Raw genomic sequence first — 144,179 nt, forward strand, 5'->3', positions numbered from 1 at the left:
ACGGATGTGTTGCTTGCATGCCCTGCGAAATGCTGCTCTGCTTATGGGCGATGGTTTTTCACTTACCATCAGGTGAGCTAGCGGTTTGGTCCATCAATTATTAACCATTACCATGGACTTATTGCTCGCCTGTGTTATACGTATCTAAGCAATAAGTGTAGTGCGGTGTTCAGTTTGCAGCTCAACTGTAAGCTTGCTTCACTGCGTGGCTGGTGCGCTCCGGTGCCGCGGCAAGAAGGCCGGATGCAACACGATTCGTCGACTTCGTGGATACGTGGATATGGTGGCAGGAGATACAATTCGCAAGATTGGTACATGCGGGAGCATTTCCCGACAAATTTCATTTGCTAAATTCGCTAAAAGCCCCACGCATTAGAGCAGCCGGTAAATCAAATCTCTTAAACCTCCAACGAACATTCTCCGCTTTATGTTTAAGAAACTGACAATGGAAATGCAAGTGGAATATAAAGCTACAAATAGGGCTAGTAAACTATAAAAAGTGTTGGCAAAAATAGCTCGAACTGAATATTAGAACGGTTATTATTTTTTTATTCATCCTGTGAGATGGATAAAACGGATGGTAAAGCACACAGCTAAGTTTGTTCTGGGATTCTTCTTAGACGCGCGTTTCGAAAACTCGAAGCTTAAAACCTTGAACTTTTGGTATTTCCTATTCCTTACTCGAGAATGGACAGACATAATGGTTTGCATAAAAATGTCTAGTTTCCTCTTTACAGTACATAAATAATATACAAAGCCTAGACGTATGCGTGTAGAAAAACAAGACAGGCATAACAGTCTCCCAGGGCGGCTTTCGCCGAGGTAGGTATTCACAGTATGTGCGCCGCAGAATTCATAAATTTCATTTTCTTGCTCAGTATTTACGATGACACGGTTTCCCCATAACCTTGTTTGAAATATTAGATTACGTTATAGTTTACGATGGGATTCGAAGAAAGAGCAAACATTGCAAATGGCAGACGACGCAAGCATTAATATAATTTCTTATTTTGTTAAAGTAAAATTAATTTAAATCTCTTCACACAGTACAGACACTTAAATTTGTAAGTGTTAATTCACAATGTTAACAGTACTGCTGTTAAGGTATAGAGCTGTCTATTATCTATAACAATCGCAATCATCACTATCAACACATTAACGGCCCACTACAGGACGCTGGAATAAGGCTGTAGTCCGCCACGCTGGCCGTGTGCGGATTGAATGAATGAATTAATGAATACACTTTTATTGTACACCAAAGAAAAAAAGTACTTAATGAGATTTAAATACATATCAAGAGAGTACAATTTGGTGGCCTTATCGCTACATAGCGATTTCTTCCAGGCAACCAATGGCGTCAAAGGAAAAAACATAGAAAAGAGGTAGATGCTGCAATAAATAAGATTTAAAATTATACAAATATATAAATAAAATATATATATATATATATATATATAAATATATTACATATAAATACAAATAATATATAACATAAATACCTATATAATTGGTAAATTTCACACGACTTTGAGAACATTGTGGAAAACTTTCAGGCATGCAGGTTTGCTCACGATGTTTTCCTTCACTGTAAAGCAATTGATATTTAATTCTTAGGACGCACGTAGAAAAGTCAGAGATGCGAGCGGGGTTCGAACCCACCCCCCCAAAAGTGAAGCCGAAGCCCACTAGGCTATCACCGCTTCATATCGCTATAGTAAATGACAGTTTTCATGTTGCGGATAACTAAAAGGCAGGTAGCCCCTTATGTTTGCCGTGGCACTGTGATAACTGTTACTCCTTTACCTACTTTACCTTTTCAGCGATAACGAAAAAACTTAAAGGTCGTATGTCACAAGGTTTGAATACTTCCCCACTTTCAATTGACTCCAAGAGAATGGAGATATTTTTTACTGACTTGTGAGAGCTTAAAAATAAGATGAAACTTTGTGTAGCTAAATTATGTAGCTTGTTAGAAGTGCGAGCAACCGCTGTTGTTCCAATAAAACATAGTATCTATGCAACTAATTGTAAATGAGAAAGTTTGAGAAGATCACGTTCTTCAATTAATCACACATCACCAGATGTACCAATTAGTTAATTTGGTACACAAGTAAAGTAGGTATATCCTGGTTAACAGTTAAGATACTTTTAGATCCAAATAGTAGTCCAGCTGGAAATGCAAGTCCGCGAAAACAGTGGCGGAAACCAGATGTTTTATAAATACAGTGAAAGTTTACGCTGAACCTTTTCTTCAATTAGTAGATAGGTATAACATTTCACTCTCATAATGATGTTAACTCAGATACGCTTAATGTTCGAGGAAGTGAGTCGGTATGTCGTTAATATGTAAATAAGTACATTATTTAATGGAGCCGGCGATAACAAACGTAAATAGACCTACTTACTTATTTTACTTTTATCGTTTGTCCTACTACTTGGTACTTACTTGTTTGTGATAGTCATATTTTACTTTCTTTATAAATCAAGAAGAAAAAAATAACAGCCGCCAGGCTGTGATTGTAGATGTGAAAAACCAAACTAAAGGAGAAACTTAAATTATCAGAAATGAAATTTTCAGTGAAAATAAATAACCTTAAAAAAAATCTATATTTTCTTACTTTTATTATAATAACAATAACATAAGGGAACGTTCTGCATTTCCCATGACGGCATTCGACTTGGTTTTACTTCCTTGCGCACCAGCAAACAGATGTTTCATATCAACAAGTAAAATATCCAGGTAAAAGAAGAGAGTTCTTAACAAAACGTCGCTTATGCTCGATATCCCAAAATTCTATAAGTATACCTACGAAATCTACATACCGCCTTAATAAAAGCCTCATAAAACTTACTGCCTGCCTACTAGAAATTAGAACAATACTTTTTGTGTATTCATGATGCGACCAACCCTTGCAAATTGTGTTCGAAACTCACTATTCCTCTAATCAAATAATCTGTTCAAATCATCATCGAACTATTACCAGCCCTGTACAGGGCCCGGGTCTCCTCTCAGAATGAAAAGGACTTAGGCCGTAGTTTCCTCGCTGGCCAAGTGCGGATTGGTAGACTTCACACGCCGTTGAAATTTTATGGAGAACTCTCAGGCATGCAGGATTCCTCTTCCTTTCCTTCATAGTTTAAAGAAGTTATCGCGAGTTTAAACAATTAAACAAAGTAGTTATAATTAGAAATACACTTATTATAAAGTTATGTTTAAAAACTACACCCTACTAAATTAATTGAATGCCACACATCTCTCAAATAAACTGTTAATATGGGATACCTATGCTTAAAAAAAAACAAATGCGGACGAAGTCGCAGATGATGATGTTCGAGCTTAACATAGCAAGCCATATAACTCAAACCGACCGCAACCTATCTCCCGAGCTTATTGTTCTCAATTGCAACACCGTACCGGGTTTGAAATAGTTTCACTCGAGACTAACCAGTCGTTGAAGTGGTCTTAATCTAATTAAATAAACCGGCCCAGCTATAAATAATGGCATACCGCCCAGTTCCGACCTGGTCCGGCAACTCGTCACACATTCGTCTCAAAGCACGCCGCGGTAGTTTCTACTCGCGCGGGACCGAGCACAGCGGCTCGCTATTGTGTCGCAGGACGTTGACTCGAGGCGAGTATGCTAATCCCGCTGGCTCTGAGTTATGATAATGATACGCACGCTAAGCGTGTGTGTTTCATACATTATTGACTGAATGAAGGCTGGAACGGAGCAAAGCGCGGTTAGGAAGTTTACTTCGCTAAATTTGCACGCTATCCGTCTGTCTGTCAAAGCCTTATAAACCACTTATCCCTGTTATAACTCAAACTAGGAATTGCCTTAATCGGATGCCAAGTGAATCAGGTAATTCCTAGAAAAAAAGATCGTTTCACGAACTCTTAAGTAATTTCTAACGACGTTGAAATTCGCAGATGCTCGGGTAATTAATAACACGTTGCTTAACATTTTAATGTGGGGAAATGTAGGGTACCACTACATTTCCCCACATTAAAATGTTAGTGTAAGTGGCCCAGCCGTACTAACATGATGTAACAATAAAGAAATAAATAAATAAGAAATCCAATCCAATTTGAATTCGTAACTTCAAGATTACGGCGACAAATATAATTTGTACAAATTCAAATATAATTTGTTTTCTATACTATCAAGCAGTTGACTCAGGCAATGCGCTCTGCTACTATATGACCCACAATGTAAACACAACTGCAAATATGTTCGTCACTGCGTATTTATTAAAAAAGTATAGATCCTAATAACTACCCCGTGTCCCCTTTTAACCAACCTTGTACACAAAAACACAGTAATGGTGTGTGCAGTATGCAGTTGTATGGCGCGTAAATAAGTCAAGTTATGTTAAAGTGTAGCTACTGACGTGTTTGCGGAGCCGCGCCCGCCGTTACTACTGTGTACATTAGCCGTGGCGAGCCCGGCTCATGCCTCCAATTGATTCTTTATTAGCCATCTACTGAAACCGGAACTCGCTTCGTTTTTAGCTGGATTAAAAAAAGATCGCTGAACAGAAACTTATATCTTAAGATATCTTCGGTAATATCATATTGTATGCGAACTAAAGTAACGGTGTTCATTATTAATAACACAACACATTTTATTCGTTTTAAGTTTATTTTAGTTTAAGGAATTAATAAGTTCCAGTTAAGGAGGTACCAAACCACTATCTAAACCAGTACCAAATTACAAATTCAATTGAACTTTATTAAATCTAAAATTTCTTTGATTCTGAATCGAAGCTATGTAGATATAATGCAGAATTAAATTATAAATGACAATATATTTTTTTTTATAATATTATTACGGGAAACTTTTCCTATGCATTCGAATGCCCTAACTTCCTAGTAATGCTTTTGAATGAGGGTTTGGTGTGCAGGAAGCACGTGACTACAACATTACCTGCTGGCACTAGTAGAGAGTACCTACTGCCGTGCTCATAGTCGTAACACGGAGGGAAACCCGCTCGCGTGCTGAGATAGCGTTATGTGTTAGGTTCCGATGCAGCGAAGTGATCGTAGCACCTCCGCCGCGAATACACAGCAAAAGTTGTATTCCTCTGTCATTAATAATCTTTGAAAAATCTCTTAATGCCCAAAGACAACAATTTCATCTGTGCGTGATAATTGATGGCTCCGAAGCATGTACAATAAATATGGACAAATGACAGAGCTATAATCGTATTATCTCAGTTTAAAACATCCGACAAAGATAAAGAGAAGCGTGTAGCACGTAGCATGGGGAAGCCATAGTCGTTGTGTCCCGAGGTGATGGAGAGGCGTCTCGGGGCTGCAAAAGGCTGCAGTGTCAGTAGACCTTGACACGGCAAAACGACTACATAATACGAGTTGCTGAGAGTCGTTGGACACAAGCGGCCCAAAACGGAGGACTTTGAAGTGTAAGGATTTCCTTCCGCACTCACAATCCAGCAATGTCTGCCTGCCAAGTGATGACTTTGAAGGTGAAGATGAACTTCCCACCGGATCCAAATCACTGACTGTCACTGCAATGGTTTAGAATTCCGGATAGATACCAATAGATACTTATTTTATAGTACTTGACTCAGAGACGTGTGCATTGTTTTGCGTAGTCGTCTCTGAATCGTTGGTTAGTTATCTTTAATCCTTTTATTTAATATCAGTTAAAATATACAATTGCTAGAACAAAGACTTCGGTTAAGTACGCGCGTCAACGCGTAACTTAAATATAAATCGATTGAGTAGTAAGGTAGGTATGGCATTTAACGCCCAATGTGGAATAACGCCCGAATGCTAAAAATTGGGGATACTGCCGCACGAGTTACGTTACACGCCACGCACACATAGAATAAAACAATAGGAACGCACAGACGCAATGCTACGGGGCTCACGCCACCAAATGCTCAGTTGCGAACTTTACCTCATGGACGCCGGCAGTGCACGCTGTTATTATAAAAAATACTCTGACAAATTCGTAAGTTTTAGTATATTTTCTATAATTAACATTTCTAATTTTGTGATTAGCGTTTATTTTAGATACCTTTTTTTCATATTTCATTGACGATTTGATTGATTTTTTTTAATTATGTGTGAAAATATGAGTTTTAGGTAGAAGGTACTATTCGGGTAGTAACGCCCCGTAAAGTGAGGTTTGGGCGTGAATAGCCTGTATGGGCGCTATTATCCTTATGTGGGCGCATTTATACAAGGCGTAAATTTCTGTGTATCATAATGATTTGCTTTTTACAGATCGGTGAAATGAATCCATCTCATTCCACACGTAAGAGAAGAGGGGAGTCTTGGTCGGAAGATACTATGAAAGATTACTGATCTCATTCATGTTTAATGTTGTACCCAATTCAGGGCGTTAATTGACGCGCTAGTCTGGGACGTCATTAGCCATCTACGTTTAATAGCGCCCAATAAGCATTTCATAATTATCTATATTTTAATTAAAAATCCTTTAGATGTTGATGTTCTATACCTATAACACAAGTTAGAAGTGAGATATTTTTGTCAAAGATGAATATGAAGAAAGTACGTGATGTGTTGAACGTGTTACAAAATTTGAATATTGTAGTATTTGTTGTTCATATAATGATAATTATAGTGCTATCTAAAAAAGACAATATAATATACTTTTAGGTTTTGTACGGCTCTAAGTCGAAATATTTATGTTTATTAAGATAATACGTAAATTAATATATGGGCGTTACTAAAAACCGTATGTTCAATAACGTCCATGACAGGGTATTCAAAATGTCTTTGTTTGCATTATCTTAGATGACTGGAAGCACTTATGTGTTATTTTTCTGTGTTCTTTATTTGTCAATAAAACTATTTTTCAAAACAGTTTTTAAATTCAATCATTTCTTTAAATAATATATCAATTTGGAATTAAGTGGGCGTTAATTGCCTAGGATAACTTAATCGGAACCGCCCACAATGGCGATAGTGTGTAGGACTAAAACAATACATCGGCCATCAACATTATGTCCCTCGCCAAAACAAATGTGTGGTGGCGAACGCGGCAGTGGACGTCGCTCGGCGTCACTCGATGCGCCGATAGCAGCGGGTGATAATTATGTCATTGTTAGCGCATCTATTTACGTGGCCAAAACCCAGCGCGGGCGCTTCACACGGGCGTGACACAACGCAGCAGTTTAAACGTTTCTCTTATTCTAATTCAAAACCTTTTTTTAACAAGAGGGGAAATTCTCCTGGTGAGATACATTGCTTCCTAGCGGGAAAGCTTGGATTATGTGGGATTCTTACCCACAAAAACCCCCTCGATGCCCACGCTCGGTACATATTGGGAAGCTCCGGGATCTCCTAGGAACATACATAGGACTTCCATTATAACTTGAGAATATAGAGAAATGCTAAGCCAAATAATATTTCTTCAAACAAATAAGAAGATACAGTCACTTAGACGTACAAACAAAGCGGTCCAACATGTTATAATTCTCGTATCGCAGCGAGAGGTCACCCACTAGATCCTACACCCTCGTTTACAGCCTGCCAACCCCCAACCCTTGATTAGATAAGCGTGCTGAATCTAAACGTGAGCAAGAGCGGCGCTATGTGCTCCGTAAGGTGACATAAATATAGGATTAATTATTTCGGTCTTTATTACATATCAATATACTAAAAGAGCTTAGTATATGCAGCTTTCCCTATTAAAAAATGGTGTCTGCCACGTCAGTGAGGTGTATTGTTAAAGCGCCATACCCACAGTGGTAAGACAATGAATACGTGACCATAATACGCGCATCGTATCGCGACATCACTTGTTTAACAACACCGACTGGAAGACGAGCCTAGTAAACAGAAACACAAGCTGTCAACGACGCTAATGTTGGCAAGAAATTCGTAACTAAGTCCAAAGGAGAAACATTAGCTGGATGAGTACATCGTTTGGTATACCACAGTCGCCGAAGGCTTCACGTGTTCCCCGAGCCACGTAGGTACTGATTGGATTTTTTAACACGAAACCACAATACCGCCTATAGCTGCCCAGAACCGGAAATTCCTCCCAGGCAAGATACGTAGTTGAACATTCCAACTACTCGATATTAGTACTAGGTTTAAAGACATAATACAACAATTCAACATTATTTTTAATTTTTTCTGGAAGCTGAAAAACTACATTTCTACAAAAGTCTCTTTGGTAGATCATTACCTCGTATATTGTTAGTTGTACTCCCTCGAACTGAATAGTTTTTGATCCATTTGTTTTTGTTCTGGTCGTAGCTATACTTTTATTTAGTGTTTGTTTCGTGCCAAATATTAACTCGTATATAAAACACACTAATAAGGTACATTCATAACAGGATACAACCTTTTGAAGCGCGATATTTATTGCTAATCATTAAACGTGGCACTTCCTTCTAAGGAATGCTATTTTGGCACAAGTAAAATTCAAAACTGATTACAAGGAAAACTTGACCAATTTTACGATCCCTTTAATATTCAAAAACCTTTTCAGGATGCCAATTAGTAAATTCGTTCCGAATATTAGTAGGTATTCAGGTACTCTTGTATAACGGATGTGTTTATTAAACTAATGATGTTTATAATTTCGATGGGCTGCTCAACCAAAACTATTAAATGGTATTAGCGCACATTAAATAGTTTATAGCTTAGATCATGCAGCTTGCGTGTTTCTCTGACGCAATACCGTAATCTTCCTGAGAGATTGAGATAAACATGTCTGGAGCCAGCGTCAGGCGTCAAGCGTCAGGCGTGCACTGACAGCCGCTGACCCCCGCCCTCGTCAGCTGCTCTTAATTTATTGCCTTATTGTTGTGTTACTGATACGACAGCGTTTACACACTCGTACTAATTAATGATAATATTTTGACAAAGGGCGGCGGTACGAAGTTTTATGAACATCAGAAAACATGTTTATAGGTAGTCTGCCATCCCTAACAGACCATACCAACCAATTTAAACAAAATGGAAGTGGCCGAGCCATGCAACCAGACTCCCGTATATCCGATGGATAATTGGGTTATCCGAAGACCTGCCCAGAATAAAAGATATATACCCACAATGTAGAAGCAATGGTAATGTTGAGACAAAACTAAACAATCACGTCAAGTTATCAGCAGCATTTGGTCTGGACTCTGGAGGCTTAAAGCTTAGAGGTGTTCGGGATGGTTTCATTTTTTTAATCTCGGGCTCTGAATTATGTTAAATTCAGGATTTTGCCCTTTTAATTATATTAGTGTGAATTCCTGGCCACCGTCAATACTGGTGATAATCGCTCATTACAAATGGATGTTTTTATTGACGAAATGTTTCCTAGACACCTCTGAGAATAAATAAGACTTTTTGTCAGTAGTTATAGTTTTAAGATGGCAGCTATATAAATTATGCACCTTGTACTAACTCCGACGGATTTTAAAATAAATACCTATATAGAAATAGAGTAACAACTTTAACCGTTTTATCACTAATTGATATCGTTGCACCCAATTTAGCATTAATATTTAATAACTGTATAGATTGTGGTGTGTTTCCTGACTTAATGAAACATAATAAAATAGTTCCTTTGTTTAAATCGGGTAGTACTTCTGACCCCACTAACTTCAGACCAATATCAGTACTGCCCACTTTCAGTAAAATTTTTGAAAAACTTATTTTAAATCATTTACTTTCCTATTTTCATAAGTATGATTTATTCCACGTTAAACAATTTGGTTTTACACGGGGTCGCTCAACTATGGATGCTGGTGTTGAGCTAATACAAAATATATTTGAAGCTTGGGAGGAGTCATGTGATGCACTTGGTGTGTTCTGTGATTTGTCTAAGGCATTTGATTGTGTTGTACATGAAACGTTAGTCAGAAAACTACACAACTATGGAATTCAGGGTGTAGCTCTCAACTTGATTAGTTACTACTTGCGCGATAGGGTTCAAATGGTAGACGTTAATGGAAAGCGGTCTAATGGGTCATTTGTGAAAATTGGTGTTCCACAGGGTTCTCTATTAGGACCTTTTCTATTCCTGATTTACATCAATGACCTGACTTACCTTGTTAAGGACAATCACGGGATAGTATTGTTTGTTGATGATATATCACTTATGTTCAAAATTAAGAGACGTGAATTAGCTTTTGACGATGTAAACAACTCTCTCGCTAAAGTAGTACAATAGTTTGAAGCTAATAATTTGGTTTTAAATGGAAATAAAACTAAGTGCATAAAATTCACATTACCAAATGTTAAACATGTAAAAATCACTATACTACTTAATAGTGAGGAATTAAATCCGGTGGATACAACAGTATTTCTAGAAATAACGTTGTAAATAATCATGTAAATAATTTATCGAACAGGCTTAGTTCTGCTGCCTATGCAGTAAAAAAGATACGCCACCTGACAGACATAGAAACTGCTAGGCTAGTCTATTTTGGTTACTTTCACAGCATATGGAATTTTACTATGTGGTAATGCTGCTGATATTGGTACTATTTTCGTGCTGCAGAAGAAGGCTGTTCGTGCGATCTATAAAATGTTAAAATAATGACACTCTACATCCAATACATATTTGAAAATTTAATGTATGTTCACAAAAATGTATCAAAATTTAAAAGAAAATGTGACTGCAATAATTTGAACGTTAGAAGCAAAAATAAACTTGCAGTGCAGTACACTAGACTACACAAAATAAGCAATTCATTTAAAGGAAATTGTATACAATTTTACTATAAATTGCCGGTTGATATCTTGGGGATATCACTAAAGAAGTTCAAAGTTTGTATTAAGCGAAAGCTTATAGAGAAGTCCTATTATAGTATAAAGGATTACGTAAACGATAAAAAAGCTTGGGTCTAAACAATCGCTCTAACCAGGTTGCTTCTTAAATATTTTCAAATGACAATGTGAGATGGTGATAACAAAAAGAACACCCGGCTAAGTTTGTTGTGGGCCTCTTTTTAGACCAGGGCGCGATTGGAACCCTCGTAGCTTTAGTTTTAAGTTTACGATTGTAGTTTTCGCCATCACTACTCACTGCTATGTACACATTTTGTATATAATAACGCATCAAAAGTGCCATCTATGTGCCTATTTGAATAAAGAAATATTTGACTTTGACCAAATAAAAACTAAAGATAGTCTACCTACAAGAAGATACCTGAGATCCTGAATTTCACGATTTGACCTCAAGCTTTATCGCCCCATTTTCCAAAAGGTACAGCAGCTCATAACAGCATTGCATCTCAGCATTTTCGTCAGTGTGTCACTGCATCAACCGGCAAAATCATACATACCATGCTCCGACCACGATGATGTAAACTTATCAATAAACTTTACATAGAGTTTTATGTGGTACGTAACATGTTATAGCTCAACGAGTTTATACGACAAATGTGCTCGCCCATAATGGGTTGTTACAATCATCGGCGTCTTCCTGGTTTCCATTTGGATGTGTACGCGAGGTTAAGGGCTTCGGTATCTACGGAATGTCGCCGCCGCTGCGTTTCCGCGTCCTTAATAGGGAGCGTTGCATCACCATCACGCGCTGGCCTGGCCGCCCCGATCAGGAAAATGATACGGTTTGAAGGAGAAAATGTGTACGTCTTGTCTGTGCGTACACTGCCATTGACCCCACACACTGACATTGATAGCCTAGTGGTTGACTTTCAGTTTGCCTTACGGGGGCCCGAATTCGATCTCCGACACCTTTACCTAACTTTTAGGAGTAATCTGCGTTTTATGCAAAAAACATCGTGAGGAAACCTACATATCTGAGCTGTTCTTAAAGATGTGCTAAGTCTACCAATCCGCAATTGGCCAGCGTCGTGGACTAAGGCCTTCTAGTTCTGAGCCTTCACGAACTTGAGCCCTTTAGTAGCCCGAAATGTGTGCGGGTAACGAAACGTTACCGTGACCAAACGAGACCTGGAAAATACACTCAAAAGTTGAACAGACAAAGTCGCCACCATCAGCTTCTAGGAGAAAATATGGACTGAAAAAAACAGAGATGTAATAGGAAAGTAGTTGGTGCAGCGTCCATGGCGGGTGGCGGCAGGTTTTTGCCACTGTGCATAGTGCGCAGGAGTCATAACTCCGCGGAACTGCGCTAACGAAGTAACGGTCTGTTACGATTGCGATGGTATGTTTAAGCGCCTGTAATAAGTAATCGTTTTTCCCTTCATATCAACACCTTACCAGGCCACTTCAGAGCACGGGTCTCCTCCCTCAATAAGAAGGGGTAAAGACCGTAGTCCACCACGCTGGCCCAGTGCGGATTGGTGGTCTCCAAACACCTTTGTGAACATTATGTAGAACTTTAAAGTATGCAGGTTTCCTCACGATGTTTTCCTTCACCGTTGAAGTAAGTGATATTTTAATTACTTTAAACGCAAGTAACTTAGAAAAGTTATACGTGCGTGCTGGGATTCGAACTCGGCTCCCCGAAAGTGAAGTCTATTCTGGTTGTTCTAGTTTTCCCCCTAACTTTTCAGTTATAACTTTTGTGCCAGATGCTACCCGGTATATATGACTGGCGGAACTGCCTGTTGGCCTAGTGGTCAGCATAAGGGGTCAGGTAATTCGTCGGTAGGTTATGTTTATTGGGAATTTTCTGGTACGAAATTGTCAGTACCAGCTACGAGTAACCGCGACACTAGGACATTAAACCTTGACCTCGGGTAATAAAACTACTACGTGTTAGTAGCCGTTAAAGCAGCGCAGCGAATCATATGCGTCTGAGTCCGTGTGAGAAGACAACTGGTCGGCAACTTGTTGGGAGTCGTCACTGAGTAAACCACGAAAAAGTTTATTTTATGTAATAATTAGACAATAATGAGTAATTAGCATTTTTTTTTTTATTATTTGCGATACTACCCGCTTACTAACAAAAACAAATACAAAGCATGATACAGTCAGGTAGAATCTACAAGGAAGGTTTCTGTCTGTCTAATCTAAACTAATTTAATATTTTATTAAAGTAGGTAAGCCAGAATTGGCAAGGATATTATGGAAAACGTGGAACAGTTATTTTTCGCGGTCAACTACTTGTAATAAAAATTGATAAGTTTATGTTGTAGGCAGTGATTGCAACCGAGGATTACGCACCGAAACGACGTGTGTATGTTTGAACTATCACCTCGAAGGATTCTTTAAAACTTTAATTGTTACACACCGCAAAAAATGTAGTGTGAAATTTTGAAAGCCGTGTTGCGCGGCGTGGCGGCGGCGCTTCTCTGCGCAGGACACGACCTACCTCACGTCACGACTCGTAAGCTTTCGATGTCGGTTGAAACGTCTAAGCTCGGTGCCGGTGTGGCCGCGCCGCATTTATAATAAGAAATAAACTTTCATTTGGGTATCATCAGAAAAAGTTCATACACACTTCAGCGGTAAAAGGTCTTCTCCAAGAGCTGATATTCCCGGAAGCCTCATAACGTGGGCAGTCTCCATACAAAAAGTACAAATATTTATTTTACTATTTATATTTCCGTGGGGTTAGTTACTTTAGTATACTTTATTGTTACTTGAAGTATCTCCCGATATATTATTATTAAATGTGTAACTATAAATTTTTAGTATTCACTGTTTATTTTGAAAACACATTTTGGTGATTGTTATCTCGAAATAGCGGAGTGGAGTCGTTCTAAGCATTTAGTCGCCGCAATTAGAAGCTGCTGAAAAGCAACTTTAAAATTACACCGAATTTAAATACTGTAATTGAGACAGTGTTCTTTTCTCTTCGTTTTAATTATTCTTCAGAAAATCCAGAGCCAGTATCATACGCTGTATAAAATAGCTTGCCTATATTCCTTGTAAAATCCTGTAAATTACGTAAAATTTTTATGAATATGTTTAAGTGTTCAAGTAAAATTGTTTTTGCGCTACAACTCACGCTGTCTTTAACATCATCATAATATAATTGTTTATTATATGAATATCTTAATAAGAGGCAATTGTTTTGAATCATAGACGATATAGGTAGGCATACTTGTATAGGTTTTCATAAACAATTTAAATAGCGTGGCAATCTAATGAAAGGAGAATTAAAGCGAGCATGCGGGTAAAGTGAGACGCTCAGACTCGTTATCCGGTCTCGTTGTTCTTTAACGCTGCCTCACGATCGCCGCGCAAGAAATTATATTTTGAAAACCTTAATTTACTTTAAAATATTAATTGCTACGTTTAATTAAAAGACTACGTTGTTGTAGGCATCACCATCATCCTACGCCTAATAATGTCCCACCTTGGGGCGCTGGCCTCCTCCTTCATAAATGCTCTTACTCTCAAAAACCATGTACGCTCATCACATGTTAGGGTTAGTAGTCGGCAACAATGGCTTAACGTACTTATTAAGATAGCGGTTTTGACAATGTAAATTTTCGGCTCTGGATTGGTAAAAATTTATAACAGAAAATCCGAACACTTAATATTATTAAATCTGACTTTGGCAAAGAATCCGGGTACCTCGTTATCCATCGTCGAACATGCTAAGCATTAGACCAAGGAATAAGAGTAAAATAACACGTTCAAACAAATCGCACAATCATTTGTGCGATTTGGTTGAACGTGTTTGGGAGACTGCCACTTAATAATACGCTCTCGTAAAGAATAGCTCGTAGCATAATAACCGCTTGTTACTGCGAGATAAACACGAATTGGTGCGACGCGGACACAAATGGCCTGCCTTGCATATGCTGCAGGGCTGCCACCTCAGAGTAATCGTATTTTTATTTATATTGCTACTAATGTACACAGTACAATCAGGCCACTGCTTGGCCTCGTAATGCCTCGTAAATTTTCAAAAATCAAGTAACGTAATACAACTCATTTACCATTATTAACATATGTGTGTTATTGATAATGACTTAATTCAGTGACAGTTTAATGTGAACAGGGAGAAAAAGAGAAATGGTTCAGTCATAAGCCAATTATCAACCTAAATAGATGTTACAAAATCTTTTAATCGTATTTCTCTTGGGTTATTGGAGACATCAACACCACGTTGGTAGTAGCGACTTGTGTAATCTGCGGCATTCAATCTGTCCAGCTCAGGAAGGGTCCTAGAATAAGATGAATGAGATGAAAGGTAAAATGGACAACAACAGAACTCATCTACGTAGAATTCACAAAAAACTTTCCGTTCACTTTGTTGTACACATTGTGAGTACGAAAACCTATTTTTTGCACTAAAATCAGATTAATTATATTTTTACTATCTCTAAGATAAAGCTTCAACAAATAACATTAAATGTGTATTTTGTATCTGCCCGATCTGAATAAAAATTATAATATCTGAATAAAAATGATAAAATGATGTAAGGTGTATTCTGTACCTATTACATCTGAAAATGCCCCCATCATAGTTTGCATCTCTTGAGTTCTCTTCCCGAGTCGCTTTCTTATTTCTGAGAATCTTGGCTTCTAATGGATATAACCTAAGGAGTTTGACCATGTTTCTCTATCTCTTCCGCTACATGATAATAAATTGATAAGCACTTTATGGTGGACAATCAAGTACTTTCTTCACCTGGTCCGTCCAACGGCTCGGACTCGGTCGTTGCCTGATGTCTTCGAAGATAGAACAATAATGCCACTTTATTTTCGAAAACATCTGTTGAGCAGCCCTGCCGCTAGCTCAGCCGTATCGGCTTTCCCGCGAGTCCCGCGAGAATCGCTTTATTGCTCCTCGCAGTCGCGCTATCTCACGTACTCGTCGCATGCAAATGCAATCCGTTTAAAAACAGATAACGGGGAAGATGTGCTGCATGCTGCATGAGCGCATCGTACGGCCGCTACGTGACGCTAATGCGATAGTCGCCACTGATGTAACGCTTCCCATATCTCGGTACTGAATACATTACTCAACGACTTTCTAATAACAATAATAGGTAGGTATATCGTAATTTGACGGACTGGCGCAGTGGGCAGCGACCCTGCTTTCTGAGTCCAAGGCCGTTGCTTCGATTTCCACAACTAGAATTTTTTTGTGATTTGAACACGAATGTTTTTCAGTGTTCAGGGTGTTTATATGTATGCTATGTATTTTTGTATATATATATGTATTTTTGTATATTATTCATAAAAATATTAATCAGTCATCTTAATTCAAAAAATTCAAAATTCATTTATTTCAAGTAGGCCTAATATAAGCACTTTTGAAACGTCAAGTCTGTCTGTTTGTAGTGATTCTACCACCGGTTCGGAAGGCAGATTATACCGAGAAGAAGCCGGCAAGAAACTCAGCAGTTGCTCTTTTCCAACATCAACAATTTACATTTTGCATTTTAACATTCATTTTTCTATATTGTGAGAGCTGAAAGTGGAGCCGGATGCTTCCAAGCAACCTTGTCATTAAAAAAATCATCAATTGTATAGTAACCTCGCTGTAATAAATGTGTTTTAACAAATTCTTTAAACTTGTGCATTGGCAGGTCCAAAATCACCTTAGGAATCATATTATAAAAGCGTATACTCAAACCCACAAATGATCCCTGTACCTTACGCAGACGATATGCAGATCACACTAATTTATGACCATTTCTTGTAAGTCGACTGTTTATGTCCACTTTTTGTTTATAAAGACTAATATGTTGTCTTACAAATACTATATTGTTATAAATATATTGTGCAGCTAAGAGTAAGTAAGTTCTTTAAACTTCTCACGGAGGGATTCGCGTGATTTAAGTTTATATATTGACCGTACAGCTCTTTTCTGCAATATAAATATAGTTTCGATATCAGCTGCTTTACCCCATGACAAGATTCCATAGGACATAACACTATGAAAGTACGCAAAATAAACTAGCCTAGCTATTTCAACGTCAGTAATCTGTCTAATTTTTCTGTTTGCGTAGGCAGCCGAGCTTATTTTACCGGCTAGTGAATCTATATGGGCACCCCACTGTAGCTTATTATCCAAGGTCACGCCCAGAAAAACTGGGGAAGTCTCTATTTTTAGTGATTCACCATTTATCCTTAGTACCCATAACACAAGCTACGCTTACTTTAGGGCCAGATGGGTAATGTGTGTATTGTCGTAGTATATTTATTTATTTACGTGTTTTTGTTGGTTGGCTTCAATCTTTTGCTGCAAAGTTTTTTGTTATTTATAGCACAAATACGGGGACAGAGAGTTGTATAATCTGTTATACCCTAAAAATGCACAGTTTCTTTAAGATCGATCTTCTATACAAATTGCAATACTATATGTATGTATGTGCAACATTAGTAGCTCATATAACAATATAAACTACACGAACTAACCAATATTAGTAATATCGATATATCGTCTGCGAGAAGTAGGACTCCTTTGTAGAGTTGAACCTACGTGGCGCGCTTTCATAACACGACCCGAAAGCAATTTTAAAGCTGCCAATGCTCGAGTTTCAACCAGACATTTATTACGTAGTGCTCTCTGTTAAATATACCTATTGATGAAGTTTCTTAACAACAAAGAAGCCAAGAAAATAGCCTCGTAATACACGATTATATCGGAATACCAATTGATAGAGAATATATAAAAATCTTTTTTAAAAGAGCCAGTCCTTGATTCATGCCTGCTTGTTTCTCGGCTCTTCCGCATCGGCGGTAGAGTCACGGCTAAGAAACATGCTGGACGTTTCAGAAGACTCACTGCTGTAGATAATAGGGAATATTAAAACTAATTGTAATATTTGAATACATCACGTAGGTACCTACTATTTTTAGTTATTTTTAGAAATACTTCTACAGCAATAAAATATGAAGTATACATCACTTACTTCAATATTTGTGCTCTGGCCAGAAAACAAGTGAAAAAGGTCCATCTACCTACGTTTTCCATGCGCGGCTATTTACTATTTAACGGTAATAAAATAAAAATGTGAACATGATAATTATAGTGCGTAATGTATTATTAATTATCGTGCTATAGGCCGTGCTCTGTGGCGCAGGTTGAGTCAGCGGCTCAATAAATCAGCGCGAGCTTGCGTCAAGGCCTGCGCTATCAGGCGAGATCGTCGAACCTAGCGATCCGTCCATCCGATCGGGGCAGTGCTGAGCGTTGAGGCTGTGTAAACTTGCTTTGGTGACAATTTGTACAAACGGGTTACAATTAACACAAGTTTTATATTCAAATTCAAAAAAATTCAAAATTCAAATTCAAAATTCATTTATTTCAAGTAGGCCTAATATAAGCACTTTTGAAACGTCAAGTCTGTCTGTTTGTAGTGATTCTACCACCGGTTCGGAAGGCAGATTCTACCGAGAAGAAGCCGGCAAGAAACTCAGCAGTTGCTCTTTTCCAATATCAACAATTTACATTTTGCATTTTAACATTCATTTTTCTATATTGTGAGAGCTGAAAGTGGAGCCGGATGCTTCCAAGCAACCTTGTCATTAAAAAATTCATCAATTTTATAGTAACCTCGCTGTAATAAATGTGTTTTAACAAATTCTTTAAACTTGTGCATTGGCAGGTCCAAAATCACCTTAGGAATCATATTATAAAAGCGTATACTCAATCCCACAAATTATCCCTGTACCTTACGCAGACGATATGCAGATGACACTAATTTATGACCATTTCTTGTAAGTCGACTGTTTATGTCCACTTTTTGTTTATAAAGACTAATATGTTGTCTTACAAATACTATATTGTTATAAATATATTGTGCAGCTACAGTAAGTAAGCCTATTTCTTTAAACTTCTCACGGAGGGATTCGCGTGATTTAAGTTTATATATTGACCGTACAGCTCTTTTCTGCAATATAAATATAGTTTCGATATCAGCTGCTTTACCCCATAACAAGATTCCATAGGACATAATATAGGTGCTAATAATGTAATATTAATGCTAATGTCTGTCTGGCATGATTAACGAAATATGGATATTTTTAGCTACCCCAGTAACCGTAACAGCTTTACAGCTAAACCAATCTTGGCAAAATTTTGCGTAGAGAAAGGCGGAAGCTGCTTTCCTAAAGACAATAACCCACTGACGGTTCCCGAGGACTTTTAATTTTTTTTATATAATACACTTTAACACATTGTGTTACTTAGTCTCACATAAGTAAAACTACACATCGATTTAAGAACCTCTCATTCTTTTTGGAAGCTTATCATATTTATAATAAGCAATCTGGAGCGACTGTCGCAGTTTCTAGCTCGCCATTGTATGTGGCTCCCTTCGCGCTCAATCACGATGGTTGCTAGTGCACGAGGAAGCCGAGGTACAGCTGCGTACCGAACTATTATAATATAAATTATAATAATATAATGCGTCAGTAGCGAGCAGACGCCGGTGACGGCTGCTTAATTAAATTCGTTTCCCGAGGGACACACATAACCCTTGGTTTCCTCGACGCTAAATTAACCCGCTTCAAGGACAAGCGCAATGCCTTGCGTTCCAGTAAATACTTTGTTTATTTCTCACCCCTGCAAAAAAAATTTGAAATATGTTACTGCTTTTTAAGGTATACCTATAAGATAGAAGTAATCTGATAAAATAAGCAGAATTTCTGAATGTTTTATAATGTAGAACTTGGAAACTTTCGTTGCTGTAGTTTATGTTTGTAACCCTTTTTTCGAAAGAGTAAAATTTACTTTTGAGTTGAAATATATTTTGCCCATTTTCGGCGTTATTTACCTACATAATATAATGTAAATAGTATATCTACATTTACAAGTTTTCTACCTAATTTGCATATTTTAATTCGGCTGGAGATATTTTGGAATGTAATTCTGTTGGTTTTAAGCAGAACCAAAGCTACCTAGCGACGATTTTTGGATTTATCGTCGAAATATAATAAGAATAATTGTGATTTTAAACGAAGTTACCTAAGAAGTATTGTTCGTTGAAATATTATACAATAGCTCAACATCAAAATACGTGTACTTAAGAATTCAAATGTTTTTCTTAGAACATATTTCTATATTTTATGTGAGGTGGTTCAAATCTCACCATGGCCACGGCTTGAACCAGTTTAAAAACCAATAGCACTTCGCTCTTTATCTAATTCTAGCTACCCTACCTGTGACACTTTGCAACTCAACTAAGTTTCGTAACCATGCACTTGTTTGTTAGAAACACTCAGAATAATGTGATTTCGTTGACTTCCGCGACCGCTGACTGGGGATCAGCGCGTACCGACCATTAATCTAAAGCTCTTTGAACTTGTTTGCACAGCTCCTATCAATCATTTCCTGCTGATGTGTTTACTCAACGGTTGTCTCATTGGAAACAGATACGTATCTCTGCAGCTGAAGAATTAAGGTCCCTCCGGCCTCCGGCCCCCGGCCCGCTCTCCCGGCGGACCATCAATCAGCAGCGCGGCGCCATCCATCATCATTCTACATCGCAGGCTGGATTCACTTACATCCAGTATATTATTATTGGTTTGAAAGGAGTTCTCATAGTTTGACCGCCGATTGGCGTCCCCGTGTGAGCAGTGCTTTCCCTGCTTTCTATTTCCATGACTGTTTGTGTGTTGTCAAAATATTTGTGAGCTGAACATGCATTTTTTTAAGTTTCTGGGTCAATCTGTTATATAATATACAGATTCTGTTATCTCAGTACCCATAACACAAGCTATACGCTTACTTTGGGGCTAGATGGCGTTGTGTGTAATAATATATTTATTTAGTAAAAAATATAACATTTTCATATACTTTTAAATTATTATTTGCCCAGAGCATCCCATGAAGATCTGTGAGACTTAAATTTCGATCTGAAATCGCCGCTCATTATTTCTAACTGGCAAGTTCCTATAACGTTCAAACACGAGTTTTAAGCTCCCAGTACGGTAATTCTGATCCGCTGTCGAGGTGGTCTCCGTGCCAACGTAACTTACAGCTTTGCACTGGAGAAGCGTAACTTTGCAATGCTAAGCTGTGAAGCATCATCGGCGATGTTGAATATTGATTATTATTAATGAATTGTGACATAAGAATTGTCTAAAATGTTTATAACAATGAATAATACATACGACCACGAAGCACCTTTATATTAGGTTTATTTATTGATCGTAGCGCGTCCCTAGAAGGAACGGACTTTGGAAGTTTCATTTCAAATGAAAACTTTAAGACGTGTAGTGTAGACAGAAGGCAAACACTGTCGCCCCGACCGGTCCCTACCCCGTTACCTAGAGCATTCTGAGGCGGCATACACGCTGAATCTAGCATCCATTCCCAGGAATCTCGGAACAACCGGTAATATCTGTTAGTAGTTAGTATATCAAATTTCTTGTACCAACTATAAAATGCAGCAGTTAGTTGGTTTTTGGTTAGTAAAGAAAACAAGATGTTTAGTAAACAGAATCAGTTCTAATCAGCAGTAGTGACCTGTTGATATGACTGTAGCAGAGTCACCTTGACTGTCTAATGATCTTCTCGAATGCTGAATACATGAATGTACTGACACCAATGATTGCTCTGGTTGACACTAATTTTAAAACAACGTGGAGCCAAGTCAGTTGGTAACAGTATGGGGAATCAGTCGCTCCGTGGAGAAGTCATATCAATTCCGAGGTATTTTGTTTATTTCATTATTGATTTGGAACAACCATATATTTACTAATGGTGATAATTAAAGTTAAATAGAAGCATTAATTAATATGATTTTTGTGTTATATGCAGTTCCAATGTAGCGGTGATAGCCCAGTGGGTTGGAGCTCGACTTCACTTTCGTGGGGCCGATTTCGAATCCTCCAACGCACCTCTTACTTTTCTAAGATATGTGCGTTTTAAGTTATTAAAATATCACTTGCTAAAAGGGTAAAAGAAAACATCGTGAGTAAACAAGCATGCCTGATCTGCCTCCATAATGTTCTCAAAGGTGTATGGAGTCCACCACTCCGCACTGGGCCAGCGTGGTGGACTGTGTGGTGCCTCAACCCTATCTCACTCTGGGTGGGAACCTGTGCTGTGTAGAGGGCCGGTAATGGATATGTATAATGATGATTCGAAAATTCAACATTAAGAGATGTTGCAATTTACGTTAACTCGCAATCTCTCACATGACTCGAATATATATGAAGGCGAATAATTCATTTCCGCTAGCGTCGCGGGCGAGGCCTGCCGTGAGCCACAGCCGGCACAGGGTACTGCTGCAGTTTCAGCCTTTACGTAAATATACAGAAGAGAATACAACTTGGAATACACGACCATTCCTGAGCCCTCCGGCTACGGCTCGTGACTCACGACGTCACGAGCATATACTACAGTCACCCTAAACTTTGTGCTTATGTAGTTATATTTATTTAATTTCTTTTTGATACTACAAAATAGGAATGTGTGTTTATAACTAAGAAATATGTCAATGACCAAGAGAACTTACAGAGACACGTGAATCACTGTCAATTTGACAGGAAAAAGCGGAACTTCAAACAGGCGAAGTACTCGCATTTGCCGTCAAAAGCACCTTTGATTTAGTGCAGGAGGAGAGCAAGCAATATGCTCTGATTTATCGGCTGCAATTTTCTCGTGAGCTGCGAGTACGTGCAGAGACATCAAAGCCGGTGCAGCCGCGGCTGCTGATTAATTGCACCAATCGAGCGAATCAGAACCAATTGCGGATCTGCTCATTGCCGTCTGCCGAGCCCTCCCCCCACCACGCCTCCCCGCACTAAGTGCTTTCCTGACTTTGCTCCATTAAAGACTACTATCTGATGTGAACTCTCTAATAAGATATCACTTATCACATTATGAAAGGCGAACAACTTTGTTATACTTATACTACGAATAATAGTTGAAAGGATGTACCTATATTATTTCTTGTAATTGATTTACCGTGTAAGTCACAGTGGGCTTTTTTGAGAAGTTCGCATTTTGGAAGAACGCGCCCAATATTTATAGCCAAAGAACAACCTTCATCAGGCCCTCAACCAATCTATACTTATAATAAAACTGTAACTGGAAGATTTCTGTACATTTAATATATTTAATAAAAAAAAACTGAAGGACCACTTTCTATCGCAATACTGTGGTACTGTTTAAACCTAGTTATTATTTTTTTTTTTTCCTGTACCCTGCCCTGTAGTGGGCCGGTGGTGGGTTGATATGATGATGATGATACATTCATGTAGTACATTTTAGGTATTAAGAACTAGTAGAGAGCTGTCAAAATGTTCCAAATCAAAAATAACCCATAATGATCTAGGTATGTACCAATAAAAAGCCAAATAAAATCTAAAACCTCTTCGAGACCACCGCAGCGAGGCATGGTGCCTAGAAAACAGAATTGCCCCTTTGAATGGCCTAACTAATTCTTTTGCAAAGGCCATTATATTATTTGCAATACGATCGCTCGGGAGGTTGAACAAATGTAGAGGTATTTATCGCTTTTACCTTATTTCGAAGGTAAGGTACTTATTTTATTATGAATGCTTCAAAAAGGTTAGTCTGCGTTGGTACAATACGATTCCATAACCTGTCTAGACCAGTTGAGACCTTCACGAAACTAAGGTATGTAAAAGGTTGTGGTATGAGTGGATCTATATGTGTTTTTTGTTAACATTGTTATCCTAGCTATGCTCGATGTTGTAATAACAGTAATTAAAGGCAGTAATGCAGTGACAAAAGCCTTTGTGAGGCTTTGAAGGCGATCATAAGCTGTGAGGCCGTCCACGCTCGCGCTGCATAGCGGGCGTGCGGAATGCGCTGGTATGTGCGCGGTGCAATAAGCGCTGTCGGCCACAACGCGGTCAAGCGCGCAGCCTTGCTCCGGCTGCGGCGGGCCCTTCGTGGGGGGGGGGGCTGCAAGGGGTATTACCAAACTAATCTTATTAACAAGACACGAGAAAACGTTCTAAAACAACGATTGTACGCCGTTGTGAAAAACTGAAACGTATAACTCGCAGCATGTGCGCGTACGCGTAGAGAGTGGTACCTACGTACGGCCGCTGCGCGCTAGGAGCCGGCGTTTGGCAATAAGTGTTTTCTATAAACAAATACATTTATTAGGTACTTATATTTAAGAATATATGGCGTATACCTATCTATCCCCTTATGTACCCGACATTATTTCCACTGGGTATGGTTGGATACAAAGAGCTGAAAGTACGGAGGGATTTTACCCTCGTGACTTTTATTGTATTGTAATGAGAGGCATGACACACAATCCGGACGTCTTAAGAAAGTAAGGCTACCCAGCCTAAGTTCCCAAGCGTGATGTGAGGAGGCGACGGCCCTCACTGTGAGAGGTCCCGATTGTACTGACTACACTAACGCATTAGGTTTAAGTATTCTGCAATGATAATGTGTGAAAATTAGAATATAAGTCAATCTATATATATATAATGAAAATGGTCTTCGTTTGAGGCTCAATCACGCCTAAACCACTGATCGTACCGACATGAAACTACCACCATTCGATGCGAAATTTTTCCTAGATGGTTTATGGCTATCTAATTTTTGAATTCCAACATTCCTTCATTTTTTTATTGCTGTTTTACTTTTATGAACATTTATCCCGCTAATAAAAACAAAAGATAAGCATTTTCTCTTGATTCTTTTGTTTTCATGGATTTCAACAGAGTGTATTAAACGGATTATGGTTTTTTACATTCAGCTAAGAATCTACTCACGGTAGTGGAGAACGGCTGGACCAATTGGGCTTTTTTTTATCTTCAGAATTGTCAGGAGAAAGTTTTGTATGTTTTGTTTTGTATTTTAAAAAAGCCCGATAAAAAGTTAAAAATTTCGATGATAATCGAAGAATTCCCATCTATATAGTCACTCACCACGAAATCTCGGGAACCATAAGACTTAGAAACGTGAAACTTGTTAGGAATATTACTTTTGCTATGTAGAGGTCAGCTATGAATAGATTTTAAGAAATTCATGCCCCAAAGGGGATTGCGGGGGCGTTAACAATGAACAATTCCCGTTTTTAAACTATAGCTCCTATAGACTTCAAATTTGGTAGGAATCTTCTGTAAGAGGTGTAGAAATAGGCTATGAACGAATTTTACGATAGCTCACCCCACAGGGGGTTGCGGGGGTGGGTATTAACAATTAATATTTTTAATTTTCCAGCTAAAGCTCCTACAAGCTCCAAATTTTGTAGGAATTTTCTATAAGTGATGTAAAAATGATTTATGAACAAATTTTACGATATCCCACCCCAAAGAAGATTGCGGGGGCGTTAACAATGAAAATTTTCAATTTCCAAGCGATAGCTCCTATAGACTCCAAATTTAGTGAGAGTATTCTATATGTAATATAAAAATGATCTTCGAGCGGATTTTACAATGAATCACCTCCAATAAGGTTCGCGGCGGTGGGTGTTAACAATAAAAAATTTCAATTTCGAAATATAGCTTCTAAAAATTCTAAATATGGTAGGAATCTTTTATTATTCACATAAAGAACATCTCAAAATGGATTTCAATAAAGTCTACTTCCGACAGGAATTGCGGGGGTGGGTGTTAAAATCTAAAATTTTTATTTCTAACCTGTAACTTCTACAGACTCCAAATTTGGTGGGGATCTTCGTGTATGTAGGGATATTCGTGTATTTCCTTACAACAATCGTCTTTTTGGCAGCGGAGAAAAAGTCATTGAGAGGTTTCAAAAACTTAACTTTACATGTAGCTATCCAATCAACGGACTAAGAATTTTACATTCATTTTACTTTTGCAGACTACATAACCGACGAATTCTTTTATTGCGGGATCGCGGAAATGTAACAGATTAAAATGAATGCATTTTCCAAGCACATGAGATGTGGAAAAGAAATTTAGTTACTTATTCCAATAGAATTCATAAAAAACATGCACAATTAATTTTCTATAAAATATTGATGTCACGGAGAAAATTTTAGTTAACAGAAAATTCGTCGCACTTGAACCTAGACAGATTTCAACTTCACATATGAGACTTGCAATGACTTTAACTTAAACTTTCAATGCTCATTTCAAATTTTTTTCTTCATGTCAATTATTATTAATTTTTGGAAGAAAGGCACGGAAATGTTATAATGATTGCACATTGAAAGTTACAATGAATATTAGTGAGAAAAATCACCTGGATGAAAGATACAGGCTAAATCGATGGAATTTGGAATTTGAGTAAGTCTAAACAATATCGATGCTTACAGTTCTATCCGCGGGGCCTATTTATGTTCATACAAAAATAAAAAAAAAGGAGAATAATAAAAATATGAAAAAAATAAATAAAAATGAAACATAAAATGTAATTTATTTCCTTTTTCAATTCGCCCAGCGAAGCGGGCTGGAAACGGCTAGTAAATAGATATACTTAAAGTGCTAAACGGCCTTTCTATTGTTTTGTTATGAAGATTTCTATGGGAATACAGTTAAAACACCAAACCTTCCCTCCGTGCTGTGATCCCTGTCCGATGACCCTCTTATGGCTAGCCCTACATTCCTACCAGGGGCATGGGGCCACACGCCGCCTCACCGCCTCGCTATTGCCATCATCGGCTCTCACTGACCCCTTCTATTGACACAGTCTATCTTCATTACGTCACCACGCTCTCAAGTAAAGCAACCCCTTTTTAATTTCATGTGACGAGGCATAAATTACTAAAACGTATCGCCACGTACCCACGAGTACGGGCAATCTAAAAACTTGTCAATAAATAAATTCTTCAAGCGATTAAAATTCTTTAAAAACACCGATTGTCTCTCCCCGCCTCAAAAGCTTTTAAAATAGATTTTAATAAATATGTTTTGATTTACCTAAATATTTTTTTTATAGTAGTTAGGTATTCCTTTTTTTTTATTTCTTCGAAAACTACGTATACAATGATTCTCCTAGTGGTAGAAACACATACAAAGTACATATTACTAACGTAAGTACACGCATAAAAATATCATATTGAAGTTAAAAAAAATTGGTTCTTTACAAGAGCGAGAGACCGTTTACGTGTTAAGTGGTTTTGATGAATATGACTAGTTTGCGAGGAACAACTATTGATGTCAGGTAGAGTATTTTCCAATTCGCTGTGTGATGTCGAAGTAGATATTTTAGCTGAGAATCCATCAACACACATAAAAATTGGAAAAGTAATCACAAATTTGCATTGGACTACAACCTTCGGAGTCATGTAGAGCCGATGTAGAGTAGAGTAGAGTAGGTAATGTTCAACAGATGTGTAGACATATCAAGAGTGTAACGAGGTGAGCATAATAATTGTCTTTAGTAGTGAATGTGGGGTGGGTAGGAGCGCGTAATCTGAGCTCCGGTTTCTGGAATATAAAGAAGACACATGTGCCGCGTGCAGCCAGCAGGACCCAGCCCCGACCGCGTGCCGCGCACGTGCATGAGAGCAAAAAATCAAACGTCTGATGGTTGTATATTTTGTTCAGAGACATTATTAGATAATACTACCGCATACTTCCGACTATAACGAGAATCCACAACATTATCGATTGTCCAAGACCCGTAAGCCAATCCCCAGATACAATCTAACTAAATGACTTAAGTAGGTACTGTTCGACAAGATTCATCAAAGTGTTTAATATTGGTGAAAGCAAATCAACCTAAAGACCCCATCTCAATCGATAGCCATGAGCTCGCGTGATGAGTCTCGCTAAGCCGGTGAGCCCCGCTCATTGCAGAGAGGCGTGAGGCGGTCGGGTCTCGAGGCAGACGCGGTCGAGTCTGTGAAGCCAGTGCGCTCTGCTTAATCAAAGACCTTTGAATTCCGCCTGCATGGATGAAGGAGGGTTACAACAGACTTCGTAACAACTTACTTTCATACTGAATATCATTCAACAACATTTTAGGATCTTAGAACGGAATTTGAACCGATTAATTATTAGTGTACCTAATATTGCCCTCATTAACATCTCTTCAAATTACGAGACACAAATCACATATCAAATTAAAATACCATTAATTGTAATTAACAGCAGAGTGTTAGTTTAAAGTAAATAGAGGGTATCGTCTTTTATTATGAGCCATCCCCAGTCTAGTACCAGGTGCAGGTCAATAGGAGGATTTAAGAGCATTGACCTCGACGCTGGTCGAATAATCTAAATAGGTCTTTTGTATGGGGGATCCCATCGGCTCCCAGCGACTCCCAGCGACAGACGACATCAATGTCGTCTGTCCACCTCGTTGGCGTTCAACTTATGCTGCGTTTACCGGTGCGGGGACGCCATTCCAACATCATGCGACCCTAATCTGCATAGGGTTCTACGAGCTATGAGCCCCACCCATTGCGACTTCGCGACTCGTTGAGCTATGTCGTGTGTAGTAGGATCTCTTCGGTTTGGTCCCGTAGAGCAATCCTAACATAACTCTCTACATCGCTTGCTGAGTGTCTCTGAGCCTTCTTATGAGGCCCATAACTCGCTATTCCAATGGGTGCGGCGGGTTAATATGATTTATTTTGCAATCTCAAAAAAACACCGCGACAAATTTGACCCAAAAATAGAGCAATCGTGTGATAAGATATTTTTCAAGTGAGATTAAAAAAAATAAACGAATAAAGCTACTCCAACCGAAATAAACTATTACTTATGGAGCTACCTTGTAAATACATTCTAAATTAAACGGAATTGTCAGGCAGTGCTATCCTTTTCCACTCGACCCTTTGAGGAAATAACTTTGACAGCTGTTACATAATTTATTGAAAAAAAAGAACCGACTTTGTTCTACAACTGAAGCAAAAAATAAATATTTATTACAACGTTCTTAAGTAGGCGCCAAGTTGGATGTAGTAAGTTACTATGTATAGATCATATATTTCGTATTCCTTTTTATATAGTAGCAGCAGCAATTACGGTTCTCGCAAATATCGCATAGGTGACCCTTTAATATTTGAAGAGTTCCCCCGATTTCTTCAGGATCCCTGCAACAGATCTTGACCTGAAAATGGAACCGTATGGGAAGTACACGTTCTCAAACAAAACTAATTATTAAAATCGGTTTATAAATTACAGAGTTAACAATCAAATTGAGAAACTCCTCCTTTTTTGTAAGCCGGTAAATAAAAATATGTATCTACTTTAGCGAGTCGAGTACAACCGTACTAGCACCTCGACTAAACGTCATCTTATGTCCAACTATATTGTATTCCGCGAAGTGAATTTACCAAAAGATAATCCGGAAAGAGTCCATTGTGGCCACAAGTCACGACCCGCGTGGCATCTGTCATTAGAATTAGCCTAAATCATTATAAACGACAGACACATAAAAGTTGACAGCTATTTTCAAGAAGAGTTGAGTAATTTCTCGTTCTAATACATAATGAAGACAAAATATATCAAGATTATTTCTTTCGTTAGAAGAAATTATATTTATCCTCGTTTTGGTTGTACTCTCAAGCCACTTGAGAAATGCTGATTGATTGACATTGATTTTCCGTAGTAGAATATTCTATATATCTGGCAATAAATGGCCTAGTTTTGGCCTCACTCTGCACGGTATTGTAGTGTGGGTCTATTACTTCCAGATACATAACTTCGGAAAAATATTTGAATCAATCAGAAATTCACGCAGCAAGTTGCTTGTCAAAAACGAATTATATAAATCGACCATAAAGCTCTTTTCGTTACATCCGAGATGAACGAGATCATTGACTTTGTGCCCTTCACGGAAGCACTTTCTCACCCGTGAAGCACTCCGCCGCGCCGTCCGCTCCGACGGTCGACGTCGAGTGCCGCCCTTCACGACGCAGCGTGCAAACGGACAAGCGGCCAAATGTTTACATTGCGCGGCCAATCTAACGTACCTATTCTAAACTTACCTCAAGTTTCTGAAATACTAATCAAACCACCACGTAACTACGATTACAGGAAAACAAACCAGCAATTTTGATCGCGAGACAGACATTACTTTAATTGTAAAATTATGTTTGAAAAGTGCAACTGCTGTTTCTTGCTCAGTAGAATCCACTGTTCGCACCGGTGGTCCAGTCACTACAAACAGATAAATCATATCCGAAATACATTATAATACTTTTTAATTAGATTTAGTATTCGAACAGCGTTTACTCGCGTATTCTTCACTAACAATAGCAATTTTGATAATATCACAATGATCATTTTACAATTCATTGAATTAACCAAACAGTTATTAACGAATCACCCTTATAATATACTAATTAAGAATTAATTTAGGTTTAATTGGCTGATTCGCTAATTTGATTAATGATCAACGATTCAAAAACCGAGGCTTATTGTGACACCACTGAGTCAGAACAGTACTCCACTAACTGAAGACACAGATATTATACTGACAAAGGCAAGTACGATATGTAACGAGTCATTCGCAAAATAAAATGTTTTACTTACTCCATGCCTCGCAATTATCTCAGCATACTCAGCGCCACCGCGAATTTTGCACAGAAAGCCAAATCAACTAAATAATGTCTTACCTACTTACGAGTGCCTACATTATTGCATATAGGTATTTCTTTATTACATATACGTAAACAAAAAACGAGGAAACCTACTTCAAAGAAATTTAATCTACATTTAAAATATGCATATAAAAAGGTGTTATTGCACAAAGAGGTGAAACACTGCAGGTAGGTACTTAGTACCGACATAATATGTAACACATAAAGCATGATAGCTTAGTTTAATGTCCACACTGACGGTATAAAATAACGTAATGAATATTGAAAGAAACTATATACTATATCTCTACTCCAAAGATGTGTTTGTTAACTTGATAAGTTTGACTAGGGGCACTTTACTGTAAAAATGCAAGCACAAATAATAGTAAGGAGGGATTTTTTTTGTAGGTTCGCTTTTTTGTCATTTGTATTTCGATCTCTTTCTACGCGGACCATCACATCTCACTGCCTGCATTCCACATTCTGAGACAGAGCTTGCTAAAAATACAAAGACAAAGGAAGCCAGTTACCTTCATCTCAAAAGGTTTGCGTTGCTGTTCAGAAAAATTGAGAACAAGAAACGGTGTTACGGTAATGACTTTCGTAACGTCTCGACTGTTTTGTGCTTCTTTATTTGTATAGAAACGAGTCATTTACCTAACGAACGAAAAAAACAGACAAGGGGTCTTGAGCTGTGCAGTTGATAAATTATATCCAGCGATAAATTATGTATTTTACTACTATCCCGTCTCCTTAACTTCGCAGATCAGTCAGTAGCACTTGTTTATATTTTTGTTAGAAAAAGGACAAGATACGAAAGCGGGAAAATATACCAAATCAAATAAATTTTAGTTGAGGAGTAAATTGAAATTCCACGAGCAAAATCGCGGGTACATACAGATCGTAGAGAAAAGTTTGCACTGCCGGTAGTATGATATTTTAATTGAAACGAAATGTGAACCGTACGCAGCGTGTATCTTTCGACATCCTTCAGATGAGCCGGCGCATGGTACGTCGCCACATTACGCACTAAGCATATGGCGACTAAGTCCCTTGCGAGCCGCTATTATTATTGGCAGCCATGCACCAACATTCCAGAGAAAAGGCCCAAGCGATTAAGTATTCATGAGGCACTCACTAGCGTCGCGTTCTGATTTCACAGCCGGAGGCGAGTGCCACAATGGCCTCCGCTACGTAATTATGTTTATGCTATTTAAAGTTATACAAAAGGCATTTTCAACGTGCGCTTCGTCTGTGTTTGATATCGGGACGCGACGACGGGTCGGCGCGGGTTTGTATCGGTGTTTCCTCCGTCTCCATACATGCTCTGCACAGAGAACACTTTAATCCAAGACTCGGAGTGTGTTGATCGCGTTTGTTTGTGGAGCCATGTTTTGTATTCACTGAAGGTATGGGTATGACTGGTTTCGTTTAGGCCATAATATAGTTGGGACAAATGTCATGAATAGTTATTCGAAAAAACTATTGCCGTCGCCCTGAGCCCTTCTTCCCCCATAGAGTGTGACAGGGACAGCTGTAGATCAGACCGACTTTACCTTTTAAAAACTGACGAGGTCGACTTTTCGTGAACTGCAACATTGGCATGAACATTTTAAAAAGATTACGCCTTTGTTCCTCTTTCTTTCTTTTTGTTATTTTTTTTCAATTTCTCTTTGAATCCTTTGAACGTGGCGGTGAAAAAAGTTATTAGTCATTTTAGAGGTTCGGATTTTCTAAAGTAAATAGGTAAGCTATTTAGCTTATCAAGAAAAAGAAATAATAGCGACATTGATTTAACGAAGAAAAAGATGGCTCTAGAGGCGTGTTCCAGGGAGGAAAAGAGGAATACATATGTATGGAGATCCCCACTAATACTATCAAAATCATACAGACATACCGCTATCATTGTATAACGTAAATAATACATTTCCGATCAGAATATTGAGTGCAATACCTGGCATAAGAGCGTAAGGCGAGCGCCGCCGCGTCCTCCAGTGGCCCGCAAATTATCTCATCTGCGCCGGCACGACACGCCGACAACGCAATATTGTTCCTAGCAGTGCGTGGAGACTTTGGCGGATAACGCTCAGCTGCTGCTGCACTTTATAGGAATATATTTACCATTTAATTGTAAGCGAGCCACAAAAGGATCACTCCTGAAGATCTTCGAATGAATCTAGTTGACGGGACGTAATAGACAGGTTTTTTTAACATATTATAATTCATACATATATCTACTTTAAAACACAGCATACAGAGTATGTTCTGTATTCTGAGCTTTAAAACTACTTGTCACACAGTGAGTTATGAATGTAGGTACATGTGTTTGAAAAGCAGACCTATCTATAACTTATATTAGAGTATGGGCAGTTATACAGGTGTTTTGTAAGGGCTGCCCGATCTAGTGTTAGTCCTCTGTGCTGCAATGCCCCTTTAGCTTCGTAGCTCGTTCAACTATATCGGCCGGCCAGAGACTCCTAGCACTCGCATAGCTATATTCATTGTTACATAGTGAAATCGTTGTGTAGGTATATTAACTTAATTTTCGTGTGTGCTTCATTTTTACATATTCAGAGTAATACCTTTAACCGCGGTGCTACCTACCTACGTAGGGCGGCGCGGCTGGTCTGCCGAGCGGTCGCCGATTCAACAAGTAGGCAATCAAACAACAGCGCGTTATCTGCTGCTAAGTACACCGGCGAGACAAACAGACGGAGCTACCTAGTTCGATAACCGCTCAGTGCTGCGTACACTTTCCTATCTGTAGTGTACGTACTGCGTAGGCTACTGACGTTAAGCTCTGCCACTTCATGGAATTAAATTACCTAGTTATCAACTCAACTTCAAAGGTTATTTAACCAGTTAGGTATAACAAATTTATTTCATTGCTAAGGGAAAAAGGTTGTATTGGATAAGAAACGAACCATATTCTGTGAAGAAGCCCAGCGAGGTATTTCCTGTATATTTCCTCATTTTAGCAATTCGTTTTAAGCATTATTTTGCTACAAATTGCAACGTTATATCAAACATGTTGCTATCTAGGGTTCACCTGTAACATTTTATCCAATACACTTCTCCGGGATGCATGCACTATCTCTTCTTTTTTTTACTTCGGTCACGCGGTTGAATTGGGCATTGGTAACACATTAAGATTAACAAACGAAGAGACACTTTCGTTATTATAATAATAAGTATGCACTTATGCTCATGCTGTTATGAGCATAAATTTTAAAGCCTAGTTGTTAGGACTTCTCTTGCGGGGGCCCGAATTCGAACCCCGGCACCTTTTCGTTTTCGGAGTTATGTGCATTGTCAATTTACGCAAATAAAATATAACTTGCTTTAACAGTAAAGGGAAACATCGTTCGGGAACCTGCATGCCCCAGAGTTCTCCATAACGTTCTCAAAGACGTGGCCTAAACGGTTCTCATTGTGTGTAGTGGTGGTGTGTGTTTATATGATGATGGTGATGCTCATAAAGTGCATTTATTACATCACAAAGACTTATTTTTAATCATTCGTTTTCATGTTTTACAAAGAAATAAAAACCTCACCTGGAACTCGTTTCCCAAAAAAATCTGATATTTCATTAAGCAGTGTCAAATGTTTGTGCTGTAAATTAATTTCTGCTTTTACCTAATAGCTAAATTATCACACTGACGTATCGATGCCGAAGTGATGAATGTGAGTGGAATAGGTACATGGGTTTATCCGAAACCGGTTCCGTTTGTCGCGAACATTCCGAGAAAGTGAAAGTTGTTCAATAATGAGAGGCGGCCGCGCACGCCGCCGCGCATGCGGGGGCAGCTGCAGAATTTGATGAGGCGGTCTCAGATGGTGGCGGGCTCAGATGGTGGCGGGCTCAGATGGTGGCGGGCTCACCTGCTAACCCATACCCAGAAACCCAAAAACCAGAGCGAATCGTGCCGGGACCTCCAAAAACCAAAGCGCTCACCGTTGCGCCGGGAAGTAGTGAAAACATTGCAATTATTGTGAGTAGTCGCTGACTACTAACTACATTCGTCAAATCACCATCACAAATTTACCATCATCATCAGCCTACAGCGTCCCACGGCTAAGCCCAGGGCTGCTCTCTCACACGAGAGAGCGTATTGGAGTATAGACCCACAACGCTGCTCTGATGCAGGTCAGTGGGCTTTAACATAAAGTCTATACGAAGTCGATCATTTGTTCATTTGTAATTTAAACTACTGAACCAATTATTTTAATACAAAGTATAAGAGTAGGGATAGAATCGTAAATCTATACTACTACGGTAAATCTGTTAATTCTCAAATAAATGCTGCGTCGCAATCTTCGTGAGATAACTTTATAAAATAGTTTTGTTTTTATTACAGCATAGCACCGACTCCGCTCACCGCTTAAAACAATATATAGGTATATTTAAATTGCTTAGATCGAAACGCACATAACTTCAAAAAGTCAGTGGTGCGTGCCGGGGCTCGAACTCGGTCTCCACAAAAGGAAAATCTTACCCACTAGGCTATAACCGTTTTAAAAATAACGTGTAAAAATACCACTTGTAATTTTTTGTACTTTTAGCCAGTCATTATCATGTCCACATAATAATGTTACTCAAGAGTCGGAGTTCGTTATTAAAGCACGCCGACACGTATCCGAACCGCGTGGCGGATCTAAATTCCAGATTCCTCCCACCAGTCGTTAAGGCCTTTCAGCTACTGTTGATGTTGTAGCCACGCTGCTTGCCAGCAATCCCGCTGGCGTGCCGTCACCACGCCTCCTCGGGTCGCACTGACCCGCATAAGACACCTAGGGAAAATGCGGCACTGTTTTCTAATAAATATAGTTAATACCAGCTTACACTAACTGCGCCCACGGCTTTACCCGCGTGTAATGAAACCTTAAACTTATTTTAAACTATCGTATTAAGAAGACATATTTATATTTCTCGAATATCGTGCAAAGTTATGGTTTTCTCGTAATAAAGTGTCAGGAGACATGTTTTTAATTTTACATGTGATGTTACTAAAAGTAATCAAATACAGTCCGTATTATATAAAACTATGGCAGTGGTTTACTCAAAACCTATTAGGTTTTTAGTTTCACAGATAAGTCTCAGAGACAGTACATAATGTCCCTCTAAAGCCTGTGAAGTATTAATTTCGGTTTTTATGATACTAACTCACAGGGCATTAGGATTTGGAGCATGAAGCCCACCACGCTCCGCGGCGCGTGCGCCACTAAGTACAGCCGTCACCAAGCTTGCAATAATGACTGGTACCGTTAGATCGCCAACACCGTTCTCTCAGCTGCCACCATCAGTGGGTGGAAGGTAAAAGATGGACTGACGAAACTAAAGGATTCCTTCTCTCCTACAGAAATTATAAAAACTGGCCAAGAGCTAGTCGGACTTGCGCACGAAAGGTTCCGTACTAGTGTCTATAAAAGCGGCAAAAATCTCGTCTGTATGGGTCTGCTCTCATCTTATAACATATTTATTTTATTATATTTTTAAGTATTTGTTGTGTTAGCAGCCACAGAAATACATTACCTGTGACATGACAACTGTCTATCGCGGTTCATGACATACAGCCTCGTAACAGAGGACAGTTATGGGGTCCCGTTTTATCCTTTGGCTAAGAAATCCTAAAAAGTGACAACAAAACTCATGGCCTGTGTGACCAAAAAAACGAATGGCCACTTATGCCGACAAATAGTAACGCTATATAATATGCCAGGTCATATAGGTAATACATATAAAATCCTTAAATGTAGTTTACAGCAGCAGTTTATTCTGATCGTAAGTTATTTGAATTTTAATAGTCTCCCACTATTCCAGAAGTTTATTTAACAGATTTATAGTTAAAACGCGCACACAACCAATACTACAATGCCAGTTTCTGTTATACCGTCGGTAAAAAGTAGCAAACAAATGCCATGTTTTGATTTGTTGTAAAAACTAACACTACACTACACATAAATTCATAATTCTAGACTAGTACTGAGAATCCACGAAAAACCCAGAACATAAAAATTTTTAGCCCGGCCGCGGAGTCAACCCCAGGACCTCGCTATCCACCTACATTCCTAACCACTAGAACTACGAGGAACATGATTGACACATTTTAATATAAAGCAGGAGAGATTTAATTCTTTGGCAAAATTACAAACTTTTATCGGCTTTCTTTGTTGGACTTTTATACTTCATCCATCGCGCCGGATTACAGTGATATTAATTGTAATGTCAGCGCCCGCGGGATTGCGGCTTAACGGCATTGACGGCTACCGCTGACAGCACTCCGACTGGCAGGAGCCGCAACCACGCAACCACTGGACATTGCGCAATGGGTACAAATACAAAAATGACTTGACATCAATTTAGTTCATATTAACGGAACTAAAATGCATAATTAAAGTTGTAACTAATAATGCAATACAGGTGGGCGCTTAGATGGAACTTCAAATTGGTCACCTCTCTGTGTTAGAAGTCATATAACTACTCTACTGAAACAAATTGCAGTTATGCAGTTAGGTAATAAGCTAGGGTACCTTTATATAAAGCACTGAAAGCCAATGGTTATCTATTGAGTGTCATAATGATCAAATGATCATAATTATACATTTAGTTACGAGTAGTTATAAACTGTCCGAATAGCGTCGAGTGTGACACTTAGTGCCGATGTCAACAAAACCTGTTCGCGGATTGATGCAAGTCACCTACTTCCAATCGAACATTAGTGAAAATGACGCAACCGGTCGATGACTAACTCATAACGCGAATGCTGTGTCGACATGTGCTGCTGAGGACAGATCACCTTAGTGATGATCGTAAGTGAAGGAACGCTCAATCCTCGTCGTGCCACCAACTCGTACCACACTGGCACTGGCACGAGAAGGAATTGTCATTCCTCGTCGTACTACTGCGTCCGGATGATGCTCTACTTAACAACACTTTAGGTATAACTCTATAATATAATAATATAGTAATATGCTGGTGTAAGGGAACCTGCAGGCCTGAGAGTTGCCCATAATGTTCTTAAAGGTGTGTGAGGACTCCACACGCCTTCCGTAATTGTAGCAGGACCAGACTAATTAATACCTACTTTAGATTTAGACACTGCCTCTCCGTAACATCACGGGTATAATGATGCAACGTCTGTTGGCTTTTTTACTTTTTTCACGTCTATTTATTTGACATTCTTTCATTTATATAGTAGATTATCTACCGCCGTTACATACCAACGCAAGTACGACCTATGTTGGGTGGTCCTAAATTGTGGTCACGGTCTGCCTAAATGGGATGCACTCTTCATTTACATCTCATTCTGTCAGAATGCCAATGCTAGAGATGGGCATAGACCACTTTGGGAAGGTCACCGTACATATTGAGTTCACCGATTGTAAGAAGTCCGTGTATGACTATACGTGTAACGCGAGCCGCACAAAGGAAGCAGGTCAGCGGCGGCGGAAGTGGCATTGTGCAACGACCACGCCAATAGAGAGCCGCTCATTCCGCACAAAGGACTGGCGAAACACCTCCATCGTGCGGCGCGAGAGCTAACGTGTTCATCCCACAGACACTAATTGCGTCTTCTTTCAACTTTATTCGTGATACCTACTACGTGACGTTGGTTAAACGGATATGGGTTTGAAACAAAACTCATATTTCACATTCCATCGCGCATTTTGGTAAAAAAAAGAGGACGGGTAGCAGCGACATCTGTGCTGCTACTATCACCTACTACGGCCCGTCCAGCCAGCCCGGGGATTATGTAAACCCTTGCCTTTAGTCCAGCAGTGGACTGGTTATCATGATGATTTGAAATAAACGAGCCTCCTATCTACAGAGTGGCACCACTGCGCAGCTGTCGCCCGGGGAGACACGAGAGACATGCGACTTTCACGCCGCGTGCGTACCGACGAGGACTGGCCACTTATTATTCAATCCGATTGATGTAATCCGGCGCGGAGCGGACCGGCCTTGCAAGTACACCAAGTGGTTATGCAACGAAAAATAGATGACTTGGATACTTGGACACTTACTGACCCTATTGCCTGTTGCGTGCTGGCGGCTACTGCTGGCTGCAAGTTGCTAATTGGTGTTCATCACCATCAGATCACAACAATGTCCATTGTAAAACATCATAAAATAACGCGTTATAAACCTTTCTTAAGTGTAAATTAATAGTTCCATTTGAATAAAAATTATAGATTTAGTTGAATGTTTAGGCTTGCTATTCTTTGCAGATGGCCGCATCATAAGGTTCACAAAATACAGCTTAAAACCGTCCTTAATTGAAAGTTCTGCCAAAGAAATAATTACGAGCTTTTCTGTATTCTATAAACCTTAAACGGTAACCCCTTTTTGCATTGAGACAAAGCACTTCAAGAGAGACTATGGTCGCGTTATTCAACGTAGTGACGATGAATGTTGAGACGCAGATACCTGTCCGATAACTTCCCGAAGGCAATCAGTTCGTTGTTAAACAACTTTCTATTAGCCGGACTCTTGCGACTATAATATTATTACGGCGTCGCGCGTAGTCGTGCCGCTGTGAGAATCTATTATCTACCCAGCTGAGTGTATGGGACGGTAAGCGTTCATTTGCGAGTGTCAGGGAATAACCGCCAGGCAACCGGCGTCAGGCAGATCACTACAATAGGGTTTTGTGCCGGAGCAGCGTCGCAGTGATCGTGTTAATGTGGTTCTAGGAATGATAAGTTATGATCTCGAGCATTTTGTAATCGGTAATTTCTGGAGGATACCTGGAGATAATATAAACTGTTTATGTATTGCGAATGAAAAATTTTTTTTTAGTTTCAGATATTTAATAACACAAATTATGTTTCGCGTTAACACCGTTAGTCAACGTTGAAAACTTTTTAAATAACAATTACAAAATCAAATTATAAAACCAAAATGTACAACTGAAATCTAAAAAACTATTTCCACAAAACACATATACATTACAGTCTTTAATTATAAATTAAATATTATTAGGAATTCTATTGATCTACTAAGTATTCATTTAAGAAACAGTAACATAATTTTTGTCTAAGTTTAATTAATGCAAGTAAACAATAAGGCAATGAATTAACTGTCAACGACTTCATTTGTTAGCTATATATATGTACCTATATATAAAATGTTAATAGGCCCTAAAATGCTTGGGCATCATTCATATAACCCCGGTTACAATACCGTAGAGTTTCTGCATCTGATAAATAATATATCAACTATTCAACTTAACTGGTGTGCGGTGATAGGATTCACGGGGCTCTTGGACTTTAAAAGCAATATCTCAGCTCTAGAAACAGTTGTACAGAGCCATCGCAGGCATTGTGCCTTCGGAATAAAGCTTATGAACAATGCTAAACTTTTGTTGTCGTGACTACACTATTCCACTAATATTACTATTGTCTAGGAAACGAGACAAAACATCCTTATCTTCGTAATCTCCTTATACCAGTTCGCTGAAACACGCAGGCGCTGAGATAAATAAAATCCTTAGTCAGCCAGGTAAATAATTCCTTACTAATCTTTTTCAATAACTTTGCTAAGAAACCTTATCGACCCTCCAAACCATATTTAACAGAACCAAGTGACATTCCTCGGGAATGATGTAACCTACCCACCCAATGTGCGTCGCAAGCCAACAGTCACTTTCCGCCGCATTCAATGGTACACATCAACAATATTCACAGATTGGCCGCATGGTGGGCTCACTACTCATGGATCAAATGTTGAAGATACTTAGTTGCCACCGGGCCGAACCACAATGAGTAACAAAACTGTTTGACAAATGAAACCATGCGCGTGTCTGTACTAATGAAGCCGTGCTAAATGCTAATGTAATGATATTGACACAATCATTCCTCAATTCTCCTTTACTTAAACTGTGACTTGCATATTAAGTTTTGGTAAACTTTTATAAAAGGTTGTTCGCCCTAATGATTTGCTCGCTTTGAAAGCAGCTTACGACGGTTACGAACCACGCCGAAAGGCAGTCGTCGCGTCGGCCGCTTCAAAGCCTCGGCACGTACCTTCCTACGTTAGCTAACTTTGCCACAGTAAATATATTAGCTAATATTTACTGTGAATTCGGATGATATTTTGATTTTCCTTTGGTTTATAACTGTTTCTTTGTTGTTGTTCTGCAACTAACGGCTTCGGCCGCGGCTAGCTCCACTACCATCAAATACGAAGCGGTGTCGCTTAGAAACCGACTGTGGCTATGGTTTTATATAACTGCTATACTCCCAACAGGTTAGCCCGCTACCATCTTAGATTTCATCAGCACTTACCAGCGGTGGATAGCTTGTAGTGGAATTATAATAAAAAAAACACTAACAAAGTTGATATTTTAAAAACACAGAGTTAAGAACATACAGAAACCGTGTACACGACTTATATTGAAGCAACAAAACCTTAGTACGGTTTCTCGAACAAATGGTTAGTTACTTCATACCAACCGTTTAGCGATTGACAGTAATTATATTACCTCTAATGTTGCAAACAATCACCATAAAATGGCAAAAAAAATTGTGAGCTAGCCACATTCTGCATTCCAACGTTTTCACTGCTTTTGGACACAATTGTATGCAGTGATACAATAACCGCTGAATGATTATTTACGTTCTTAATTCAATGTTTATACTGATGTATACCGAACTATTATAAGTAGCTATGTGTGTTGTATGCGGCCCAGACCCAGTCGCCTTAACAATTTATTAGCTGATAGCGAAAGGCTAATTTGCGTAGGCAACTACTGTTTATAATTTACTGGCCTCAAAGAGTGAGGGAATAATTTTACTCATTCGTAAATACTGACTGTCATGAAACTCGGATGAATGAATAGCATTGCCCTTAAATTTTCGACTCTCTTCGGCTCGTCTGAATCGGTCATGCGCATACAAAACATACAAAACAGAAACCTATACAAATATAAGCTATAAATATATAAAATATAAGGCTAAATCTTATCCTAATATATGAAGCTAAAGAGTTTGTTTGTTTACTTAAACGCGATGATCTCAGGAACCACTGGTCCGATTTGAAAAAACTTTTATTGTTGGATAGTCAATTTATCGAGGAAGGCTATAGGCTATAGGCTTGTATAATCACGCTAAGATCAATAGGAGCCAAGAACCAATGAAGAATGTTTTAAAATCAGGGCTTTTGATTCCTTTTGAGAGCTTCCGATGCGTAAACGGTTTCGATGAAATCTTGTATGACAAAGTACTTCCCCTTTAAAAGTTCTAAAAAAAGTCTGAGACAACATGTCGATCTTTTAAGGTTGACTTATACGCAGACGAAGTCACGAGAGCCGGCTAGTACAATATAAAAATAACACCTTTTGACGTTATACTTCGTCTCGCTATCTCATAGTGACCGTATAAAGAAAAACATTTATGCCCGCTTTATCTAATCCTATGCATCGCCTATATCGAACGCTTAATTATTTAGGCGATGTCTATAAAAAAAAATCCGTGAACGGTTGATGTATGTCTTTGGGAATCTCCTTAGATGATGCGTTACTTATTAAATTACTATTTCCGTGTTGGTCTTTAGTGAAAACGGGCGTTAGTTGACTAATAATCTCGCTTCTAAGGTGTTGTTTTTACAAAAGATACTTATGTGGGTACCTAGGCAGGTGCATAACGATGTAAGACATATACAAATTAGGTGCATTGAGCGATTAAACAGCTTAAAGGCATTGAGGGTGGCTACTCTATTATATCCATCATTTTTAGCCTGAATAAATGATTATTATTATTATTACTCGGTGAACCGTGAAAGATATTCACATATTGGATCCTAAAGAATCATGACGGTGCACTACACGTTGTGGGTCAGTGAGGGCTCGGAATGCTTCAGCTGTCACTCTCGTTGACGTGACGATGCGCGACGTGTTAAATCGCGTGGAAGCAACGACAGAATAAGCTGATTTTTGGCTGAGTGTGTTCATTTTTGGGGCTTAACATGTAAATAGAAAGGCCAGTAGAACTACGACGCAAGGAGGTACTTGCCTTACTATCTACCTAATTGGTGCAGTGGCCCGAACGGTAGGCTTATTAGTTTATATGTTTGTGTGCTCTGCGATTAAGCTGTCGCATCATTACTAGGTACGAAGTAATGAGGTCGGCTGAGTAGCACTCGCCGCCGCCTGCTGGGTACGAGCGGGCGACACCTCGTCCGTTGCCCAACTCCTTGAATGAACTTCGCTACAGTACACGACCAGTCTAACCTATGCGGTGTATCTTTATTTAATACGTGACACACTAGTTCTCCAAATAACATTAAATACGTTTCAATCGGAATTCGGATATCGGAGCATCCAGTGTTTTGTGAAGTCTATATAAGTTGGCTTCGGAGATGATCCGGTATTGGACTTAAACATAAGTGAGTCTAATGAGTAGTATAGTATACCTGCCTATAAATATCGTCCGTCCAATCATCATTCCACTGGGCCAGTGTGGTGGACTACGGCCTTAACCCCTTCTCATTGAGAGGGGAGGCCCGTGCCCTGTAGGAGGGCGGTAAGGGCCGGCGCTCACTGACGGCGTGGCCTAATAGGTTGATAATAATCAATAATTTAGGAAAATAAAAATGGTAATTAAATAACAATCGTCTGAATCCTACAAGTCACGACTCTGTCGTGACTTGTAGGATTGTCTTGATGTGTCGCAGCAGAGTACGTGCAGTCTTTGAAATAGCCGATGTGACTGTATGTTTCGTCCATGTCGGCGCGGCGACTTGCTTCAAAGCGCAAATTTTTTGAACTGAATCGTGTCTTCTGGCCATGAATACGACATACATACTGGCATACAATTTAAACTAGCTCGAGTTTACGTGAGTTTCTTTAAAGAAAACTAGAGTGTACAGGTTGGGAAATGAATTAAAATTATATTGAATTTCACAATCATTTTTATTTCAACAGCCAATCGTGCGGGCAAGATGTCCACCGGAGACGATTCGTCATAGTCCGTCGTACACTGAGTTATAAATTAACACATACATCATACAAATACGTACACGACAACAATTTTTACTATATACAGACGTGCTACTCCGCGGTACGCACTTATATACAAGCCTCGCCATCCGCGCCTACTCGTCACTTACATACTAGTACAAAAATAATACTGTATAATAAATAATGCCGCGTCTCCTCCGAGCGCGATCCGATCCTCATCTCCGCACACCGACCGCGCGTCGGCGGCGCCAGAGCGCTCGGCCGTCGGCCGGCGTCGGGCGCGTCACTTCACGTCACTAGCGTCTCGCCGGGCAGGCCGGGCCGGTCGGGCCGGTCGGGCCGGTCGGGCCGGTCCGGGTCAGCACACCGTCTCCATGGGCAGGCGCGCGGGCGCGGCCGTGGTGTGCGTGAGCGACTCGCCGCACGACGGCAGGTGCGACGACGAGTGCTGCTGTTGCGGCGCGCGCGCGCACCACGCGTGTGCGGCGCGCTTGAGCGCGGCCCACGCGTGCGGCTGGCAGCCCACCACCAGGAAGATGAACACGCCCTGCAGCGCGTTGAGCAGGTCCGTGGCGTACCACACGTACTCGGGCCCGCCCGCCGCCCACGACACCACGTCGGCGCCCCACGTCACGCCCATGACCACCACCAGCTTGGCGCACACGCGGCCCAGCGCCGCGCGCTCCGACGTGGACTTGACCTCGTCGCGCCGCCACAGGCCGCACGTGAGCTGGCGCGCCGTGGACGCGAACAGCGCCAGGTTGACGAGCAGCAGCACGCCCACGGGCCCGAAGAAATACACGAGGATCTCCATGTCGCCGTAGAACCAGCAGCGCTGCACGGCGAAGCGCGGCCGCAGCACGCCCGGCGCCGCGCCCGGCGGCAGGCGGTCCAGCAGCGCCGCCGCGCCCGCCAGCAGCAGCGGCCCGCCGCACGCGTACGCCACGTACACGCGCAGGCGGCACGCCTCCTGGCCGCGCTCCAGCGACGTGGGCCGGAAGTCGCTGCGGACACACACTGCTCAGTACTGGACTGGAGGCCTCTCCCAACGGAAGGGTTTGCCCCTAATGGAGTGGACGTAGTAGTAGTAGTGAAGTAGTTAACTCAGTTGCCTCGTACCACATCCGCGAAAGGAGAGTAGTGATAACTGTATTCTAAACTGCCATCCACCGCACGCAAAAACTGTATCCCGAATTAGGAGATCCCAGAGAATATTTAATTAATTTTCCAAAAGCACTGAACTCCAATTATTGCTCGTCTTTGCCGTCATTGTTCCCACTATTTTAATAATTCTATAATAATATGAGTATGTAAAAAAAAAAATATTGGTCGCATTTTGGTCGAGTTTCTCTATGCACCCTCTATAGACCGGTTTACACCTTCTGATGCCATTTTGTAGAAATTGGGACAAATTGAGCCAAAAATTCACAGAGCATGATATGTTTGGCTCGTTTTAAGGCCAACATTCCTATTTCTGTAGCCAATTCACCAGTTTCTGGAACCGACGCATCCTCTCCGACGAGAGCAATGGCTATCAGCAAACATCATGCACATGGGTGCTTCGACCTTGAATCCTTCAAGTAAGAGCGCCACGAGACAAAGTAAGGCTTTAAACTTGACTCCTGGTGCAATGTGACTCTTACGCTAATTATATTAAAAGCTACTTCTGACCGGACGACCGTGCTCGCTGCATAACACATATGAACCTTTCACATACTTCCAGGCCAATCAAAAAAATTCTCGGGAAAGCTGTAGAACTTTGGCATATGCATGATATAATCCTTTTGCACTTATTTGGGTTTCATTCCTAAATCTACTGGTAAGATGAAATAATTATTATTTATCCTATATCTATTAAACATAAAAAAGAAGCCGCATCAGTGGCTACAGGTACTATTTGTGCAAAACAAACCGAATAGAATTTAGCCGCAGTGGGAAAATGCTGAAAAAAACGCGAAGTCCGAGCGAGCACTTACCGGAACGTCCACCAGATGTTGAAGCACATGGTGTTGAGCCAGAAGAAGGCGGACAGGAACAGGAAGTGCATACACACGGCGAGCGCGCGGCACGGGCCCGGCGGCACGCGCTCGCCCGCCAGCTGCGTGGCCGCCAGCAACGCGTCGCCCAGCATGAGCGCAGCCACGTAGTGCGTCTGGCAGCGCCAGTGCAGCGCGTGGTGCGCCGCCGGCAGCGCGAAGCCCGCCGCCAGCGTGGCGGCCAGGAACGCGGCGCCCACGGCCAGCGCCGCGCCGTACAGCAGCTGGCGCGCGCCGCCCGCCGCCGCCGCGCGCCCCGCGCACGCCAGCACGCGCGTGCCCTGCGCGCCCACCGCCTCCGCGCACCACGCGCCCGCCGCCAGCCGCGCGCCGCCCAGCGCCAGCGCGCCGTCCGACAGCCGCGCCGCGTCCAGCGCGCCCGCCACCGCGTACTGCGAGCCGTCCGCGCACGCCGGCCAGCCCGCGCCCACGGCGCTGCCGTTGCCCAGCAGGCGCAGCTCGCGCAGCACGGCCGCCGCGCGCTCCGCGTCCGCCACGCAGCGCGCGCCGTCGAACACGTGGTCGGGCGCGCAGCACTTGGCCACGCCGCGCCCGCCGGCGTCCTCGGCGCAAGCCAGCGCCACGCGCGCGTCGGCGCACCAGCGCTCGCCCGCCAGCCCCAGCGCCGAGCCGCCGCGCACTTGCAGGCGCCCGCTGTTGGCCAGCAGCGCGTAGCCCGCGGCGTGCTCGCGCAGCACGCGCAGCTCCTCGCACTCCGGCACGCGCGCGTGCTCCACTCGCCAGTGCGGCGGCACGCGCCCGCGCTCCAGGAACGTGCCGCGCGCGGGCGCGTACACGAGCGGCGCCCAGGCCGCCGCGTCGGGCGCGGGCTCGCAGGCGGCCGGCACGTCGGCGGCGCGCAGCACGTCCACTCGAAGGCTAGCGGGCGCCAGCTCGTGGCCGGGCGGACAGCAGCGCGGCACAGGCACGGGCGCGGGGCGCGCGGCCTGCCCTGCGCCACCCGCGCCCGCGCAGCTAAGCAGCGCGAGCAGCGCCGCCGCCAACATAGCGCGATCCTCACCGGCCACGGTCACACGGCATGCTACACCCGCACGGCACCGCTAATACTTGTTTGCAACTGATCTCAACTCTTCAGACAGTGGAGTCTCGAGTACTACCCGCCGGTTCACCGATGCACTGTCAGAACTTCACAAGTCAACAACATTCACTCGTCGCGAGCACGTGTGGCGCGGTCCGCGGCGCAGTCGACGCGAGCTCTCACTACGACAGTCCGTGCGGCACTGAGCGACTGATTGAACTGGCGCCGTGCTCTGGGAGGGCGCGGGGCGAGCGCGCGGCGGCACACACGGCTGCAGTTGCACAGTGCACTGGCGGCGCTGCCTTCAGGCTGGGTGGCAGCTGAACGACTTCCTAGTTTCTAACTTCTATAAAAAAGAGCTTTACAATTTTGTTTGGTTAAGCTCATATTGCTATTGTTATACTTTGACTCATAAATATCATTTAAATGATATTTATGAGTCAAATCTTTGTAAATCATAAATATCATTAAATAAAAGCTTAATTTACCTTTATTAAAAAATATGAAATTTTTATCATCGTCTCATGGGTACAATAAATAACTAATAGTAAGTAGACACCTAATTCATAAATGTATAGCCAAAACTGTGGATATTTTTATTACTTTATTACCTATTCGTTATCACATACCTACCTACTTAAAGTAAAGATTCTTACATACCTAGATAAACTACGTAGGTATACATCTCGTATACAGCTAGCTTTTTGTCGCAGCCTCGCACGCGTTGAAATCGATAATAGGCTAAATATGTATGCTAATTTATAGATATACTCTCTTTGAAAAAATTATCGAAATAAATAAAATAATTAATATTTTGAGGGCTGATTGGCGCAGTGGGCAGCGACCCTGCTATCCGTTCAAATATTCTGATACCCATAACACAAGCTACGCTTACTTTGGGGCTAGTTGGCGACGTGTGTATTGTCGTAGTATATTTATTTATTTCATTAAATACTTATTAGTGTAACAGTATTAGGTATTCAAGCAATTCGTTACGAATTCCCCATCGTGGTCAACCTACTGCACAAATTATAGTTAGTCATTTAGTAAAATCACTGTCGGGACATAGCCAGTTTCAATAATAATAATAATAATTGTCTTTATTGTGTCTCATTTACAACGGATTCTTATAATCTAAGGAACGGTAACAACTGTTTTAGTTAGAAACTGTATTACAGCTATTAACAATGTTCAACGTTTAATAATGTTCTACTGGACCCATTTCGCGTGAGCGATGTCCTACACAGCTCTCTGTAAAAAAGATAAGCGAGTTAGAGTCACATTGGGTATTCATTTGAGATTTCTTAGGATCCATCAGAAACAAGGTATACCCGTGGCTTTGCCGGACGCTTGAACGGCCGGAGATATTGTTAGATTCACCAAAGGAACTGGTAGGTTTCCGGCGGGGATGATGCCGGGACACCTGTAAACCCTGTGTCTCAAACATGAGGGATAGGGTGAGATGTTCCTGACATAGGACAGATCACCCGTTTGGCAACGACAGGCGTCCCTTCATTAAATACAATACAACTACCGGCCATATCGTACCGGGCAGGTCATATGATTGATGGAGGTCTCATTAATTTATCATTACAATTACAATTGTTGATTTTCATACTACTTTTTTATAATTATTGGAAATCATTGCTAAATTACGGAGAAGAAAATCACGCGACATACCTTCCAATATAATACTAAGAAATTACACTTTGAAATATTTCCTGTTGTATACATAGGTATTGTGTATTCGTATGTAATCGCCGTCCGTCGCACCGTCGCAAATTTTAAGCTATTTAACGCAGTGAAAATAAATATTTACGAAAATAATTAAAGCACATTATTATTTTTATTACAAGAATCCAGGGACTAAAAAAGTATAGTATTTCTTCCGCCAAAGATAAAATAAACACTGCACGTTGAATAAAGATATTATATAACAAATATTTTTATACGACTCGAATAGGCTGTATGGTCAACTATCCTGAAGCCCGAAGGGGACAAGTCAAATAACACACGATGAAAAATTAAGTGATTCTTTAACCCATTTTTTTTTACTCATGATCAATATAAAAAGCAGAATATTTTAACACACCCCATTCTCACCACAGAGGAAAAACGGAACAGAGGCAAAGCTTCATACAAGCGCGCTACGATAGGTACACTAAATATATTGAGGCGCGTGTGTGCGTGAGCACAGGCGCTACGTCGGTAATCGGTTTATACCGGCTCGGCCTGTGCTCAAGCTCAGAGGCTGCAGTACACGTCGGGCGTCGTGTTTTCATTTAATTTACTATAATTTACATAGTGATTAAATGTAATTTTATAATACCTAGTGTTTTAATATAAAAGTATAAATATGGTTTACTGTAAAGTGTGTATGAACAATAATAGAAAGAATAAAAACACATAATTTTTTAGCTATCCCAAATAAAAAAATTATTATATATATTAAAACCTTAATGTTTCAATAAATATTTCTGTTACAATCTTGTATTTTCTCGCTATTGAAGTGAAAAGTTGTATTTACCACGCGTGACAAAGTTTTTTGTTTCTCGTGGCCTGAAATGCTTCTAGACTCAGGATTCTAATTAACCTAATTCTTCCTAGCTCGTTTACCAATTTAATAAAGCTTATTTAAGGTTTCTTTTCGAGTGCCCACATACATAGTGACATCTATCAATCAGTTAAATAAAATACTAACGCCACCTATCGTGCACTCTCGACACTATCATGGCAGCAAGAAGCGACCCCTAGCGGCCGCTATGTGCGCCACCACGCGACGTCTCAGCAATCTCCTCGCAGATGTCGTTGTATACACATACAACGCCTCGATTTTACGATGCAATGCGGTTGGGACTAGCAGTAGGTAGGTAGCGGGGCGCTTATCTATCGTTTGCAAAACAAAAGAGGTCATCCTCGTAGCCGATAAATATATATTTCTATCATATCTCATGACAGCACATGCGGGAAATTATCATCTCTTATTCCGAAAGCGATTTAATCAATGCATGGGTCGAAAAATACTTGAAACTAGCTGTGCCCTGCGGTTTCATCCTCATAAACTACGGGATGCAACTTACGAACGAAGTTAGCGATAAAACTGCTTTAAACATAGGTATTATTTCAACATAACTAAAGTGTGCGCAAATACCTAGGTATGTCTATTCTTGCTCTTGGAAATTCAATCGCCCACTGTGTGTCACAAATCAATCAAGTAAACATTGCAATGGCAAATGAACGTAGGTAGCTGTCCAGGACCGAATAGATTCACGGGATTTACTCGTCTCAGCTTACCTATTAGGTACCTATGTATCAAAATAATCGAGATATGTGCGGCTTCCTAGCAGCACCAAATAATACCCACCCAAATTGATGGGTGCCGACATTTTTAGTTTGAAATAGAATTTTATATCCGTCAGTCTCAGATTGCTTTTATCACTAAAAAAGAATATCAATAAAAAAAAAAATATGTCCGTTAAAATTTGATCGATTTATGGATCAAAAACGACAAAAATTTCCAATCTCTATTGTTTTCGGGGATTAAAAGAAGTTAATCGCTTAGTTCAGAGTATCATCTATAACTGTACCAAATTGCATTCAAATCCGTTTGGTGGTTTTTGTGCGATGCGCGGACAGAAAGACAGATAGACGGACAAAAATTAAAATAAAATCAAGTTACATGTAATAGTTAGTTTTATTATAAATATATAGATTACACGAGAGATCCCTTCTCGACTGTAGGTATATTAACTTCAACGGAAAAACCTACTACATATAGGTAGCACCCACATATTGTAGTTATAGTACCTACATGCTCCTCGAACAAGGACGATTGTCCTTGTTCTTATCACATAAATATGAACATAATCATTAAAACCTAAATGGCATGTCGGTAGGTATTCCTGCTTTCCTGTGTCAGACATTAGTGCTTATTCCCGCCACGGAGCCCAACAGGCATGAAAGCCAACGCCAAAGAGTTTAAATTTATTATTATACGAATTATAACAGTGAGTACCTAACTATGTCGGTGAGTAGATAACACCTTTGCATCTCATAACGCTATTCTAGGGACGATGTATTGACGTGATGAACTTACTAAATTAATTGCTCATTTTCTATCATTTATTATTTTTCTTTCTTTTTTTAATTATTAGCAATGCCTAAAAATAAATTAAAAAACACTATTAAAAATTTATAAAAAAAAAACTTCCACCCATAGCTTGCGGGGCTTTTGAATGCCCAAGCAACCGGTGGTCAGGGCTCCAGAGTGAGGAACCTCCTCACAATACGCGCCGTTTCGAGGACTACTGCCTTCCGTATCCGACCCTTGATCCAACAACCAAGCGAAAGCTTCTTAAGATGTTGGTCGAAGCTTTTCGCGAGAAGACCATTGACTGAAATGACGATCGGAACAACAACGGTCGACTCAACAATAATTGCTCATTATTATTAAGTAAGTAAGTATTAAGTATCCACTGATGACATTTATCTTAACCTTAAGTAAAAAATAAAGATAACGAACAAGTCGATATTTCCATATTGTAATTGTTATCTACTATATACAGCGGTATTCCCGAAAGTAACAAATGTTCCAGTGACGCGTGGGAGACTTGCAGGAACATGGGTCAATGATATGAGGTAAAGCGAATATTATAATAATAATGTCTAATAGACAAAAAATGTTAATAAGAACCATAATAAATATCTTTAATTTGTTTTTAAATTTCTGCGATCCTCTTACTATAGAGCTAACGTAATTACAGAGACACAAGACAAAATGAGATTCAGATTATTCAACACGATATGTACATACTACGTTTATGAGTACACAAACACAAGCACACGATTAAGTCATGCAAGAGCAACTTAATGCTAATTATTTCCTAAACAAAACCCTGCTCATAGTCGCTGTGGAACCACCGCAACTGTCTGGGCTGGAAGAGTTTACTTTCGTTTCGTTCGTTCATTCGGCAGTTCATACATACAAGACATTGGGGTTTACAACCAGACCGAAAACAGAGTGGAAACCGGATGGTTTCCAATCAAATTACTGAATTTAAAAAGGAAACAAATATGGTCAAATCAAATACAGAATATTCTACTTATTAATAACGAAAATAAATATTATTTATTATAATTTATAATATCATATAATGAAAGGGAAGTTCGGTTCAATGTCCACCGCTCGCTGGCCCCTCGCGTTAGGTTTGTTCTTTTTCAAACCATTTCAAAACCGTTAAGACCACAAACACTGGGATTTCGGGGAATTGCATTTCACTAAGTCGCCGATTGGACAACGACCGCTCCCAGCTGCCGCTGGCGCAGCGCTGAGCTCAAACTCGGAAGGCGACGTCCCGGGCTCGCTCCCGAATTCTAGGCCATAGCTGCCATACTAAAGAGGTGAGATCGCAGACGCGACTAGCTCGCGTGGTAGGACGCAAATGAAAGGCTACGAAGGATGCAACGCGTATATTAGGGCGGGGGCTCGGCGGGCTCCTCGGCCGCGTCGGCCAGCGCCTCGTAGCGCGGCGGGTTGGCCCACGGGTCGTAGCCCAGCACCGACAGCATGGGCGCCAGCTCCGCCATGTCGGCCAGCACGTCGGGCGGCAGGCGGCCCACCCACTGCGCCAGCGCGTCGCGGTTGACGGGCCGCACCACCTGGTCGGACGAGCGCTCCACGCCCGACAGCGCCACGCCGTGCGGCTGGTTGATGTAGCGCTCGTGGTGCAGCACGGCGTCGGCCCAGGGCAGCGCCAGGAAGCGCAGCACGGCGCGCATGGTGGCGCGCGGCGCCAGCACCAGCGCCTCGTAGCGCACCAGCAGGCAGCGCGCGCCCAGCGCGCGGCACTGCGCCAGCATGAGCTCGGCCGCGTGGTTCCACTTGGCGAGGCACTGCCGGTACGACGTCAGGTCGAAGCCCGTGATGGTGACCTTGCGCGTGATGATGGAGTGCACGGTGGCGCGCCCGTCGCGCACCATGAACACGAACTTGGCGTTGGGGAACAGCTCCAGCACGTAGGTGCCCATCTTCAGCACCAGCGGGTCCTTGTTGCACAGGCGCGGCGCCGGCTCGCCGTGGCGCACGATGACCTCGAGGCAGAAGGCGGCGATGGCGTTGTCCAGCACGGCCTTGCTGACGCCCGCCTGCTCGAGGCGCACGCTCTCCTTCTGCGAGCGCAGCCAGTGCTGGCGCATCTGCAGGATGCGCGGCACCACGCGCGTCTCCTGGCCGCAGCGCACGTCGGGGTGCGCGTCCAGCATGGCGCGCATGAGCGTGGTGCCCGAGCGCGGCACGCCGCCGATGAAGATGAGCGGCAGCTCGCGCCCCGCCACCAGCGCGCGCGGCGCCGGCTCGCGCGCGCGCAGCGCCCACAGCAGCCACAGCGCCGCGGCCAGCGCCGCCGCCAGCCGCCAGCGCCGCCACATGGCGCCGGCCCGCAGCTGCAGATGTGCCGCTCCGACCACACTGACATTGACCAAAACTCTTTTTAAACGAGTTACTTCATTTTGTCTTTACCCTTCTTCTCTGTGTCATACCCATCTATCGTTGTCTCCGGCTGTATATACATACGAACATAACAGAAGGCTTTCCATAAATAGTGTACTAAGCAATTCTAATTTTGTTACTTGCATTGCAGCCGTAGCACGGTAGGTCTAACCTCTATGTCACCCATTTATACACCATGAATGAGAGAACAGAAAGTTGAACATGAATTAAACAAATAGAAAATATCAATATGGTCCAGTTCATTATTATAGCCGTGTGATGTCAGAGCATACAGATAGAGTTTCAAACACAAGCTCGATCAGAAACCAGATGATTACCTATTCATCTGATAACAGACAGATTACTTTCAGTCATTTGCAGCAGGAAAAAAAAACTGTAGCTGCCATAACTATGGCCCAAGTGATTCCCTAATGTGCTATCAGAACTATGTCTTCATAGTGCCAGCAAGTTTGCACTTTTACTACATCTACAGATGGGTCTTATCATTAAAAATAAATGAAAATGAAAAACAGAATTCCTATGTCAATTAGGATTTTAGTTTTTTGGTTAGCATTTTTATTTTTATTTTATTTATTTATTTATTAGGTTCACCAACAGATTATACACTGAAACAAGCTTAGGAACTACAAAATTGAGAAACATAAAGTTGTAGTGTAAACCCAATTACTGGCAAACCGGCATGCGTATCTAAAAAAAAAACAAACACACAAGTGCGGGTTCGCAAGTTTACAATAATATTATTGTTGTAACGAAGGAAACACTGTAAGATGAAGTTAAAAACAGGAAACAAAAACATAACTTAAATTAAAACAAAACAGAAATGTACGAGGCAATTATCTACTAGCTGTACTAATATATTGTTGCAGAATTGTTTTGTATTGCTGAAGAGAACATGAGTGGATGTCGGCACGAGTAGCTTGGAATAGCTTGTTGTGCTCTCGGCAAATCCTAGCCAGGATACTGTGAGTGCCCAAATTAGTTCTATACAACTTGCCAACGAACGGTTTGAAGTTACCGAGGCGCGCATTTTTACGCGGAACAGTAAATTTAATTTTGGTCAAAATATTTGGACAGTTGATTTTATTATTTAAAATTTTGTAGAGAAATACTTGATCGGATACCCAACGACGACTTTCTAATGAAGTTAATTTAAAGAAGTTTAATCTTTCGCTATATGAGGTTAAAACTAATTGTTTTTTTTGATGAACTGACAACAAGAAAAGAAAACGTTTTTGGATTCTTTCAATCCTTAGAATAGGATCCTTATATAGTGGATTCCAAATGCTGGAGCAATACTCTAAGAGACCCCGAATTAATGCAAAGTAGACGGTTTTGAGAGCCAGACAAGAATTGAAAGTTTTACAATTTCGCCAAACAAACCCCAGTAATTTGTAGCATTTACTGATTAATTGATTTATGTGTGTATTGAATGACAATTTTTTATCCAAAATAACACCTAGGTCTCTAACAGTATACACCTCGTCAAGCAACAGATTATTAAGATAATAAGAAGTTTGAAGAGGCATGCGTTTTTTTGTAAATTTAATATGTTGGCATTTTTTAATATTAAGAGGCAATTTATTTTTAACAGACCAGTTTGATATGCTATTTAAGTCATTTTGAAGATAATCAGAGTCTAAAGGAGTTTTTATAGCTTTAAAAATTTTCAAATCATCAGCAAACAAGGTGAAATTGGAAGATTTAATGTTATCGCACACATCGTTAATATACACTAAAAACAACATAGGGCCAAGGTGGGACCCTTGTGGGACGCCAGATGGAACCCTGAACGGATCTGATTCGTAGCCACAAACTACAACCTTCTGCTGCCTGCACGACAAATAAGATGAGAGCCAAGAGAGCAAAGTTCCCTGAATACCAGCATCATACAATTTGGATATTAAAATCATATGGTCGACCCGATCGAATGCCTTACTTACGTCCATATAAATAGCATCGACTTGATATCCCTTATCAATGTTATCTATTATTTGAGTCGTGTATTCAGTCAAATTTGATACTGTTGACATTTTATTTCGAAAACCATGTTGTTGAGCAATTAGGATGGACTGCAATTGAAACGAAAGATACGGACATATTAAAGATTCGAAGATTTTTTCATTTATTAGTAAAAGGATTACAGAAGTCAACTTTTGAACATGCTGCTATATCTGACATTTTAGACGAAACATTTAAACAAGAGTGCATTAAAGTCTGGCCAGGGCTTAGCCTGCCACATATGTAGCTCATTTTTGACACCACATGCTCATTTCTTAAATAACTTTTACACAGTTACCATGAGGAAACTATGTATTTTTTAATTTACCATCTGATTGCTTAGAAATCAATAAACTCGTCGACTCGGCCTAGGCATTAACGAGTGGTAGCCGAGATCAATTCCGCAGAATTCGCTGAACAGTGGAATAGGATACCGTTATTGTTGTTGATAAGGCTCGCTCCGCGCGCACACACAGGCAGCTCTACGCCTGCACACAGCCTGCCCATAATGTGTTTCGGATAAGGATTAAGTAACAACTCTCAGCAAATCAGTACTCACCTACATTAACCTACACTGCAACAGTGAAATTGTTTTTTATTTTTTGCCAACACATATCTGTCGAAAAAACAATTACAGCAAAGAGAAATTTCTCTATTTATTATTTTTCTATTACGTTATAAAACAAATGCGGTTACAAATAATACCCAAACGGATAATATTTCCGAAACAAGAATGAAACACCGAAAGCGTCCACTAGATTTGATACAAATTTAAATGATTTCGATGAAGTGGAATTATTTTTCAATCCGCTTTGTAATTTATACTAAACGTCAAGTTAACTGTCAACACAGAGTTTTTGACAGCATCTGAAGTGACAGCCGTCAATACCTGTAATTTGTCAATCTATGCTAACCTTAGACTCATACAAAATTAAACTTAACACTAAGTTGGGCTAAGAACGGCGATGAAACAGAGGAACGACACAAGCTCATGCTAGAACGAGATATAATCACGAGGTATCGGAAACGATATAAACCTGTAAGATTTGTAGGTGGGCGTTATAACACAATACAAATATTAAAACACAATATAACACATTTGACGGCCGACTGGCGCAGTGGGCAGCGACCCTGCTTTCTGAGTTCAAGGCCGTGGATTCGATTTCCACAACTGGAAAATGTTTGTGTGATGAAAATGAATGTTTTTCAGTGACTGGGTGTTTATCTGTATATTTATAAGTAAAATTTATTTACAAAAAAAAATATAACACAAGCTACGCTTACTTTGAGGCTAGAGGCTCACTTTGCAGATGTGTATACCGTCGTAGTATATTTATTTATTATTTATTTTGTATATAACTTTAACAGCGCAGATTTTTTATGAAGGAAGTAACGCTTACGTCAGACGTCTGTGTAGTTTGCGCTATTTAAAAATAATAATTTGGATTGGTCGTAAGTATATTATGTCATATACTGCACGCTTCTTTATTTACACGCCAGCTATATAGTGGCAAATATCATAATCAATTAGGATTCTTTATTTTTATTCTTTCCCGTAATGAAAAGGCAAAGGTATATCACCACAGACTAGTAAATAAATAGTTAGATATGCCACCGTAGCAAAAGTCCATAGACCAATAAACTTTAGTCTAGTCAATTGAGTTTTAAATAAAACAATAATGTGCAATTTATTTACACACGGCAGAAGTGCAACTTCAGCATTTTTTTAGCAATTTTGGCATAATTTTAAAATTAATTTATCGAGATGAAAATATTGATACAAATAAAAATTCATCAATAATCAACACACTTATACTAAAACTATCTGAGACGCAGGCGTAACACACGCATTAAACACATGTGTTCTATCTCATTCTCTCGCCGGCTGAATCCCACACATTTTTGTATTTGTGTGTCTTACCTGTCGTTTTTAGAACAAAATGATTCTAAAGAAGTTTCGCTTCAGAAAAAGTTTTGCTTCCAGACTTACACAAGCCTTAAATATTATTCAAAAATTTTGAAAATATATTATTTACATCTGTATAAGTCACACTTGTACAGAGAATGCACAACTTTTTATTAAAATTCATAGCATACCTATAATAAATATTATAGCAGTTTACAATAACAGTTATAAAAATTTAGCACAACAGTATAAATCGTCAAAAAGATGACCAGTGAGAACCTTACGTTAGCGATGATCAAATTAAATCTTGCCTATTTTTCCAAAATATCAGGTTTCAGAGTAATATTTGGTTTTTTTTATGTTCTTTATTATGGTTACGTGCGTTTCCTGGATATAGCTTATTAAGAAAAGAAAAATGTTTTCCTTCACCGTTGAAGCAAGCACTGCAGGGCACGAGGGGCACAACAAATAAGATGTATTTTAGAAATAGTAGTAATTTGTCATAGGGCAGTATTTGAAGTTTGTCTGTGACCACAGAATTGAGTTTAATATCTGTACCCCGTATATTAAAAGTTCTCTGTGTGCAATTAGTATGTGATTTGTCTGTGTCTGTGAGGGAGACAAAAAAATTGTAGATTAAATATTTCACTAAGTGATATTTCTATGCATTTTTTATATAAATATTAGTGAATAAAATCAGATGCTTTAAAAGTAATTAATTTTGTGATATTAATATTGTGGATTATGCCACGTTTAAATAAATACTCGTCGATTTAAATTAGCTTTGTTCAGTGCAAACTACAATCGCCTGTTCGAGTCTAAATCAATATGGCTGACGCCGGATTAAATTTGTCAAAAGGATTTGTTTACGGCGGCATTGACAGGGTTCACGACACTTTTGAATATTCAAATTATCGGATTATATCTGAAGTTCTAACATATTGGAGCTGTTAATTTAAAATCTAATTTACTATAATTTATTATGATATTTAGAAAGACTGGCAATAAACAAATTAAATGAAAAAAATAAATAAATTAATCATAACGCATTTTGCATTCGAGCGGATAAAGTTCCCGTTAACTATAGGTGTGTGTGATTGATGGTGGATGGATAGTGACTGGTGAATTTATCAGAAGTAAACAGTACTGAGCATGGAAGTTAGTTTCACCCGCAATGTGGCAGTATGAGCGGACGCAATGAACCCGCCTCACCCTTTGGAGCTTCTGCAACGGTGCCACTCATGGTATGTATATCTGTGTTGTACTCTCCTTGTTAGTCCTCCTTTTGCTTTCGGGTTCACCGTCGAGTGCCCTTCACGTTGTGACGTTTGAAGGCTTCTTTAAATCTAAATCTGAAAATTTTTCTGTAACCCGTAAGCTCTCGTAAGTGGAATTCTATCTCAACCCTTTTAAAATGACCCCAGAGAGAGGGTTGTTTTGGCATGTCATTATATTACAAACTTTGTGAAGTAGTTTCTGAAGCTGGAGCCAAAACTATTATCTACAAACAACACACCATTTAACCTTTATTAAAAGGCTCAATAGTTAATTCTAAAAGCAAATCATTCTCAATCTTACAAATGGCACCTGATTGGACTATTTCAATGGATGCATTATACTTTAAAACACTAAAATTAAGGTAGATGGAATGTTGTCACCTAGGCTGGACATATTTACTTATTTTAAATCAAACACATGTTGTTCTTTATGGACAGTAGGAAAACTAAAGCATATAATAGCTATAATTAATAAATAGAGTAGTGAGAGCAAGAGTTATACCAGCAAAATCTTTCTATTAGCTACATACATAAGTTTATTAGAGCTGTCTGAAAGATTCCTGTGAAATTTGGAGAGGCAGGGAGAGCAGTATGAACAGTGAAGTTGACTGATGACATAATAGCATCAGGGGCACCCTAAAACCTACACCCAAGTCATGAGTCTTGGGAATTGTTTAGAGCTTCTCCCCCAGCTACACATAGGACCTGGTATCTGTAAAAGGCATGCTCAAATTATTACAATAGACACATAAAACTACGAAAAGTGATAACTTCATAGACAGGAGACAAGAATTGTATCATCCGATTATATCCCTGGACAAGGGATATCGTTAACGTGTCAAGCTGTCATATCATAGCTATAACAAATAGGAGAAATTTCCCCCTTTTTATTATTACCCACGTTTTATTTGGATATTATTTCCATATTCTTTATCTTTTCCCAGAGAGAAAAAGTCCCCTGCCCATGCTAGTCATCAAGAATAAGCCAAGATAAATATCCTTACAGTTATATTCAATAAAAAATTTAGTTTAGTGCTCAGAAATATGCTATATAAATATAGATGTTTCAAATATCATGCATTGATGTAAATGAAATGACAATAGTGGATGCACTGCCACCCTTCAGAATCTCTTTCAGTGATGCAAACTTTGAATCCTCTACAGATTAAGCCACAGTAATCCTCAATTCAATTTACTTTAGTTTTATATGTTTATTTGTTGATACAGGTGAAATAGGTGATTAGTATTAGTATAGATGTTGTAAAACATCAGAATAGGTTTTCTCACCCTTCAACTGACAGCACCTTGTAAATGTCATCAGAAAATACTGTATTACTAGGTACAAAACTACAACTCTCTTATTAATTATTAGAATGAAGTTTTTTTTTGGGAGTATCTAGATCATTTCATAAAAGTCACTACAATGAGACATTATATTTCCTTTCACTAGAGATGACTAATTAACATTCATATGCAGGTGAATGACAGTATCAAATTGCTGGTCCACCATTCTACAAATTCCCAACTTTATTATATTTATCCCACTCTTCTAAATTTTAATGTATTTAACTTTTTTTACCTGTTTTTATATTTATAGCAATTTTTGCAGGTCCCATACATCCCCTTTTATGTAGACTATTTAATATTTATGTAAAGAAATTTTTTTTGTATAAATAGTTTGTATAAGCTAGATAATTTTCAAAACCATTATTGGAGAAGACATAAGATCCTCCCCAATATAAAAGCAATCTCACTGTTAATTATTAGTAGGTCTTATCTTGTCAGCCTGATAGTAAAACTATTCAGTATATTACAGAACTAAGTGTACTAATTAGTTCCTGCAAAATAACAACAAGCTAATGAAGACTTAAACTTACGATTGCAGTGGGTACATTTGCACATTGGACTTATGAATAGATATTGTGCGCATTGTCTGAAGGAGATAATAGAGAGAATATTGAGGTTAAATCAAACTGCTGAAATTTAGCAAAATTAAAAAAATCTTGAAAGTTCCATTTTAATGAACAGTCTTATACAAAAGGTATCTGGAATAAGAGCATATAATGCAAGCCTTCTCGTGTCCTTTGATTTTTTGAGGTAACAGTAAAGATGTATAGAATTGATGTATCGATAGTCGGTTACCTTTATTTATTTATGTAATGGACTAGACAATCAACAGGTTACAATAACCCATATAAAACCAAACAAAAAACCTATTAAAGTAATATGATAACTTGCATATAAAAACTAGAAGAAGAAGAAAAAGTCTTTATTGCACATACAAATATAAAATCAGGTTAACAAAAATAATAAAAACTATACATATGCACAAAGGCGGTCTTATCGCTTGATACAATCTCCTCCAGACAACCTTCGGTTGAAGAAACATATAGATATATACTGGATAGTGCAATAATTAAATTTTGCTAACTAGATTGTCAGTTGTAATGAGAATAAACGATTAGGAAGAGAGAGATGAGAGTATAAGCTTTATGGTATGATCAGGCCGATGAGGCTCTAGACTGTGAGTGTTCCCGTCGCCAGGGCGCGGACGCGGCGGGCGCGGGCGGCGCGGACGGCGCGGACGAGCCGCCGCGCAAGCGCAGTCGCGGGGCGGCGCCGGACTCGCTGCGCGCGCGCGTGCTGGAGCAGCAGCTGCTGCGGCTGCGCGCGCTGCGCGAGCGCTTCACGGAGCAGCTCAGCGAGCTGTACTTCCTGCAGGCCAGCGGCAACATGATGGACTACGCGGCGTGGCGCCAGCGCCCGCCCGCGCCGCCGCTGGCCGCGCTGCTGCAGGCGCGCCGCCCGCCGCCGCTGCCGCCGCCCGCGCCGCCCGCGCCGCCCGCCGACGAGATGCTGGAGAAGGCCAAGCAGGAGGCCTACGTGGCGGCGCGCGTGGCCGAGCTGGCGCGCGCGGGCCTGTGGGCCGAGCGCCGCCTGCCGCGCGTGCTCGAGCCGCCGCGCGGCAAGACGCACTGGGACTACCTGCTGGAGGAGATGGCGTGGCTGGCGCAGGACTTCGCGCACGAGCGCAAGTGGAAGAAGCAGGCCGCCAAGAAGGTACTTCGCCATTTCTGTTTTGGGTACGAGGTATGAAGTTAATGTTCGTACTCACGATATAAACGAGTCTTTAATGATACACACCATACGTAAATTACATTTTTTTTTATTTTTATTTATTTATTAGGTTCACCAACGGATTATACACTGAAAAAAGCTTAGGAACTACAAAATTGAGAAACATAAAGTTGTAGTGTAAACCCAATTACTGGCAAACCGGCAGGCGTATCTGAAAAAAAAAAACAACATTAACATTATATGACATAAGACTTGGCGTAAATATCCAAGACAAACTTTATATCTACGCGCGGGCGAAGTAGCGAATGATCGGTACAATACAAATTAAAACGTTGCGCGTGCGAGAGATCGCCGGTCGCAACTGCACCGCAGCGACTGGCCGAAGGAGGCGTAGGCGATGACGGTCGCCCGCAGTACTTCGCGGCGCTGGTCGCCGCGCTCGGCCGGCACTGGTTTCGCTACGCCTACTACGGGTTTCACCCGAGTATGCGGCCGAACTAATTTCGTCCGCGCACATGTAGCCCACACTTTGTCCATCCAGGAATAGATGCACCCTTTTTTAAATGCGTAGCATTCAAATTCAAAATTCAATTCTGACTAAGCACCATCATTATTTTAACTTCTTTAAATTTATCCCTTAACTCTCTGACTCTCTTGGGCCCATTTTATGTATCGCACGAACAGCCCTTCTCTGCAGGACGAAAATAGAATCTATATCAGCAGCATTACCCCCATATTAAAATTACGTAGGACATAATGCTGTGAAAATAACTAAAATACACTAGCCTAGCAGTCTCTATGTTTTAAGGTGACAAATCTTTTTAACCGCGTATGCTGCAGACCTAAGTCTGTTTGCTAAATTTTTTTTTTATGTGGGCCCCATTGAAGTTTAGCATCTAACCTAGAAATATTGTCGTATCCACCAGATCCAATTCCTCATTATTAAGTTCTACAATGGTTTTTACTTGTTGTTCAGAGCTAAATTATTGACCTCTAATTTTCCTCCATTGTACTACGTACTACTTTAGCGAGACCTTTGTTTACATCGTCAAGATTTGTTTCACGTCGTTTAATTTTAAACATCAGTGATGTGTCATCCGCAAATAATACTAACTCGTGATTGTCCTTAGCAAGGTAAGGAAGGTCATTCATGTAAATGAGGAACAGAAAAGGTCCTAATATAGACCCCTGAGGGACCCCTATTTTCATAAATGACCCGTTAGACCGCTTTCCATTAACGTCATCTTTTTGTATTCTATCATTTAAATAGGAAACCATTAAATCTAGAGTTATGCCCCGAATTTCATAGTGGTGTAATTTCCTGATTAATGTTTCATGTTGTACACAATCGAAAGCCTTGGACAAGTCAAAGAAGACGCCAAGTGCTTCAAATATATTAAGTATTTAGTCAACACCAGCATCGGTTGTTGAGTGACTCCGTGTAAAACCAAATTACTTGGCATGCAATAAATTGTTTTCATGAAAATAGTTAAGTAACTGATTTAATAAAAGTTTTTCAAAGATTTTACTGAGAGTGGGTAGTACAGATATTGGTCTAAAGTTAGAAGGGTCTGTATTACTACCCGATTTCATACTCTTCCTGATATCATTGCATATCTCAATTTATTGTTACGTTGCAGTGCGCGCGAGCGGTCCAGAAGTACTTCCAAGACAAGGCGGCTGCGGCGCAGAAGGCGGAGAAGGCGCAAGAGCTGCAACTGAAGAGGATAGCCGCCTTCGCCGCCAAGGAGATTAGGATGTTCTGGTCCAACGTGGAGAAGGTGAGCATCGTTAATCTCGCGCCGGCGGGCGTCGGGCCGCGAATGACTCGGCCGCGTGTTGCAGCTGGTGGAGTGGAAGCGCGAGCGGCGCGTGGAGCGCGCGCGCAAGGAGGCGCTGGACGAGCAGCTCAGCTACATCGTGGACCGCACGGAGCGCTACTCGCGCCAGCTGGCCGCCGGCCTGGCGCCGGCGCGCGCGTCCGACGACGAGTTCGAGCCGCGCGACAGCTCGGACGACGACGAGGAGACCATCGCGGCGGCCGAGCGCGACGAGCGCGGCGCCGACACGGCCGCCGAGCTGGACGCGCTGCGTCTGGAGGCGCGCGTGTCGCTGCAGGAGCTGCTGCCGCCGGGCTACGAGCCGGCGCACTCGCCGCCGCCGTCCGAGCGCGCGGCCTCGCCCGGCGCCGACGCGCTGGGCGCACTGGTGCGCGACGGCGCGGGCGGCGTGGACGCGGCGGCCGAGCTGGCCGCGTCGCTGCAGCCCACGGGCACCACGCTGTCGGCCTCGCCCGCCGGCACGCCCGTGCCGCGCCTGTTGCGCCACGCGCTGCGCGAGTACCAGCACGTGGGCCTGCACTGGCTGGCCACCATGCACGCGCGCCGCCTCAACGGCATCCTGGCCGACGAGATGGGGCTGGGCAAGACCATCCAGACCATCGCGCTGCTGGCGCACCTGGCGCTGGAGCGAGGCGACTGGGGGCCGCACCTCGTGGTGGCGCCCACCTCGGTGGTGCTCAACTGGGAAATCGAGTTCAAGAAATGGTGCCCCGCCTTCAAGATCCTCACCTACTACGGCACCATCAAGGAGCGCAAGCTCAAGCGCGTGGGCTGGACCAAGGCCAACTCTTTCCACGTGTGCATCACGTCGTACAAACTAGTGGTGCAGGATCACCAGAGCTTCCGGCGCAAGAAGTGGCAATACCTGATCCTCGACGAGGCGCAGAACATCAAGAACTTCAAGTCGCAGCGCTGGCAGCTGCTGCTGAACTTCCAGACGGAGCGGCGCCTGCTGCTGACCGGCACGCCGCTGCAGAACAGCCTGCTGGAGCTGTGGTCGCTCATGCACTTCCTCATGCCCGACGTGTTCGCGTCGCACTCCGAGTTCCGCGAGTGGTTCGCGCCCGTGGCCGGGCTGGCGGCCGCCGGCACGGAGCGCGACGCGGAGGCGCGTCTGCTGCGCCGCCTGCACGGCGTGCTGCGCCCCTTCCTGCTGCGCCGCCTCAAGGCCGACGTGGAGCGCCAGATGCCGCGCAAGTACGAGCACGTGCTGCTGTGCCGCCTGGCGCGGCGCCAGCGCGCGCTCTACGACGACTTCATGGCGCGCGCGCACACGCAGCAGAGCCTGGCGTCCGGCAACCTGCTCAGCGTCATCAACGTGCTCATGCAGCTGCGCAAGGTGTGCAACCACCCCGACCTGTTCGAGCCGCGCCCCGTGCAGTCGCCGCTGGCGCTGCCGCCGCTGCTGCTGCGCGTGCCGGCGCGCGCGCTGTTGCCCGACGTGGCGGCGCGCGCGCTGCTGGCCGCGCGCCTCGGCGGCGACCTGGCCTCGCTCGAGGCGGCCGGCGCGCACGCCTTCGCCGCGCACCGCGCGCGCCACCTGGCGCCGCCGCGTCGCCTCGTGGCCGAGCTGCCCGCGCGCGCGCCGCGCCCGCCGCCCGCGCGCCTGCGCCTGCACCTGCGCCTCGTGCCGCGCGCGCCGCCGCCCGCCGCGCCGCCGCCCGCGCCGCCGCCGCGCGCCGCCCCGCCGCCCGCGCCCGCGCCGCCGCCCGCCGCCGGCGCCGCCGCGCGCCTGCTCGCGCACCGCCTGCACTGCGCGCGCCGCGCCGCCGCCGTCAACGAGCGGCGCTGCTGGCGCCTGCCGCTGTGGGGCGCCGACCTGCGCGCGGCGCTGAGCGTGGGCGCGCCGCTCGTGCCGCCGCGCGACCTGGCCGCGCTGCGCGACGACATGCTGCCCACCATCGACAGGCGAGTGACAGCGATTGACCACCTTTGTAGAATAGAAGAAATTTCTTGTGGCGTGCCACCGGGAAGTGTGCTGGGGCCGTATCTCTTCCGCATATATATCAATGGCCTATCACTAGCAACGAATCCCAAGACATTTCAAAATATATGACACATGTCTTTATAAAATTTATCAATTAACTAAAAATAAAATATATACATTAATTGTAAATGTAAGTAGATGCTATTTATTTTATTTTATTTTATTTTTATTTTTTCTTTAATTGGAAAACCAACAGTTGTAGATACTAACTAGTTAACAGATTGATTGACTTAAAACTAATAACAGGTTTCCACAGATAAGTCTTATATAAACAAGGGTACCTGATAGAACCCAGCAAAAACGCAGCAAACTAAAACAAAGTGTTAGGTTTACCTAGCATGCAACAGTTTATCTACTAAGTTGCGACGTACACTATTCATCTTTCCATAAAATAAGTCAATTTCGGGGTCATTGTAAACAGAATTAAGAAGGCGAGAGACACGGATCATAAAGTAATTAAATCTATTCTTAGTTTTAGTTAAGGGTACGTGCAGAATCTTTTTATGCCTAGGTAATCGCGAGGGTACAAATAAAAATAACTTAGTAAGTAATTCCGGACTATCTATTGACCCTCTAACAATGTTAAGTAAGAGACAAACGTCGGCAATGTTTCTACGTGTATGAAGGGGTACAAGGTGTAAATCCGAACATGATATTTCGTAGGAAGTTTTAGGAAGGTGAAATTTGTGCTTAAGGAATCTAATAAATTTCTTTTGAATACTTTCTAATTTATTGATATAAATGTGATACGCAGGATTCCATATTTGGCAAGCATACTCTAGTTGACTACGGACCAGTGAACAGTAGAGGATTTTGATGGTTTTCATTTTTTTGAATGGTTTACTAACACGTATAATAAAACCTAAAGCTTTAAATGCTTTGGTCACAATAGCATCTATATGATAATCAAAAATTAGTTTAGTGTCGAGGAGTACCCCAAGATCTCTTATAATATCAGTTCTGTTAAGGTTTTGATGTTTTAAAATGTAGTCATAGAGAAAAGGTTCCCTTTTCCTAGTAAAAGATATAGAGTTACACTTAAAGACATTAAGATCAAGGTTATTTTATGATCTTAATAATAAAATGGTTAGTAATAATAGAAAAAATAAAAATACTTACAAGCTAAATGAAGCAAGGTGAAGCATCCTTTTTTAAAAATAAACTGCCATTGTCGTAAGTAAGCGTAATTAAATCTACCAACTCCATCTAATCATATAAATGGATGTACAAAGTTACTAGTTGTCGTTTTATGTAAATTTATGATAAAATAAAATAAAAAATGTACGTAGGGCAACATGAAGATTCTAAAAATTTAGTTATTTAAATTTTTATTGCTATATATATGAACATAGAAAAAAATATTGGGCTTACCAGACCATACTGCCCAAATAATTAAAATACTTACAAATTCAAGTTTTAAGAACGCTTTTGACTTATCATCAAAAGAAATATAAATAAATTAAAAATTAAATATAGATTTCTCAAGTATAAGGCCCACATAAGTTTTCGAAAAGTCTAAAACGTAACTGATCCAAATAACGATCCGTGAAGGTATAATAAATAACGAACGAATAATTCATAGATTTATTTGGTCTCATGTTTTAATTATGTAATCCAATAGAACTAAACTAAAGAAATGTAAATAGAAAAAGTAAAAAATAAATAATAATGTTTATAATACTCCCTTCAATGGGTAGTTGAAATAAAGACGATATTGCGTTTCTGTGAAAATACAAGAAACAACATTTAAAGCCCTTACTTCAGGTCTTTAAAATCAAAATAATTTCTTCTTAAACATCCTTTTCTTTATGTCACTTATCACTGTAAAAACATTGGTGACTTTCAGAAAAGGTTCGATATATGAACTCGAGAAAAGAGATCTTTACATCTCCCCCTTCGGAGAATAACAATTTCATTTCATAATGTATGTAATTGTTCATTCATTGATAAAAACTGGAGAAAGTTTTGTTATGTGGTAGAGATTTGATTCCGTTTTGCTGCGTCCGGTATCAACTTCATAAATTGAGTTAGAAATCTTCAGAATTCTGTACGGTCCAATCCTCAATTAATCTATTTTCTTTCTATTTAATCGGTTCCCGTTTTCCACATAGACTCTGTCTCCCACTTCAAACTTATATTCTTCCCTTGTGAAGTGATCAACCAGAAGGTGTAGATATTTTTTTGTTGACCTTGATCCTCCAAAACCTCCAATGGTATCAATAGATATAATTTCAAATGGGTACCTTGCTGGCCCTAACTGTGACATTAAGCCATATGTTGTCTATCTCCTTGATTTGTTTTTTATACAAATTTCACACAAATCACAAACTTGTTTTATGTTTGCGATGATATTCTTTGCTGTGTAGAATGGTGTTATTGTATTTGTCATCTGGTTTCTACCAATATGACAGTAAGTACTGTGAACGTCTTTAATTAGAATTTTGCTAAGTTCGTCCGACAGTAGAATTTTTTTCCTGTTCCTATTCTTCTTATAGTATATTCCATTCTCAAAAATTAGTTTATCTCTTTGTAGTTCTACATTCTTGTGTTGATCCCTTTTTATGTCTTCTAGAGTAATTAAATTTACTACTTTTAAAATGTCTTCAGTATTTTTATAAGGTTCTAGAACTGGATTCCTGCTTAAGCAGTCTGCTTCTTGATTTAATTTTCCTGGATTATATTTTATTTTAAAATTGTATTGAGATAAATAATATGTCAAATCGCCTAGTTCTTCATCAGTTCTAGCCTTAATGTTCATATTTTCTAATGGTTTGTGATCAGAGTATACCATAAATTCTTTTCCCATAAGCCAGTGCTGCCAATACTTCACAGCTTCTTTTATTGCTAGACATTCCAGATATATTGCCTTCTTCTTCTTTTGTGATTCACTTAATTTTTTCGAAAAATAAGCAACTGGTTTACCATCCCCATTTTTATCTTCTTGTTTAAGCACTGCTCCCACTCCTTTGATACTAGCATCGGTGTAAATTTTTATTGGTAGGTCAGGGTCAAAGATATGCAGAATTGGTTCGGAACATAGCAACACTTTCATTTTATCGAATGATTCCTGACATTCTGCAGACCATATGAATTTAACATCTTTCCGCAATAAATTGTGTAATGGGTCCAGGATAATTGCAATATGTGGTACAAATTTGTGATGAAAATTTACTTTTCCTAGGAATTGTCGTATATTTTTTCTTGGTTTTGGCACTGGAAAGTTCTTAATATCGGTTAAATAATCTTTTAGAGGTCTAACCGAATTGTTTTCTATTATGTGTCCCAAATATTTGGCGTAACTATTTGCAAAAAAACATTTAGAAAATTTTAGTCCAAAGCCTTCTGTTAGTATTGCCTCCATTAGTCTTGATAGATGTAATAAATGTTCATTAAAAGTTTTTGAAAAAAATTAAGATATCATCTATAAAATTTACTGCAAAACTTGAAAGATTGTATTTTCTAATTATATTTCCCAATACTCTTTGAAAGATGGCCGGAGCAGTCTTTAACCCAAATGGGAGACATGTCCATTGAAAATGACCTTCTTGTGTAACAAATGCAGTCTTATATTTATCTTGAATTTTCAGAGGAATTGACCAAAATGCCGAATTAATATCCAATGTCGAAAAATATTTACAGTTTACAGTTTTTGTCATTAAATCTTCAATCAACGGAAAAGGTTGTGATTGAGGAACGACGATTTTTATTTTTTTATTTGTTATTTTATTTATTAAGGCCCAAACAGTATACTTAATACTTAAAATTAGTACAAAGAAAATAACACATACACCAATTAAGTAGCCGCTAATAAATCTAACGAAATACATTAAAATTGACAGCAAACTTATAACATAATTATGAAACTTTAAAATATGTATAAACACATATTATTGACAGATAATGTAAATAAGGGAATACCCTTATTAACAATATCCATCCAATGCAAGTGGATATGTGAAAACATAAGTAGAACTTTTACGTAGAACAATTAGAAGTTAGAATTTAGAATAAAGATGTTTTTTTAACTGAGCAAGAGTAAGATTAAATAAATCTAAATCCGAGAAATTATTATTATAGCTTTGAGTAGCTCTATAAATATAACTATTAAGAGCGTATTTTGATCTGACTAAGGGCAAATAAAATGGAGGGGATTTTCGCCTAGATATAATATTCTTTGGACAAACAAAACCAATTCTACTAAGTAGTTTTGGAGTATCAATTTCATTCCTTAAAATTTTAAACAAAAAAACAATATCACGAACCTGTCGACGAGCCTGGAGGGGTTTCAGACAGTCTGAAGTAAATGGATTCTGCCTGGATCCCGAAAAACGATACCTCAAGTGCTTAGACAATTTGTTTTGCAAGTTATCTAACATATTAATATAAATATTGTATCTCGGATTCCAAACAACAGAGCAATATTCCAATAATGGTCTAACCAAAGAATTGAAAAGAAGTATGAGAGTATTATAGTTTTCAAATTCTCTTCCAACTCTCATGACAAAACCTAATAGACGGTAAGCCCTTGAAACAATATCCTCAATATGGGTTTTAAATGTTAATTTAGAGTCAAGTGTAACCCCTAAATCTCTTATAAAATGTACTCTTTCTACTAATATATTATTAAGATAATAATTCCTTGTGATTAAATTCTTATTTTTACGTGAAAATGAAATAACGTTACATTTTCTTACATTTAGCTGTAAACGATTCAAGTGACAATATGCACACAATTTATCAAGATCATATTGTAGGGCATCACAATCAGCTTCGTTGATAATTATTTTAAAAATTTTATTATCATCAGCGTATAGAAGACAACTAGAATTTGAAAAAATTTGGGCAACATCATTTATAAAGATTTCAAAGAAGAGAGGACCAAGATGTGACCCTTGCGGGACACCTGATGTTATAGGCATGAATGATGAACAGAAACCTTTAACGGCGACTGCTTGGCTCCTATCACGCAAATAGGATTCAACCCAACGGAGTAGGTCACCATGAATACCAAACTTAAATAATTTGACTAAAAGCAACTCATGACTAATTTTGTCAAATGCTTTCGAATAATCAGTATAAATGCAATCCACTTGGTAACCACTATCCATAGCTAAAATAATTTGATCAATAAACTCACACAAGTTAGATTCAGTTGATTTTTTACTAACAAAGCCATGTTGCTCATTAATTATGCGAGGTCGGACTCTACTATATATGGAGTCATAAATTATTTTCTCAAACAACTTGGGTATTATAGAAAGTTTCGAGATTGGGCGATAATTCTCAATGTTGTGCTTGTCACCAGACTTATAGACTGGTATGATAAATGATTTCTTTCAGATGTGTGGCATTTTGCCCATATTTAATGACAAGTTAAAGAGAACAGATAACGCGACGGATAGGTGGATGCGACATTCTCGTAAAAATTTTGGTGGTATACCATCAGGACCGGTGCCTTTAGTAACGTCTATTTCTTTTAAATATAAAGATACTAATGAAGGTGAAATATTTACAGAGTTCAAATTTACAGTGTTGTTACATTCTGTTTCTTCTGGAGCGCTAGTAGACCCGTCAGATTCAAAAACAGAATGGAAGTATTTATTAAACAAATCACAAATCACACTACCTTGGGATGAAGACTGATTACCAAAATACATCGTATCAGGAAAATAAGAAATATTATTCTTAGACTTAACATAGCTCCAAAAATATTTACTATTACTACGAATTTTTTCTTCAGCACGACGACGGTAAGAGATTAGACATGTTTCTTGCATATTCTTTTGCCGCAATCTTAGGAGGGAAAAGGTGTCATAGTCTTCAAAATTACCGTATAGCTTCCATTTACGGTGGAATTTAAGTTTCTCATTAACTATCTTAATGAGAGGCCTACTAAACCACATAGGATACTTATTATTATCGTAAACTTTTTTAGATGGAATATACTTTTGTATAATATCATTTATTATATCATAAAAACATGATACAGCCATATCAATATTCCCCACATTTAAAATATCAATCCAATCGATACCGGCAAGAGCTGAATTAATTTCATTATAATCGGCAGCATGAAATAAGCGTACAACCCGCGGTTGAGAACTAAGTTGAGGCTCCGACCTAACAAGAAACTATATCTAGCACCGGATGATGACGATCAATGGCAGCCAAACAAAAATCAGTGGTGGAAACATTACACTTAAAATTAGCAATCACCAAATCTAGAATCCTACCCTTGTCGTTTCTTATTGAGTTAAACTGTTGTAGACTATTAAAGGATAAGAAAGACGAAAGGGACTCAATTAAAGGATTAGATATGTCACAGTAAAGGTTCATTGACTCCTTCGAATCAGTCCACTGGGCCTGACCAATATTGAAATCCCCTATGATTATAAATCTATCATCAGGATGTTCAAGAACAATATTACTAACCTTCTCAAAGAACTCAGTCAAAGCATCAAACAGTAAAGAACATGGTGGAAAGTAACAGATGAACAAACGATAACTAAGTTTTAGGGACCCCTCACCAACTGTAATAATAAGAGTCAATATATCACCTACGGCATTTAAAGAAGGTATGCAAGAAACATCAGACACTTTAAGACTACAACAGACTGCAATTAAAACCCCCCCACCCAGCGAGTCACCACGCAGATCATAGCTCCTGTCACATCTGTAAACATTATAACGTTCATCAAAAAGTTCTGAACTATTAATACCAGGCAGCAGCCATGTCTCTGTTAGTAGAATTATATCAGAATCACAAGTAAGCATACTCGAGAAAAACGACTGTGTTTTTGTTCGCAGGCCTCGTACATTTTGGTAATATATTGTGATTTTAGAATGACCCTTTAACATAAACTTGGATTATATAAAATAAATTACTCAAATTCAGGGTTGAAATTGACACTTCAATAACAAACATAAAGGAATGAAAAGTTTTATAATAATAAGGATACATAAAGATGAAAAAAAAGTTAATCTGAATTTTAGATCTATTTGTCCATTCAAATAAGTGCTTAAAGATTGATTTATGAGCTAAATAATAAAAGTTACAAATCATCACCAAAAAATCATAATAAAAAAGTATTATGACATAACTTACCCATGCCAAGAGCTTAGTAAAAATTGTCCTATTAACCATGGTATAAAAATCCCCAGACACATAGATACCATCACTAAACCTAAGTTTTGTAATAGCTCTAACACCATTAGATAAAAAGTTAGAGTATGAATCATAAAATAAATAATATAAAGAGCAACTAAAAAGCAGCAGCAACATCATCCACCTATAAACATCCAGTTGCCAGGCACAGTCATCCTGTTTCATAGGAGAGTATGATTTAAGTCTTGGAACCTTGGTACTGCACCAATAAAGGTTTGTGGGCAAATGCCCCACATAACAACCACAACATGTTTGATTTGTATTCTCTGAAACAAATTCTTTATAACAAATGACACATAGTATAACAAAGATTAACTTGTGACCTAAGTTATAAAAATCCCTACATACATTGAAGCTATCATTACACCCGAGAATCAAAATACCTCTTAAACCCCTAGATAATGTATAAAAGGAAGATAAATGTAACAAGTAAAGACAAAAAATGCATCTAATGAACGTCAACATCAACCCCAGTATACCACCTAGCCATTGCCTGGCACAGGCATGATCTCCCTTTGCAGAGAGCAATCTGGAGCTTAAACCCACCACATGCATTATTTTGTCCAGAACATTAACAAAATAAATTGTAACTATTATTACTTCCTTAAGGATCATAAAAAATACCATGTAATAAACAAGGTAAGAATATACATAACTTATACACTTTACAATTACCAAGTTACATATAGGCTTTAAAATGAAAAAACAACTATCAAAAAATAATAAAATTAAGACTACTTGAAAAACATTTACAAGGTATGAACATAATATGACAAAACTCAGTACAGGGAGCATTGTAACAAATGCTTCATAAACATAATGAAAATAATAATAAGCCCAATCAAAAAACAATAAATCACTTATTTTATACTGTTTAAATCTTGAGCAGATAAGATATTTATAATAGGGCTAGTATCATCACGACGCACTAGAATACAACAATGCTTGACCCAAGTATATTTATAGTTCATCTCCTGGGCACGTTTTTTGGCCTGTTGTAGGAGAACTTTATTAGCACGAGTTAAGTGGTCATTAAAATAAACCGAAGAGTTGCTCCCAACAAATCCAATCTCGGTTGCTTGTAGATTTTTGAGCTTACGGAGGCGATTCAGGCAATTGTCTTTCTTGTGGCGGGTTAAAAATCTCACTATAATGGGCTTGGGCTTCTTCAAGTTATTAATACTAGGAGCCACACGGGTCACAAAATCAATGTCAATATCCGGGTTTATAGGGAAATCAGCTTTTAGACAGAGTTCTTTTAAGATAACCAATAGGTTTTCTCACTTTTTCTCAGGGACCCCAATGATTTCTATATTGGACCTCCTGGCCCATTGTTCTTTTGTGTTCAGTTCAGTTTCAATTTTATTCAAAGATGTACAAACAGCATTAATTTCAGACTTAGTAGACTTTAACATTTTTAAATTAATTTCTATGTTGTCCACCCTTTTGGAGATTTCTTCATATTTGGCACTGAACATCTCAAAAGAGGATTTGAACTCTGACAGATCAACCTTTATACTCTTAAGTTCCTTGCCTATCGACTCCCTCAATAAGTCATTAATACCACATGCCATTGATTTAATTTCAGCGCGAATTAAGTCTTGCATCGCATTAACAGACACCATAGTCTCACTATCAGAAAACAGTTACAGGAAAGGCAGGGGGGTCCACTTTGTCACACAATCCCGGTATTTTGTTTTGCACCGGTGTATTACTGTTATCTCCTTTCGGTCGCGAAGCCACGCAAGCTGGGCAAACCCACTTACTCCGCACGGCTGGTGAGTCCTCTGGGAGTTCCACACATTCTAGGTGATACAGATTTGAACATTGGGCTAGTGAACATTTCACTCGCTTTTGGGTAACAGTTACTTTCACATTGCAAACGTAGCAGACGGACATGATCAAAGTCGGCTTTGAATATTGTTTTATTAATTGCTAGCAACCATATAGTAGTGTCTTTGCTTGTTGCCGCCAACAGAAAAGCAATGGCGGGTACTATAGAAAACTTAAACAATTTTTCACTCACAAAATTTCTCACTCGTCCAATTAACGTAGAATTTGAACACAACTCACTAATTTCGTTATCTAACGGCACAAGTAATATAATAATTTTAATTACGGAGTACTAAATATCCTAATTAAAAGAAAATAATATTCATTACAGCGTAAACACACCGAGCAATGCACGCCGCGTGTGACGTTTACTGTCAACAGTAAACGTCACACGCGGCGGAATTTTGTTTAGTTCTCTAAAATCTATACACAATCTTGTCTTTCTATCATCTTCTTTTTTATATGCCAGAGTTACTGGAGCAGCAAATGGGCTGTAAGTATCCTCAATCAAATTCCTCTTTAATACTTCGATATTTGATTTTCTATTTCACTTCTATCTTCAGGTGTGCATCTGTATGGGCGTTTGTAACAATATTTATCCACCATCAAGTCAATATGAGCTTCATAATCTCGAACAGTACCAATATCGTATTTATCTTTAGCGAAGACCGCTTTGTATTTTTCAACTAACTTATCAATTTTTGATTGTTGGTCTGGGTCTAGATGGTTTACTGACATTTCAAATCCATTTAAGTTTACATGTTCATTGAAATTGATCTCACATTTATTCGTATATTTAGTGTCTTTGTCATCATTGTGTAAATCAGATTCTTCTTCATTTTTGTCACCTAGTATATTAGGAATATTGACATTATTTTTCATTGTAATATTACCTTTATTTTCCTCTTCATTTGAGGTAACTTTCCTTTCTTTGGAATTTTTGCATTGTGCGATCTCTAATTCTTCATTTTGGACTAATTTGAAACGTTTAATGCAATCCAAACTACAAAAACTATTTACTGTTTTTACAATTGATTTTTGATTTTTACCTTAAAACCAGCAATTTTCTTCGAGATGGTAACGACTTCCTCTTTTCTCACGTACACAGATTTTACATGGGTATTTCTCTTCAATTTTATTTGATTTGGTGTTTACAAAGGTTATATTTTTTTTATCATATTTATTTTTATCAACCAAATATTCTAATCTTCCTATTTCACTATAAAGATCCTCCGTGCTTTGTAACGTTCTTCTGTCAATTTTATCAGCCACATAATGAGGTAAGCCAAATGCTATAAGGTCTAAAAGTGTCCCTGTGTCAATCGTCGAAACGTTCACATTCTTTATTGAAATCTTTAATCCACTGGTAGGCATTTGAGTTCTTGCCAGTAAATTTATCGATAATGAAATCTTTTGCAATTTTTCCCAAGTTGTCAGTTTTAAATTTTGCTTGTTTATCTTCAAGAAATTTCTCTAAGAGTTTTTCCAAGGTTTCATTTGACGAACTAGGTATAGATTCACTAGTACCGTCTTTTCCCAAAATTTCTTCTAAGTAAAAATCATTAAACTGTAAGTTTTGTTCCTCATCTAAATATATTTTTGAAATATCATCAGTCAAAGTTATCCATACTTTCCTTGTTTGATGTCATTTAGAAAAAGATTTTTTTAACTTGGCATAGTTAGGAGTATTAATAATAACTTGATGTTGATTTACAGGCTGTAACTCGTCTGGTGTACGAAAAATCTGCCCTGTTGGTGTAGCTATCGAAGTTATGCATATGACGTTCGATTTTCCATCTTCAGTTGGTTTCACAACGAAATCGAACCTCAACCTTTCCATGTTTTGTGGAATACTTGCGTTAAATGTTGTTTTATAATAATGTTTATAATACTCCCTTCAATGGGTAGTTGATATAAAGACGATATTGCGTTTCTGTGAAAATACAAGAAACAACATTTAAAGCCCTTACTTCAGGTCTTTAAAATCAAAATAATTTCTTCTTAAACATCCTTTTCTTTATGTCACTTATCACTGTAAAAACATTGGTGACTTTCAGAAAAGGTTCGATATATGAACTCGAGAAAAGAGTTCTTTACAAATAAATAAAAAATTAAATATAGATTTCTCATGTATAAGGCCCACATAAGTTTTCGACGTAACTGTCTCATGTTTTAATTATGTAATCCATTAGAACTAAACTAAAGAAATGTATATAAAAAAAGTACTGTGTAGTATAATTAAAATATGTTGATTAAATACTCTCACAGAAACTCGGATATACTAACAAATAAAAGCACAAACAAAAACAAAACAAAATACATCTCAAAACAACTATATAAAGACGACAGTCGAAGGTCTTATCAGAATATAAGAGAGTTCTATTAGGAGTGTCCCAAGGTCCCATGAATTTGAAAATGAATTTATTAAAACATTAAATAAAATATTAGATCGGCTATCATCTATAAGTTTAAAAGTAAATTTGAATGAGACAAGTACAGTTCGTCTTTTAAAATATATACAAGCTCCTTTGAAACTAGATGCGATATCATGAATGAAATGAAATAGTCTCCGTGACGTCGGCAGGTTCGGCGTGTGCTGGAGCGCGTGCCGCGCCGCCGCGCCGCAGCTGGTGGCGGGCGCGGGCGCGGGCGCGCGCGACTGGCGGCGGCGCGCGCGCGGCGCGGAGGCGGCGGCCGAGCGCGGCGCGCGCGCGCTGCTGGCGCTGCTGCACGCGGCGGCGGCGCGCGCGGCCGTGGCCTTCCCGCACCCGCGCCTGCTGCAGTACGACTGCGGCAAGCTGCAGACGCTGGCCGCGCTGCTGCGCCGCCTCAAGGCGGGCGCGCACCGCGTGCTCATCTTCACGCAGATGACGCGCGTGCTCGACGTGCTGGAGGCCTTCCTCAGCCTGCACGGCCACACCTACCTGCGCCTGGACGGCGCCACGCGCGTGGACGCGCGCCAGCCGCTCGTGGACCGCTTCAACGCCGACGCGCGCGTGTTCGCCTTCATCCTGTCCACGCGCAGCGGCGGCGTGGGGCTCAACCTCACGGGCGCCGACAGCGTGGTGTTCTACGACTCCGACTGGAACCCCAGCATGGACGCGCAGGCGCAAGACCGCTGCCACCGCATCGGGCAGACGCGCGACGTGCACGTGTTCCGCCTCGTCACGGCCGCCACGGTGGAGGAGAACATCCTGCGCAAGGCGCAGCAGAAGCGCGCGCTGGGCCACCTGGCCATCGAGGACGGCCACTTCACCACGGCCTCGCTGCGCGCCGACTGCCTGGCCGAGCTGCTGGGCGCGCCGGCCGCGCGCGGCGTGGCGCCCGCCGAGCTGGAGGGCGCGCTGGCGGCGGCGGAGGACGCGGCGGACGCGGCGGCGGCGGCGGCGGCGCGCGCAGAGGCGCAGGGCGCGCTGGCCGAGTTCGACGAGGCGCTGCCGCTGGAGCCCGCGCCCGCGCCGCGCGCCGACCCGCACCAGGCCGAGCTGGCGGCGCTCATGAAGCAGGTATGCGTTGAATACGAGTGTACCGTTTATTCATTTATTTAATGGACAATCAACAGGTTAAATTAAAAAAACACATATTAATGTTATATTGTAGACCCACTTAGAGACTGCGAATAAAAAACTAGAAAGAGAAAAAACTATTAAGAAGTGAGACATGACAGTATGAGCTGTAAGATCCATCAAACTGTGACATAAACTAGCCGGATCTAGTGCTGCGCGTCGGCGTTGAAGCGGTCCACGAGCGGCTGGCGCGCGTCCACGCGCGTGGCGCCGTCCAGGCGCAGGTAGGTGTGGCCGTGCAGGCTGAGGAAGGCCTCCAGCACGTCGAGCACGCGCGTCATCTGCGTGAAATGCTGATAATATAAAAAAATTAAAATAATTAATAATATTAAATGCTAAAGTTCAAAAGTCAGCTACTTTTGAACTTTAGCTACTTTAATAGCTGCTTAGTTACTTTAATACCAAAAAGAGTAAAGGAAAAAAAAATACTAAGTTTAGATTTGTTTTCGAGACACCAGCTCTAAAAGGCATATAGTTTTTTACACGACTTAACGGCCTAGCAGTGGCGTGCATCTCATAGATGCAAATAAGCAGTGCATACCCTGACCTCAGGGCCTCTCAGACCATAAGGACGACCTAAAATTTAAAGTTTAAAAAAAAATTAAACAATTAATAGAAAACTATAAAAGCGCCATATAGTTAAAACCGGCCGCACTTCTATGTAAATCAATGGACAAGTCCCGTGTCATGGTTTAGAACTAAAATAGACAAACTGCATAATATTTTGATTTTTAATTGTAAATAGTATCCCTAAAAAGAATTTAAATATAATTTTAATCTCATAATATTAGCTGGGGTTAAGTATCCATTGCCGGGTAAATCGTTTATTCGTCGCTCGAATTAATGCGCCGCGCTGCCGCGGTCTCCATAGAAGCACGGCGATTGAATGCATCTGTCGTTACTAGTGTGCACAAGCACACTAGGAAGTTCTGGTGTGTAATTATATAATCGCGTGCGTGATTACACAATATTTGGCTCTTGCCAGTTTTCCAGGTTACCAGTATAGGGATTTCGCTTGTGTGCAAATCTTAAAAGCACTGCTAACGGAAATTAGAAATCCAAATGTATGCTTTGTTTTATTATAAGCACATTTAATTTGCTTTGTTTGTTATTGTTTTAAACGGCAATAATTATTTTTTGTAATTAAAAAATTTATCAATGAATTTCATTACATTCAAGGTCTTTAGAAATTTATAAGTACCTAATTTGTTCAAAAAGTATATTAAAATAACCAAATTTTAAGTTTCCGAATTATGTTAAAAAAATAATTAACGTTCATTATTCTACGTTCAATTTCTTTTTATTTATTGTTCAAATAACAACTTTTAATAGCATTTGTGTACTTAGAAAATATTACGGACATATTTTGACTATGATATTCTCATTATCGCTGGCGATCGCTAAGCGTTATTATTGTTTACCTTTTACCTTCTGTCATAACAACTTATATTCACTGAATTAGAATTGAATACTGTTTTTTTCGTTTGCTGTACGGTTGTTTGTATATAGTTACAATTATTATTGTTAACATTTACCTATGTAACAGTGTACTGTTTGTAAATGATTGTGAGGAATATGCTTAGTGTAAGAAAGTTCTTATATTCGGCATGTGATCTGATGGCTCAGTGTGCTTGGAAAATGTTTAGAGCTAATTCTTAACTAACGTTTTATTGAGATTATTCGTAAAGGAAGGAATGCACCTACAAGGAGCGGCACGTAAAAAGGGCTCTGACTGACTTACATAAACAGGCGAATAGCAGTGATCAATTTTTTGTTTCATTATTTATTTATAAAATATATATATACCTATGTTTGTTTATTGTTTACATTAAAAAAAACATTATTTAATGTAATTGCCGCAATTGCAGACAATTTTAAAAACCCGCTGGTCGTTTGTCTCAGAGCTTACTATACTGGACATAGGAGATGATGAGAAGATCTACATGGATATCACAAAAAAATGTTAGGTTAGGTACCTACTCACAAAAAAAATTATACAGTAAATATCAAAATAGCATGTTCAGTACCAATTTTTTTAATGCATACCCTGACCGAAAACCCTATGCACGCCACTGCGGCCTAGGGATTCTTAGAGAAACTTTATAAAGTAAATATAGACGCATATAAAAAACAAAGGTCCAATAGCTTTCTACGATCCGATAGAGTTAATAACTTATAATGCCCCAGTCTGGAAGAGTAGCTAGAATTTATATTAAATAACTTATCACCAAAACTTACATAGTGCAGGAAGCGCTTTTGGATTTGTTCAATTTTCATAATGAGGATTCCAAGCAACTGAATTATACTCAAGAAGACTCCTTGAAAGAGTGTTAAATAACAATATCTTAGTGTTCGAATTCCGAAAATCTTTGGAGCTACGCTTAATGAACCCACTGATCTTTGATGCTCTTTTACATATATTATCAATATGAGGGATGAAGCTGAGCTTATGGTCGATGGTGATCCCTAAATCTCTGATACAATTTACATTTTGAACATCATGGCCATTTATACTGTACACAAATTGAATAGGATGAACTTTTCTATGAAACGAAATACTAAGCGATGCACCACTGAGTTTAACAATTTATATCATCCTGCAATAAGTAGAAGTCATTGAAAGAGTTGATCGTTCTAAGCGCTTTCAAGTCATCAGCGTAAAGCTAAATTGCATAGTTAGCAAAACAATGTATTATGTCATTGATGAATATATTAAAAAGCACCGGACCCAGAATGGATCCCTGGGGCACTCCTGAGCGAGCTGTATAAGAAATAGAGGATTCGAAACCTTCCAAAACTATTGCCATATGTCCATCTATAACTTAAGCATTAAATCAGTTAAGAATATTTCCGATGAAACCATAATATTTAAGCTTTTTAATAAGATGGTGGGTGACTAGGTCGAACGCTTTTGAGAAATCTGTATACTTGTTTATTTCTATCAACATGAGAAAATAAAATAATAATTAAACAATAACAGAATAAATTATGTAAGTCTGTATGGGGCATTCTGGGGGTGTGTGTGTGTGTGAACGAATAAATTATGTAGGTCTGTATGGGGTTTTCTGGGGGTGTGTGTGCACTAATATGAAAGAAGGTTGTACAAATGTGTATAATGTAAATTGTGCAATTGTTTACACCATAATCTTTAGTAAATCTTCAGTATCGTTATAGCTAAGACCTATCTATATGGTAGATCTCATGATTGTTTCTTCTCTGAATCATGTTGACGTACCTGAACAACTCCCGGCGGAGGCCTTTTATTATCATGATTTCCTTTAGCATTCGTCCAAGAAAGCAAAACAGATTATTGTAATGCGACGTAGTTTTCGTTAAGCTTTTGCTTCATTCATTAAAGATTGTCTGGAGGAGATCGCTTAAAGCGATAATTGTTTTCATCTCTCCTGTCTGTCTATATTAGGATATTCACCAGCACAAACGATATTCGGAATACAGTGAGCTAGGCCACTTGCCGTGTTGACGGGTGTCGGATGTTGCAGCTGACGCCGGTGGAGCAGTACGCCATGCGCCTGGTGGAGAGCAGCGAGGCGGCGGGCGAGGCGGAGCGCGCCGCGCTGGCCGACATGCGGCGCCGCCTGCAAGAGTGGGAGGCGGCGCGCGCCGCGCTGCGCGAGCCCGAGCCCGAGCCCGCGCCCGCGCCCGCGCCCGAGCTCACGTACTGCCGCGACGACGCGCGCGTCAAGGTGCGTGCGCGCCGGCGGCCGCGCGCGCCGCCCTCGCCGCCGCCGTCGCCGCCCGCGCCCGCGCCCGCGCCGCGCACGCGCTCGCGCGGCGCCGTGCACATCAACCTGTGGTCGCTGGACGAGGGCGCGCGGCGGCGCCTGCGCAACGGCACGCTGGACGCGTGGCTGACGCCCGGCCCCCGACGCGCGGAACAATAAACGATCGAAAGCACTGCTCGCCTTTTATATTTCTGACGTTCCACGTTTTGGTGCCGCTCGCTCCTCGCCCGTAAATGCCTCACCGACCCCTCCCCCGCCCGCGCCACCAAAACGCGGCCCGCGAACGTCAGGGATGTAAGGCGTGCGAGCATTTACGGGCGAGACCGAGCGGCGCCGTCCCCCTCCCCTCGGTGCCGCCCGCACACACTTGCAAAGAACAAGGTGCGCGGCGCCTCGCGTCTACGCTCAGGCCGAGTTTCAGTGTTCAGTGACAAATGGTTGCCTAGAAACCGATTATGACGGTAACTTTTCTTTGCATTAGACGAAATTACAATTTTCAAATAAAATCACTTGCCACAATTTAGGTCGGTTTGCATAATTAATTCTTCTCTGAACTTGGCTTGGGTGTAGACTCGCCCGCGCCAGGCCGCTCGGCTAGTGCGAGTGGGCTCATAGTCCAGACAATTTGCCGGCGATATCAGGATTATAATTTAAATAAAACTACACCCTGATAGTAAGCGGTATGCCGAATGGTTTATTTGAATATTCAGTGTTCATAAACTGGACTACCGTCGAGTTCTATTTTTTTTATTAACCAGAATAAATAGTAGAAAATGGTGAATAGAAACGTTTAAAAAATGTATTTATTGAAGACCGAAATTGAGTGCTTACAGCTAAAAATGAAATATCAGGATCGGTAACCACTGGACAACAACAGTAACGCAGAGGTGGCATTGGTTTCAAAGAAAGCTATTAAATTTATTAAATGATGAGCAAGATCTAGGCAAGTAACATTTTTTTATACAACACTTTCTTATTTTTCGTTAATTTGGATCACTCTTTCGGTTAAACCAACTCGTCCCATCGAAATATGAGTAAGTTCTTTGCAAGTAATCGTGTTTCAAGAAAGACTATCGTTCGTTTTCGTCGGGGGTGAGTCTCGCATCTCACTGGTCCGTCGCGCCGCGTCTCACGCCGCTCCGCTTGCAGGTGTGGCTCAGCGGCAGCGGCGACTCCATGCCGCTGTGGGGGCCGCCCACGCCGCCCGCCTCCGACGGCGACGTGTACTGCGACCGCTGGGCGCGCGCGCTCTACCGCGCCGGCGCCGCGCCCGACGCGCTGCTGCCGCCCTGCCGCTGGCGCGAGCGCGCGCCCCGCGAGCCGCGCCGCGCCCGCCCCGCGCCGCGCGCCGCGCACGCGCCGCCCTCGCTGTTCGAGCGCGCCGGGCCCCGCCCGCGAGCGCGCGCCCGCGCCGCGCCGCCGCCCGCGCGCTCGCCGCCCGCGCCGCCGCCCGACTGGGCGCCCGCCGAGGACGCGGCGCTGCGGCGCGCGTTGCGTCTGCAGCGCCTGCCCGCCGAGCCGCCCGCCGCGCACGCGCCCAACTGGGACTGGCTGGCCGACCTGGTGGCCGACGCCGCGCGCGCCTACCGCTCGCCGCGCGCCTGCCGCGAGCGCCACGACGCGCTGGCCGACCCCGAGCGCGCGCGCCGCCGCCACCGCAAGCCGCCGCCGCGCCGCCGCGCGCCCGACGACGCGCCGCGCCCGCCGCTGGCGCGCCTCGACGCCATGCGCGACGCGGCCGAACGCCGCCGCGCCGCGCCGAAGCGCCGCCTGGACGACGCGGCCGCGCGCAACCCCAAGCACGCGGCGCTGCTGCTCGAGCACGGCGTGCTGTACGACGCGCCGCCCTCGCCCATGCGGGTGGCCGAGCGCCGCGCCGAGCGCATCGCCAAGGAGAAGTTGAAGGCGGCCGGCGCGCCACCGCCCACACCCGCGCCTCCGCCCGCGCCCGCCCCCGCGCCCGCTCCCGCCTCCGTCCCCGCCCCCGCGCCCGCTCCGCGCGTGGTGGTGGCGGGCGAGGCGGCGCGGCGCGCGCGCGACGGCCCGGCGGCGCAGCTGCTGTACCGGCAGCAGACGCTGGCGGCGCGGCACCACCTCAAGATCCTGCACCACGCGGCGCCCGCGCCGGGACAGGTACGAGCCAGGAAGAATTACAGGCACGACTGAAGTAACCGAAATGTGTTTCTAATTCAGCGAACGTTTATTTTACCGTTAAGGTTTTTTAAACCTAAATCAACCGGTTTATGCAAGACGCGCTCGCTGGTCCTTCTGACAAATGCCTAGGCTAAATTTCGTTGCGCGTGCGTTGTCCTAATTCGCCGCAAAGAACAAAAATAATATACATCTTTTTAAAGATGATCAAGATGTTTAAAGAAAAAAATTGAATGAATGCTTGAATTAGCGTGCTTGAAATCGTGGAGCAACCAAATCCAACCGCCGCCGCGTGTTGCAGGCCGAGCCCGCGCTGCGCACGCTGCAGCTGCAGCAGCTAGCGCTGAGACGCGCGCGCGCCGCGCCGCCGCCCGCGCACGTGGTGCTGGCGCACCTAGCGCCCGCCCCGCCCGCCACGTCCGCCCCGTCCGCCGCGCCCGCCCCGGCCGTCGCGCCCGCCCCGCCCGCCCCGCCCGACGCGCCGCAGTAGCGCGCAATACACGATGTTTGATACCACGCCCGGCTTTTATTTCTCAGTACCTCTTGTTCTGAATTGTATGCCGAGGAGGATAGCTACCGATACACTATTACATAATCAAGCTACCAAGCCTTAACGCCTACCATTTGTAATATTTCGTATTTACCTTTCTTTATTTCGGTAAACCTGTTGGTGCCTATAATAAACTTAAATCCTACTCTGAAAATATCTATAAACTGCTTTTAGACTACAATCCGCAAGTTTCATTTGAACTTTTATTTAGGAACATTACACGACCAGTAAAACTCAGAGTTTTATGACTAGGAAACCACATCATTTTTTGTTTAGATTGATATACGAAGAAGTGTGTTCCACTCGCCAGCATACTCCATTTTCACCTTCAAACTATGTACGCATTCGCTACGATGGTGCGGGCGAAAAGCACGAGCGAGAATTGGTTGTTTTCCTCCTCGTTACTCGCATCAGATGTGTGATTTAAAATGAAAGCATAGTACTCATCTTAGGAACTTATAATATATACAAAGAATCACCCGAATATAGGTTTGTAGTTTCCTGATTTCCCGCCTCAGATGTCTTGTTATGTTTGTTTTATGGAGGGTAGAGGTAAGGAGAGTCATCTGTGTATATGAAAAAGTGTCGTCAAAATGTATTAAATTAGGATGGCGCCACATTTGCATCAAGGTAACTCTTAAAAGAAGCGCCAAATATAAATATTGTTAGAGTAGGCTTGAAAAATAAACAAGGAAGTAAGGTTATATTTACCACAATATTTTGTACAACGTAAGTTGTTGAAATTCTCAATAATTAACTACTTTAGTCGATAATGACATTAAATTTTTTAACTCTGCATACTTCAATTCATCTACGATTGCTACATTCATACCATACCCTGTGCATCCACCAGCCTCCTTACCTCTACCCTCCATAGTTTCCCGCGAACCACTAGTAAGCACAGACAGTGAAGATTATAGTCCATCGACAACAATAACGTACCATAAATTCCTTAAAAAAAGAAGTATCTTCTGTTCATCATAACTTGACGCGTATGAAAATTAAAGTTACCAAAAAACGTAGTTTATATTAAGAAAAAATTATCCTCACAAAAAATTTGTCTTATGATCAAAAATACAAGAATAGGGTATGGTTCTATAGGTCTATTATAAACTATATACAAATATGCACTAGAATCACTGACCTCTATTATGTTATAGGACCCCGCACTGTCACTGAATATAATAATACTATAATATGAAGATTGTGAACAATATCATTTTTGATAGTGAATTTAGTTGTTTTCCGACTTTTTCCTCGGAACAATATTTGTAGAGTACCTAAATATCTGTATAAAGTCATTATTAAGAACCGTAATGCCAAATGGGGTCAAGAATTATTACTAAAGCAACAGATAAAAACATTAATCCTATTTTATAATATTAAAGCACAGCATAATGATAATCAGCTATGAAGCGATAAGGCCGCCAAATTGTATACGTTGTTTTGTTTTACTTTTCTTTTTTTTCTATGTACTTTTTGTGGTGTGAAATAGGGAATTACATCACTATAGTCGGAAAAATTTAATAGGCCCGTTTTGACATTTGTGCAAGACCATAGAATGTAACTTGGAACGAAACTGAAAGAAACAAAAAAATAAAAATCAATTACATACAGTGTTTTAAAAAATACGTAATTTTTTTTGGGACGTTAAATAATATGAAAGAATATATCGCGAGTATTCTTTTTGCGCTTACTTCATAGTAGCATGCAAATTATAATTGTTGCGAAACGTTCCGAAAACAGTTACGTTCTCAGTCTATTTTTTTTTATACTAGAGCTGTAACCATTTTTTTACTGAATATCGAAATTAAATATGGTGTAGTTATCTTTACTGCAAAGAATAAGCTTGGTTCTCAAAATGGGTTCTAAATAATGAGTCTGAGTTGATGTGTCTGACCAAGCGGCACATGACTGAAGCGTCCCCGCGCGCACTGCGCAGTTTTTCGTTCCTCATCTTGTAAAGTTGACTGTGCGCCCGTTTACTATTACGTTAACTATGGCTTTTCTATTTTGGACATTAATTTAAACATAGTGATTTGACTCGATTTTTGTGTTTGTTGTTAGTACTAACTCTGTTTCAACATGTTGAAAAGTCGACGTATAATCAACAGCCAGTCACGCGTATTGGTTGTGGAGTTAAAGGAATACTTTGAACGAACGAACACTTTACAATACATAATAATATCAATCAAGTACTGATACAAACTTGAATTGATTTATCGTGAGTATCGAGTACAGAGTCTTATGGTTCCATAACTAGTTACGTCACGATGACAAATGTCAAAACGGGCCTATTATATTTTTACGACTATAGCTATGATAAACCCGATGATTATATTTAATATATCAACGAACCAAGGTTTGTATATTCATAGTGCTTAGAAAATAATATTATGGCCTTTGCTATATTGTTAAATCATAGGTTAGGTAACATCATAAATAAATGAAATACTGTTTGAAACCAATTATAATTTAATTTCTCCCAACAAATTGAAATGTGATATCTCCGATTACAATCACTATTTATTCCCACGGAAAGGTAACCGTCCTCCGGTTTCTACATTTTTCCCACAGCCATCTGCTCACATCCCCTCATGGACTCTCGAATTCTTGTAAATCCCCCTCATCCTTACAAAGTTCTTTAAATACTTATCTCTTACTCTCGATACTCCCTATGGTCCGTGTTCTCGTCCCCTTTTTTTTGATACCTCAATAGTTTTCTGAGCCTTTTCCTTCTTTTGTCTTCCCGTTCCGGCTTATTAACTCCTCTCCAAAATGACAGATGATCCCTTCTTCCTTCTAAAATCAATGTCTATGATCAACTTCCTGTCATCTTTCTTGGTGTTGCCAGGAATAACTGTGCTTTCTTTATTAAAACCATCTATAAATCTATTTATTATATCAATATAGATTCTCAAAGAAAAAGATATGATCTATGGCTGTAACGCAAGTCTGTCGACAAGATCGATTGGCGGGAAAGAAAAGTAAGCACGGATTTGAATTTAATAAATTGAGAAAACAAGGTACATTGTGCTGTTTTGGCACTACGAAAAGCCATAAATCAAAAGAAAAAGAAGAAATTGAGAAAAGGAGTTTAAAGTGGTAATAGAACGTTATTAAATGGGAATAGAAGATTTATAATGAAAACGATATACTTAACGAAATATTGTTGTTGCGGAACCGGAGTCGTATATACTAGTGATGGAGTGGATAAAGTGGTTGTTGCTATGGTGGTACCTGATGTTGCATAAGATAAGTATATCTCTAATATCCGTAGCATAATTTTATACAGGCAGTATATGTCGCAGAGGTTGCTCTATTAGAAATAACTTTTTCCAAAAGTCCTGGTCCTGGTAATTGATAACAGTATTTATGTTTGACCTATCTTATATGTTTTGTATCAACGTTATATCATAATATGAAATGTTTTAAATGATTGAATAAAAGAGCAACGGTAGAGTTTCTTGCCAGTGGTCTTCTATGCCGAAGACAGCATTCCGAACTGGTATTAGAGTCATTTCAAGGTAGCAAGTAATATGGATTATAGACAAGCTTAATATACAGTATTAGAGTCGGTCCAGTTCACAGTTGTTTTATTTACTCCTTGGTGAGATTATAGAGTACAGACTCACAACACTGCTCTTATGCAGGTTTTAGTTTTATTTAATGATATCATTTATGAAATAAATGGCCATGATGTTCAAAATGTAAATTGTACTAGAGATTTAGGGATCAACATCGACCATAAACTCAGCTTCATTCCTCATATTGATAATATATGTAAAAGAGCATCAAAAATCACTGGGTTCATTAAGATTTTCGGAATTTGAACACCAAAATATTGTTATTTAACATCTTTCAAGGAGTCTCCTTGAGTATGGTTCAGTTGCTTGAAATCCTCATTATTATAATATTTCACTCAATGAGAATTGAACAAATCCAAAAGCGCTTCCTGCATTATGTAAGTTTTGGTGATAAGTTAAGTAATATCAATTCTAGGTAATTTCCAGACTGCAGCATTATAATTTATTAACTCAATCAGATTGTAGAAAACTATTGGACCTTTTTTTTTATATAGACTTTTTAATAATGCCCTAGATGCGTCTGATCTCTTGGTCTTTATAAAGTTTCTGTCAGAATCCCAAGGCTTTAGTCGTGTAAAAAATTATATGCCTTTTAAAGTTGCTGTCTGGAAAACAAATCTGGGGGTCTCAGCGCCTATTAATAGGTTGTTAACTTTGTATAACAGCATTAATAAAGTGCTTGACATAGACATAATAGGGGATAGTCTTCCTATATTCAAAAAAAAACTAAAGGACCACTTCCTATCGCAACACTGTGGTACTGTTTAAACTTAGTTATTTTTATAAATATTTTCCTTTACTCTTTTTGGTGTTAGTTTAGTTAATATTATTTTATATATAATTTAAGTATTTGTTTTTTTAATTTATTCTAAATGTATGTTTTTGTTTGCGGTGCTAGATTCGTCAAGTTTATGTCACAGCCTGATGGATCTTACAGCTTATAAGTACTCTCATGTCTCTCTTAATCGTTTTTTTCTCCTTCTAACTGACAATATTATAGTTTTGTATTTGCAAGTTGTGGCAGTCTTTAAGTGGGTCTACAATATTACATTTATATGTTTTTACATTTTTCGTTAAGTTTTTAAGAGTCGTTGTTTTAACCTGTCGATTGTCCCTTAAATAAATAAAATAAATAAATAAATAAAAATTAATATTTTAATATTCTGTCATATGGAAAAATCACATTCACGAGAATAACTACTCACTGCTAAGATACTAGGTATTAAGCTTCAATACTATTAATTAACGAAAGACGTGAGCGGCATCCCGAACGTCGCTAGTCTCGAAGTGAATATCTGGGTACAACGTATAAATGTGATGTCTAGTTTTAGAATTGTTTCCGTTCGGTTAGGTTTATATGGAAATGTAACACAAAACGATGTCACGAGCGAGAAGGGCTACACGCGCAGCGGCGCGCGGGCGGCGCACGCGCAGCGGCAGGCGCGCACGCGCAGCAGGCGCAGCGCGGCCAGCGGGCGCGCCGCCGCGTCCAGCACGTCGCCCAGCAGCAGCGCGGCCGGCCGCAGCGCCGCGCGCAGCGCCTCGGCCGTGGCCTGCACGCACAGCAGCGGCGGCCGCAGCAGCGCGTTGAAGGCCAGCGCCAGCGCGGGCGCCAGCAGCGCGTCCGCCAGCACGCGCAGCGCGCCGCCCGCCGCGCGCCACGCGGCCTCCGCGCAGCAGCGCTCCAGCGCCAGCGCGGCCTCCAGCGGCGCCGCCAGCAGCACGCGCAGCGCGCCCAGCAGCTCGGCCAGCAGCGCGGCGGCGGGCGGCGCGAGCCGGCGCGCGAGCGCCTCCACGCGCGAGCGCGGCGCGCCCGGCCGCGCGCATCGCAGCGCCGCGCCGCGCTCGAAGCGGTACACCTCGACGCGCGCCGCGTCTGCGTCACGGACGCGGTGAGCACGCGCGGGCGGCGAGGAGCGAAAGCCGATTTTCACGACTGACTCCGCAAACGTAGTGACTCTCGGTCTCGCCCCCTTCGGTTTCGCTCATAGAGAATTGAGCTGTACGAGTATTATTACAATAAAATAAATAAAATTATCGAGCGAGATAGGGCAATCGGGTTTACGATTATGTTGGCACCGATGCATCCCCACACTTTAATATATGAGTCGCAGCCGGTGACCCGGGCGCGGGCGGCTCGCGCGGACCGCGTGTGTATACAAACTTCGCGCTCGCGCTTATCTTCAGGGAATTATGACACTTTGGATTTTATTCGGTTCAATATATTTTACAACAGGACGTAATTAACCCACCTTCTCCGAAATATAAATCTTGCGACTTCCACCTGCACACTTTGTTCCACATGGACTTCTTCGTGGGTTTCTATAAACATAGAATATAGTACAGATGTAGACCTGCTGTAAGACTCCGCGCACACACATAAAACTATGGACAATATGGCCCAAGAAATATGGTAGAGATTTATCGCTCAACCTCTAAACTTTGCCTTGTAGCCACAGTTTTGGAACGTAATATCTATAATCAATGCTATAATGTCCTAAAGTCGCAATTTAATCAGAATTAACATGGTTTCCTAAAGGTTAGATCTACGGTCACAAACTTGGCACTATTCTTAGATTTTCTTACTGATAAATTAGATAGTCGTGTCCAAGTTGATGCTGTACATACTGGCAAAGCTTTTGACAGGATTGACCACATCTTGCTTCTAAAAAAACTGGCCTCCCTTGGGATCAGTGGAGATTTGTTTCGCTGGTTTTCTTCTTATATTAATAACAGACTTCAAACAGTTGTGTTATTAAATGGTTTTAAATAAAATTGGATGGCAGCACCGTCGGGTGTGCTCCAAGGCCCTTGTTGGGAACCTTTTTATTCACTATTTTTATTCATGATATCGACCTTTGCTTTATAAATTCCAAATTTTTACTTTTTGCTGATGACTTAAAGGTATTTCGTACGGTCAATAATGTTAAAGATGCGGAACTTTTTGTTTAGACTTGACTTGACTTGTTTAGATTAGATGATTACTGCATTCAAAATAAACTTGATCTTAATGTTTTTCTAAGCGTAATTCTATATCTTTTACTAGGAAAAAAGAACCTTTTTTTATGATTAAACTTTAAAACATCAAACCCTCACCAGAACGGATATTATAAGGAATCTCGGGTTGGGGAATCTCTCTATCATATAGATTATATCGTGACCAAAGCATTTAAAGCTGTAGGTTTTACTATACGTGTTAGTAAACCATTCAAACAAATGAAAACCATCAAAATCCTCTACTGTTCATTGGTCCGTAGTCAACTAGAGTATGCTTGCCAAATATGGAATCCTGCGTATCACATTTATTTCAATAAAATAGAAAGTATTCAAACGAAATTTCTCAGATTCCTAAAGCACAAATTTCACCTTCCTACAACTTCCTACGAAATATCATTCATATACGTATTAATATTGCCGATGTTTGTCGCTTACTTAACATTGTTAGAGGGTCAATAGATAGTCCGGAATTACTTACTAAGTAAGATTTGATTGAACCCTCACGATTACTTAGGTATAAAAATACTGCACGCACCCTTAACTAAAACTAAGAACAGATTTAATTATTTTGTAATCCGCGTCTCTCGCCTTCTTAATTCTGTTTACAATGACCCCGAAATTGATTTATTTTATGGTAATATGAATAGTGTACGTCGCAACTCAGTAGATAAACTGTTGCATGCTAGTTAAACTTAATATTTAGTTGTAGTTTGCTGCATTTTTGCTGGGTTCTATCAGGTACCCTTGTTTATATAAAACTTATCTGTGGAAACCTATTATTAGTTTTAAGTCGACCTATTTATTAACTATTTAGTATTTACAACTGTTGGTTTTCCAATTGAAGAAAAATAAATAAAAAATATAGATCGTAGCGACCAATTGCACGTGTGCGGTGAAATTCAAACCTAGCAGCTATCCAAACAAACTGAGGGCAGGTTTAAGGTATTAACTCTGAGGCAATACTGTCGTCTGTCTCCATATCCGACAGTGTGTCCTCAAGCAGTGCAGACAGAAGTGTCGCCAAGCGTTTAAATGTTTCGAAATCGATAAGGGGTAAGAGTTTAACAAACCCCAACATTGCAATACACCATTGGGTGAGATTGCAGTAAAGGGCTTCTGACTTTTAGTGGAATAGCTGTTTTTAACAATGCTCTCGCTATCGTTAGCCGGACGAGCACGCAATTATTCTGTTAATCGATTGCGAATAAAATAAAAATAATATCACAATGTCGATAACACTCTACGGCAATCTAGGGAAACTAAGCAGGGTTCTCGTCTGGGTATAAAGCCACGCGAACAGTCCCCAGCCGCTCGCGATTTGCGACACGGGCCCGCCTCGCACGCTTGCGGCCCCGGCCGTGCGGACCGTATACCGGCGGCTAGACCAGCTAGCGTTACGCGAGCCACTTGGCGACCTCCCTCTATTAGTTTGGACTCGTGTGGAATTTCGACAAAAGATGCAAATCGTCGACGTACAGTGCAGGCGGACGGCGCCGTGGGCGGGGCCGTGGGCGGGGCCGTGGGCGGGGCGGTGGGCGGGGCCGGGCCGGCGGTGGGCCGGCGCTGCGCCTGCACCACCACCTGCGGGCACAAAGAGTCATTGCAAACACAGTATACCGCTTAAGATCTAAACACACTGGGTGCAACCGCGTATAGAAGTTTGCCTACTGCACTAGAACTGCATAGATCGCATATATCATCACTTCCTTATGTGATGAAGAAGAAAGCTTACAGCGATAACGTCTTTGAAAACTTACATTTATTCAGTTACCTAAGGTTACTAGAGTAAACCGCTCCGCTTTCATCTCTCGCAAGACAGAAAAATTAAATATGATGTTGAAAAAAAGCAACAGTTGCACACACCTGCACGAACGACGCGCAGTGCTCGGCCGCCGAGCGCCGCTCGCCGTCGCGCCCCTGATCCGGTGATATCATGTTATCTAACGTTAACAAACAAACAAACATAAACACTCTGCCTCGCTTGATTTAAAATGTCTCTCGGTATTATAAAAAAATCGTGTGGTCTAAACCAAACTCGTTTTTTTTACGAGACTACAAACCTAAATGAGGGTTTTCGATCAGAAGTTTTGTAGCTTCGACTCCTTTGTTTGCCGAACAATTATAAAGGTATAATTTTCTTTGAGGTAGTGACATGTTATGATACAATCGATGCTTATCTGTTTATCGACGTTTGGTTCTCGATGGCATGTAGAATTTTGACAACACCGTGTTTTAAAAAAAAAAATGCGCTATTGAAGTAAAACTTATTATTATTAATTGATGAAAGAGTAAAATGTTCCAGCAGGGCTAGCATGGGCGGGGGACACTTCTCCACGGGGAAAGGATATAACGTTTATCCCCTCACGCATTTATATCCACCCCCCGAGCATGGGCACACGGGTGGACAATATATCCACGGTGGATATAATAGGGGAAAGACGAACCCCCGGTAAATGTCACAAATTAATTATTCTAATCTGTGCTCATGATTTTGACAAATAAATTTTTCGTTTTCTGTTTTGTTTTAGTTGTCTAAGTTTTTTATTGTTTTTTTTATCTATAAATGTTTTTCGTCTGCGGCTGTTTGTTTATATTATTTATTCTGGATTTTTCAAAGTGGTATAAAACCTACCTTTCGAGAAAATAAAATGAGTGCTAAAAAGTAAGTCTTCTATTATAAAATGTTTGAAAAAGTGACTACCTATTGATTTAGAAGCGTAGGTACGCTTCTAAATGAATGAATGTTTTACAGTGAAAGTAAACAGAGACGTTAATCATCAAGATCCAATCCTGTTTACATATCAAATTATTGATCTTGTACTATTTTATTTAAAGTTGTGCTTGCCTTTTTCTATGGCCCATTAGTTGACAAATTTGTGTTTATTCAGATCAAGAAGTAATAAAATACAATTGCAAATGTTGGTAGATTTCATGCCAACCCACAACCACCTTGCCACTGGGGAATTCACAGGAACTCTTAGGAGCCAAAAGGGCAGACTCCCAGTGGCAAATCTTAGTCATTACTGAAGGAGCATGGGCCAGACGGGACGGTCAATCAGTGGAAACAGTTAAGTCAATTTTGCGGTAAAGTAAGCAAGTGCAAAAAATTTAAATTATTTATTAGTGTTGTTGGCATCAAACAAGTCTTGCATAATTTTTCTTTTATTTGCAGACGTGGCAGGACATTAAAAAAGCTGCAACAGCACGGGGACGCAGCACCACAGGCAACATATACATAGTATACATGTTGCTGTAAAGTCAACCAAGTGAAGAATTTATTTATTTTCCAGAGTAGGTATAGATGGAAGAATGCAGGATGCTCATTTATCACACAAAAATAAATTAAAAAGGATGAAAAGGTTAATTTAGAAATTTTATTAATTAAAATATGTATTTATAAATCTTTCTCTTTTTTGTCGAGCAACTGTTAACAATCTTGTTTGATCCATATTTGATGTCTGATGTCGTTCTTCGCTCGTATTTACAAAATTTACTGTCATTTGCTCCATTAGAGTTCTGAAATATACAAATTATATTATGCTCAATACTGTTGACCCAAATTAGTAGGGCAAATTGTATGTGAAAATGCAGGATCAATGATTTATAAGGAACCATTATTATAAGATATAATTTTATAATATTACCAAACATTAATGTGCCCAATAATAATAAGTTATGAGAACTTAAATATTATTTAAAGTATATATTTACAATACACGCCTATAATGATGCATAATATTATAAAGTGTTATGCAGGCATATATAAGTGGAGATGCTTTTTCGGGACTGTAATGAAGCACCCAGTCAATCCCCAAGCTGCGAAATGTGTCTTTGAGGTACCTATTGGCCCTTTCCACACAGTTTCTTACTTGGCAGTGCCAGTTTGTGTACTTCTCTGCAGAACTATTTGGTGCAGCTTCTAAATCCGGAGTCATCATCCAAGGCTCTAGAGCATAGCCTGAGTCCCCAATAAAATTCTACTTTGTTATTTAAACATGTAAATTAATTCCTACTTGTTTTGCTTTTTCAGATTTTCTCCAAGATTTTAATAAAATGTTGAATAGAAATATATGCACAATCCTACATTGTAATTTGGACGTGATGATTAACCCATGCCCATGTTAAATAATTTATCAGACATTTTTTTTTGTATTTTCTTATATTTCATTACTAAATACAGTATCTACTGCCAAGTTTTTGTACTAATTCCTCAAATAAACAATTTTATTATAATGAGACATTGTTTTTTGTATATTCATATAAATAATTTACCAGACTAGTCGTATACAACATGCAGCAGAATCCTAGGCATGTAATTTCTAGGTAATTATGAGGAGTATAATATAATGATATAGGTAGGTGTGTAACTTTTTTTGATTTGCATTGTTTCCCTTTTATACTAGTAAATGGCAACAATAAGTAAAGTTTTGAAAGTTTGCACATTTTATTTAAAACATACATAAGATGTAGTACTGTCCGATTCTACTTTCATACAGCTGTATCTTTTCATATTTTACTTTAGAGTTAATAAATGGACGTAGTTATACAAAAATGTTCCAATCCACATGTCATGCTAAAATGAGTTAAATATACAGATCTGCGTATTTTTACATCTACTACTTGTTTCATTAATCTGTTTCAGTCCTCAAGTGACAGTTTTCGGTATTTCATTTTGACATTACGTTCCAACCCACATTTTGTCAGATTAATGCAATATGCAAGTCATAAAAAATGTATTAATCCGCAAGAAACATTTTAATAAACAATATTATTTTATTTCACCGGGAAAACAATGTTTCAATACTTTTGGAATGTTTTGACAAAATTATTAAATGGTCTCTTTTCTTAGAAATAATGTTTCAATATGTTTGGAACATTTTATCAAAATTACAAAATTTTCATTTTTCTTGAAAATAATGTTCCAATTCTTTTGAGACGTTTACACAATATTGTGAAATAATGCTTTTTCTTGAAAACACTGTTCCAATACTTTAGGAACATTATAAAAAAATATAAAATATTTATTTTTCTTAAAAAATAATGTTTCTATGCTTTTGAATGTTTTTTAAGAATGAAAAATAATTGCAAAATTAATGTTCCAATGTTATAGTATCGTTTTAAAAATACGAAAAAAAAACATTGTTTCGTTAAAATTAAATAATGTTTCATTGGATGTTCCACGGTAGCCCGCGAAATTCAAATTTTCGTACGTTTTTTACAATTTGCCGGCCATTGTCAAGCTTTACATTGAACAAAATATGATTCGCGTGAATGTGTAATGTGTGTATGTGTATTACTAATACTTAGTATTATTTTATAAAAATAAAATAGTCTAAAATTATTCTAAATGATTCAAACAAATAAATTATGAGGATGCATTTGAGCACTCAATTTGTCTAATAATAATCAAAGTGCATTTAACTATTTCCGCTAAGTCGATTAACCTTGACCGAGTGAATCAGTTTTGTAACAAGTGTCATAAACGTCGTTCGTGTTTTATTATTATTAATTACTTTGCAATTACTTTGAGTTACTGTTTTGGTGATTTATCATCGTAATAAAAATGGAAGAAAACGGAAGCGGGGTAAGTTTTATTGCAATACAATTACTAAATAGAATAGGTAAGACTTTAGACTAGGTAATTAGGTATTCATTTTGACCGTTATGCGTGTATTATAATAGGCTTGATACATAATAATACCCAAGTATTTATTGACTGTTTACACCTTCGATCAAATATTTATGGTAGATGCACAGTTCCATATAAAAAATGCGTATAAGGCATGCCGTGATAAATCAACATTTTTTGGTTAAAATAGGTTTTATACCTATTTTAACTATGGTACCTAATTAATTATTATTGTTACTGGGTCGTCATGCCGGACGCCGCTCGGCGTATACCGTGTTCGATTCCTGGCACGGTCAACACTTGTCTGATGAGCGCATTGTTAGCTGGTTGTACAATATGTATCGAAATGATATATTTTGTATTTATTTAATATGTAGATATGTGTAGTTTGGAGCTAACCGACCGTGAATGTGAAATGCGTCCAATATTTATTTATTTTATTTCTTGTTATATAGGTTCAGTCCTTAGCACAGCTATTAACTAAACGGAAAAAATTGATGGATCTCCGAAACACCATAATATCTATAGACACATGCAGAACAGAATTGAATACCGTAGATCTTGTGGCAAATCATCACAGTAAGTATTTATATATTTAACTAACAGTATAAAGCTGAGAATTTGTTTATGTTGTTTGGTTGAAAGCGCTAATCCACTGTTTCAAAATTATTAAAAATACTTTAATACAGCTAAATCTACGAAAAATAATGTAAATGTTTAGATGGTTGTTGTTCAATAACAAAGAAACAGCTAAACAGATTCTGATAATAATTGTTTTTTTTTTAATGTTTGTAGGTAATCCCGTTACTCCATACTCAAATGAGCAACGATCCATTTCTCCACTGCCATTTTCACCCCTTACTCCACTTATTGCTATGAAAACAACTAACAAGAACATCAGTTTATCAGAAGGTAGGTGTATCGCAGTTTTGATTCAAATCTACATTATAATATTATATGATTACAAGTAGCTATAAGATATATATTTGTGTACATACGTGTCTTTACTGATTCGAGTTTAACTAATTTGATCCAGGAAAAGTGAGATGACGATTAATTACAGGCAAGGTGTTGTTTCAGGTCCATCTAATTCAGGTGTTTTACAGTCAGATATAGAGAATATTGTGTCTGTTCCACCATGTTCAACCGAAACGCCATCTTCATCACCACTTCGACCGATGTCCCCAGAAACCCAAGAACTGTTTAACACACTAAGTGAACATCAGAACATATTATTAGACAATAGGGATATTTCACATCATGAGGATATCGTATGTGATTTCGATAGCGATGATAGTGTTAGGGATCCGAATTTTAACATATGTCATAAACGAGGTGTTAACATAAGCGAGTCAACTACTTCTTGTTCATCTTTGAATAATAATGAAGCATGTGCTAATAATTTAATGTTATTAGAAGAACAGCATAACGATATCGAAGTTAAATCAACTACTGATATACCAATAGAACCAGTACCCGTAATAAATGATGATGATACTGTAAAAACTGGTAGACCAAAAAAAGGACGTAAACGTAAATATCCTCAGAGTCGTGATGAGAGAAAACGTAATAAATATAATAATATAGAATATACAACAACTAAAAATGAAATAATTAAACCTAAAGTTTTTGTAGACTATCGGTGCAAGTGTTTAAAAAAATGTGCTGACTTAATTCCAGTAGAGGTTAGAAAACAAGAGTTTGAAAAATTTGTTAAACTAGGTTCCTTTAACGCTCAGGTGCTTTACATAATATCTTGTGTCACTGAATATAATAAAAAACGTAGTTACACTATGTGTAACGTACCCGGTGCAAGAAAAAAGCCCAGACAATTCTATCGTGTATATAAGATCAAAGACGTACAGGTATGTCGCGATATGTTTTTGAAAACATTTCAAATAACGACTCAAAAAGTCACAGTGTCATTAAAAAAACGTAGAAGTGGCGAACCTATTGTGGATGGTAGGGGAATACATAGAGGTGACATAAATAAGTTGACAGATGAGGATCATAAATTCATTGTTGATATTATTAACAATCTTCCGAAATACGAGTCACATTATCGAAGAAATAATAACAGTGGCACTTTATATTTACGACCCGGTATGACAATAAATAAAATTTATGATATATATACAAAAGAACACGCAGAAATGTATGGTATCGATCGCAAATGCGCCTCCTTTGCGACATTGAAAAAGATTTTCTATGCTGATTTTAATTTAAAATGTAAAAAATTAAAAAAAGATACTTGCAATAAGTGTGATCAATTATTCAATCAAATCTCTAATGCCAAAACTGAACAGGAACAAGAAGATGCTAAAACTGAGAGGCTTAAACATTTAGAAAGAGCAGAAATGTTAAGAAATCAGATGAATCAGGATTTTATAGACGCAAGAAACATACCGGATGTTGAGTGTTTAACCTTTGACTTGGAAAAGACATTGCCACTACCGCGGATACCAACAAATGTTGCCTTTTATAAAAGGCAACTGTGGCTTTACAATAGTGGTATCCACTCTGCATCTGATGACGTAGGACACTGCTATGTTTGGGTCGAAGGTGAAGCGGGTAGAGGGGCGCAGGAGGTAGGATCATGTTTAGTGAAATATATTAAAACAAAACTACAGCCGTCTGTTAAGAATCTTATACTCTGGAGCGATTGCTGCGGAGGGCAAAACAGGAACATTAAAATAGTGCTCTTACTAAAAACTGTCTTAAGTTGTTGTCACTCAACATTAGAAAGCATTACATTTCGCTTCCTTGAATCTGGGCATACCTTTTTACCTAACGATACGGACTTCTCTAAAATTGAAACTGCTTTAAAACATCACCAGCGTATATATACAGCCGAAGAGTATATAGATATTTTTAAAAATGCTAAAAAAAAGAAACCGTTGCAAGTACAAAGAATGGAGAAAGCTGATTTTTATGGAACTGAAAAGATTGAAAAAAATATAATGAACAGAAAAAAATTTAGTGACAAAAGTAAAGTAAGCTGGCTAAATGCCAAAGAAATAAAAATAGAAAAAAATAAATTATACTCAATATTTATGAGAACTTCGTTTGAGGAAGAGTTTAAGGAGTTGCTTATAGACAAAAAGAACAGAGAAATAAAGAAAGATGATTTAATTCTTTTGTGGCCTAACGGAAAACCGATCGCACCAGCTAAGTTGGCCGATTTAGAATCAATGTACATGTTTATACCGGAGGACTGTGTCCAGTTTTATAAAAATTTAAAAAGTTCGGATAAGTTTATCGATGATTTTGATGGGTTTGGCGGGGAGCCTGACTTCGAGATAATTGATGAATAAATCATCAGTTTTTTTTAACTAAGTTTTTTATATTTGTTGAAAACTTATTGTGTGCTCAAGTTATTTTCTAATATATTTTTGTTTCATTTAATTGCTAAAGCTTCGTTCATTGCAAAAGTTGATGATTTTGATTTTTTATTTTAACCGATTTCTTGTTAGTCTTAAGTTTTTCATAATAAATCCTTCTTATTTCGTAACAAGTCGTATTTATTTAAAATTAATAAATGTGGAACGTTTTTACAAAATATACTGAGTGCTACTTCATACAAAAAATATTTTTTCAAAAACGTTCCAAAACGATTTTTCCAAAATACCTATATTTCAAACAGCAATTTTGAAATAATACTACTATGATAGAACAATATTATTGTAATACTTAAATAAAACCTACAGTATTGAATTATCCTAGTTCAAACAAAAAAATGCCGAGTCAAAACACAAAAATGTATTTATATTGGTTTCAACTAGTTGTGGATTGGAACATTTTTGTATAACTACGTCCAAATATGAATTGGTCATGGACACACACCACAATCTGTAAAACATATTTTAAAATTATTAACTTACTTGATTGTTTAAGTTTTTGATAAACTCTAGATCTAAATAATTTGTCTTTACCAGTTGAACATCTATCGTGGACCTCCAGAGTCTGTTCCCGGGAATAATATCTACTTTGGCATTAGTCTAAAATGAAATGAAAAATAATTAAAGTACCTAGCAATGAATATCTTTGCTATGTACTTATACTGAAGTACTAAGTACTGACTAATAATTTAATTATTAAAGTAAGTATATCTATATTTGATGAGGGGATGTCTGCCATTGCCAGACGGGTGATCAGTCCTATGTAAGGACCATTCCACCCTATTCCCCATGTTTGAGACACAGGTTTTACTGGTGTCCCGGCAGGGTCCCCCCTGAAACCTACCAGTCTCTGTGGTGAACCTAACAATATCCCCTAAGGTGAGGTTTGCTAGGTCTTCTTCACTTATTCTATCCTTACCTTGTAGTTCCCATCTTACCAACACGTACAAGGGGCACTCGGCTATAAAGTGAAAACTAGTTATCACATCACTGCACTTTGAACAGGATGGGATTTATATTTACTAATGAGAATTATTAGGAAGTAAGTACCTATATATACTCACATACTGACAATAGCTCCAGTAATTTGGGTCAGTTATTTGCTGACTGTTGTTTGAGCAACAGCCATGGTCTTGACCTGTCCCCGCTGATAACTACCGTCCGCTAATAGCCTTAAAGATGTGAGAACCTAGACAAAAAGTGATTAGCCATGCTTTTTTTTAAACCTACGTTCATATATAGATGATGTCTTTGCACAAGGTGATTTTAGGTACTTAATAACAACTTACTTTTATGTGCACTGGTAGTCCATCGACAGCATTTAGTGGTTAGTGCCTCTTTAAGGTCCTCGCACGAGTACAGCACACAATTTTTACCCATCCGAAACAAGTGTTGGAACTTCGAGGGAAATTCGAACGGATTACTGGCGTCACGTATAGATCGCCGGTGTAATTTTCGTTCAGATTTCTCCATTTCACTTGAATAATAAGAGCCCCAGAAAGCACGAGACATGTTTTTTTCGACTTTAATTCGTTAACAGAATTTTAAACCCACGTCTAAGGACGGGGATAAAATTGTCTCTTTCAAATGTCAAAAAAGGATAGTCTTTCCCCTTTCATTTCTTCCCATGCTATGGGCGGGGGATATATATCCACGAGAAATGTCAAACGGGGATAAATTTATCCTCTCCCCTGTTGCCGTGCTCTGGCAAGGGGAAAAGATAATTATATCCCTTGATAGAGGATATAATCGGGGGATATAATTTATATCTCCTGCCCGTGCTAGCCCTGCTGGGACTCCGCCATTTCATTTAATATTTACTATTTAATTTTATGCATCTATAGGTTTCCCTTAGAGAGCGAAAATCATAGGACTACATGAATTTCTTAGGGAATAGAAAAATCACAGCACTTTATTTGTGGTAAACCCAATGATTACATTAAATGCATAAACAAACCATAGTTTATATACTAATAATTGATAGTATGCTTTCGCTTTGAAAATAAAATAATGGCCCGTACTAGATTCTCAAAGAAAAGTATATGATCTATGGCGGTGACGCGGGTTTGACAAGATTGATTGGCGGGAAAGAATAGTTAGCACGGATTTGAATTAATTAATTGAGAAAAGGAGATGAAGTAATTTATGTTGATAGAACGTTACAAATTGGGAATAGGTGACTTATATTAGAAACGATATACTTAACAAAATATTGTTGTGGCGGAGCAAGAGTCGTATTTAGGTGAGTTGTTAAAAGTGTTTGGCGTAGTTGGCGTGGTGGTTGGTTGGTAGTGTTTGGCTACGGTGATACCTGATGTTGCATAAGATAAGTATATCTCTAATATCCTATGGGTTATATCATATGTGGAGCCCTAGCTCTATTCTACTTACTACTTATTATTACTTATTACTATATGTAGCAGAGGTTGCTCTGTACAAACAAGTTGTTCAAAAAAGTACTGGTGTTACAAGTGATAAGAAGATTCATTGTCTTGTATCAAAGTGCCTAGCGGTATAACATATGTCAATGTTGTTATTGTGTTTATAAACCTTGGTTTAATTGATTGAATAAAAGAGAAATGGTATAGTTTATTGCCAGGGGTCTTCTCTGCCGAAGACAGCATTCCGAACCGAACCGAATTCAGGTAGTAGAGTCATTTATAGGTAACAATTAATAAGAGAAGCTTAATATACAGTGTTAATCCGGTCTGGTTGTTTTATTTTACTCCTTGGGGAGACAGCGCTATAGAGTACAGATCCACAACACTGCTCTAATAAGGTTTGTGGGCTTTAATGACATCTTTTATGACATTAATACTTTGATAGTATGACATAAGTAAGGAAGAATAATATTCATGACAATAACTGCTAACTGCTAACTGCTAAGAAACTAGGCATTTAGCTTCAATAATACTATTAATTAATGAAATATATCAGTGCCAGCTTGAACATTGTTAGTATTGAAGTTAATAACTAGTTTGGATTCCTTTAGGCCTAGGTCTAAAGGAATCCAAACTAGTTTTAAAATGATGATGCACATCAAGATGCACTGATGAAAGCCAGATAGCTAGATCAGTGTTTAGTTAGTCGTAGTTGCCGGTGGGCTTAGGTCTAAAGGAATCCAAACTAGTTTTAAAAGGTTTGGATAGGTTAGGTTAGGTTAGAACATGAATAAGACGGGTGCCCGGCCGCAGGCCGGTCATTTAGCTTCAGTTCCGTTTAAAAAACACAAAAAACAAAACGTACCAATACAAAGTACTCTTATTCATAGTAGAAGATATATGTAAAATAACAATTAATTTAATTTTTTTTTTTTTTTTTTTTTCACTTACACATTAGGCCCGTCGCGCCGCGCCACTACTATATGGGGCGAAGGTGCGAAGTCGACGGCGACGACAAAGTACCGAGTCTAAGGAGTCTGATGGCGGCGCCACACAGTGGCGTTATATCTCTATAAAAGTGGTGGTCTTGTATTATGTTATTTATTAATGGTATTATTTTAATATCATATCAATATTGTACCCCGCACGGGGGGGAGGTACGGGTAGGTAGTGACGAAAAATAACGATACGGGACTCTTACGAGGTCTCGCAATCGGAATGAGTTTCTGTGACTAACATTGTTTGTAGCAGGTAACGGGGAATCAGGGTTCGATTCCGGTGAGGGAGCCTGAGAAACTGCTACCACATCCAAGGAAGGCAGCAGGCGCGCAAATTACCCACTCCCTGCACGGGGGGGGAGGCACGGGTAGGTAGTGACGAAAAATAACGATACGGGACTCTTACGAGGCCTCGTAATCGGAGTGAGTACACTTTAAATATTTTAACGAGGTAAAATTTAAGGGCATTGAGGGTCTGGTGCCAGTGGTTGATTAGATGCACACACTATACTTTTTATAATTATCCTATACAAGTACCAGTACAATTACTGGTAATGACATAGAGTTGAGTTTGAGAATTATAAATATTTCAAAAGTATCGAATAATCAATACACGAACTGCCCACACACTTGTAAATATAGACGCGCAAGATCGTTACACGAACCGCTTACCATTATAGTAAAGTACTATGCAAACACACATAACATATACGCAATAAGGGAACTTTAAATTGGAGATTTTACCCTACCACACCCGTCTGTCTCATTCAAAATTCAAAATTCATTTATTTCAAGTAGGCCTAATATAAGCACTTTTGAAACGTCAAGTCTGTCTGTTTGTAGTGATTCTACCACCGGTTCGGAAGGCAGATTCTACCGAGAAGAAGCCGGCAAGAAACTCAGCAGTTGCTCTTTTCCAACATCAACAATTTACATTTTGCGTTTTAACATTCATTTTTCTATCTTGTGAGAGCTGAAAGCGGAGCCGGATGCTTCCAAGCAACCTTGTCATTAAAAAATTCATCAATTGTATAGTAACCTCGCTCTAATAAATGTGTTTTAACAAATTCTTTAAACTTGTGCATTGGCAGGTCCAAAATCACCTTAGGAATCATATTATAAAAGCGTATACTCAATCTCACAAATGATCCCTGTACCTTACGCAGACGATATGCAGATGACACTAATTTATGACCATTTCTTGTAAGTCGACTGTTTATGTCCACTTTTTGTTTATAAAGACTAATATGTTGTCTTACAAATACTATATTGTTATAAATATATTGTGAAGCTACAGTAAGTATGCCTATTTCTTTAAACTTCTCACGGAGGGATTCGCGTGATTTAAGTTTATATATTGACCGTACAGCTCTTTTCTGCAATATAAATATAGTTTCGATATCAGCTGCTTTACCCCATAACAAGATTCCATAGGACATAACACTATGAAAGTACGCAAAATAAACTAACCTAGCTATTTCAACGTCAGTAATCTGTCTAATTTTTCTGACTGCGTAGGCAGCCGAGCTTAGTTTACCCGCTAGTGAATCTATATGGGCACCCCACTGTAGCTTATTATCCAAGGTCACGCCCAGAAAAACTGTGGAATTCTCTATTTTTAGTGATTCACCATTTATCATTATATTTTTATCAATTTTCTTTACATTTGGTAAGATAAATTCGACACACTTTGTTTTTTTTTGCATTTAAAAGTAAGTTGTTAACTGTAAACCAGTGCGACACATGCGACATAACACGGTTTACTTCGTCAGAGTTATCTTTACTCCTATCAGTCTTAAAAATTTGAGATGTATCATCTGCAAACAATACAATGTCGCATGTTCCACTGACATGGTACGGTAGATCATTTATATACACTAAAAATAGAAAAGGACTCAAAATCGAGCCTTGTGGGACACCCATTGAGGTATTTGAACCCTGAGACTTTGCATCATTTATGCAAACTCTTTGGGTTCTATTGCTGAGATAAGAGGCAACCAAATTTAGTGCAACGTTTTGGATACCATAGTGGCTTAGCTTAAGAAGCAAGGTTTTATGATCAACACAATCGAAAGCTTTAGATAGATCACAAAAAACACCCATGGCGTTCTGTGAACATTCCCAGGCATCATAAACATGTTTTATAAGTTTAGCGCCTGCGTCCGTTGTGCTACGACCTTTAGTGAAGCCATACTGCTCAGGGTGTAGTAAGTTATTTACATTAAAATGATATAAGAGTTGATTTAATATAATTTTTTCAAATATCTTACTAAGAGCTGGTAAGATTGAGATAGGTTTGTAATTGTTTATATCATTTTTATTACCAGATTTAAATAGAGGAATGAGTTTACTATGTTTCATTAGGTTCGGGAAAGTACCTAAATCAACACATTCATTGAAAATTATGGCTAATAGAGGAGCAATGACGTCAATAATTTGAGATATTACCTTTACCGACATTCCCCATATATCACCTGTTTTCTTTAATTTTAACAACTTGAAGTTTTTACTGATATCCGATGCATCTATATGTTTGAAATGAAATAAAACTTTGCACTCATTAATGTTGCCTCTTAATAAATTCTGAGCTGCAGTAGGTGAGGAATTTAGTGAATCTGTTAACAAAATAGGAACATTCTGAAAAAAGTTTTCAAAAGTACTAGCAACTTCTGTATCAGTAGTTACCATATTATTATTAATAATTAATTCAAAATTTCCGTCTCGAGATTTAGTTTTCCCAGATTCATTATTAACAATTTTCCAGGTTGTTTGTATTTTGTTTTCAGATTTTACTATCCGATCTTTAATGTATAGCGACTTAGCTTGTCTACAAACATTTTTAAATGTTTTGGAGTAACTTTTTACATATTCTAGGAAAGTTGGAGTCTAATTGTATTGTTTTTCATCATATAGCTCATACAACTTATCCCTGCTTTTGTAAATGCCTATAGTCGCCCAATCACTAAACCTCATTTTTTTATTAGAATCTATGTATTTAAAATTAAATACTTTATTAAATGCACTTTCTATTTCATTGAAAAGCGTGCGATAAAGATTGTCGGGATGACAGTTTTCAAAAAAGAGAGCAGGAATTTTGGCTGATATTTCACCTTCAAATCGCGTCAGTTTACTCTGAGTTATCGGCCTGTACTTAACAATATGTTTATTTCTATTTGTACCAACAACAGTAATTTGTTGGCCACAATGATCTGACCTTAAATTGTTTAATATCGATTTACCTAAGATATCACAGTTAAAAAAAATATTATCTAAACAAGATGCTGAAGTTGCTGTGATTCTAGTAGGTTCATCGAAAGCATTATTCAAATTAAAGCATTTAAATAAGTTTAACAACCTAGTCGTAGTAGTATTATGTAATAAGATATCAACATTGAAATCCCCGCATACTATTACATTTTTAGTAGACATACACAATCGCTTAAGGACATCTTCCATTACATCCTCGAATTGGTTGAAATCACCTGAGGGGGGATGGTACACACACACTATTATAAAACGCTCCAGCTCCACACAAGACAGTTCAATTATGCGCTTCTAATATAAGTCACCTATTCCCAATTTGTAACGTTCTATCAACATAAATTACTTCATCTCCTTTTCTCAATTAATTAATTCAAATCCGTGCTAACTATTCTTTGAATAAAAGAGAAATGGTATAGTTTATTGCCAGGGGTCTTCTCTGCCGAAGACAGCATTCCGAACCGAACCGAATTCAGGTAGTAGAGTCATTTATAGGTAACAATTAATAAGAGAAGCTTAATATACAGTGTTAATCCGGTCTGGTTGTTTTATTTTACTCCTTGGGGAGACAGCGCTATAGAGTACAGATCCACAACACTGCTCTAATAAGGTTTGTGGGCTTTAATGACATCTTTTATGACATTAATACTTTGATAGTATGACATAAGTAAGGAAGAATAATATTCATGACAATAACTGCTAACTGCTAACTGCTAAGAAACTAGGCATTTAGCTTCAATAATACTATTAATTAATGAAATATATCAGTGCCAGCTTGAACATTGTTAGTATTGAAGTTAATAACTAGTTTGGATTCCTTTAGGCCTAGGTCTAAAGGAATCCAAACTAGTTTTAAAATGATGATGCACATCAAGATGCACTGATGAAAGCCAGATAGCTAGATCAGTGTTTAGTTAGTCGTAGTTGCCGGTGGGCTTAGGTCTAAAGGAATCCAAACTAGTTTTAAAAGGTTTGGATAGGTTAGGTTAGGTTAGAACATGAATAAGACGGGTGCCCGGCCGCAGGCCGGTCATTTAGCTTCAGTTCCGTTTAAAAAAAACAAAAAACAAAACGTACCAATACAAAGTACTCTTATTCATAGTAGAAGATATATGTAAAATAACAATTAATTTAATTTTTTTTTTTTTTTTTTTTTCACTTACACATTAGGCCCGTCGCGCCGCGCCACTACTATATGGGGCGAAGGTGCGAAGTCGACGGCGACGACAAAGTACCGAGTCTAAGGAGTCTGATGGCGGCGCCACACAGTGGCGTTATATCTCTATAAAAGTGGTGGTCTTGTATTATGTTATTTATTAATGGTATTATTTTAATATCATATCAATATTGTACCCCGCACGGGGGGGAGGTACGGGTAGGTAGTGACGAAAAATAACGATACGGGACTCTTACGAGGTCTCGCAATCGGAATGAGTTTCTGTGACTAACATTGTTTGTAGCAGGTAACGGGGAATCAGGGTTCGATTCCGGTGAGGGAGCCTGAGAAACTGCTACCACATCCAAGGAAGGCAGCAGGCGCGCAAATTACCCACTCCCTGCACGGGGGGGGAGGCACGGGTAGGTAGTGACGAAAAATAACGATACGGGACTCTTACGAGGCCTCGTAATCGGAGTGAGTACACTTTAAATATTTTAACGAGGTAAAATTTAAGGGCATTGAGGGTCTGGTGCCAGTGGTTGATTAGATGCACACACTATACTTTTTATAATTATCCTATACAAGTACCAGTACAATTACTGGTAATGACATAGAGTTGAGTTTGAGAATTATAAATATTTCAAAAGTATCGAATAATCAATACACGAACTGCCCACACACTTGTAAATATAGACGCGCAAGATCGTTACACGAACCGCTTACCATTATAGTAAAGTACTATGCAAACACACATAACATATACGCAATAAGGGAACTTTAAATTGGAGATTTTACCCTACCACACCCGTCTGTCTCATTCAAAATTCAAAATTCATTTATTTCAAGTAGGCCTAATATAAGCACTTTTGAAACGTCAAGTCTGTCTGTTTGTAGTGATTCTACCACCGGTTCGGAAGGCAGATTCTACCGAGAAGAAGCCGGCAAGAAACTCAGCAGTTGCTCTTTTCCAACATCAACAATTTACATTTTGCATTTTAACATTCATTTTTCTATCTTGTGAGAGCTGAAAGCGGAGCCGGATGCTTCCAAGCAACCTTGTCATTAAAAAATTCATCAATTGTATAGTAACCTCGCTCTAATAAATGTGTTTTAACAAATTCTTTAAACTTGTGCATTGGCAGGTCCAAAATCACCTTAGGAATCATATTATAAAAGCGTATACTCAATCTCACAAATGATCCCTGTACCTTACGCAGACGATATGCAGATGACACTAATTTATGACCATTTCTTGTAAGTCGACTGTTTATGTCCACTTTTTGTTTATAAAGACTAATATGTTGTCTTACAAATACTATATTGTTATAAATATATTGTGAAGCTACAGTAAGTATGCCTATTTCTTTAAACTTCTCACGGAGGGATTCGCGTGATTTAAGTTTATATATTGACCGTACAGCTCTTTTCTGCAATATAAAATATAGTTTCGATATCAGCTGCTTTACCCCATAACAAGATTCCATAGGACATAACACTATGAAAGTACGCAAAATAAACTAACCTAGCTATTTCAACGTCAGTAATCTGTCTAATTTTTCTGACTGCGTAGGCAGCCGAGCTTAGTTTACCCGCTAGTGAATCTATATGGGCACCCCACTGTAGCTTATTATCCAAGGTCACGCCCAGAAAAACTGTGGAATTCTCTATTTTTAGTGATTCACCATTTATCATTATATTTTTATCAATTTTCTTTACATTTGGTAAGATAAATTCGACACACTTTGTTTTTTTTTGCATTTAAAAGTAAGTTGTTAACTGTAAACCAGTGCGACACATGCGACATAACACGGTTTACTTCGTCAGAGTTATCTTTACTCCTATCAGTCTTAAAAATTTGAGATGTATCATCTGCAAACAATACAATGTCGCATGGTCCACTGACATGGTACGGTAGATCATTTATATACACTAAAAATAGAAAAGGACTCAAAATCGAGCCTTGTGGGACACCCATTGAGGTATTTGAACCCTGAGACTTTGCATCATTTATGCAAACTCTTTGGGTTCTATTGCTGAGATAAGAGGCAACCAAATTTAGTGCAACGTTTTGGATACCATAGTGGCTTAGCTTAAGAAGCAAGGTTTTATGATCAACACAATCGAAAGCTTTAGATAGATCACAAAAAACACCCATGGCGTTCTGTGAACATTCCCAGGCATCATAAACATGTTTTATAAGTTTAGCGCCTGCGTCCGTTGTGCTACGACCTTTAGTGAAGCCATACTGCTCAGGGTGTAGTAAGTTATTTACATTAAAATGATATAAGAGTTGATTTAATATAATTTTTTCAAATATCTTACTAAGAGCTGGTAAGATTGAGATAGGTTTGTAATTGTTTATATCATTTTTATTACCAGATTTAAATAGAGGAATGAGTTTACTATGTTTCATTAGGTTCGGGAAAGTACCTAAATCAACACATTCATTGAAAATTATGGCTAATAGAGGAGCAATGACGTCAATAATTTGAGATATTACCTTTACCGACATTCCCCATATATCACCTGTTTTCTTTAATTTTAACAACTTGAAGTTTTTACTGATATCCGATGCATCTATATGTTTGAAATGAAATAAAACTTTGCACTCATTAATGTTGCCTCTTAATAAATTCTGAGCTGCAGTAGGTGAGGAATTTAGTGAATCTGTTAACAAAATAGGAACATTCTGAAAAAAGTTTTCAAAAGTACTAGCAACTTCTGTATCAGTAGTTACCATATTATTATTAATAATTAATTCAAAATTTCCGTCTCGAGATTTAGTTTTCCCAGATTAATTATTAACAATTTTCCAGGTTGTTTGTATTTTGTTTTCAGATTTTACTATCCGATCTTTAATGTATAGCGACTTAGCTTGTCTACAAACATTTTTAAATGTTTTGGAGTAACTTTTTACATATTCTAGGAAAGTTGGAGTCTAATTGTATTGTTTTTCATCATATAGCTCATACAACTTATCCCTGCTTTTGTAAATGCCTATAGTCGCCCAATCACTAAACCTCATTTTTTTATTAGAATCTATGTATTTAAAATTAAATACTTTATTAAATGCACTTTCTATTTCATTGAAAAGCGTGCGATAAAGATTGTCGGGATGACAGTTTTCAAAAAAGAGAGCAGGAATTTTGGCTGATATTTCACCTTCAAATCGCGTCAGTTTACTCTGAGTTATCGGCCTGTACTTAACAATATGTTTATTTCTATTTGTACCAACAACAGTAATTTGTTGGCCACAATGATCTGACCTTAAATTGTTTAATATCGATTTACCTAAGATATCACAGTTAAAAAAAATATTATCTAAACAAGATGCTGAAGTTGCTGTGATTCTAGTAGGTTCATCGAAAGCATTATTCAAATTAAAGCATTTAAATAAGTTTAACAACCTAGTCGTAGTAGTATTATGTAATAAGATATCAACATTGAAATCCCCGCATACTATTACATTTTTAGTAGACATACACAATCGCTTAAGGACATCTTCCATTACATCCTCGAATTGGTTGAAATCACCTGAGGGGGGATGGTACACACACACTATTATAAAACGCTCCAGCTCCACACAAGACAGTTCAATTATGCGCTTCTAATATAAGTCACCTATTCCCAATTTGTAACGTTCTATCAACATAAATTACTTCATCTCCTTTTCTCAATTAATTAATTCAAATCCGTGCTAACTATTCTTTGAATAAAAGAGAAATGGTATAGTTTATTGCCAGGGGTCTTCTCTGCCGAAGACAGCATTCCGAACCGAACCGAATTCAGGTAGTAGAGTCATTTATAGGTAACAATTAATAAGAGAAGCTTAATATACAGTGTTAATCCGGTCTGGTTGTTTTATTTTACTCCTTGGGGAGACAGCGCTATAGAGTACAGATCCACAACACTGCTCTAATAAGGTTTGTGGGCTTTAATGACATCTTTTATGACATTAATACTTTGATAGTATGACATAAGTAAGGAAGAATAATATTCATGACAATAACTGCTAACTGCTAACTGCTAAGAAACTAGGCATTTAGCTTCAATAATACTATTAATTAATGAAATATATCAGTGCCAGCTTGAACATTGTTAGTATTGAAGTTAATAACTAGTTTGGATTCCTTTAGGCCTAGGTCTAAAGGAATCCAAACTAGTTTTAAAATGATGATGCACATCAAGATGCACTGATGAAAGCCAGATAGCTAGATCAGTGTTTAGTTAGTCGTAGTTGCCGGTGGGCTTAGGTCTAAAGGAATCCAAACTAGTTTTAAAAGGTTTGGATAGGTTAGGTTAGGTTAGAACATGAATAAGACGGGTGCCCGGCCGCAGGCCGGTCATTTAGCTTCAGTTCCGTTTAAAAAAAACAAAAAACAAAACGTACCAATACAAAGTACTCTTATTCATAGTAGAAGATATATGTAAAATAACAATTAATTTAATTTTTTTTTTTTTTTTTTTTTCACTTACACATTAGGCCCGTCGCGCCGCGCCACTACTATATGGGGCGAAGGTGCGAAGTCGACGGCGACGACAAAGTACCGAGTCTAAGGAGTCTGATGGCGGCGCCACACAGTGGCGTTATATCTCTATAAAAGTGGTGGTCTTGTATTATGTTATTTATTAATGGTATTATTTTAATATCATATCAATATTGTACCCCGCACGGGGGGGAGGTACGGGTAGGTAGTGACGAAAAATAACGATACGGGACTCTTACGAGGTCTCGCAATCGGAATGAGTTTCTGTGACTAACATTGTTTGTAGCAGGTAACGGGGAATCAGGGTTCGATTCCGGTGAGGGAGCCTGAGAAACTGCTACCACATCCAAGGAAGGCAGCAGGCGCGCAAATTACCCACTCCCTGCACGGGGGGGGAGGCACGGGTAGGTAGTGACGAAAAATAACGATACGGGACTCTTACGAGGCCTCGTAATCGGAGTGAGTACACTTTAAATATTTTAACGAGGTAAAATTTAAGGGCATTGAGGGTCTGGTGCCAGTGGTTGATTAGATGCACACACTATACTTTTTATAATTATCCTATACAAGTACCAGTACAATTACTGGTAATGACATAGAGTTGAGTTTGAGAATTATAAATATTTCAAAAGTATCGAATAATCAATACACGAACTGCCCACACACTTGTAAATATAGACGCGCAAGATCGTTACACGAACCGCTTACCATTATAGTAAAGTACTATGCAAACACACATAACATATACGCAATAAGGGAACTTTAAATTGGAGATTTTACCCTACCACACCCGTCTGTCTCATTCAAAATTCAAAATTCAGTTATTTCAAGTAGGCCTAATATAAGCACTTTTCAAACGTCAAGTCTGTCTGTTTGTAGTGATTCTACCACCGGTTCGGAAGGCAGATTCTACCGAGAAGAAGCCGGCAAGAAACTCAGCAGTTGCTCTTTTCCAACATCAACAATTTACATTTTGCATTTTAACATTCATTTTTCTATCTTGTGAGAGCTGAAAGCGGAGCCGGATGCTTCCAAGCAACCTTGTCATTAAAAAATTCATCAATTGTATAGTAACCTCGCTCTAATAAATGTGTTTTAACAAATTCTTTAAACTTGTGCATTGGCAGGTCCAAAATCACCTTAGGAATCATATTATAAAAGCGTATACTCAATCTCACAAATGATCCCTGTACCTTACGCAGACGATATGCAGATGACACTAATTTATGACCATTTCTTGTAAGTCGACTGTTTATGTCCACTTTTTGTTTATAAAGACTAATATGTTGTCTTACAAATACTATATTGTTATAAATATATTGTGAAGCTACAGTAAGTATGCCTATTTCTTTAAACTTCTCACGGAGGGATTCGCGTGATTTAAGTTTATATATTGACCGTACAGCTCTTTTCTGCAATATAAATATAGTTTCGATATCAGCTGCTTTACCCCATAACAAGATTCCATAGGACATAACACTATGAAAGTACGCAAAATAAACTAACCTAGCTATTTCAACGTCAGTAATCTGTCTAATTTTTCTGACTGCGTAGGCAGCCGAGCTTAGTTTACCCGCTAGTGAATCTATATGGGCACCCCACTGTAGCTTATTATCCAAGGTCACGCCCAGAAAAACTGTGGAATTCTCTATTTTTAGTGATTCACCATTTATCATTATATTTTTATCAATTTTCTTTACATTTGGTAAGATAAATTCGACACACTTTGTTTTTTTTTGCATTTAAAAGTAAGTTGTTAACTGTAAACCAGTGCGACACATGCGACATAACACGGTTTACTTCGTCAGAGTTATCTTTACTCCTATCAGTCTTAAAAATTTGAGATGTATCATCTGCAAACAATACAATGTCGCATGTTCCACTGACATGGTACGGTAGATCATTTATATACACTAAAAATAGAAAAGGACTCAAAATCGAGCCTTGTGGGACACCCATTGAGGTATTTGAACCCTGAGACTTTGCATCATTTATGCAAACTCTTTGGGTTCTATTGCTGAGATAAGAGGCAACCAAATTTAGTGCAACGTTTTGGATACCATAGTGGCTTAGCTTAAGAAGCAAGGTTTTATGATCAACACAATCGAAAGCTTTAGATAGATCACAAAAAACACCCATGGCGTTCTGTGAACATTCCCAGGCATCATAAACATGTTTTATAAGTTTAGCGCCTGCGTCCGTTGTGCTACGACCTTTAGTGAAGCCATACTGCTCAGGGTGTAGTAAGTTATTTACATTAAAATGATATAAGAGTTGATTTAATATAATTTTTTCAAATATCTTACTAAGAGCTGGTAAGATTGAGATAGGTTTGTAATTGTTTATATCATTTTTATTACCAGATTTAAATAGAGGAATGAGTTTACTATGTTTCATTAGGTTCGGGAAAGTACCTAAATCAACACATTCATTGAAAATTATGGCTAATAGAGGAGCAATGACGTCAATAATTTGAGATATTACCTTTACCGACATTCCCCATATATCACCTGTTTTCTTTAATTTTAACAACTTGAAGTTTTTACTGATATCCGATGCATCTATATGTTTGAAATGAAATAAAACTTTGCACTCATTAATGTTGCCTCTTAATAAATTCTGAGCTGCAGTAGGTGAGGAATTTAGTGAATCTGTTAACAAAATAGGAACATTCTGAAAAAAGTTTTCAAAAGTACTAGCAACTTCTGTATCAGTAGTTACCATATTATTATTAATAATTAATTCAAAATTTCCGTCTCGAGATTTAGTTTTCCCAGATTCATTATTAACAATTTTCCAGGTTGTTTGTATTTTGTTTTCAGATTTTACTATCCGATCTTTAATGTATAGCGACTTAGCTTGTCTACAAACATTTTTAAATGTTTTGGAGTAACTTTTTACATATTCTAGGAAAGTTGGAGTCTAATTGTATTGTTTTTCATCATATAGCTCATACAACTTATCCCTGCTTTTGTAAATGCCTATAGTCGCCCAATCACTAAACCTCATTTTTTTATTAGAATCTATGTATTTAAAATTAAATACTTTATTAAATGCACTTTCTATTTCATTGAAAAGCGTGCGATAAAGATTGTCGGGATGACAGTTTTCAAAAAAGAGAGCAGGAATTTTGGCTGATATTTCACCTTCAAATCGCGTCAGTTTACTATGAGTTATCGGCCTGTACTTAACAATATGTTTATTTCTATTTGTACCAACAACAGTAATTTGTTGGCCACAATGATCTGACCTTAAATTGTTTAATATCGATTTACCTAAGATATCACAGTTAAAAAAAATATTATCTAAACAAGATGCTGAAGTTGCTGTGATTCTAGTAGGTTCATCGAAAGCATTATTCAAATTAAAGCATTTAAATAAGTTTAACAACCTAGTCGTAGTAGTATTATGTAATAAGATATCAACATTGAAATCCCCGCATACTATTACATTTTTAGTAGACATACACAATCGCTTAAGGACATCTTCCATTACATCCTCGAATTGGTTGAAATCACCTGAGGGGGGATGGTACACACACACTATTATAAAACGCTCCAGCTCCACACAAGACAGTTCAATTATGCGCTTCTAATATAAGTCACCTATTCCCAATTTGTAACGTTCTATCAACATAAATTACTTCATCTCCTTTTCTCAATTAATTAATTCAAATCCGTGCTAACTATTCTTTGAATAAAAGAGAAATGGTATAGTTTATTGCCAGGGGTCTTCTCTGCCGAAGACAGCATTCCGAACCGAACCGAATTCAGGTAGTAGAGTCATTTATAGGTAACAATTAATAAGAGAAGCTTAATATACAGTGTTAATCCGGTCTGGTTGTTTTATTTTACTCCTTGGGGAGACAGCGCTATAGAGTACAGATCCACAACACTGCTCTAATAAGGTTTGTGGGCTTTAATGACATCTTTTATGACATTAATACTTTGATAGTATGACATAAGTAAGGAAGAATAATATTCATGACAATAACTGCTAACTGCTAACTGCTAAGAAACTAGGCATTTAGCTTCAATAATACTATTAATTAATGAAATATATCAGTGCCAGCTTGAACATTGTTAGTATTGAAGTTAATAACTAGTTTGGATTCCTTTAGGCCTAGGTCTAAAGGAATCCAAACTAGTTTTAAAATGATGATGCACATCAAGATGCACTGATGAAAGCCAGATAGCTAGATCAGTGTTTAGTTAGTCGTAGTTGCCGGTGGGCTTAGGTCTAAAGGAATCCAAACTAGTTTTAAAAGGTTTGGATAGGTTAGGTTAGGTTAGAACATGAATAAGACGGGTGCCCGGCCGCAGGCCGGTCATTTAGCTTCAGTTCCGTTTAAAAAAAACAAAAAACAAAACGTACCAATACAAAGTACTCTTATTCATAGTAGAAGATATATGTAAAATAACAATTAATTTAATTTTTTTTTTTTTTTTTTTTTTCACTTACACATTAGGCCCGTCGCGCCGCGCCACTACTATATGGGGCGAAGGTGCGAAGTCGACGGCGACGACAAAGTACCGAGTCTAAGGAGTCTGATGGCGGCGCCACACAGTGGCGTTATATCTCTATAAAAGTGGTGGTCTTGTATTATGTTATTTATTAATGGTATTATTTTAATATCATATCAATATTGTACCCCGCACGGGGGGGAGGTACGGGTAGGTAGTGACGAAAAATAACGATACGGGACTCTTACGAGGTCTCGCAATCGGAATGAGTTTCTGTGACTAACATTGTTTGTAGCAGGTAACGGGGAATCAGGGTTCGATTCCGGTGAGGGAGCCTGAGAAACTGCTACCACATCCAAGGAAGGCAGCAGGCGCGCAAATTACCCACTCCCTGCACGGGGGGGGAGGCACGGGTAGGTAGTGACGAAAAATAACGATACGGGACTCTTACGAGGCCTCGTAATCGGAGTGAGTACACTTTAAATATTTTAACGAGGTAAAATTTAAGGGCATTGAGGGTCTGGTGCCAGTGGTTGATTAGATGCACACACTATACTTTTTATAATTATCCTATACAAGTACCAGTACAATTACTGGTAATGACATAGAGTTGAGTTTGAGAATTATAAATATTTCAAAAGTATCGAATAATCAATACACGAACTGCCCACACACTTGTAAATATAGACGCGCAAGATCGTTACACGAACCGCTTACCATTATAGTAAAGTACTATGCAAACACACATAACATATACGCAATAAGGGAACTTTAAATTGGAGATTTTACCCTACCACACCCGTCTGTCTCATTCAAAATTCAAAATTCATTTATTTCAAGTAGGCCTAATATAAGCACTTTTGAAACGTCAAGTCTGTCTGTTTGTAGTGATTCTACCACCGGTTCGGAAGGCAGATTCTACCGAGAAGAAGCCGGCAAGAAACTCAGCAGTTGCTCTTTTCCAACATCAACAATTTACATTTTGCATTTTAACATTCATTTTTCTATCTTGTGAGAGCTGAAAGCGGAGCCGGATGCTTCCAAGCAACCTTGTCATTAAAAAATTCATCAATTGTATAGTAACCTCGCTCTAATAAATGTGTTTTAACAAATTCTTTAAACTTGTGCATTGGCAGGTCCAAAATCACCTTAGGAATCATATTATAAAAGCGTATACTCAATCTCACAAATGATCCCTGTACCTTACGCAGACGATATGCAGATGACACTAATTTATGACCATTTCTTGTAAGTCGACTGTTTATGTCCACTTTTTGTTTATAAAGACTAATATGTTGTCTTACAAATACTATATAGTTATAAATATATTGTGAAGCTACAGTAAGTATGCCTATTTCTTTAAACTTCTCACGGAGGGATTCGCGTGATTTAAGTTTATATATTGACCGTACAGCTCTTTTCTGCAATATAAATATAGTTTCGATATCAGCTGCTTTACCCCATAACAAGATTCCATAGGACATAACACTATGAAAGTACGCAAAATAAACTAACCTAGCTATTTCAACGTCAGTAATCTGTCTAATTTTTCTGACTGCGTAGGCAGCCGAGCTTAGTTTACCCGCTAGTATATGGGCACCCCACTGTAGCTTATTATCCAAGGTCACGCCCAGAAAAACTGTGGAATTCTCTATTTTTAGTGATTCACCATTTATCATTATATTTTTATCAATTTTCTTTACATTTGGTAAGATAAATTCGACACACTTTGTTTTTTTTTGCATTTAAAAGTAAGTTGTTAACTGTAAACCAGTGCGACACATGCGACATAACACGGTTTACTTCGTCAGAGTTATCTTTACTCCTATCAGTCTTAAAAATTTGAGATGTATCATCTGCAAACAATACAATGTCGCATGTTCCACTGACATGGTACGGTAGATCATTTATATACACTAAAAATAGAAAAGGACTCAAAATCGAGCCTTGTGGGACACCCATTGAGGTATTTGAACCCTGAGACTTTGCATCATTTATGCAAACTCTTTGGGTTCTATTGCTGAGATAAGAGGCAACCAAATTTAGTGCAACGTTTTGGATACCATAGTGGCTTAGCTTAAGAAGCAAGGTTTTATGATCAACACAATCGAAAGCTTTAGATAGATCACAAAAAACACCCATGGCGTTCTGTGAACATTCCCAGGCATCATAAACATGTTTTATAAGTTTAGCGCCTGCGTCCGTTGTGCTACGACCTTTAGTGAAGCCATACTGCTCAGGGTGTAGTAAGTTATTTACATTAAAATGATATAAGAGTTGATTTAATATAATTTTTTCAAATATCTTACTAAGAGCTGGTAAGATTGAGATAGGTTTGTAATTGTTTATATCATTTTTATTACCAGATTTAAATAGAGGAATGAGTTTACTATGTTTCATTAGGTTCGGGAAAGTACCTAAATCAACACATTCATTGAAAATTATGGCTAATAGAGGAGCAATGACGTCAATAATTTGAGATATTACCTTTACCGACATTCCCCATATATCACCTGTTTTCTTTAATTTTAACAACTTGAAGTTTTTACTGATATCCGATGCATCTATATGTTTGAAATGAAATAAAACTTTGCACTCATTAATGTTGCCTCTTAATAAATTCTGAGCTGCAGTAGGTGAGGAATTTAGTGAATCTGTTAACAAAATAGGAACATTCTGAAAAAAGTTTTCAAAAGTACTAGCAACTTCTGTATCAGTAGTTACCATATTATTATTAATAATTAATTCAAAATTTCCGTCTCGAGATTTAGTTTTCCCAGATTCATTATTAACAATTTTCCAGGTTGTTTGTATTTTGTTTTCAGATTTTACTATCCGATCTTTAATGTATAGCGACTTAGCTTGTCTACAAACATTTTTAAATGTTTTGGAGTAACTTTTTACATATTCTAGGAAAGTTGGAGTCTAATTGTATTGTTTTTCATCATATAGCTCATACAACTTATCCCTGCTTTTGTAAATGCCTATAGTCGCCCAATCACTAAACCTCATTTTTTTATTAGAATCTATGTATTTAAAATTAAATACTTTATTAAATGCACTTTCTATTTCATTGAAAAGCGTGCGATAAAGATTGTCGGGATGACAGTTTTCAAAAAAGAGAGCAGGAATTTTGGCTGATATTTCACCTTCAAATCGCGTCAGTTTACTCTGAGTTATCGGCCTGTACTTAACAATATGTTTATTTCTATTTGTACCAACAACAGTAATTTGTTGGCCACAATGATCTGACCTTAAATTGTTTAATATCGATTTACCTAAGATATCACAGTTAAAAAAAATATTATCTAAACAAGATGCTGAAGTTGCTGTGATTCTAGTAGGTTCATCGAAAGCATTATTCAAATTAAAGCATTTAAATAAGTTTAACAACCTAGTCGTAGTAGTATTATGTAATAAGATATCAACATTGAAATCCCCGCATACTATTACATTTTTAGTAGACATACACAATCGCTTAAGGACATCTTCCATTACATCCTCGAATTGGTTGAAATCACCTGAGGGGGGATGGTACACACACACTATTATAAAACGCTCCAGCTCCACACAAGACAGTTCAATTATGCGCTTCTAATATAAGTCACCTATTCCCAATTTGTAACGTTCTATCAACATAAATTACTTCATCTCCTTTTCTCAATTAATTAATTCAAATCCGTGCTAACTATTCTTTGAATTAAAGAGAAATGGTATAGTTTATTGCCAGGGGTCTTCTCTGCCGAAGACAGCATTCCGAACCGAACCGAATTCAGGTAGTAGAGTCATTTATAGGTAACAATTAATAAGAGAAGCTTAATATACAGTGTTAATCCGGTCTGGTTGTTTTATTTTACTCCTTGGGGAGACAGCGCTATAGAGTACAGATCCACAACACTGCTCTAATAAGGTTTGTGGGCTTTAATGACATCTTTTATGACATTAATACTTTGATAGTATGACATAAGTAAGGAAGAATAATATTCATGACAATAACTGCTAACTGCTAACTGCTAAGAAACTAGGCATTTAGCTTCAATAATACTATTAATTAATGAAATATATCAGTGCCAGCTTGAACATTGTTAGTATTGAAGTTAATAACTAGTTTGGATTCCTTTAGGCCTAGGTCTAAAGGAATCCAAACTAGTTTTAAAATGATGATGCACATCAAGATGCACTGATGAAAGCCAGATAGCTAGATCAGTGTTTAGTTAGTCGTAGTTGCCGGTGGGCTTAGGTCTAAAGGAATCCAAACTAGTTTTAAAAGGTTTGGATAGGTTAGGTTAGGTTAGAACATGAATAAGACGGGTGCCCGGCCGCAGGCCGGTCATTTAGCTTCAGTTCCGTTTAAAAAAAACAAAAAACAAAACGTACCAATACAAAGTACTCTTATTCATAGTAGAAGATATATGTAAAATAACAATTAATTTAATTTTTTTTTTTTTTTTTTTTTCACTTACACATTAGGCCCGTCGCGCCGCGCCACTACTATATGGGGCGAAGGTGCGAAGTCGACGGCGACGACAAAGTACCGAGTCTAAGGAGTCTGATGGCGGCGCCACACAGTGGCGTTATATCTCTATAAAAGTGGTGGTCTTGTATTATGTTATTTATTAATGGTATTATTTTAATATCATATCAATATTGTACCCCGCACGGGGGGGAGGTACGGGTAGGTAGTGACGAAAAATAACGATACGGGACTCTTACGAGGTCTCGCAATCGGAATGAGTTTCTGTGACTAACATTGTTTGTAGCAGGTAACGGGGAATCAGGGTTCGATTCCGGTGAGGGAGCCTGAGAAACTGCTACCACATCCAAGGAAGGCAGCAGGCGCGCAAATTACCCACTCCCTGCACGGGGGGGGAGGCACGGGTAGGTAGTGACGAAAAATAACGATACGGGACTCTTACGAGGCCTCGTAATCGGAGTGAGTACACTTTAAATATTTTAACGAGGTAAAATTTAAGGGCATTGAGGGTCTGGTGCCAGTGGTTGATTAGATGCACACACTATACTTTTTATAATTATCCTATACAAGTACCAGTACAATTACTGGTAATGACATAGAGTTGAGTTTGAGAATTATAAATATTTCAAAAGTATCGAATAATCAATACACGAACTGCCCACACACTTGTAAATATAGACGCGCAAGATCGTTACACGAACCGCTTACCATTATAGTAAAGTACTATGCAAACACACATAACATATACGCAATAAGGGAACTTTAAATTGGAGATTTTACCCTACCACACCCGTCTGTCTCATTCAAAATTCAAAATTCATTTATTTCAAGTAGGCCTAATATAAGCACTTTTGAAACGTCAAGTCTGTCTGTTTGTAGTGATTCTACCACCGGTTCGGAAGGCAGATTCTACCGAGAAGAAGCCGGCAAGAAACTCAGCAGTTGCTCTTTTCCAACATCAACAATTTACATTTTGCATTTTAACATTCATTTTTCTATCTTGTGAGAGCTGAAAGCGGAGCCGGATGCTTCCAAGCAACCTTGTCATTAAAAAATTCATCAATTGTATAGTAACCTCGCTCTAATAAATGTGTTTTAACAAATTCTTTAAACTTGTGCATTGGCAGGTCCAAAATCACCTTAGGAATCATATTATAAAAGCGTATACTCAATCTCACAAATGATCCCTGTACCTTACGCAGACGATATGCAGATGACACTAATTTATGACCATTTCTTGTAAGTCGACTGTTTATGTCCACTTTTTGTTTATAAAGACTAATATGTTGTCTTACAAATACTATATTGTTATAAATATATTGTGAAGCTACAGTAAGTATGCCTATTTCTTTAAACTTCTCACGGAGGGATTCGCGTGATTTAAGTTTATATATTGACCGTACAGCTCTTTTCTGCAATATAAATATAGTTTCGATATCAGCTGCTTTACCCCATAACAAGATTCCATAGGACATAACACTATGAAAGTACGCAAAATAAACTAACCTAGCTATTTCAACGTCAGTAATCTGTCTAATTTTTCTGACTGCGTAGGCAGCCGAGCTTAGTTTACCCGCTAGTGAATCTATATGGGCACCCCACTGTAGCTTATTATCCAAGGTCACGCCCAGAAAAACTGTGGAATTCTCTATTTTTATTTATCATTATATTTTTATCAATTTTCTTTACATTTGGTAAGATAAATTCGACACACTTTGTTTTTTTTTGCATTTAAAAGTAAGTTGTTAACTGTAAACCAGTGCGACACATGCGACATAACACGGTTTACTTCGTCAGAGTTATCTTTACTCCTATCAGTCTTAAAAATTTGAGATGTATCATCTGCAAACAATACAATGTCGCATGTTCCACTGACATGGTACGGTAGATCATTTATATACACTAAAAATAGAAAAGGACTCAAAATCGAGCCTTGTGGGACACCCATTGAGGTATTTGAACCCTGAGACTTTGCATCATTTATGCAAACTCTTTGGGTTCTATTGCTGAGATAAGAGGCAACCAAATTTAGTGCAACGTTTTGGATACCATAGTGGCTTAGCTTAAGAAGCAAGGTTTTATGATCAACACAATCGAAAGCTTTAGATAGATCACAAAAAACACCCATGGCGTTCTGTGAACATTCCCAGGCATCATAAACATGTTTTATAAGTTTAGCGCCTGCGTCCGTTGTGCTACGACCTTTAGTGAAGCCATACTGCTCAGGGTGTAGTAAGTTATTTACATTAAAATGATATAAGAGTTGATTTCATATAATTTTTTCAAATATCTTACTAAGAGCTGGTAAGATTGAGATAGGTTTGTAATTGTTTATATCATTTTTATTACCAGATTTAAATAGAGGAATGAGTTTACTATGTTTCATTAGGTTCGGGAAAGTACCTAAATCAACACATTCATTGAAAATTATGGCTAATAGAGGAGCAATGACGTCAATAATTTGAGATATTACCTTTACCGACATTCCCCATATATCACCTGTTTTCTTTAATTTTAACAACTTGAAGTTTTTACTGATATCCGATGCATCTATATGTTTGAAATGAAATAAAACTTTGCACTCATTAATGTTGCCTCTTAATAAATTCTGAGCTGCAGTAGGTGAGGAATTTAGTGAATCTGTTAACAAAATAGGAACATTCTGAAAAAAGTTTTCAAAAGTACTAGCAACTTCTGTATCAGTAGTTACCATATTATTATTAATAATTAATTCAAAATTTCCGTCTCGAGATTTAGTTTTCCCAGATTCATTATTAACAATTTTCCAGGTTGTTTGTATTTTGTTTTCAGATTTTACTATCCGATCTTTAATGTATAGCGACTTAGCTTGTCTACAAACATTTTTAAATGTTTTGGAGTAACTTTTTACATATTCTAGGAAAGTTGGAGTCTAATTGTATTGTTTTTCATCATATAGCTCATACAACTTATCCCTGCTTTTGTAAATGCCTATAGTCGCCCAATCACTAAACCTCATTTTTTTATTAGAATCTATGTATTTAAAATTAAATACTTTATTAAATGCACTTTCTATTTCATTGAAAAGCGTGCGATAAAGATTGTCGGGATGACAGTTTTCAAAAAAGAGAGCAGGAATTTTGGCTGATATTTCACCTTCAAATCGCGTCAGTTTACTCTGAGTTATCGGCCTGTACTTAACAATATGTTTATTTCTATTTGTACCAACAACAGTAATTTGTTGGCCACAATGATCTGACCTTAAATTGTTTAATATCGATTTACCTAAGATATCACAGTTAAAAAAAATATTATCTAAACAAGATGCTGAAGTTGCTGTGATTCTAGTAGGTTCATCGAAAGCATTATTCAAATTAAAGCATTTAAATAAGTTTAACAACCTAGTCGTAGTAGTATTATGTAATAAGATATCAACATTGAAATCCCCGCATACTATTACATTTTTAGTAGACATACACAATCGCTTAAGGACATCTTCCATTACATCCTCGAATTGGTTGAAATCACCTGAGGGGGGATGGTACACACACACTATTATAAAACGCTCCAGCTCCACACAAGACAGTTCAATTATGCGCTTCTAATATAAGTCACCTATTCCCAATTTGTAACGTTCTATCAACATAAATTACTTCATCTCCTTTTCTCAATTAATTAATTCAAATCCGTGCTAACTATTCTTTGAATTAAAGAGAAATGGTATAGTTTATTGCCAGGGGTCTTCTCTGCCGAAGACAGCATTCCGAACCGAACCGAATTCAGGTAGTAGAGTCATTTATAGGTAACAATTAATAAGAGAAGCTTAATATACAGTGTTAATCCGGTCTGGTTGTTTTATTTTACTCCTTGGGGAGACAGCGCTATAGAGTACAGATCCACAACACTGCTCTAATAAGGTTTGTGGGCTTTAATGACATCTTTTATGACATTAATACTTTGATAGTATGACATAAGTAAGGAAGAATAATATTCATGACAATAACTGCTAACTGCTAACTGCTAAGAAACTAGGCATTTAGCTTCAATAATACTATTAATTAATGAAATATATCAGTGCCAGCTTGAACATTGTTAGTATTGAAGTTAATAACTAGTTTGGATTCCTTTAGGCCTAGGTCTAAAGGAATCCAAACTAGTTTTAAAATGATGATGCACATCAAGATGCACTGATGAAAGCCAGATAGCTAGATCAGTGTTTAGTTAGTCGTAGTTGCCGGTGGGCTTAGGTCTAAAGGAATCCAAACTAGTTTTAAAAGGTTTGGATAGGTTAGGTTAGGTTAGAACATGAATAAGACGGGTGCCCGGCCGCAGGCCGGTCATTTAGCTTCAGTTCCGTTTAAAAAAAACAAAAAACAAAACGTACCAATACAAAGTACTCTTATTCATAGTAGAAGATATATGTAAAATAACAATTAATTTAATTTTTTTTTTTTTTTTTTTTTCACTTACACATTAGGCCCGTCGCGCCGCGCCACTACTATATGGGGCGAAGGTGCGAAGTCGACGGCGACGACAAAGTACCGAGTCTAAGGAGTCTGATGGCGGCGCCACACAGTGGCGTTATATCTCTATAAAAGTGGTGGTCTTGTATTATGTTATTTATTAATGGTATTATTTTAATATCATATCAATATTGTACCCCGCACGGGGGGGAGGTACGGGTAGGTAGTGACGAAAAATAACGATACGGGACTCTTACGAGGTCTCGCAATCGGAATGAGTTTCTGTGACTAACATTGTTTGTAGCAGGTAACGGGGAATCAGGGTTCGATTCCGGTGAGGGAGCCTGAGAAACTGCTACCACATCCAAGGAAGGCAGCAGGCGCGCAAATTACCCACTCCCTGCACGGGGGGGGAGGCACGGGTAGGTAGTGACGAAAAATAACGATACGGGACTCTTACGAGGCCTCGTAATCGGAGTGAGTACACTTTAAATATTTTAACGAGGTAAAATTTAAGGGCATTGAGGGTCTGGTGCCAGTGGTTGATTAGATGCACACACTATACTTTTTATAATTATCCTATACAAGTACCAGTACAATTACTGGTAATGACATAGAGTTGAGTTTGAGAATTATAAATATTTCAAAAGTATCGAATAATCAATACACGAACTGCCCACACACTTGTAAATATAGACGCGCAAGATCGTTACACGAACCGCTTACCATTATAGTAAAGTACTATGCAAACACACATAACATATACGCAATAAGGGAACTTTAAATTGGAGATTTTACCCTACCACACCCGTCTGTCTCATTCAAAATTCAAAATTCATTTATTTCAAGTAGGCCTAATATAAGCACTTTTGAAACGTCAAGTCTGTCTGTTTGTAGTGATTCTACCACCGGTTCGGAAGGCAGATTCTACCGAGAAGAAGCCGGCAAGAAACTCAGCAGTTGCTCTTTTCCAACATCAACAATTTACATTTTGCATTTTAACATTCATTTTTCTATCTTGTGAGAGCTGAAAGCGGAGCCGGATGCTTCCAAGCAACCTTGTCATTAAAAAATTCATCAATTGTATAGTAACCTCGCTCTAATAAATGTGTTTTAACAAATTCTTTAAACTTGTGCATTGGCAGGTCCAAAATCACCTTAGGAATCATATTATAAAAGCGTATACTCAATCTCACAAATGATCCCTGTACCTTACGCAGACGATATGCAGATGACACTAATTTATGACCATTTCTTGTAAGTCGACTGTTTATGTCCACTTTTTGTTTATAAAGACTAATATGTTGTCTTACAAATACTATATTGTTATAAATATATTGTGAAGCTACAGTAAGTATGCCTATTTCTTTAAACTTCTCACGGAGGGATTCGCGTGATTTAAGTTTATATATTGACCGTACAGCTCTTTTCTGCAATATAAATATAGTTTCGATATCAGCTGCTTTACCCCATAACAAGATTCCATAGGACATAACACTATGAAAGTACGCAAAATAAACTAACCAGCTATTTCAACGTCAGTAATCTGTCTAATTTTTCTGACTGCGTAGGCAGCCGAGCTTAGTTTACCCGCTAGTGAATCTATATGGGCACCCCACTGTAGCTTATTATCCAAGGTCACGCCCAGAAAAACTGTGGAATTCTCTATTTTTAGTGATTCACCATTTATCATTATATTTTTATCAATTTTCTTTACATTTGGTAAGATAAATTCGACACACTTTGTTTTTTTTTGCATTTAAAAGTAAGTTGTTAACTGTAAACCAGTGCGACACATGCGACATAACACGGTTTACTTCGTCAGAGTTATCTTTACTCCTATCAGTCTTAAAAATTTGAGATGTATCATCTGCAAACAATACAATGTCGCATGTTCCACTGACATGGTACGGTAGATCATTTATATACACTAAAAATAGAAAAGGACTCAAAATCGAGCCTTGTGGGACACCCATTGAGGTATTTGAACCCTGAGACTTTGCATCATTTATGCAAACTCTTTGGGTTCTATTGCTGAGATAAGAGGCAACCAAATTTAGTGCAACGTTTTGGATACCATAGTGGCTTAGCTTAAGAAGCAAGGTTTTATGATCAACACAATCGAAAGCTTTAGATAGATCACAAAAAACACCCATGGCGTTCTGTGAACATTCCCAGGCATCATAAACATGTTTTATAAGTTTAGCGCCTGCGTCCGTTGTGCTACGACCTTTAGTGAAGCCATACTGCTCAGGGTGTAGTAAGTTATTTACATTAAAATGATATAAGAGTTGATTTAATATAATTTTTTCAAATATCTTACTAAGAGCTGGTAAGATTGAGATAGGTTTGTAATTGTTTATATCATTTTTATTACCAGATTTAAATAGAGGAATGAGTTTACTATGTTTCATTAGGTTCGGGAAAGTACCTAAATCAACACATTCATTGAAAATTATGGCTAATAGAGGAGCAATGACGTCAATAATTTGAGATATTACCTTTACCGACATTCCCCATATATCACCTGTTTTCTTTAATTTTAACAACTTGAAGTTTTTACTGATATCCGATGCATCTATATGTTTGAAATGAAATAAAACTTTGCACTCATTAATGTTGCCTCTTAATAAATTCTGAGCTGCAGTAGGTGAGGAATTTAGTGAATCTGTTAACAAAATAGGAACATTCTGAAAAAAGTTTTCAAAAGTACTAGCAACTTCTGTATCAGTAGTTACCATATTATTATTAATAATTAATTCAAAATTTCCGTCTCGAGATTTAGTTTTCCCAGATTCATTATTAACAATTTTCCAGGTTGTTTGTATTTTGTTTTCAGATTTTACTATCCGATCTTTAATGTATAGCGACTTAGCTTGTCTACAAACATTTTTAAATGTTTTGGAGTAACTTTTTACATATTCTAGGAAAGTTGGAGTCTAATTGTATTGTTTTTCATCATATAGCTCATACAACTTATCCCTGCTTTTGTAAATGCCTATAGTCGCCCAATCACTAAACCTCATTTTTTTATTAGAATCTATGTATTTAAAATTAAATACTTTATTAAATGCACTTTCTATTTCATTGAAAAGCGTGCGATAAAGATTGTCGGGATGACAGTTTTCAAAAAAGAGAGCAGGAATTTTGGCTGATATTTCACCTTCAAATCGCGTCAGTTTACTCTGAGTTATCGGCCTGTACTTAACAATATGTTTATTTCTATTTGTACCAACAACAGTAATTTGTTGGCCACAATGATCTGACCTTAAATTGTTTAATATCGATTTACCTAAGATATCACAGTTAAAAAAAATATTATCTAAACAAGATGCTGAAGTTGCTGTGATTCTAGTAGGTTCATCGAAAGCATTATTCAAATTAAAGCATTTAAATAAGTTTAACAACCTAGTCGTAGTAGTATTATGTAATAAGATATCAACATTGAAATCCCCGCATACTATTACATTTTTAGTAGACATACACAATCGCTTAAGGACATCTTCCATTACATCCTCGAATTGGTTGAAATCACCTGAGGGGGGATGGTACACACACACTATTATAAAACGCTCCAGCTCCACACAAGACAGTTCAATTATGCGCTTCTAATATAAGTCACCTATTCCCAATTTGTAACGTTCTATCAACATAAATTACTTCATCTCCTTTTCTCAATTAATTAATTCAAATCCGTGCTAACTATTCTTTGAATAAAAGAGAAATGGTATAGTTTATTGCCAGGGGTCTTCTCTGCCGAAGACAGCATTCCGAACCGAACCGAATTCAGGTAGTAGAGTCATTTATAGGTAACAATTAATAAGAGAAGCTTAATATACAGTGTTAATCCGGTCTGGTTGTTTTATTTTACTCCTTGGGGAGACAGCGCTATAGAGTACAGATCCACAACACTGCTCTAATAAGGTTTGTGGGCTTTAATGACATCTTTTATGACATTAATACTTTGATAGTATGACATAAGTAAGGAAGAATAATATTCATGACAATAACTGCTAACTGCTAACTGCTAAGAAACTAGGCATTTAGCTTCAATAATACTATTAATTAATGAAATATATCAGTGCCAGCTTGAACATTGTTAGTATTGAAGTTAATAACTAGTTTGGATTCCTTTAGGCCTAGGTCTAAAGGAATCCAAACTAGTTTTAAAATGATGATGCACATCAAGATGCACTGATGAAAGCCAGATAGCTAGATCAGTGTTTAGTTAGTCGTAGTTGCCGGTGGGCTTAGGTCTAAAGGAATCCAAACTAGTTTTAAAAGGTTTGGATAGGTTAGGTTAGGTTAGAACATGAATAAGACGGGTGCCCGGCCGCAGGCCGGTCATTTAGCTTCAGTTCCGTTTAAAAAAAACAAAAAACAAAACGTACCAATACAAAGTACTCTTATTCATAGTAGAAGATATATGTAAAATAACAATTAATTTAATTTTTTTTTTTTTTTTTTTTTCACTTACACATTAGGCCCGTCGCGCCGCGCCACTACTATATGGGGCGAAGGTGCGAAGTCGACGGCGACGACAAAGTACCGAGTCTAAGGAGTCTGATGGCGGCGCCACACAGTGGCGTTATATCTCTATAAAAGTGGTGGTCTTGTATTATGTTATTTATTAATGGTATTATTTTAATATCATATCAATATTGTACCCCGCACGGGGGGGAGGTACGGGTAGGTAGTGACGAAAAATAACGATACGGGACTCTTACGAGGTCTCGCAATCGGAATGAGTTTCTGTGACTAACATTGTTTGTAGCAGGTAACGGGGAATCAGGGTTCGATTCCGGTGAGGGAGCCTGAGAAACTGCTACCACATCCAAGGAAGGCAGCAGGCGCGCAAATTACCCACTCCCTGCACGGGGGGGGAGGCACGGGTAGGTAGTGACGAAAAATAACGATACGGGACTCTTACGAGGCCTCGTAATCGGAGTGAGTACACTTTAAATATTTTAACGAGGTAAAATTTAAGGGCATTGAGGGTCTGGTGCCAGTGGTTGATTAGATGCACACACTATACTTTTTATAATTATCCTATACAAGTACCAGTACAATTACTGGTAATGACATAGAGTTGAGTTTGAGAATTATAAATATTTCAAAAGTATCGAATAATCAATACACGAACTGCCCACACACTTGTAAATATAGACGCGCAAGATCGTTACACGAACCGCTTACCATTATAGTAAAGTACTATGCAAACACACATAACATATACGCAATAAGGGAACTTTAAATTGGAGATTTTACCCTACCACACCCGTCTGTCTCATTCAAAATTCAAAATTCATTTATTTCAAGTAGGCCTAATATAAGCACTTTTGAAACGTCAAGTCTGTCTGTTTGTAGTGATTCTACCACCGGTTCGGAAGGCAGATTCTACCGAGAAGAAGCCGGCAAGAAACTCAGCAGTTGCTCTTTTCCAACATCAACAATTTACATTTTGCATTTTAACATTTTTTTTTCTATCTTGTGAGAGCTGAAAGCGGAGCCGGATGCTTCCAAGCAACCTTGTCATTAAAAAATTCATCAATTGTATAGTAACCTCGCTCTAATAAATGTGTTTTAACAAATTCTTTAAACTTGTGCATTGGCAGGTCCAAAATCACCTTAGGAATCATATTATAAAAGCGTATACTCAATCTCACAAATGATCCCTGTACCTTACGCAGACGATATGCAGATGACACTAATTTATGACCATTTCTTGTAAGTCGACTGTTTATGTCCACTTTTTGTTTATAAAGACTAATATGTTGTCTTACAAATACTATATTGTTATAAATATATTGTGAAGCTACAGTAAGTATGCCTATTTCTTTAAACTTCTCACGGAGGGATTCGCGTGACTTAAGTTTATATATTGACCGTACAGCTCTTTTCTGCAATATAAATATAGTTTCGATATCAGCTGCTTTACCCCATAACAAGATTCCATAGGACATAACACTATGAAAGTACGCAAAATAAACTAACCTAGCTATTTCAACGTCAGTAATCTGTCTAATTTTTCTGACTGCGTAGGCAGCCGAGCTTAGTTTACCCGCTAGTGAATCTATATGGGCACCCCACTGTAGCTTATTATCCAAGGTCACGCCCAGAAAAACTGTGGAATTCTCTATTTTTAGTGATTCACCATTTATCATTATATTTTTATCAATTTTCTTTACATTTGGTAAGATAAATTCGACACACTTTGTTTTTTTTTGCATTTAAAAGTAAGTTGTTAACTGTAAACCAGTGCGACACATGCGACATAACACGGTTTACTTCGTCAGAGTTATCTTTACTCCTATCAGTCTTAAAAATTTGAGATGTATCATCTGCAAACAATACAATGTCGCATGTTCCACTGACATGGTACGGTAGATCATTTATATACACTAAAAATAGAAAAGGACTCAAAATCGAGCCTTGTGGGACACCCATTGAGGTATTTGAACCCTGAGACTTTGCATCATTTATGCAAACTCTTTGGGTTCTATTGCTGAGATAAGAGGCAACCAAATTTAGTGCAACGTTTTGGATACCATAGTGGCTTAGCTTAAGAAGCAAGGTTTTATGATCAACACAATCGAAAGCTTTAGATAGATCACAAAAAACACCCATGGCGTTCTGTGAACATTCCCAGGCATCATAAACATGTTTTATAAGTTTAGCGCCTGCGTCCGTTGTGCTACGACCTTTAGTGAAGCCATACTGCTCAGGGTGTAGTAAGTTATTTACATTAAAATGATATAAGAGTTGATTTAATATAATTTTTTCAAATATCTTACTAAGAGCTGGTAAGATTGAGATAGGTTTGTAATTGTTTATATCATTTTTATTACCAGATTTAAATAGAGGAATGAGTTTACTATGTTTCATTAGGTTCGGGAAAGTACCTAAATCAACACATTCATTGAAAATTATGGCTAATAGAGGAGCAATGACGTCAATAATTTGAGATATTACCTTTACCGACATTCCCCATATATCACCTGTTTTCTTTAATTTTAAAAACTTGAAGTTTTTACTGATATCCGATGCATCTATATGTTTGAAATGAAATAAAACTTTGCACTCATTAATGTTGCCTCTTAATAAATTCTGAGCTGCAGTAGGTGAGGAATTTAGTGAATCTGTTAACAAAATAGGAACATTCTGAAAAAAGTTTTCAAAAGTACTAGCAACTTCTGTATCAGTAGTTACCATATTATTATTAATAATTAATTCAAAATTTCCGTCTCGAGATTTAGTTTTCCCAGATTCATTATTAACAATTTTCCAGGTTGTTTGTATTTTGTTTTCAGATTTTACTATCCGATCTTTAATGTATAGCGACTTAGCTTGTCTACAAACATTTTTAAATGTTTTGGAGTAACTTTTTACATATTCTAGGAAAGTTGGAGTCTAATTGTATTGTTTTTCATCATATAGCTCATACAACTTATCCCTGCTTTTGTAAATGCCTATAGTCGCCCAATCACTAAACCTCATTTTTTTATTAGAATCTATGTATTTAAAATTAAATACTTTATTAAATGCACTTTCTATTTCATTGAAAAGCGTGCGATAAAGATTGTCGGGATGACAGTTTTCAAAAAAGAGAGCAGGAATTTTGGCTGATATTTCACCTTCAAATCGCGTCAGTTTACTCTGAGTTATCGGCCTGTACTTAACAATATGTTTATTTCTATTTGTACCAACAACAGTAATTTGTTGGCCACAATGATCTGACCTTAAATTGTTTAATATCGATTTACCTAAGATATCACAGTTAAAAAAAATATTATCTAAACAAGATGCTGAAGTTGCTGTGATTCTAGTAGGTTCATCGAAAGCATTATTCAAATTAAAGCATTTAAATAAGTTTAACAACCTAGTCGTAGTAGTATTATGTAATAAGATATCAACATTGAAATCCCCGCATACTATTACATTTTTAGTAGACATACACAATCGCTTAAGGACATCTTCCATTACATCCTCGAATTGGTTGAAATCACCTGAGGGGGGATGGTACACACACACTATTATAAAACGCTCCAGCTCCACACAAGACAGTTCAATTATGCGCTTCTAATATAAGTCACCTATTCCCAATTTGTAACGTTCTATCAACATAAATTACTTCATCTCCTTTTCTCAATTAATTAATTCAAATCCGTGCTAACTATTCTTTGAATAAAAGAGAAATGGTATAGTTTATTGCCAGGGGTCTTCTCTGCCGAAGACAGCATTCCGAACCGAACCGAATTCAGGTAGTAGAGTCATTTATAGGTAACAATTAATAAGAGAAGCTTAATATACAGTGTTAATCCGGTCTGGTTGTTTTATTTTACTCCTTGGGGAGACAGCGCTATAGAGTACAGATCCACAACACTGCTCTAATAAGGTTTGTGGGCTTTAATGACATCTTTTATGACATTAATACTTTGATAGTATGACATAAGTAAGGAAGAATAATATTCATGACAATAACTGCTAACTGCTAACTGCTAAGAAACTAGGCATTTAGCTTCAATAATACTATTAATTAATGAAATATATCAGTGCCAGCTTGAACATTGTTAGTATTGAAGTTAATAACTAGTTTGGATTCCTTTAGGCCTAGGTCTAAAGGAATCCAAACTAGTTTTAAAATGATGATGCACATCAAGATGCACTGATGAAAGCCAGATAGCTAGATCAGTGTTTAGTTAGTCGTAGTTGCCGGTGGGCTTAGGTCTAAAGGAATCCAAACTAGTTTTAAAAGGTTTGGATAGGTTAGGTTAGGTTAGAACATGAATAAGACGGGTGCCCGGCCGCAGGCCGGTCATTTAGCTTCAGTTCCGTTTAAAAAAAACAAAAAACAAAACGTACCAATACAAAGTACTCTTATTCATAGTAGAAGATATATGTAAAATAACAATTAATTTAATTTTTTTTTTTTTTTTTTTTTCACTTACACATTAGGCCCGTCGCGCCGCGCCACTACTATATGGGGCGAAGGTGCGAAGTCGACGGCGACGACAAAGTACCGAGTCTAAGGAGTCTGATGGCGGCGCCACACAGTGGCGTTATATCTCTATAAAAGTGGTGGTCTTGTATTATGTTATTTATTAATGGTATTATTTTAATATCATATCAATATTGTACCCCGCACGGGGGGGAGGTACGGGTAGGTAGTGACGAAAAATAACGATACGGGACTCTTACGAGGTCTCGCAATCGGAATGAGTTTCTGTGACTAACATTGTTTGTAGCAGGTAACGGGGAATCAGGGTTCGATTCCGGTGAGGGAGCCTGAGAAACTGCTACCACATCCAAGGAAGGCAGCAGGCGCGCAAATTACCCACTCCCTGCACGGGGGGGGAGGCACGGGTAGGTAGTGACGAAAAATAACGATACGGGACTCTTACGAGGCCTCGTAATCGGAGTGAGTACACTTTAAATATTTTAACGAGGTAAAATTTAAGGGCATTGAGGGTCTGGTGCCAGTGGTTGATTAGATGCACACACTATACTTTTTATAATTATCCTATACAAGTACCAGTACAATTACTGGTAATGACATAGAGTTGAGTTTGAGAATTATAAATATTTCAAAAGTATCGAATAATCAATACACGAACTGCCCACACACTTGTAAATATAGACGCGCAAGATCGTTACACGAACCGCTTACCATTATAGTAAAGTACTATGCAAACACACATAACATATACGCAATAAGGGAACTTTAAATTGGAGATTTTACCCTACCACACCCGTCTGTCTCATTCAAAATTCAAAATTCATTTATTTCAAGTAGGCCTAATATAAGCACTTTTGAAACGTCAAGTCTGTCTGTTTGTAGTGATTCTACCACCGGTTCGGAAGGCAGATTCTACCGAGAAGAAGCCGGCAAGAAACTCAGCAGTTGCTCTTTTCCAACATCAACAATTTACATTTTGCATTTTAACATTCATTTTTCTATCTTGTGAGAGCTGAAAGCGGAGCCGGATGCTTCCAAGCAACCTTGTCATTAAAAAATTCATCAATTGTATAGTAACCTCGCTCTAATAAATGTGTTTTAACAAATTCTTTAAACTTGTGCATTGGCAGGTCCAAAATCACCTTAGGAATCATATTATAAAAGCGTATACTCAATCTCACAAATGATCCCTGTACCTTACGCAGACGATATGCAGATGACACTAATTTATGACCATTTCTTGTAAGTCGACTGTTTATGTCCACTTTTTGTTTATAAAGACTAATATGTTGTCTTACAAATACTATATTGTTATAAATATATTGTGAAGCTACAGTAAGTATGCCTATTTCTTTAAACTTCTCACGGAGGGATTCGCGTGATTTAAGTTTATATATTGACCGTACAGCTCTTTTCTGCAATATAAATATAGTTTCGATATCAGCTGCTTTACCCCATAACAAGATTCCATAGGACATAACACTATGAAAGTACGCAAAATAAACTAACCTAGCTATTTCAACGTCAGTAATCTGTCTAATTTTTCTGACTGCGTAGGCAGCCGAGCTTAGTTTACCCGCTAGTGAATCTATATGGGCACCCCACTGTAGCTTATTATCCAAGGTCACGCCCAGAAAAACTGTGGAATTCTCTATTTTTAGTGATTCACCATTTATCATTATATTTTTATCAATTTTCTTTACATTTGGTAAGATAAATTCGACACACTTTGTTTTTTTTTGCATTTAAAAGTAAGTTGTTAACTGTAAACCAGTGCGACACATGCGACATAACACGGTTTACTTCGTCAGAGTTATCTTTACTCCTATCAGTCTTAAAAATTTGAGATGTATCATCTGCAAACAATACAATGTCGCATGTTCCACTGACATGGTACGGTAGATCATTTATATACACTAAAAATAGAAAAGGACTCAAAATCGAGCCTTGTGGGACACCCATTGAGGTATTTGAACCCTGAGACTTTGCATCATTTATGCAAACTCTTTGGGTTCTATTGCTGAGATAACAGGCAACCAAATTTAGTGCAACGTTTTGGATACCATAGTGGCTTAGCTTAAGAAGCAAGGTTTTATGATCAACACAATCGAAAGCTTTAGATAGATCACAAAAAACACCCATGGCGTTCTGTGAACATTCCCAGGCATCATAAACATGTTTTATAAGTTTAGCGCCTGCGTCCGTTGTGCTACGACCTTTAGTGAAGCCATACTGCTCAGGGTGTAGTAAGTTATTTACATTAAAATGATATAAGAGTTGATTTAATATAATTTTTTCAAATATCTTACTAAGAGCTGGTAAGATTGAGATAGGTTTGTAATTGTTTATATCATTTTTATTACCAGATTTAAATAGAGGAATGAGTTTACTATGTTTCATTAGGTTCGGGAAAGTACCTAAATCAACACATTCATTGAAAATTATGGCTAATAGAGGAGCAATGACGTCAATAATTTGAGATATTACCTTTACCGACATTCCCCATATATCACCTGTTTTCTTTAATTTTAACAACTTGAAGTTTTTACTGATATCCGATGCATCTATATGTTTGAAATGAAATAAAACTTTGCACTCATTAATGTTGCCTCTTAATAAATTCTGAGCTGCAGTAGGTGAGGAATTTAGTGAATCTGTTAACAAAATAGGAACATTCTGAAAAAAGTTTTCAAAAGTACTAGCAACTTCTGTATCAGTAGTTACCATATTATTATTAATAATTAATTCAAAATTTCCGTCTCGAGATTTAGTTTTCCCAGATTCATTATTAACAATTTTCCAGGTTGTTTGTATTTTGTTTTCAGATTTTACTATCCGATCTTTAATGTATAGCGACTTAGCTTGTCTACAAACATTTTTAAATGTTTTGGAGTAACTTTTTACATATTCTAGGAAAGTTGGAGTCTAATTGTATTGTTTTTCATCATATAGCTCATACAACTTATCCCTGCTTTTGTAAATGCCTATAGTCGCCCAATCACTAAACCTCATTTTTTTATTAGAATCTATGTATTTAAAATTAAATACTTTATTAAATGCACTTTCTATTTCATTGAAAAGCGTGCGATAAAGATTGTCGGGATGACAGTTTTCAAAAAAGAGAGCAGGAATTTTGGCTGATATTTCACCTTCAAATCGCGTCAGTTTACTCTGAGTTATCGGCCTGTACTTAACAATATGTTTATTTCTATTTGTACCAACAACAGTAATTTGTTGGCCACAATGATCTGACCTTAAATTGTTTAATATCGATTTACCTAAGATATCACAGTTAAAAAAAATATTATCTAAACAAGATGCTGAAGTTGCTGTGATTCTAGTAGGTTCATCGAAAGCATTATTCAAATTAAAGCATTTAAATAAGTTTAACAACCTAGTCGTAGTAGTATTATGTAATAAGATATCAACATTGAAATCCCCGCATACTATTACATTTTTAGTAGACATACACAATCGCTTAAGGACATCTTCCATTACATCCTCGAATTGGTTGAAATCACCTGAGGGGGGATGGTACACACACACTATTATAAAACGCTCCAGCTCCACACAAGACAGTTCAATTATGCGCTTCTAATATAAGTCACCTATTCCCAATTTGTAACGTTCTATCAACATAAATTACTTCATCTCCTTTTCTCAATTAATTAATTCAAATCCGTGCTAACTATTCTTTGAATAAAAGAGAAATGGTATAGTTTATTGCCAGGGGTCTTCTCTGCCGAAGACAGCATTCCGAACCGAACCGAATTCAGGTAGTAGAGTCATTTATAGGTAACAATTAATAAGAGAAGCTTAATATACAGTGTTAATCCGGTCTGGTTGTTTTATTTTACTCCTTGGGGAGACAGCGCTATAGAGTACAGATCCACAACACTGCTCTAATAAGGTTTGTGGGCTTTAATGACATCTTTTATGACATTAATACTTTGATAGTATGACATAAGTAAGGAAGAATAATATTCATGACAATAACTGCTAACTGCTAACTGCTAAGAAACTAGGCATTTAGCTTCAATAATACTATTAATTAATGAAATATATCAGTGCCAGCTTGAACATTGTTAGTATTGAAGTTAATAACTAGTTTGGATTCCTTTAGGCCTAGGTCTAAAGGAATCCAAACTAGTTTTAAAATGATGATGCACATCAAGATGCACTGATGAAAGCCAGATAGCTAGATCAGTGTTTAGTTAGTCGTAGTTGCCGGTGGGCTTAGGTCTAAAGGAATCCAAACTAGTTTTAAAAGGTTTGGATAGGTTAGGTTAGGTTAGAACATGAATAAGACGGGTGCCCGGCCGCAGGCCGGTCATTTAGCTTCAGTTCCGTTTAAAAAAAACAAAAAACAAAACGTACCAATACAAAGTACTCTTATTCATAGTAGAAGATATATGTAAAATAACAATTAATTTAATTTTTTTTTTTTTTTTTTTTCACTTACACATTAGGCCCGTCGCGCCGCGCCACTACTATATGGGGCGAAGGTGCGAAGTCGACGGCGACGACAAAGTACCGAGTCTAAGGAGTCTGATGGCGGCGCCACACAGTGGCGTTATATCTCTATAAAAGTGGTGGTCTTGTATTATGTTATTTATTAATGGTATTATTTTAATATCATATCAATATTGTACCCCGCACGGGGGGGGAGGTACGGGTAGGTAGTGACGAAAAATAACGATACGGGACTCTTACGAGGTCTCGCAATCGGAATGAGTTTCTGTGACTAACATTGTTTGTAGCAGGTAACGGGGAATCAGGGTTCGATTCCGGTGAGGGAGCCTGAGAAACTGCTACCACATCCAAGGAAGGCAGCAGGCGCGCAAATTACCCACTCCCTGCACGGGGGGGGAGGCACGGGTAGGTAGTGACGAAAAATAACGATACGGGACTCTTACGAGGCCTCGTAATCGGAGTGAGTACACTTTAAATATTTTAACGAGGTAAAATTTAAGGACATTGAGGGTCTGGTGCCAGTGGTTGATTAGATGCACACACTATACTTTTTATAATTATCCTATACAAGTACCAGTACAATTACTGGTAATGACATAGAGTTGAGTTTGAGAATTATAAATATTTCAAAAGTATCGAATAATCAATACACGAACTGCCCACACACTTGTAAATATAGACGCGCAAGATCGTTACACGAACCGCTTACCATTATAGTAAAGTACTATGCAAACACACATAACATATACGCAATAAGGGAACTTTAAATTGGAGATTTTACCCTACCACACCCGTCTGTCTCATTCAAAATTCAAAATTCATTTATTTCAAGTAGGCCTAATATAAGCACTTTTGAAACGTCAAGTCTGTCTGTTTGTAGTGATTCTACCACCGGTTCGGAAGGCAGATTCTACCGAGAAGAAGCCGGCAAGAAACTCAGCAGTTGCTCTTTTCCAACATCAACAATTTACATTTTGCATTTTAACATTCATTTTTCTATCTTGTGAGAGCTGAAAGCGGAGCCGGATGCTTCCAAGCAACCTTGTCATTAAAAAATTCATCAATTGTATAGTAACCTCGCTCTAATAAATGTGTTTTAACAAATTCTTTAAACTTGTGCATTGGCAGGTCCAAAATCACCTTAGGAATCATATTATAAAAGCGTATACTCAATCTCACAAATGATCCCTGTACCTTACGCAGACGATATGCAGATGACACTAATTTATGACCATTTCTTGTAAGTCGACTGTTTATGTCCACTTTTTGTTTATAAAGACTAATATGTTGTCTTACAAATACTATATTGTTATAAATATATTGTGAAGCTACAGTAAGTATGCCTATTTCTTTAAACTTCTCACGGAGGGATTCGCGTGATTTAAGTTTATATATTGACCGTACAGCTCTTTTCTGCAATATAAATATAGTTTCGATATCAGCTGCTTTACCCCATAACAAGATTCCATAGGACATAACACTATGAAAGTACGCAAAATAAACTAACCTAGCTATTTCAACGTCAGTAATCTGTCTAATTTTTCTGACTGCGTAGGCAGCCGAGCTTAGTTTACCCGCTAGTGAATCTATATGGGCACCCCACTGTAGCTTATTATCCAAGGTCACGCCCAGAAAAACTGTGGAATTCTCTATTTTTAGTGATTCACCATTTATCATTATATTTTTATCAATTTTCTTTACATTTGGTAAGATAAATTCGACACACTTTGTTTTTTTTTGCATTTAAAAGTAAGTTGTTAACTGTAAACCAGTGCGACACATGCGACATAACACGGTTTACTTCGTCAGAGTTATCTTTACTCCTATCAGTCTTAAAAATTTGAGATGTATCATCTGCAAACAATACAATGTCGCATGTTCCACTGACATGGTACGGTAGATCATTTATATACACTAAAAATAGAAAAGGACTCAAAATCGAGCCTTGTGGGACACCCATTGAGGTATTTGAACCCTGAGACTTTGCATCATTTATGCAAACTCTTTGGGTTCTATTGCTGAGATAAGAGGCAACCAAATTTAGTGCAACGTTTTGGATACCATAGTGGCTTAGCTTAAGAAGCAAGGTTTTATGATCAACACAATCGAAAGCTTTAGATAGATCACAAAAAACACCCATGGCGTTCTGTGAACATTCCCAGGCATCATAAACATGTTTTATAAGTTTAGCGCCTGCGTCCGTTGTGCTACGACCTTTAGTGAAGCCATACTGCTCAGGGTGTAGTAAGTTATTTACATTAAAATGATATAAGAGTTGATTTAATATAATTTTTTCAAATATCTTACTAAGAGCTGGTAAGATTGAGATAGGTTTGTAATTGTTTATATCATTTTTATTACCAGATTTAAATAGAGGAATGAGTTTACTATGTTTCATTAGGTTCGGGAAAGTACCTAAATCAACACATTCATTGAAAATTATGGCTAATAGAGGAGCAATGACGTCAATAATTTGAGATATTACCTTTACCGACATTCCCCATATATCACCTGTTTTCTTTAATTTTAAAAACTTGAAGTTTTTACTGATATCCGATGCATCTATATGTTTGAAATGAAATAAAACTTTGCACTCATTAATGTTGCCTCTTAATAAATTCTGAGCTGCAGTAGGTGAGGAATTTAGTGAATCTGTTAACAAAATAGGAACATTCTGAAAAAAGTTTTCAAAAGTACTAGCAACTTCTGTATCAGTAGTTACCATATTATTATTAATAATTAATTCAAAATTTCCGTCTCGAGATTTAGTTTTCCCAGATTCATTATTAACAATTTTCCAGGTTGTTTGTATTTTGTTTTCAGATTTTACTATCCGATCTTTAATGTATAGCGACTTAGCTTGTCTACAAACATTTTTAAATGTTTTGGAGTAACTTTTTACATATTCTAGGAAAGTTGGAGTCTAATTGTATTGTTTTTCATCATATAGCTCATACAACTTATCCCTGCTTTTGTAAATGCCTATAGTCGCCCAATCACTAAACCTCATTTTTTTATTAGAATCTATGTATTTAAAATTAAATACTTTATTAAATGCACTTTCTATTTCATTGAAAAGCGTGCGATAAAGATTGTCGGGATGACAGTTTTCAAAAAAGAGAGCAGGAATTTTGGCTGATATTTCACCTTCAAATCGCGTCAGTTTACTCTGAGTTATCGGCCTGTACTTAACAATATGTTTATTTCTATTTGTACCAACAACAGTAATTTGTTGGCCACAATGATCTGACCTTAAATTGTTTAATATCGATTTACCTAAGATATCACAGTTAAAAAAAATATTATCTAAACAAGATGCTGAAGTTGCTGTGATTCTAGTAGGTTCATCGAAAGCATTATTCAAATTAAAGCATTTAAATAAGTTTAACAACCTAGTCGTAGTAGTATTATGTAATAAGATATCAACATTGAAATCCCCGCATACTATTACATTTTTAGTAGACATACACAATCGCTTAAGGACATCTTCCATTACATCCTCGAATTGGTTGAAATCACCTGAGGGGGGATGGTACACACACACTATTATAAAACGCTCCAGCTCCACACAAGACAGTTCAATTATGCGCTTCTAATATAAGTCACCTATTCCCAATTTGTAACGTTCTATCAACATAAATTACTTCATCTCCTTTTCTCAATTAATTAATTCAAATCCGTGCTAACTATTCTTTGAATAAAAGAGAAATGGTATAGTTTATTGCCAGGGGTCTTCTCTGCCGAAGACAGCATTCCGAACCGAACCGAATTCAGGTAGTAGAGTCATTTATAGGTAACAATTAATAAGAGAAGCTTAATATACAGTGTTAATCCGGTCTGGTTGTTTTATTTTACTCCTTGGGGAGACAGCGCTATAGAGTACAGATCCACAACACTGCTCTAATAAGGTTTGTGGGCTTTAATGACATCTTTTATGACATTAATACTTTGATAGTATGACATAAGTAAGGAAGAATAATATTCATGACAATAACTGCTAACTGCTAACTGCTAAGAAACTAGGCATTTAGCTTCAATAATACTATTAATTAATGAAATATATCAGTGCCAGCTTGAACATTGTTAGTATTGAAGTTAATAACTAGTTTGGATTCCTTTAGGCCTAGGTCTAAAGGAATCCAAACTAGTTTTAAAATGATGATGCACATCAAGATGCACTGATGAAAGCCAGATAGCTAGATCAGTGTTTAGTTAGTCGTAGTTGCCGGTGGGCTTAGGTCTAAAGGAATCCAAACTAGTTTTAAAAGGTTTGGATAGGTTAGGTTAGGTTAGAACATGAATAAGACGGGTGCCCGGCCGCAGGCCGGTCATTTAGCTTCAGTTCCGTTTAAAAAAAACAAAAAACAAAACGTACCAATACAAAGTACTCTTATTCATAGTAGAAGATATATGTAAAATAACAATTAATTTAATTTTTTTTTTTTTTTTTTTTCACTTACACATTAGGCCCGTCGCGCCGCGCCACTACTATATGGGGCGAAGGTGCGAAGTCGACGGCGACGACAAAGTACCGAGTCTAAGGAGTCTGATGGCGGCGCCACACAGTGGCGTTATATCTCTATAAAAGTGGTGGTCTTGTATTATGTTATTTATTAATGGTATTATTTTAATATCATATCAATATTGTACCCCGCACGGGGGGGAGGTACGGGTAGGTAGTGACGAAAAATAACGATACGGGACTCTTACGAGGTCTCGCAATCGGAATGAGTTTCTGTGACTAACATTGTTTGTAGCAGGTAACGGGGAATCAGGGTTCGATTCCGGTGAGGGAGCCTGAGAAACTGCTACCACATCCAAGGAAGGCAGCAGGCGCGCAAATTACCCACTCCCTGCACGGGGGGGGAGGCACGGGTAGGTAGTGACGAAAAATAACGATACGGGACTCTTACGAGGCCTCGTAATCGGAGTGAGTACACTTTAAATATTTTAACGAGGTAAAATTTAAGGGCATTGAGGGTCTGGTGCCAGTGGTTGATTAGATGCACACACTATACTTTTTATAATTATCCTATACAAGTACCAGTACAATTACTGGTAATGACATAGAGTTGAGTTTGAGAATTATAAATATTTCAAAAGTATCGAATAATCAATACACGAACTGCCCACACACTTGTAAATATAGACGCGCAAGATCGTTACACGAACCGCTTACCATTATAGTAAAGTACTATGCAAACACACATAACATATACGCAATAAGGGAACTTTAAATTGGAGATTTTACCCTACCACACCCGTCTGTCTCATTCAAAATTCAAAATTCATTTATTTCAAGTAGGCCTAATATAAGCACTTTTGAAACGTCAAGTCTGTCTGTTTGTAGTGATTCTACCACCGGTTCGGAAGGCAGATTCTACCGAGAAGAAGCCGGCAAGAAACTCAGCAGTTGCTCTTTTCCAACATCAACAATTTACATTTTGCATTTTAACATTCATTTTTCTATCTTGTGAGAGCTGAAAGCGGAGCCGGATGCTTCCAAGCAACCTTGTCATTAAAAAATTCATCAATTGTATAGTAACCTCGCTCTAATA

At 38.8% G+C, this 144,179-nt stretch overlaps 4 protein-coding genes and 1 long non-coding RNA gene across 6 annotated transcripts; 2 read left to right on the forward strand and 3 right to left on the reverse strand.

Annotated features, from left to right (window-relative positions):
* Nucleotides 1-14,857: 14,857 nt before the first annotated feature.
* Nucleotides 14,858-15,615, reverse strand: LOC120624723. The gene is made up of 2 exons (XR_005658775.1): nt 15,322-15,615; nt 14,858-15,048 (listed from the first exon to the last, which is right to left on the reverse strand). It is a non-coding gene; the product is annotated as an uncharacterized LOC120624723 (long non-coding RNA).
* Nucleotides 15,616-43,171: 27,556 nt separating this feature from the next.
* On the reverse strand, nt 43,172-46,722 carry LOC120624208 (probable G-protein coupled receptor Mth-like 1). Of its 2 annotated transcripts, XM_039890611.1 has the most exons (3): nt 46,355-46,722; nt 45,215-46,321; nt 43,172-44,242 (listed from the first exon to the last, which is right to left on the reverse strand). In XM_039890611.1, exons 2-3 carry the CDS (start codon nt 46,279-46,281, stop codon nt 43,597-43,599), a joined length of 1,713 nt encoding a protein of 570 aa, XP_039746545.1. In that variant the 5' UTR covers nt 46,282-46,321; nt 46,355-46,722; the 3' UTR covers nt 43,172-43,596. The 2 variants fall into 2 exon arrangements, with proteins under 2 accessions (XP_039746545.1, XP_039746544.1); XM_039890610.1 differs by having other exon boundaries at nt 45,215-46,721.
* Nucleotides 46,723-50,999: 4,277 nt separating this feature from the next.
* On the reverse strand, nt 51,000-55,672 carry LOC120624209 (protein-tyrosine sulfotransferase). Its single transcript, XM_039890612.1, has 2 exons — nt 55,379-55,672; nt 51,000-52,779 (listed from the first exon to the last, which is right to left on the reverse strand). Exon 2 carries the CDS (start codon nt 52,737-52,739, stop codon nt 51,786-51,788), a length of 954 nt encoding a protein of 317 aa, XP_039746546.1. The 5' UTR covers nt 52,740-52,779; nt 55,379-55,672; the 3' UTR covers nt 51,000-51,785.
* A 1,652-nt stretch (nt 55,673-57,324) lies between these two features.
* LOC120624328 (helicase domino) lies at nt 57,325-83,856 on the forward strand. Its single transcript, XM_039890793.1, has 9 exons — nt 57,325-57,969; nt 60,547-60,798; nt 60,829-61,062; nt 62,721-62,861; nt 62,926-64,829; nt 76,491-77,412; nt 80,973-81,176; nt 82,365-83,348; nt 83,668-83,856. The coding sequence occupies exons 1-9, from the start codon at nt 57,910-57,912 to the stop codon at nt 83,854-83,856; spliced, it is 4,890 nt and encodes a 1,629-aa protein (XP_039746727.1). The 5' UTR covers nt 57,325-57,909.
* Nucleotides 83,857-95,838: 11,982 nt separating this feature from the next.
* Nucleotides 95,839-99,443, forward strand: LOC120624329. Its single transcript, XM_039890794.1, has 4 exons — nt 95,839-96,084; nt 96,585-96,708; nt 96,925-97,041; nt 97,210-99,443. The coding sequence occupies exons 1-4, from the start codon at nt 96,064-96,066 to the stop codon at nt 99,441-99,443; spliced, it is 2,496 nt and encodes an 831-aa protein (XP_039746728.1). The 5' UTR covers nt 95,839-96,063.
* The last annotated feature ends 44,736 nt before the right edge of the window (nt 99,444-144,179 follow it).

This window comes from Pararge aegeria, chromosome 6 (genome assembly GCF_905163445.1).
Source record: "Pararge aegeria chromosome 6, ilParAegt1.1, whole genome shotgun sequence".
Taxonomy (NCBI): domain Eukaryota; kingdom Metazoa; phylum Arthropoda; class Insecta; order Lepidoptera; family Nymphalidae; genus Pararge; species Pararge aegeria.

Excerpts from the sequence above, each read along its gene's own strand:
- LOC120624208 (XM_039890611.1), bottom strand. The coding sequence starts at position 46,281 with ATGTTGGCGGCGGCGCTGCTCGCGCTGCTTAGCTGCGCGGGCGCGGGT. Across the intron at positions 44,243-45,214 it reads AACATCTGGTGGACGTTCCG|CGACTTCCGGCCCACGTCGC; the intron begins GTAAGTGCTCGC and ends GTGTGTCCGCAG.
- LOC120624209 (XM_039890612.1), bottom strand. The coding sequence starts at position 52,739 with ATGTGGCGGCGCTGGCGGCTGGCGGCGGCGCTGGCCGCGGCGCTGTGG.
- LOC120624328 (XM_039890793.1), top strand. The coding sequence starts at position 57,910 with ATGAGCGGACGCAATGAACCCGCCTCACCCTTTGGAGCTTCTGCAACG. Across the intron at positions 61,063-62,720 it reads AGAAGCAGGCCGCCAAGAAG|TGCGCGCGAGCGGTCCAGAA; the intron begins GTACTTCGCCAT and ends GTTACGTTGCAG. Across the intron at positions 77,413-80,972 it reads TGGCGGCGCTCATGAAGCAG|CTGACGCCGGTGGAGCAGTA; the intron begins GTATGCGTTGAA and ends CGGATGTTGCAG.
- LOC120624329 (XM_039890794.1), top strand. The coding sequence starts at position 96,064 with ATGGAAGAAAACGGAAGCGGG. Across the intron at positions 96,709-96,924 it reads TCTTGTGGCAAATCATCACA|GTAATCCCGTTACTCCATAC; the intron begins GTAAGTATTTAT and ends TAATGTTTGTAG. Across the intron at positions 97,042-97,209 it reads GAACATCAGTTTATCAGAAG|GTCCATCTAATTCAGGTGTT; the intron begins GTAGGTGTATCG and ends GTGTTGTTTCAG.